We start from the raw sequence: 144,179 nt of genomic DNA on the forward strand, positions 1-144,179 counted from the left end.
ATGTAATTCTAGTAACATCAGCATGCACTTGGCACTCGCATTAGATGACTATGGTGAGATATTTAATGGATTCCTTAAAAATAATAGTCCTTAAAATATCCCTGTTTGGGGTCAAAATATACAAAATTTCAGCTCGCGCTTCACGCTCGCATCATTTGGTTAGTGAAATACGTATGGTCTTCGTGAATTCCAACAAACAAACCTTAGAATGCTCCTCTTAAGGTCTGAATTTACTAAATTTTCAGCTAGCGCTTCGCGCTCGCAATATTTGATTAGTGAGATGCGTATGATAATCATGATTACAATTACTACAAAAAGTGCTTCATGTGTTTAGATGTAATTCTAACAAAATCAGCATACGCTTGGCACTCGCATTAGATGACTATGGTGAGATATGTATACTCTTAAAGGTCAAGTCCACCCCAATAAAATGTTGATTTGAATAAATAGAGTAAAATCAAACTAGCATTTCGCTGAAAATGTCATCAAAATCGGATGTAAAATAAAAAAGTTATGGCATTTTAAAGTTTCGCTTATTTTTCACAAAACAGTGATATGCACATCAGTGACATGCAAATGAGTCAGTGGTTGATGTCCATCACTCACTATTTCTTTTGTTTTTATTGTTTGAATTATACAATATTTCATTTTTACAGATTTGACAATAAGGACCAACTTGACTGAACCATATAATATTACACAGTGCTAATTCTTCATGTTAAGAGAGGAATTAATCATTATTTCACTTGACATTATGAGAAAATTAGAATATTTTATAATCATATAATAAAATACAAAAGAAATAGTGAGTGGATGATGTCATCAGTCTCCTCATTTGCATTCCGACCAGGATGTGCATATAACTGTTTTATGAAATTAAGCGAAAATTTAAAATGTCATAACTTTCTTATTTTACATCCGATTTTGATGAAATTTTCAGTGTTTCATGCTTGTTGGATTTTTCTCTTTTTTTCAAATCAACTTTTTGTTGGGGTGGACTTGTCCTTTAAAGGATTCCTAAAATATAGTCCTTAAAATGTCCCTGTTTGGGATTAATATATACAAAAAGTTCAGCTCGCGCTTCGCGCTCACGTTGTTTGTTTAGCAAGACAGGTACGTATCATGATTACAAAAATGTGCTTATAATGTCCCATTTTAGTTCTAAATATAAAAAATGCAGGTTTTAGCCTAGGCTTCGTGCTCGCATTATGTGATCAGTGAGATACATATCCGTTTAATGACACTGTCCTTGAAATTTCACTATTACTTAGGTCAGTATACCAGGCAACTGAGCGCGCTTCGATTGACAAGACTCAAAATACCCTGGGACTACATGCAGTGGCGTACCGTGGTCACGGCAGTTGGGGGGCACCAGCAAAAATGACCTAAGTAATAGAACAATGAAGACATAGGCCCTGAACAAATTATGTTTCATAAAGTTATGATTTTTTAAAGTAATATAACATAACATAATTATGATATAACATTATAATGAACAATAATTTCTTCTTTCCCTCTACGTTTCTTTCCCTTTCTCCCTCTTTTTCTCCTTTTCCCCGTTTTTTTTTCCGGGGGGCCAGCCGATTGGGGGGTACGTGCCCCCCTTGCCCCCCCCCCCGTAGTTACGCCACTGATTACATGTATGTGTACATGTATAAGGAATAAACTTATAAAATGTGCCCTTTTCAGGCATTCAATTTCCATGATTTAGTAATTTTGAGGAGAATATGAACTTTTCTGTTGGAAATTCGGTTAAAAAAACTGTCTAGTCATCTCTTAACTCCAAAAATGTATTCACAACGTCAAGAGCCTAAATCATACTGTATAGTTAAATTGATTTAAAGAAAATTGCATCATTCGTTGGAGAAAAAAAAAACGGTTTTAAAACAATAAGAAAAAGTTTTGTTTTTAATAAAACGAATTTGTTATTACAACTCTCCACAAGTGTCACTAACAGATTTTTGCAGATTTGCATGGTGTATTACTCGTAGTCAAACTTAAAGGTCAAGTCCACTCCAGAAAAATATTGATTTGAATAAATAGAAAATAATAAAACTAGCATAACAGATGTAAAATAAGAAAGGTATGACATTTTAGAGTTTCACTTATTTTTTACAAAACAGTGTTATGCACAATTCAATGACATGCAAATTAGGCAGTCGATGATGTCCCTCACTCACTATTTATTTTGTTTTTTTATTGTTTGAATTATACAATATTTCATTTTTTACTAATCCGACAATAAGGACCAACTTGTCTGGAGCATATAGTATTAATCAATGCTAATTCTACATGTTTAGGGAGGAATTAATCGTTGTTTCACTTGACAATGGGAAGAAAATTAGAATATTTCATATAATAAAATACAAAAGAAATATAATAGTGAGTGGATGACATCATCAGTCCCCTCATTTGCATACCGACCTGGGGGCCGTTTCATATAGCTGTTCGTAAGTTAAGAGCGACTTTAAGAACGACTGGTGATCCTTTCTTGCGCGCTAAATCATCGCCAATGGTATGTACCATTTACCACAAGAAAGGATCACCAGTCGTTCTTATAGTCGCTTTGAACTTACGAACAGCTTTATGACACACCCGCCAGGATGCGAATATAACTGTTTCGTGAAATTCAGCGAAACTTTAAGTGTCATAACTTTCTTATTTTACATCCGATTTTGATGAAACTTTCAGGCTTATGCTTGTTACTTTTATTCAAATCAACTTTTTGTTGGGGCGGACTTGTCCTTAAATTTTGTAGCCTACACTGTTAAAAAAACCGTGATTTTACAGGGAAAAAAAAGATTTTGCAGAAAGCATTAACAGAATCATTCTGTAAATTCATAAAACAGGAATTTTTCTGCAATTTAACAGAACAGGTCTGTTTAAAAAGGAGAAACGGGTGTTTTATTAAAGGAAATTTTTAAGATTCCATACACCAAATACCAATTTCCTGTAAGATTACGCAATCTGGTAATATTACAGGTGATCTCGATAGTCTGCTGCAGGAACTTCTTTTATTTTAAGGATAAATTTTCTGACAATGTAACAGGGGCATACCTGCTACGCCCGTTTCCTTTTATTTATTTTTATTTTTTTGTGCTTGATTATTTATTTATGTTTAACTTCATGCCTACGTTAATCCATATGACGTCAATGGTACAACTTTCCAGCCTCTTCATAAATTCTTTAGTCCCTTGGTGTGTGTAGAAATTCAATAATATCACCGTAATCCCCCCGGTATGTGGCATTATTCGTTACACCCTTCTCACACTTTAACATCCGAATTAATCTTTTTTTGATGACGACGAATGCCTAATTCCTTTTTGCAAGTCATATATTTGCATTGTGTAATGGAATAATTCATCATATATGATCATTTACCCCTCTCCCCTTGCTATTCAAGATTCATGATTGAAGATTTAAATCATTTATTCTCGATATAAAAGCACAGAGAGTATTAAAGGATCATTTTATTTTTGACAGACAGTTAATGATCTCCAACAAATTTTGCTTTTACCATACTAATTTCGGACTAATTCGTTCCACGATCTGATGTAGAGCTTCTGACGAAATGACGATCACTGAAGATGTAAAAGTATATTCGTCTGTTAAATAAATGGATTATATCTATATCGCAATCAGGGGCGGATCCAGCTTTTTCTAAAGGGGGGGTTGGGTCGGTATGCGAGGGAGCGTAGCGACCGAGTCCAAGCGAGCGGAGCGAGCGAGGGGGGAGGGTGTGGGAGGGGGGTGTCCCCCCTCCCACAGTAGGGAAAATTTTTGAAAAATAAATACATAGAAATAGAATAAAATAAAATTACAAGTTTTAAAAAAAAGATAAGATTTAAAAAAATGGTCCCCGGATTTTTTTTTTGGGGGGGGGGTTGCAACCCCCCCAACCCCCCCTCTAGATCCGCTTCTGGCAATTATCACCGAAATCCCCTCGATATGTGGCATGTGTGGTGATAGATGGGCGATTCCATACGTTTCGTATGGGACATTTTGACAATTTATAGTCTCTTAGCTGAATACTTGAGCAAAAAAAAACTTTCTCTTTTTTTGACAATGATAAAGTTAATGTGGGTAGTGATGTGAAAACTGATAACCAACAAAAAATTTTCAAGTACGGGTGAATTAAAGGTGAAAGTGTTGTGGGTCGTACGAGACTCAGAAATGTACGGTACTACAACACGCAGCATTGTCACCTCTAATTCATCAATGGAAAACATATTTTGCTGGTAGTCATTATCTTACATGACTACCCACCACTGGCGGCGGAAGCCCAAAAATTTAGGGGGGGGGGTCCACCTGAAATTTTGTGATGGACACAGGTAAAAAAAAAAAATTGACAAGCAAAAAAAAAAAAAAAAAAAAAAAAAAAAAAAAAAAAAAAAGGTTATCAAAAAAAAAATTAGGGGGGGGGGACCGCCCCCCGCTTCCGCCGCCTATGCTACCCAATAGTACTTTAATATTACCACAAATTTTCTAGCATGGAATCGCCCAGATAAGTCATATATACAGCACAGCTATATGCAACTTCTGAAAGTTTCCATGGCGAAGAAGAATATAGTTTAGTAGGTTTCAGGGTACACCATGTATCTTTCTTGGGCAAGTGTTGGTCCTGAAAAGGACCACCCAATCTCGACGTAGCGACAAGAGTGCATTTAGGCCTCCTACCTGACGGTGCTTGATATTTGGTATCGTATCATTTGGAGGTTTTTGCTTCCACAATGCAGAACGCTTTCAAGAACATAGAAAATGTATTGTCAAATGCCCTTCGTGACGAAGAGCAACCAAGAAGTCTTTGTCGGAAATTGGTGAATCAAAACAGCAGTTTCGTCCTGGACTCTGGACAAACGACATACACGTATTTTGTCATTTTTCGTCAGGTCCCAAACTTAGGACGAAACTGACGTCCCAGTTCACCGAATTTTCGACAAAGACCTCCCAGCTGTGTATTTTTATTTGACGGATATTTTCAGTACACTGTGTGGTTGAATTCTTTCTGTGCCCCTGTGCGAAAAGGGAAGTTAATGCCTAAAGTAGGACTCGAACCCACGACCCTCTGCTTGAAAAGCAGGGGTCTGTCATATCCACTACACAAATATTTGAAAGGTTATTTTGAATTTCACGTTTTTTTTTCTTCAAAATCTTCGGATGAATTATTCATCACCATGATTGAAATCTTTCTCCGTATCTCAATCTTTTTTAAGATTTAAGGACACCTTATGATATTGCCTTGGGCGAGTCCTAACTTACTTCTTAAATCCCTTTCCGTGTAAATTGGATTATTTATCATACTTTAAACTTTATTATGTATATCTAAATATATACTTTTGAGGGTTTCTTTCAATTTAATTTGGATTAGGGCAAATACTTGATAATTTCTTTCTAAATGTTTAGTGTAAATTGAATTATGGTTTAAATCTTTTAAAAGGGCCCGAGCAAAGGAGTTAATTTGAATAAAGAAGAGAAAATCATACAAGCGAAATTATTCTGAAAATTGTATCAAAATCGGTTTTAACATGTGGCATTTTACATAATTTCATATAGGAAAACCGATGATGTCATCCACTCATCCTTTCTTTCGAATTTTATCATAGGAGAAATATGAAATACTTATATTCTCCTAATTATGTAAAACAAAGTTTGATTCTTCACTATGTCGCACTGTCATTGTTTTGACTTATTGTGATATATATGTGAAAAGTTTCTTTGATGTCAAATTTGAAAAAAAAATAATAAAACGTTGTGTAATTCACACAATGAAATGTAAAATACAAAAGCGAGTGAGTGACATCATCGAATCTCTCATTTGCATATCACTGTATTACGATTATAACTGCACCAGCCCCCACTAGGATGTAGCAAGGAATTCCAGTGGGTGAGGCAAAACTATACTTTTTTGAAAATTATGTATCTGGTTGTATTTGTAGTAATTTAAGATCTCTTTGCTGACTTTGTTCATATTCACTTTTGTTGTTGTTTGTAAATCCAAAGGAACTGTTGCTGGGCTATACAGTGCGTATAAAAAAAACGAGACAGATTTGAAAAGTCTATAAAATTTTTGTTTCAAATTATGATGTCTATATTTTGGTGTTAATAGGTGCTCTGAAGTCTTATCTTTCAAATGCCATTAAAAAATTTAGTTTCGTTCATGCTTGAGTGAACACGGAATGTTTTTGTCTGGGGTTAAAAAGGAGGCTTGCGCCAAAATAGCATAAACTGATAAATATGATGATCGGACTTCTTGCTAATCAGCAGACTTCCTCTTAACCCTTCCATTGTCTTTGCCATAATTTTAGAATTATACGGTCAAAATTCCTTTTCAAATCTGTTTATTTGCTTGAATTGTTCTGTTGTTTCTGTTTAATATTCTCTCGTTTAGCTTTCAATATTCCTTCTTTAATCAAAAACAAAAAAATTTCAACTGAAGTATGGGAGAGCGTGTATTTTTTTCAAATCCTTTCATTGTGTGCTACAAAGGTTATGGTGCCTTTGAGCAGTGGCAAACAGATGGGCAGGGGCTCGGAGTGTGCCCCCCCCAAAAAAAAAAAAAAAAAAAGTGGAAAGGATATAAAAAGGAAAGATAGAAAGTGAAATATAATTTATTTTCTGAATATTATGTCAAAATCTCTCACAAAATTGGATATTTTAATACAAAAATAAAATATTTTGCTTGCTCTCTTCGCTCGCTCACAACTTTTTTTAATACATTTTATCCGATCTGCAATATCGAGCTCCTTCAAAATTGACTCAATACACCATTGCCATTGACAGACATGAATCCTTTCCTGTTTGTCCTGTCAAGCACATAATTAAACTCTTTCAAGGAATCAATAACCCCTTGAAAATAGGATTCATGTTTTTTAAAGGTACCATAACTTAATTTGTTTCACATAATAAGATACGATTTGAATAATTACAAGTTCTCCCATTTGATAATCCAAATCTTCTTGCTTGGGTTGACAAAAAGTCTTATTTTCTTACTTATGAAGGAAAATTCAAAGGTTAAAGATATTTTAATGAAAAAAATAATAATTCAAGTAAATGAATAAATCCGTAAGTGAAATTTGACAGCATAATTCACAAATCATGGCAAAGATAATGAAAAGTTTAAAAGGAAGTCTGCTGATTAGCAAGAAGTCTGATCATCAAATTTCTAATTTCTGCCATTCTGGCGCAAGCCTCTTTTTGAACCCCCGACAAAAACGTCCCATGTTCGCTCAAGCATGAACAAAATTTATTTATTTAAATGGCATTTCAAAGATAAGATTTCAGAGCATCTATTAACATCAAAATATAGATATCATAATTTGAAACGAATTTTTTGTAGACTTTCCAAAACTGTCCCGTTTTTTTTATTCGCACTGTATAGCGCTATATGACGTCTCAGGACGGTGTGTGCGCTCAATAAGTTATCACTATTATTATTATTATCATTATCATCATCATCATTATTATTATAATTATTAGTATCATCATTATTAATATCATAGCTGTTAGGCGAAATTCTAAAATGTCATCACTTTTTTTCTTTTATACAACATAGCTCATTGATTGTTTAGGGTATCATTGTTTGACTTTTGAGTTCAAATGAAAGTATTTGTTTATGTAAATTGTGTAAATACTGTAAACTGAATTTTCACCATGGTTTAAATCTATCATTTGAAGGTTTATTTTCTCTTTATGATGTTGATTTGGATGGAAAAATCACTCCGATTGAGATGTCTCTCTTTCTACACCGATATCCAGCCCTTAAAAGGGATATCGATCTACTTGTCATTCAGCTCAGAGGGATCTATAAACTCCATGATATAAATGGTAGGTAAGCTTCTTCGTAACATCACCATCATCTTCATCATTATTATCATCATCATCATCTTCATCATCATCTTCATCATCATCACCATCATCATTATTATCATCATCATCATCTTCATCATCATCACCATCATCATTATCATCATCATCATCATTATCATCATCATCATCATCATCATCATCATCATCATCTTCATCATCATCTTCATCATCATCACCATCATCATTATTATAATCATCATTATCATTATCATCACCATCATCAGCATCATCATCATTATCATCATCATCATCATCATTATCATCATCATGATTATTATCACCATCACCATCATCATCCTTATCATCATCATCATCATTATCATCATCATCATCATCATTATCATCATCATCATCGTTATCATTATCATCTTCATCGTCATCTTCATCACAAACAACATTATTATCATCATCATCATCTTCTCCTTCTTCATCATCGTCATCATCACTATCCCTGAGTATGATAATGTTGTCATCTTCCTCCATTCTTGTTTCATCTTCAGAGGATGGTCATTTAGACGAGATCGAATTTATATCAGCTGCTCCATCCGAGAGTCCTTCTAAGCAGAGTCCTAATCATGAAGATGCCCTCGTTCTTTTTGAGACGTTCGATAAGAACAGAGATGCGCGATTAAGGTATGTCTAAAAAATTAAACCATGCAGGAAACGGCTCTTTCAACGATAAATAATTTACCCTATGTCACGTGGGAGTGACTTTTTTTAATTATTTACCTACTGCTGCTTGACACCAAATAAAGAATACGTACAACTGAAAAATACAGTTATTAAAAAGATTTAATCAAATCTCTTTTGTCATTCTGTGGTTTCCTTTTGATTTCTTTTACAATTTCAATTTCACTGAATAACAGATGAGTGCATAAAGCAACACATTTTTAATAACAAAAGACACTTCCTGTGCACTTGCACAATCTATTCATTAAAGAGAACTGTACATAATTATTTAAAACACTTGTACAAAATATGGCATCCACCTGATCTTGTACGTACCCGAAAAGGGGGGGGGGGGTATCAAGCGTTTCCAACGCTTGCTATTGAAATATTCAAAATATATTTAGGCCTACCCTAACCTGGACCAAGTAAATATCTTAAACACATGTTTAAACTCTAACTGAAACATATAATTGTATTAAATTTCTTTCCTGACACCCTTTTTTTTCATGGTGATTTTTTTTAATATGCAACTAGACACAATTATTTTTCATGCAGAATTAAATGCAAATGCGGATTTTTTTTTCTTTCTTGTTTTAAAAGTTCGAAAATGAACACAAACGAATGCTTACCATCATTCTGTTATCTCATCAGCAACATCAAATAATTACTAGTTACATATCTTGGTAATGTGGTGGTGTGGTGTTGGTGGTGTAGTGGTGGTGTTGGTCGTAGTAGTGGACTTTTTAATTGGCGGTTGATATTACAATGATTTTGTATAAGCGGATGAAGCTGTATCTGATACTTAATAATTCACCTTTTTTTTCCTTGCTTACTTACAATATGGGCGTTCATTGCAACAGTTTTAAGGAGGTGATGGACACGGTGCGGAGTATTGGCTCGACCACCTTGACTCCAATCGAAGCAATTCATCAGTTTGGTCTGATTGATGTTGATCAAGATGGCATTTTGTCTTTCGATGGTGAGAGAAACCAATGGTGACAAGCCGCCCAAAGACAAATTATAAGTCACAAAAAAATATTGAGCTTGAAAAATCACTTCCAAAGCTTTACACTGTAAAAACGCTGTTTAAAATGTTAAGCACGTTGTTTAAGCCCGTCACTCTAACAACTACTGTTTGAACTTTTTAAACAAATGTTTAGACTTTTTAAACAACTGTTTAGACTTTTTAAACAACTGTTTAAACTTTTTAAACAAGTTGTTTAAAAAGTTTAAACAATTACAAAACAGTTTAAACAACCTGTTGTTAGAGTGACAGGCTTAAACAACGTGCTATTTTTTTTACTGTGTAAATTGATCTATTTTCCTGTCAAAATTGATCAACAATTACCCTCTCAAGTACTCGGTTGAAATCCCGCAAGTGTTTCAAATAACAAAGAGAAAGTAAAATTTGAAGTTTAGAGTGCACAGATTCAAGCATGAGATGTGCACACTGTCAAGACTGTGCAATTTAGATGAAATTTTCAAACAATCCGTAAAAAAAGGGGGTCAAAGAAAATCTTGTATATTTTCTTTTGTTAAATTTCAGAACTTCAATTTTTTTTACAGCATGAAGAAAAAGATTTCCCTTTCAGATAAATTGATATTTTAATTTTTGCTTTTTGAAGACCAAATTTTCTTTTTAGCATTTTACAGATAACCTTCTCTGGCGATTTCGTGTTGGTTTGGGGGTGGCTGATCAGGTCGGTTTTTGCCTAATTTCTGCATGTTTATAATCAGTTTCAAAGGCGATGCCACAAAGTGGGATGGGCAGGGGATAATCCATGCACCCCCCCCCCCTTCCCCTCCGATTTTTTTTAAGTAGTGCAGGAAAAGAGGAAACAATTAAAACAAGCAGGAAATGAGAAAGAAAAGGGAAGAGAGAATAAAGAAAAAGAGTTACTAGTCGTTTAAATTTAATATCATCCCTGTTTTTCGAAACGGAAGAGGTGATCTAGCTTGTCCACCACTCCCTAGAAAAATACCTTGGGGCGCAACCCTCTAGATCAGCTTTAATAATAGATCACAATGATATAATTTTGAAATCCATTCTGCGTGCTTGAGGCGCATAGAGATGTTGTTTTGCAGATGTATGTAAAAGAAAGTACTCTATGTAAGATAATTTGATTCGTTATTTTTGTTCATATTATGAGATAACGGTTCCGTTTGTTCTCTGGAATAAAAAGGAAATAAAGAAAAGAAAGTTTCGAAGGCTAAAGGAAGAATACTCCGTCCAAGGACTTGATACAGGGGTGATTTGTTCCCTGTAAAGTGATGCAACTTGAGCGGGCTAATTTACAATTTAAAAATTCACGACTTAAACCAAAATTCATGGATTTGAACAACTCTTTCATTTTCATTCGATATCCTGAATTCAGTGAATATTCTTCCTTGAAGATAGATTTAAATTCAAAGCTGCAATTATCGACAAGAATCATCAGAAGTCGGGATTTGCACATTTTAATTGGTGTTGTCAAATTTATAATCAACATATTTTCGAAATACAATTATAATCCAACAATCGCTAGATTACAAATTCATTGCGTTATTTATCTAGATAAAGGTTTCAGAAAGGAAACACCCATGGTGTGTGGGAGGCAGATTAGAGGAAGTTTGAATGAATTTTGGTATCTTTTAGATAAACCCTTCTACAGTTGCCCAAGACTTGATGCCGACTCTTCTCTGACGTAGGACTTAAACTTGAAGGCTTGGTCCACCCAAAATTTTAGATAATTTGAAGAAACAGATAAACTCATCCGAGCATAAATTATATTATGCTGAAAATTCCAACAAAATAGGATGTGAAAGATGTATCATCTTAAAGTTTTGCTTATTTAGATCTCAATTCCACTGAAGCTAAATAAGAGTCTATTACATTTCTTGCCTTTAAAGTCTGGGGTCAGAAAGTAATATTCCAAGCCCATTAATGTTTTAATCAACCAAAATTTCGTTAGAATATTAATCTACCAGCTGCTAATTAATCATTCCCAATTCGTCATCAATATCGGTTGGTTTTTAACCAATATTTAGAAAGTCCAAACTTTAATTTTACTTTTATGCTTGTTACAAAATTTCTGAGCATCATATTTTGAAAGATTTTGGTTGATTTTCATATTGGAAATATGATTGTGGTAATGGCTCGATAAATTGCCATTTGGCCTGCACCCGATTCGACTACTTTCCATTTGGTCTCATCCCTGCATGGTCTAATCCTAGTTCATCTACAATCAGTTTGTTTACTAACTATTTGGTCTGATTGCTATTAAGCCCTTTTACCATTTAGCCTACTTTACGGTAAAGCTATATATCTCGTCTACTAACCACTCTATTTGTTTTTATACTATATACTTTGTCTGCAGTACCGTTCGATGAATTGTTTATGCATCAGTTTTGTTCAAGATAGTGACAAATATAGTATAATAACTATATAGAGGAAGTGGAGTTGGACGAATTTGGGCATTAGACTTGGGGTGCGTTTATCCGCCACTTTTTTACCCTATAATCATGATTCCAATCATGATTCAAATCACGATTCTGCAGAATCACGATTGCGTTTAGTCGAAATTGAATATAATCATGATTAGAATCACAAACATGAACTACGAAAAAAAGGGCGTTTGGAAAGACGTTTCTGCAGAATCACGTACGAAAATGTTCGGATAAACGATATCGTGATTTGAATCATGATTATATGACGTCATTGTGTCGAGCTATTTCCGGTTCTTGCCAAGGCGCGCGCCCCACGTTGTCACATCACATGTACGTCGCCGACCTCCAATTAAGTGTCCAACGTTGACCTATACTTCCTGGGTCAAACTGCGCACTGTGATGCGCACTGGATCGGTCCGAATCCGAGGAGAAACAGCGTTGGAACGAAGGTCGTCTAAACCCTGATTCTGTAGTAATTGTGATTCATGTTTGTGATTTGAATCATGATTCCAATCATGATTCAAATCACGATTCTGGCTTGAGGTCGGATAAACGCAGCCTAAATGATTCGAGTGTTACACCACAAGTAGTGCAGACCAGATTGTATACCAAACTCATAGTAGGACCGAGACCAAAGTCCATGTGGCCCATGTGGTATTATAAAGAATATCTATCATGTCTAAGATGTAGACCAACTGCTTGCAAACCAAATGAATATTAATCAATTTTTCTATCATATCTATTTTATTTTTCGCTATTCCCTCTCACTCCGATATTTCAGAATTTTACAGATCACTAGAAGTTCTACCACAAAGCTCAACCTCAGCAAGTGAAGAGCAATAATCGGATAGGAGTGGTTGACAGGTCTACATGATTATAAACCAATCAACCACGAGTGGATTTCAAAAGCTGTGGATTTTAACATTTCTCATCTCTAAAGCGTTCCTTATTAATTTTTGGTTTTATTCTTGAACAAAGTCTCGCAATCTCAGTATTTGGCCTATTTTTTTATCATCAAAATTGATATACATACTTATTTGTTTCAAATGAATGTGTTATTTGTGTCATGTTTATCTGATTTACAGAAATATGACATTTATCATATTTAGTTATTTAACTATTCAAAGGAACCTTTTTTTGGGGCAGTAACCCAAGCTGCCAAAAGAAATTATTAGTTTAATTTAAAGTCTCTCCATTTGTTGAGGTAATACAAATAAAACAAAATAGACAGCATGTTAGTAGATCGAATTTTAAAAATATAAATATGAAAGAATGAATATGGAAATACATGCCAGTGGCGTTTCCTTGAAAACCCTTAAAGCCATCGAATACTTTGGTCATGAATTATTAATAACTATAAGTTTTCAATATCATGCAGGTACGTCAAAGAGAATATTACGTTAAAATATCAGTAATCCGACATGATCTTATTTTTCATTTATTATTTACATCTTAATCAATGTGATCTCTTTTTGTAATCCAATGTGTGGGTGCCATAGTATCTCATCAAAGAAATGTATTCTTGAAATAGGAAATCGTAGCTTATAAAATGCAACTTAACGCTTAAAGGACAAGTTCACCCCAACAGAGAGTTGATTCGAATAAAAGGAGAAAACCCCAACAAGTTTATACCACTGAAAATTTCATCAAAATCGGATGTAGAAGAAGAGTTCTGACATTTTAAAGTTTCGCTTAATTTCACAAAACAGTGTGGCCTATATTATGCACATCATGGTCGATATGCAAATGAGCAGACTGATGACGTCACCCACTCACTATTTCTTTCGTATTTTGTTATATGAAACATGAAAAATTCTAATTTTCTCGTCATTGTCCTGTGAAGCATAATTTTATTCCTCCCTGAACATGTAAAATAACCAAGTCAAGTTGGTCTTATTGTCAAATCTGAAAATTAAAATATTGTATAATTCTAACAAAAGAAATAGTGAGTGAGGGACATCATCGACTCACTCAGTTGGTCCTTCTTGTCAAATCTCTAAAAATTGAAATATTGTTTAATTCTAACAATAAAAATAAAAGAAATAGTGAGTGAGGAACATCATCGACTTTCTCATTTGCATATCGCTGTGTCGGACTTATAACTGCTTTGTGAGAAACAAGCGAAACTTATAAATGTCATAAATTTCTTTTTCTACACCCGATTTTGATGAAATGTTCAGCATTATGCTTGTTCGATTTTTCTCTATGGATTGAAAAAAAAAGAATTCTGGGGTCTACTCGAACTTTAATGCGGATAATCAGGAAGCTTAGTGATAATCTGCCAGAATCTTCAACCCTGAAGGAGGCATGTAACCTGAAGAAGAGGAAGAAGATAATCATGCCACACTCTTTGAAAATAGAATGTACTGATTGGAACATTTTAAGGTTCTTCTAAGACATGTAAGAAGTAAAAAAGGATCCCAAAATGGGTTCTCACACTGGCGGATCAGGGGGGGGGGGGGCACAGCTGGCCCCGCGTACTCCCCCCCCCTTAGAGGCACAATTAATATTTGTAATATAAAAATGCCGTTAAAACAGAAGTGTGCCCCCTCCCCCTTTGAAAGTGAAGTCCTTTTTTGTGCTTGTCAAATCTTTTCATGGAGGAAATCCCCTTAATTTTTGGTTAAAACCTTTTGTTTCGTTTGTCAAACTTTTCCTCTAGAAAATGTGCCCCCCCCCCCCTGTCGAAAAAGCTTGGATCCGCCCCTAGGTTCTAAACAGTAATTTTATGGATTTCTATGGAGTACAGAACCATGTCTATTTGGAATAGGGTTGTTCCAATTAAAGACCAATTGCTCTCGTGTAAGACCCGGTTTTATATATGCTTTGACCTGAAATGAGTAGAAGAAGGCTGTTTGCACTATAAAGAAATTTGGTGTATAGAGAATAAACGCATTTCGTTCTATAAAAACTACTGCTAAAATCTAGTAGGGCCTACATTGAATAAGTTTTAACATTGCGATGAATGTGAATTTTCTGTTTTTTTTTATTATTATTTTTAGGGCTCTTTTTAGCATTTTGGGGGCGAAATAGCCCCGGCCCCCGTGTATTTTTCCCTGGCCTGGGGTAGTCACTTTCAAGCAATCTGCTTCAGCAATCCTTCTCCTGCATTTTGAATGCTATGATAATTTGGTAGTAGATATTTTTTTGTTTTTGGAATGATATTTCTTAGTATTTTTAATCTATGGCTAATGCAAAGAAAAAGAGGTGATCATCTTAATTATATTTGTTATGTTACGAAACATGTATCATGAATGCAGAAGAAAAAAATGAAATTCTCAAAATTTATTCATGAAACTGCTCTGATATTAAACTGACTGCTTTGTAGGAAACTTATCTGCTTTATTTTGCTAACAATTACATTATTTACATTATTTTGTAACTGTACGCGACGTTATGAAAAACAATGAATGAACTGATGTTTTACAATTTTAAAAGGTGCCCATTCTGCTGTATAAATGAATGATAATGAGCTGGAATGTGGGGTTGTCATTATTTCAAGCAATATTATGACAATCCTTCTAATTGTAGGCCAAACGTCATAATAATCATTTTGTTTGGAATTATGTTTTTGGTACAATAATTTATTCATGTTTCTTGCAAACACTGTAATTGGCTAATATGTTTGTCATGTTATGAAAAACATATTATATGCCTACGAATGATATGAATAAATGCAGAATAAGAGAACAATAAATAAATCATGTAAAAATAAGCAAATTCAAATTGAAAAATACATTTATATATCACGCGGTTCGTTTATCATATACTGGCAACCCCAACGCAACCCTCTTTTAGTTGGCAGTATGTGGAAAAAGCATTCCCGCCGAGGATTCTTGTCATGGGATTTTTCGATTTGTAATAATTATTTATGTTTATAAAAAATAATACTAGAACGTACTAATTTGTATTTCATAAGATCGTGGACGCGGGTCGTGTAAACTTGCTTCTGCAAACAAATAGCCATGAAAGCATGGCCCTGGATGAGAAGCGGTGGTTCTGAAGCACCCCTAAGATTTTTCAAGGGGTGCTGCGTGTGTTAATCGCCATTGGAAGCACTACCTGCAATTCTGGTAGGTGTGGCAAAATGAAGAAAATAATGCAACCAAAATGCCCTACATTTTGTAGTGATCTCCCCTTTTTCTTTCTTTTTTTTTGCTTATCAAATTTCTCTGGACGAAAATTGCCTTCACTTTGTAGTAAAACCCTTTTTTTGTCAAATTTCTCTAGGCAAAAATGGCCTATGGCCAAATTCTGCAAACCTTTTTTTTTTGCTTGTTAAATTCACATCTGTAAAAAGAAATCGCTCCCAGGACCCTGTAGCCATGGTATAAATGGTATAAAACTGCTAATTAGTATTACGTGTTAATGATTGTCTTACATTTAGCTATTATGTTCTTGAATATTGTTGAAAAAATACTATATTTTGGAAATGAAATACCGTTTTGTGAACTTGTCATTGAATTCGTTATACTGCGATTCTATAAGGAAAGATAATGACGATTAGAATTAGGTAAGGATGGACGAGAAGGACCCAGTGGGGTAGTTTAAAGGTCAAGTCCACCCAAATGTTGATTTGAATAAAGAGAGAAAAATCAGACAAGCATGATGCTGAAAATTCATCAAAATCGGATGTTAAATAAGAAAATTATTGCATTCTAAAGTTTCGCTTATTTTTCACAAAACTGTGATATGGACAACTCAGTGACATGCAAAGAGACAGTCGATGATGTGTATCACTCAATATTTTTTTTTTTTTTTTTTTAAATTATAACATATTTCATTTTTTTACAGATTTGACGATAAGGACCAACTTGACTAAACCATTATAGTATTAAACAATGTTAATTCCACTTGTTCAGGGAGGAATTAATCGTTGTTTCACTTGACAATGAGGAGAAAATTTGAATATTTCATATAATAAGATACAAAAGAAATAGTGAGTGAATGATGTCATCAGATGCCTCATTTGCATACCTACCAGGATGTGCATATAACTGTTTTGTGAAATTAAGCAAAATTTTAAAATGTCATAACTTTCTTATGATCCGATTTTGAGGAAATTTTTAGTGTTATGCTTGGTGTATTTTTCTCTTTATTCAAATCAACTTTTTGTTGAGGTGGCATATCGAAAACTTGTATGCAGTGTACCGGACATGTAAAAACATAGCAGACGACGTTTGCAGACCTCGCGATCATCGTATGACTAGTGGTGTGGAATGTTCCATTGCGGCTTTATGGGGGAAATAGCATTACAGAGGGATAAAATGTATACACAGATAATGTTTCAGCGTTGATTCGCAATATTTTGAGTCAATTTTCATAAATTATCGTTGTTTGAACATTTAAACATCATTATAAAATGAAAGAAATAAGCAAAACTTAATTTTCAGACTTAGCTATGCAGTGGTATGCTAGCATGCACCCCTCGTATACATAATGGACCCGTCATGGGTGTAGGTTTGCTCTTCGGACATCACTTTCACAAAGAAAATCTCCTCTGATTTGATGATAAAAGTGCCCTATTTCCTTATTAACCAATCCCCATGGTTCTTTCATGAGTATTTGCCTTACAATGTGCCCTTTATTGTAATCTGGGCGGAAATTCATGATACCACCACCCACCGATGTGACGACGGATATAATCCACCGGGTACTATAAAAATGTCCCCCAAACCCATTATCCCAATACATATTCCTGACTATGGATGGTTTCTAGTGATTTTAATGTAATAAAGTGCCATATTTCCCACCAATTGAATGTAAAAAAAATTATGGTCATCTGATAGAAGAAGTTGTTACCATTCATTTCAGGGGGGCGGAAATTCTATCTGAATCAACGCTTGTCCTTGATACACATTTGTTTGTGAAAAAAGGGTATAATGCAAGGGAATTCTGCGTGTTATAAGGGTGCGCGCGTGCAGCGAGGACCTTCTGTCCGCTAGTTTTCCATATGACTTGTCCTTATTCAAGGATGAGGAAGACTGATTGGTAGAGAAAGAGAGACATATAGAGAGAGAGGGGGATTAGGGGGATGAATGGACACGGGGGAATATTATTCGAAAAGCATAGTGCACGGAAGGGATAAAATTGAGTAAGTGGTGGGCAGGTGTCGTGGAACGGATTTATGAGGGTGGGCTTGAAGGTCGATTGGTACGTTGCTAATCACTTAGAAAATTTGTTTTTTCTTATAAAATATTTTATTCTTTATGATCTTTTTATTAATTTCTTAATATTATTTTGGGGGGTTTTCTTATTTATTTATTATTTTATTTTATTTATTTGTTTATGAATCTATATTTATTTGATTTATTCATTTATGTATTCATTCATTTATTTATTTATCTATTCATTTATCTAATTATTTATTAATGTATTCATATATTTATTTATTTACTTATTCATTCATTCATTCATTTATCGATCTATCTATCCATCCATCCATCCATCCATATTTTTCTTAAATCTATTTATTCATTTATTTATTTATTTATTTATCTATTTATTTATTTAATTATTTATTTATTTATTGGGGGGCTCTTCGCAAGGCGACAATGGGCCTGACCACCTTGCACCAACTCCACCATCGGCATCGTCACCACGCACCACCACCTTATTTATCTAATTATTTAATTTATTTCTTTATTTTTTTTTATTTTTTTTTGTTTTGATTTGTTTATTCATTCATTTATTTATCTATTTAATTAATAAATTCATTTATTTATTTTTTTATCTATTTTAATTATTTATTTTTTATGTATTTATTTATTTATTTATTTACTCATTTATTTTTTCATTGGGGGGCTCTTCGCAAGGCGAAAATGGGGCTGACCACCTTGCACCAAACTCCACCATCGGCATCGTCACCACGCATTTACAGCGTTCTGTAAATTGCTCATCCATCGCATTCAACATGGCGGCCCCCACAGTTATTCTGGATAATGGCGCTCACCACGTTAAGATTGGATTAGCATCCGATAAAGAACCAAGGTGAGCAAAAGCCAATAATTTCTACAATTTTAATAAGTTTTTAAAGATAACTGCTTGTAAAAAAATGAAGTAACTGAATAAGCTAAAGCACAATTCACCCTTTAAAATAGCAGAAATGAGGTCCAGTCCCACGCATATGTAATTATGTAAGTAAAGTCTTATTATTGCAACCAGTCAATTCCACTTGCTCACTGCAAGCAACCATCCTGCCTGTGGGGGGAACAGGTAGGACTAGGACTATGGTCACTCACACAAGTGTAAGGTTATAGTCACGTATTGTATTACCGGACACTATTGTGATTCCGGACGCGCATATAAATGCGTTCGAAAACAATTTCGTACCGTAAGACTTCCGCAATTCATTTTCACAGATCAATACATAGAACAAGATTGCAAAAACAAGGCGAAAAAATCAAATTTCCTCCTTATTTATCTCTAAAATGGCAGAAAATGCTTAAAATATCATATAACATAGTTTTGCATTAACAATTGAATGAATTGATATATTTTTTAACGGAAATATGGGCCTGATTTGCCGAATTTCAATCTCGTCGGCTCCTTCGATCGAATGATGAGGTGAGGTGTATTGTGGGTGATCGTCGACGGCTAGTTCTCAAGGTACCGTGCGCGAGGTTTACCGTGAGTAGAGCCGTCGACGATCGGCTGCGCATCGATAGAACTTGATGAGCGTCACGATACGAACGGCACTGGAAAGTGCCCCGAAACATGCAGCTAACCAAAAAATAAAAAATAAATTAAGTTATCAAACACGAATTTATTACCAACATCTGCTCAAATTCGATATAAAAAAAGCAAACAAAAAGTTAGAATTTATTCATGAAATGATATAAGAAGAAATAAATCACAGAAATTTATTCTTACATCATTATAATCAAGGATATCTTTACCCGTCCGGCGCGCGTCCGGAATCATGATGTAATTTGTCGCGCACGAAAATAATTGTTTTTCGTGGAGGGGTATGCGGCAAGTGCGATGCAAAGAAAATGGTTGGTAAATATAAAATAATTTTATCATATTAATAATTTTCATAATATTTGGAATAGCAAGTGCGAATTTTCTTGATTGTATTTCCTCTAGTTGTCACTTTTTACAGCACTGAAATAAAGGTGTCCGGCAATAGGATACACTGCCATACTATGGACTACGGTATGCCAATGGCAATGCAGTACACAACACACAATTTTAATAAATCATTAAAAAATAAAAATTAAAATGTCACTTTTGCGACAAAAATACTAATTTCCATGTTACAGTTGCAATTTATTTTTCATTGAGTAACTTGGAGCTTGGCCTTGGGAATAATTTTTGTATTCACCAAAGCGCTCAAAATTTGAATTTTGGGTATATTTTTGTGTACGCCCTCAATTGAGTTGGTGGATATTGGGTAGAAAATTTTCATTTTTCAATCTCTAGATCTATTTTTAATTTAGAAAAAATAATCAAAAGAATAAAATGAGCCAAGTAAAGTTATGTGATGATTAGCTGTATTGGAAACTGACAGTGCCAAAAAATCAAGCATTTGTCCCAAAGAGAAAGAGAAAATGACCCAAACATTGCCAACCTTATTTTGCCACACATATAGTATTACAAAGAACAAGCTTATATCAATTATCATAATCTTGTTCATTGAATGAGTGCTTTAGCCTAGACTCTAAGTCTAAAATATTGATAAAGTTTAAAATTCAATAACTTTGTTATCCGATTTTGATGATATTTTCAGCATTTAATTTTTTGCTCTGTGAATTTTAATCTATTTATTTAGATATGAATATTTTCAGCCCAGACCATCCCTTTAAATATAGGCTAGTAAACCGAGGAGAGAGATGACAGAGAAACAAATGAGGAAAATCACAGCTCCAATCCTACGCCCGTACCGGATGGTACCACTTATCTATATAACCTTGTCCTCTGTTAAAAGTGTTAGGACTCTCTGTAATGCTTTGCCTAATATTAGGGCTGTCTGCACCAGCCCAAGTTTTCAAATAATCGCACTATTTCTGATCTGGCAAATTATCCCAATCTGAACAATCTCAAGATTATTTGTAATGGAGACGCAATCATCGCGATAATAGTTCGGTGAATTAATCTTGAGATTGCAATCCTAAGTCAACTTAAGATTATTTGCTAAATAGCATGCTATAAACAAATTATCCCGCTAATTGGCAGGTGCAGATGCACTCAGATTCGACTGGGAATTGTTTATTCATGGCGTCGGACCATAATGCATTGATGCCTCGCTCGAGCATGAATTCTTCTTGTTCTAGTGGAGATGGGGTTTCTTGAATCTCGAGATTAATCACAAAGAGGGTTGATCGAGCTAAAATCTCCAGATTGGGCAAACTCGGGCTGGTGCAGCACCACCTATTTTCTCTTGTACTTGGGGACAAATGCTTGATTTTTTAACACTGTCAGTTTCCATTACAACTATTCATCATATGTCTGAAGTAAATCAAATTCTTTTAATCTTTTCAAAATTAAAAGTAGAGATTGTTTTTTGACAATTCTGAAGCAATTTTACTCTCCACCAACAGAGGACCTACACAAAAAGTGCTCAAAATTAAAGTTTTTTAGTGCTCTGGTGAATAGAAAAAAGTGATCGCCAAGTTACTAATGAAAAGATAAATCACAACTAGGAAATTTAAGTATTTTTTTATACAAAAGTGATATTTTAAAGTGTATGTTGTGTACTGCATCTACATGTAGCTATTCACCGTCGGCAGGGTGATTGCAGTGAACAAGTTGACGGTATTAACGATCGCAATTTAGTGTCACTGTCATTATCACATGCGCCTGTTGAGTACATTCATTCATGTTAAATAAGCAAGTAAAAAAGAATGATGAATAGGCTAATATAAAGTATAACAGCTGGTACATGTACCAGCTTGCCATTTACCAGCAAAAAAGCTGTTCTGCCGAGTTCATTTGGGAGTTACCATAAACAGAAACAAGAGAAACAGGAACAGTTGATATCACAATAATGGATGGGTAACTCATAGCTGTCTAGCTCTAAAAAGTGCCAGTCTATTGAAGAAAAGATGGAAGAAGCACTTATCCAATGTACAAGGTTATGATATGTATGGCTTATTTTTTCATGTTCTTTGCTTGGGGATACTATAGTGTAAATACTTGATTTTTGTCACTGTCAGTTTCTATTAAGTATTCATTATATAGGCCTAACTTGACCCTAAAGTAAATTGATATCTTTTAATGATTTTTTTTTTCTAAATCAAAAAGAAAGTTTGTGGTTTTCCAATCCTGACTTTCACCAATAGAGGGCTTCCACAACAATATGCTCAAAAATAAAGTTTTTGAGTGCTTGGGTGAATTGAAAAAAACAATGATCCCAAGTTTGTAATGAAGACAAATCATTGATGAATGTAACTTTAGCTTCTTTGTTACAAGAATAAAATGTTCAAGACTTTATAAATTAGTGTTTCGTGCTGCATAGACTCACCACAGACATGGTGGTTGCAGAGAACACAAGAGAGAAGATGATCGAGAATAGGTTAGTTTTTGTAATTTCATCAAAAAAGTGGAGTAAAATAAGGATGATAAGTATATATCTAGACAGTTGTTACTAATCTGTTCAGAGGATAGCTATTAAACAAAAAGTAGAAGAGTAGTTTTGACAAGAATGGAAAATAGGGGTTGATGAATAACATTGAGATATATAAATGCAAAACACTTTTTTTTTTCAAAAGTTGTGTTGTATCAGATTTTGTAGTGTGCGCAGAAGTGAAGCCTACAAAACTGAATTTAATCCAGCAGAATCTTTGATATTTGTTTTTATAACATCCAGACATATTCCAAACTGCATCACCAAGTCAAAAAGTGAAAGGAGAAAGCAGTTTATAGGCAACCAGATTGAAGAATGCAGGGATCTCTCGGCCCTTTACTACATGCTACCATTCCAAAAGGTAAGTACATGCAACCTGTTAGGTCTACTCTCTAATTACTTGTTTGAGACTTGGATTTGAAGATCTTCAGTCCCTACCAAAATTATTGGTTTAAAGTTGGGTTTAAAGGTCTTTAGTCCCACATACTTGATATAAAGTTGGTTTTGAAAATCCAAAGACTCATTTGGGACTTGGCCCATGAGTCCCAGTGCGAGTCCAAGTCTGAGTCCTGCACATTCGAGTACGAGTACAAGCATGAATCCTACAAATTTGGACTCGAGTCCGGGCCTAAGTCCTACAACACTGCGCAATAAGTTGATAATGATATTTGGTTTAAGTGTCTGGTGGAGGGTTCCAGTGACCCCCCCCCCTTCCCCTTTAGAGCTTTTATTTTTTGCTTTTCAAGAAAAAATATAACACAAAAGGTATTCTTGTTATGGTGCTTTATTTTTTATAAGGGGAGGGTAGTAGGCCTAACTTTTTGTCATTCTTGGATCCACCCATGAATAACATAAATCACAATTATCAAACTTATATGAGGTTTGCTTGGTTCGAAGCTTATGTTTAGTTCCTTTCTTTTCTTGAAGGGTTACCTTGTAAATTGGGACGTTCAGAGACAGGTATGGGACTACATGTTTGGCAAAGAACTCCTCGGTCTAGATTGCCCCGAAACGACGGCCGTCGTCACAGAACCGTACTTCAACTTCTCATCCATTCAGGAGGCTATGAATGAAATATTCTTTGAGGAGTACCAGTTCAAGGCCTTGCTTAGAATAAATGGTAAGCAATTTATTGGTTTAATTTGGTCTACAAACAATTGGTCTACTTTTCAGATATAGGCTAATAGCCAGGGTTGGGCTCAATTATTTAATTAATTACATTTTTTTAGTAATTGTAATTGTATTTGAAATTTTGAAAGGGAAAGTATTTGTAATTGCAATTGAAAAAATATAATGACTTCATTTACTGTCAATTACTTTTAATTACATTCAATTACTTTACAATAAACTTATTAATTTATGATTTAATTTTATGACATTTTTCATGTCAACTGCTTCAGCATCAAAGAGTGTAATAGGCAGAATCCTTGCTCTTACATAAGCCTTCATCTTGTCAGTTTCTCTGTAACTTAGAATTACATGTAAGTTGAAATAGGTGGTGCTAGTACACAGAATACAAATTGATTTCATTTATGACCTTTATAGAAAATGAATTCAAATTGCAATTGTAATTGATAATTGTAATTGAAAAAATGTAATTTAATTGAAAAGTAATCGTAATTTAACATTTCTACAATTACCTTATTGTAATTGAGCCCAACCCTGCTAATAGCCATTTTATTTTGTGAGATTTTTTTTTGGGGGGGGGGGGGCGAGGGGGAGGGATGGATACAAGACAACCCCCTTCCATAGGCTCCTTTACAAAATTTGAAATTTATCCAAAATTATCACCACCTCTGAAAATGTGGAATAGGCTTATGAAAAAATTGAAAAAAATATTGAAAATCCATATTTCATTGTTCGAAATAGACATGAAATGAAATACTCTGAAAATTTGCTTTGCTCAATTGATCATGGGCCCGGCAACCGCTGTGCAGCGCCAGATCGACGAGGCTCTATCCCTTTTATGGTTTAATGCCAAACAGGGTAGCAGCAACTCCCATCTTTAAACGTCTTTTGGTCTGACGCGGCCGGGGTTTGAACTCCCGACCTCCCGGTTGTGAGACGGACGCTCTACCAACTGAGCCAACACACTGGTGTGGTTCACACCACTGGCGGATCCGGGGGGGGGGGGGAAGCTGGCCCGTGCCCCGCTCCCCTTTTGAGAGGCACAATTAAAAAGTTTTATGTAAAAATGCCGTTAAAACAGAAGTGTGCCCCCCCCCCCCCTTTCGAAAGTGAAGACCTTTTTTTTTTTGCTTGTTAAATTTTTCCTTGGGAAAATGTGCCCCCCCCTTTGGAAAATCCTGGATTTGCCCTTGGTTCACACCATGTGGTTAGCCCTTGAAAACAAAGTTTGATGGTCAAGTGGTAAAGATGAAAATTGAAAATCAATAAAGAAAGATGAGAGCAAGAAGTACATTTTGTGGTATAGTCCTTGAGATGACTGTATTAAAAGATAGATTGGAATGAGTGATGAGATGAGTTGAGAAGTTTTTGCAGTGGTGTGTAGATGAGCAGCAAAGAATAAAAGTGGGGATAAGATGCGATACTGACTGGTCAATATTGTGATACCCTTTTCTTGAATGTATTTTTAATCTTATAGCTGGGACTCTGAGTGCGCACAAGAGAAAGTCTGAGAACACTGAACATCGTTGTTGCCTCATCGTAGACAGCGGGTACTCCTTCACCCACATTGCACCGTACTATAACAGCCAGAAAGTTGCTGAAGCAATCTACAGGTAAACGCTTTATTTTCAATTGATCTAATGCCAATTCGTCCAATTACCAACTCGTCTACTATCATTTCGTCTAGATACCATCAAGTTCGTCCACCATCGGCATGCCTTGGTCTAATTGCCTTTTCGTCCTCTCACCATTTCGTCTAACCGGTTGGTCCAATTAATAGCCATTTAGTCCATATACCATTGGTGTAATTGGACTAGGTGTTAATTTGGCTTATGAATGGAAATGAAATAGATAATAGACCAACTGGTTATGAGATAAAATGGTCATAGACAAACTGGTGATTGGACCAAATAGTTAATGTACGAAATGGTTGATAGACAAAATGTTGATGGACTGAATGGCATTAGACTAAATGAAGGTAGACCATGTGGTAAGTGGACAAGTTTGCAGTAGATAAATTGGCAATTTAACATAAACAGGAGATCATAGATAATACACGTCAATGAAGGCATTAGTAGACACAGGTTTAATACCCTTAGAACAGTTATAACACGCATCATAGCTGAGACTGTTCGACTGTACCAAGTTTGTGTATTTTTTCTAATGGCCAAGCAAAATCACGTATATTATTTGTTTTATAAAGTGGTGATGTGGATACTTATTTAAAGGTCTAGTCCACCCCCAGAAAATGTTGATTTGAATCAATAGAGAAAATTAAAACAAGCACAATGCTGAAAATGTCATCAATCTCAGATGTAATATAAGAAAGTTATGACATTTTAATGTTTCGCTTATTTTTCACAAAACAGTGATATGCACTACTCAGTAGTATACAAATGAGAGAGTTGATGATGTAATGTCCCTTGCCATTTCTTGTTTTTTAATTGTTTGAATTATTTCATTTTTTATAGATTTTACAGTAAGGACCTACTTGACTAAACCATAAAATGTTAAAACATTGGTAAATCCACTTGTCCAAGGGAGGAATAAAACCTTTCCACAGGACAATGAGGAGAAAATTAGAATATTTCATGTAATAAAATACAAATGAAACAGTGAGTCAGTAATGTCATCAGTCCACTCATTAGCATACTGACCAGGATGTGAATATATTAAACTGCTTTGTGAATTTAAGCAAAACTAAAAAAAGGGCCATACTATTCCTATTTTACATCTGATTTTGATGAAATTTGCAGTCTTATGCTGGCTTGATTCTTCCCTTTTTATTTAAAAAGACTTATTGTTGGGGTGGACCGTCATTATACATACATGTAGTCATAATCACCAGTCATTCACAAATTTTCCTCTTTGCTATTACATTTATTTTATTACAGTAGGATCCTTATGGTTTGTTACTGCATTTATCAACTAAAAACAATAATTCATCCAATCTCATTCATGTCATATCTCTTGAAGCTCAACTTCTAAACACCGTATACTTTAGAAAAACTGGATTTTCAAATAATCCAAACATATATATGCGTAGGCATCTTTTATCCAACGATGATGATGATTTATCAGTGTTATTTTTTTATGGATTTGCTTTGCTACAATTGAAATTACATGTAATTGGACTTTTGGATGGAGCCCACCTGACCTGTGTAAAGGGATCAGTGACATGACATTTGCTCGTGAGACAATTGCTTCAGGCTTTGTTTTGTCTATTATAGATTTAGCTCTAGGGTTGGGTTGCATTAGAGTCTTGTTAGGTTGAGGGTTAGGTTTATGGTAGGGTATAGTGTTAAGTCCAGGTGGGTGTTTCATAAAGCTGTTCATATTAGTTTGAGCGACTTTAAGAACGACTGGTGATCCCTTCTTGGTAAGTGGTACATGTATATTGAATTGGGGATGGTTTAGCGCGTAAGAAAGGATTACCAGTCGCTCTTAACATTATTACAAATACATGCAGCTTCATGAAATGGCCCCAAGGGTTGAAGTAGTTCATTTCATTTGTGAGTGGAATTTGTCAAGAGCAGAGCAATTTTTGCTGGAACAAATGTCATGGACCAAATTTGAAATATCCATACCTGTAGGTATAGTGACTACCAATTTTTTTAGAAAGTTTGAAAATTGATATCTTTTTTAAACTTTATCCATAATTGTTCAAACTATCAAATTGTCTGATTTTTTTTGGAGGGGGGGGGGGTTGATTTCCTCTTTAAGAGCAAAGACCAAAGCTGTAACCTACATCTAGATTTAGGGTTACTCTAGAGAAGAAGATGACAAATTGACTTGGAAGATAGAGAAGCTAATTGGAAATGCTTCACGTGCATAGTCCTTGTAGTCATTCACAGGGTTCCCACAGTCATGGAAAATCCTGGAAAAATTTGTGGTCATGGAAAATCAGGGAAAAGTCAGGGAATTTGGAAAATTTGTGAAAAGTCATGGAATTGCATTTACCTCTTGGCTATGGCAGCTTTCCAGTTTGTTGTGTCTCGCATCTCTCATACTCTGTGATCGTACTCTGCTATTATAATTGGTGTTCATGATATTTCCATTTTTCCCAGTTTTGTGACATCCCAAATTCTACATAACTCCCGGGACGTCACGGAAAGTCATGAATAGCAGCAATTTAGTCACGGAAAAGTCATGGAATTCTGTTTTCAAATTTCTATGGGATCCCTGATTAACCTTGAGTTATTTAAGTTCATCTGCCAGTACACCATTTATAATTCTTTCTATGGATTTTATTCAACCGTTGCATCTATTTTCTTTTCAGAACCCCCCCCCCCAACTTAATAAGTTACATCTTTCTTCTATCCTACATGTAGGTCATTGACATTTTGTAAAGATTAGATGAAAATATTCTTTTTTTCACTTTCAATATCAATTTGCATCACAGGAAATGAAAAAGGAGATTTGGAGCAAGCTAGAGATTCTCTGATTTGGAAGATAATCAGAGATTACCCTGCTGTGCGTGCCCACTTTACTCATTGAGGGATGAAAATATATATATATATACAAAATAATCCCAATAAATTTCTTGCAAAGCCTGTTATTAATGGTTTATAACTTATAAGGAGCACTGTTCTCCAAGTACTGCAAGGGCCCGTTTCACAAACCTTGTCATAAGATTGCAAGATCAGTTATAAGCTACTGAAATCCATCAATCTGATTGGCTGGTTGTGAATTTTTTTATGGAAAGTGTGCAGTTGTTTTTTTAACAAGTCTTTGTGGAATGGAAATATTTAATTTATTGGCTTGTATTTAAACTGTATGTATACATAATACACAACTTGAAATGGTTAGATTTTATTTCCGTTCAACAATTTTTTCAAAATATAATCAAAGTAACAAAGATACATATTCAATATAATCGATAATACAGACAAATCAATGAAATTTCATAACAAATGTTGAATATAAATTAAACAAAACTACAATTTGTTGCAGTAATATTATCAATGAAAAGAAACAAGAAATGAACGGAGGGACTTGCCAAGAAAAGCAAAAGCTTGTAGAGAAGGCAAGCCCCTAAACTTAGTTTCAATGCTAATTATAAACAAACTATACACAAAAAAAAAGTAAGTCCCCCCTTAAACAAACATCAATAATTTCTGAACCAATGCGAGTTTTTAATATATTTTTACATGAGCGTGTAGGTAATTTTATAAGCTACCCTCTGAGTAAACGTTATGGACGTATTTCACTTCATGCTTCAGTGAGCACCGTCAGAAGGCAAAAATGTCACTTTTCAAAAGTCACAAGCCAAATATCATGACTTTGATTCCATTTTATTGGAACTAATTCCACATTCTCATCATAAAAAGTAGTCAGAAGGCTTGTAAAAAGTACTCCCTAAAAGACGATACAACTTTTTGGGCTAAATTTCACGGTTGAATAAACACAAGTCAAAATTTGCTATAATCGGATTTTTTACACATTTATATCAATAAAAATGATAGAATATGATGACAGTTATTTTTGGAAGAGTTTCTTCAACAATATTCATCGTTTCACGGTCCAATGAACATTTATTGAAAACAAAAAATACGATTTTCAAATATCATAGGCAAGTATTGGTTCATTTTGGGAACTGAAAATGATCTTTTCTCAACTTTTTTGTTATGTTCATGACCAATTAACATGCTTCAATGATTCAAAGGCGTTTGATTAAATATCCACGCTTGAATGAACATGTGGAACGCGATTAGCTCTTTTGTACGTTATTGGAAAAAATGCAATTTGTTACTATGGATATCTGTCACAAACCTCCTTGCATAGTTCATTTGATTCGATTTTTATGAAAATCCCGACGTTTAATGCATCAGTGAGCACATAATATTCGAAAATTATGAAAATGAGAAAAAAGTTCAAGGCCTTGGCCCCACTCTGTGTCGTATCGAATGGTTATTTTGGTGTGCGCGCCTTTTGGATAGTGTTACTCTGAAGCCATGTACGAAGATCCATGAAATAACTATTGGCAGAAGTAACAAAAACCGTCCATGAAACAAACCCTCATTTCATATTTGTTAAAATTTTGACTTCGTCTCTCATAGACTTGTGTACATTATGGGTGCACATGTTTAAGAATAAGTAACCCCATATTCAATATGGTGGAACTTTTTTTCACGGCTGTCTTTAGCAATGTCATTTGGCAGTAATGTTTATCAACATATGGGCAGAATTCTGTACAAATATGAAATCGATTTGTTTATTTATGGATGAGTGAGCACACATCAAAGTGGGAAAATTGGTATTTTCAATGTCACAGACTCATTTTAAAGGGTAATAAAGTGAATATTGGGGGCAAATTCGGTTTTAAATAAGACTTTAATTGCTAATGTTTTTATCATACATCATTTTTATCACCACACACTTTCCGAACTTTAAACATTTTCATTGTTGAGCGAGCACATTCGAAAACCTAGGAATGATTACTCTTTACACTGCATAAATGTATTCTTTTCCTCACAATTTCTCATGATCAGTTTAATTTATGGACAAATCAGTGGTGGGTCCAGAATTTTAAAATGGGGGAGGGGCCTATAATGGGCGGAGCCACCAACATTTTCATTTTAACATGATCTAACAAGTTGTAGAGGATACTACCATAAACCCCTATGATGATACGTCACAATACAGGGGCCGGGGAAGGGTTTTCAAAAGTGGGGGGGGGGGGCTGACCATGCAAAAAATCACAATCGTATGGTCATTTTTACATTTTTTTTACAATGTAAAAAAATGTAAAAAGGACCAAAAGTGGGGGGGGGGACTGAAGGTCCCTGCCCAGCCCCCCCCCCCTCGTTTCCGCGGCCCCTGCAATACATTGTGCTCACTCAACCATGAACATATGATATCAAAATTGTGTGTGGAGTGGCTAAATGATGGATAGTAAAACAGCATGACACCATAAAAATCACCTAAAGACAACATTTGCCCAACTTTGTATTTGCACAATCTGAAAAACGACTCTTGTGACTTTTAAAAATGGTCATTTTTAATTCAATCTTTAATTACTCATGCATGACTCAACCGATCAATCTTATTTTTCCCCAGGAGTTGCTTAATGAGTGTAGAAAATCACCTACGGAATATCATATCTCAAAATAATTCCGTTAAAAAGTTACAGCAATTTGATTTAGGGGGGACTTACTTTTTTTGTTGTGTATATATATACAACTCTATACAAAAATCGAGACGGACACAGAAGACAAACTTAAAACAAGTAATCCACAAATATCAAAATAAAACGAATAAGCGACAACAAAAATAAGAGAAAGTAATTCAAATAATAATAATTACAGTGGTAACACCAAAAAAAAGTACTTACAAAATCATAATAGGGAGGGAAAAGTGGCAAAGGAAAGAAAGAGGGAGATAAGGGAGGTGCAAATAAAAAGTGCAAATGAAAAGAGGAACATGGCAGGTGCACAGGTCGTAATGTATTGTATCATATTGTAGTGTTGTTGTTTTTTTTATAAGTAAAGTTTGACAAACTTATTGGCAGTTAAAGGTTAAATTAATTATGTAGTTTTAGTTTAGGTTATGTGTTAGCTTGACTTGTTGGTGTGGAGTATTGACAAATGAGCATCTTTTTAAGTTTGCGTTTAAAAATATCAAGGTTTGTAGATTCTTTAAAGTTGTTGGGCAGGGAATTCCAATACACAGGTCCAAAAAAGATAAGAGTTTTTTGCTAATATGTACCTACATGTAACTTTCCTGCACAGGATTGACACCATGGTAATTTGAGGTGATATGACATTTGCTCTGGTCTTAAAGGGATGGTCTAGGCTGGAGATATTTATATCTCAATAAATAGAGTAAAATTCACAAAGCAAAATGCTGAAAATGTCATCAAAATCGGATAACAAATAACAAAGTTATTGAATTTTAAACATTTGCATTATTCTAGTTCTAGGCATGTCTAAATGAATATTCATTAGGTGCGCTGATGATGTCATATCCCCACTTGTTCTTTTGTATTTTATTATTTGAAATTAGGTTTATTCAAAATATTTCTACCTTGAACTAAAACAATCGGATTGACAACTGATTAATTACATTGTATTTTAATAGTTATTAATTGCCGCAACTTATTTCATCATAATGGAGACACCTCATTTACACAAGTATGAAAAATGAAACATTTATGATTTCATGTAATTGTTTTTGATGATGATCCTTCAATGTCAGGATTTTATATCAATAAACTTTTGAATTTGAATTTTTAATAACATGTAAGAAAAAGAAAAGTGGGGATGTAAATCATGAGCCCACGTAATGAATATTCGTGACAATGTGCATATACCGGTAAATGTTTTCACAAAATATTGATAACTTTGTAATTTGTTATCAGATTTTGATGATATTTTAACCATTTTGCTCTTTGAATTTTACTCTAGTCATTTAATTATAAATATTTTCCATCCCTTTAATATCTCTGAGGGCATAGAGTTAGAGTTATGATTGTAATAGAGTTTTAAGGTTCAGAATATTGTAAAGATAAGGATTAGGGTTAGTTTTGGAGGTTAGGTTTAATTTTTAGCTTTATAATGTGCAGATTTTCCATCGGAGCAATTGTCGCCGGAGCAAATGTCGTGAAATATATTTTGAATGGGGAGGGGAAAGAAGATCTACATGTACTTATTTTCTGAAAATTGAATTGTACATGGGAATAATATAGGGCCTTTTCACACGTAAATCTTGAATCATCATTGTAATGATGATTGCAATTTGTCTTTAGAATCATCGGACCTTTCACACGGAAAATTTGAACCGTAATTAAAGTGAAACTTAATTGGAATTCACCTCTGGAGAAGAATTTGAATTTGTGATTGTAATTCGTCAGCCTTATTTTTCGCTGGAATCATCGTTCAAATTATGATTTTTCTTTACCGTGTGAAAGGGCGGATAGAATCACATTACCAACAGCATGCCTTTCTTTTTGTGCTCTTTTGTTTTTCTTTTCCCTTCCTCTTTTTCTTCATTTTTTTCTACTTTTTTTTTTAACATGACTTGAAAAAGCATGAGGCCGCCCCTGTTCCTAGATCTTTACCCATGATGCAATGTTGCCATGGACTGCTCACCTGCCACCCCCCCCCCCCCCTGCTGAGTATAGCCGAGAATGTTACTGTCATCCCTTTGATTTAAAGTAAAATGTACCAGCAAACACATAAACCGATAGGAATTCCAATTCCCCCAGATATAATGGAAGCGCTTTTTCATTCGAACACACAATTGTAGCTGTGTACATGTAGGCATTTGAGCCTTTCACTGAGTTGACCATGGTGTTGCATTCCTATTGGACAAAAAAAAACACTGAATTCTTCAGAATTTGTGTAAGGATATTACAAAGCTTTTTATGCATTGCAGAGTACAGTACTTTTAATGGGATTTATTTGCCATTATCACTACTATTCTATCCTAAACTTTTTCTTTCAGAATCAATGTTGGAGGCAAGCTATTAACGAATCACTTGAAAGAGATCATCTCGTACCGTCAGCTTCATGTCATGGACGAGACGTACGTGATGAACCAAGTTAAGGAAGATGTATGCTACGTGTCGTCGCAATTCTACCAGGACATGGAAGTTGCAAAGTGAGTTCTTAGCAGTGCACTGAAGTTTTTCATCTTAACATTAACAATTTTTTTATACAGTGCGTCCCACAAAAATGGAAACCCGTTTTCAGAGATAGAATTCACAATTATTAAATACGTTTTTACCATAAATTCGATACTTATGGTAAAGATTGGAATCTCATCTCTAATTCGAAACCAACAGCTTAGCAAATTGTTCATGCATGGCAGATAACAAACAATAAATATTGAGACGTATCAGAAACGATTTGCACAGAAACTCGCATGTGAATCTGAATCCACTCTCATTTTAGGGATCAGTGAGAAAATCTTAACAAAGAATACAAAAGAAATGCTAATGAGCCAATCGTCAAATAAGCATGATCTTCGTATCACAAACTAATCTTGTCCTAATTTTCAGCACAACCTGGTTTTGACATTAAAATTTTAAACTCGTCTTGCTCGTTAATGTTTGAAGTGTTCATCTCATATTAGGTATCAAAATAAAGAGGAATGATTGAATCATCTGATTATGTATTTGAATGAAGTAATTCATTTGCCTTATAAGAATAAATACATTGGAATCCTGGTTTCCGTTTTACTGATACGCACTGTTATATAAAAATCAAAAGCACACAAGGGCTGTTATCGTTAAGAAAATTCTCTGTCGATACAGTGCCGGCCGCGGGAAACGTCACAGTGCCCCCTAGGGCGAACGCGGTAGCCCGTTGCGGACATTTGAGGGGAGCGGACGAGGGAAGACGCCCGCGTCCGCTCCCCTAGGACATGAGTGCCCTAGGGGAGCGCCCGAGGATAGTGCCTGCGTCTATCCTAGGGTGTTTCCCTAGGATGTTCGGCCGTGCATTCTTGGTCGAAAGAGGAGGTCTGATTTGACACATTCGTTCAAGACTGCATGTGATTTTTATCTCATATCAAGCATAAGTTTTCGATAATTTATCGTGGATAAAATCTGTTATGAAAATTACAAAGTTTTGGGTTGATAACTGGGATTTTAGGCTTTTCACCGAATTACTTATTGTGTTCGATTACACACTGGCACCAGCGTAAAGGGTCCTTTCCTATACATGTATATGAATATTCTCCCGTGGTGTCCGTTATTTCATTCACTGACATGGTTAGTCGTGATCGTAAATGAGTTTTTGACGAAGGAGCAGGTATTTGTCGATGTTGACCCTACATTCCAGAGGTCGTCCTAGAACTATTTACTCTATTCTTTCCCTACATGGTCATCCTTTTTTATATACCCTGACATGCCTTTCAGGCGCGGATCTACGATATGCAGATAAAAGGGAGAAGAAGAAAGCAAAAATGAAAGAAAAGGCGAAAATGAAGGGATGGATTGAAGACGAGAAGGAAAGAGATAAGAAAAATAGAAAAAGTGAGAATAGGGGAAAGGGGAGAAAGAGAAAATAGAGGGGGGGGGGCGAAGAGGAGAAAGAGGGAGAGGGGGTAAAGAAAAGAAATAAGGAAAAGGTAAAATGGAGAAGAAAACAGAGGGGATAAAAAAGGGAAGGTGAGGCAGAAAGAAAAGAGGGAAAAGGAGAAAAGGAAAATAGATTGAAAATCGAAGGTGAGAAGAAGAAACAAAGGAAGGACAGAATGAGAAAGAGAGAATGATAAGGAGGGGGAAATTGAATAAAATGAAGAAGGGAGACATAATAAAATGGAGTAAAAAAGCGAAAAAGGGAAGAGAAGGAAGGGCGCAGGAAAAGGTAAGAAGTACAGGGGACAATAGAAGTGGGACTTAAGAAAAAGTAGAGGAAAAGAGAGAAAGTGGGAAGAAAAAATTGGGAATTTGTCCAGATTTTCATGTCAGAAAATACGTTAGTAACTCGCATCTGCCCATTTTTACGCTGATGACAAGTATTGAACATTCTTGCGCTGGTGGTAGTGGTGATTTTTTACCTGATTGCTAAGAAAGCATGAATGCTTGTAAGCAAGCAACCAGAGGACCGACGGTTTAAGGTCCTCTCCGAAGGACCTGGTACTGAGGATTAATGCCTTACCAAAGGGCACTAGCGCACCAAGTGGGAATCGAACCCGGGTCACCGGAATACAAGTCCCCTGCTTTACCGACTGAGCTATCGCGCCTCCAACTCTTGTAATTATTTTCTCTCACCATGCTCACAATTTCCTGCTCTCGTTGCATCAATTAAAAACTTGTCCCGAATTAACATCCGTCATTCAAGAAAGAAGAAAGAAAAAGGCAAAAAGGAAGGGATGGAGGGAAAATGAGAAGGAAATAGAAAAAGTGAGAGAAGCAGAAGGGAGCGAAGAAACGAAGGGGAAAGGGGAGAAAGAGAAAATAGAGGGGGCTTAATGTTTCATGGTAATATGGATACCATATAGTTCTGCAGTACTTAGTTATGAAACTTGTTTTACTCAGTAATGCTCACGCGTGATGATTAAAAGGATTTTCGACTATATAAAGGTGAACCGGGACGGGGCTTTCATTCTTTAACTTGGCTTGACTGACTCCTTTGTTCCCCCAAAAGAATTGTTAGGTTTGATAGTTAGCGTTTGCGTGAGCACCCACCAAAACTCGTAACAAAAGAAAAGAATGGTTTGTATAGCTGCTCCATTCTTGCTTTGTCGGCAAGTGATAATTAACTCGTTAAGTACCCATTCCACACACTACGTCATAGTAGCTTTCGAAAACATACTTTTACTAGGGTATGTGTTTAAACATTGAAGCTAAATGCGCTAGAAATTTTTTAAATAGTTACATTATGTAAATAGCTTTTGTTGCTTTGCTCTGAAGCGCATTGAGCATCCAATCAAGATGGAAAGTGCGCTTTACAAATGCCATGTATTATTATTTTTAGCTGCCATATAACACTGAATTCTGTATTATACCAAGTTGTGACTTGGTTTTATCATTCCAATTCATATAACAAAGTATATTTCTTCCTTCTTCTCATTTATTATTTCCACCACTTTCATCTCTTCCCAATTCGAATATCTACCAATGTAACTTAAAAACCGCAATAGAGTGCAGGTAATGTAATCAGATGTTTTAGCAAAAAGATAAATCTGTTCCGTCTGTTACATTTAGGTAAATGTATACTTTTTATAGGGTGAGGGTTTTAGAGACCCGATTTGAACCGAAATGAAAAGAACATCCTCATTTATTGTTGTTAACGCATCAACAAATTAATCCCCCCCCCCCCCATTTCTATGAACATCCTGTCATAAATTGGGAAGCGGATGTGATCAAAAGAGATCAAAGGTGTGGGCGGGGAGCAAGACTCTACCAGACTGTTGACAATAACAAAAGACCCAAATAACAAATCGATGAGCACAACCAGTTTTGCTGGTGTTCGCTTTTTGCACGTCTACTTTGTATGATCTTGGTCATACTAGTATTCGTTTTCACGTACCTTTCATTCCCTTTATTAGGGTTTTATCAACCATGTCAACGAATTGACGATCCCAATATTGACCGCACGTTTGTTTTAACATAATGAGAATTCGCAAATGCCCTTGATATTCATAATTCTGTTTTATTTTAAGTTTGTCATTAATGTTTGTTAACATTCACTCTGTTAATAACTTGTCAATTTTGATTTACAAAAAAAAATCAAGTCTGCTTATTAATGTCTTTTGTCTATTTTAATTATTTTTTGTTGTTGATATGCCTTTCTTTCTTCTTTCCTGATTCCACCCTGTGCACCCCGTTAAAACTCAAGGAAGAATGTTTCAAATGTTTTCTAGTTCTTACACTGTTCATAATAAGGAGATGGGATTAGGTGTAAAGTTCACGCTGAAGGGAGAGGAATGGGTACGTATGGAGAGAAAACAAAATTATCACAAAAGATAAAGAATTGATCTCCATGACATTAAATCACAATTGTGTCCTATTTTTTTAAACAAGTTTGTATGATACATGTATGCCTCCCACGTAAGGCGTAAGGAAAATAAGTTTACCAAATGCATCAAATTAGATTAATTGATTAGATTCATTGCGGTAAATGAAAAACAATAAATTCGATGTTCCAGCAAGGGTGACCAGATTTCACAAAATTAAATACGGGACAATCGACAAAGCACTATGTACCATCGGATCGACCGAGCCAGGCCAAAAAATCAACAAAAAGGCTACACAATGTTAGACTTGTTAACAAAATATATTAAGAAAGGGGAAGGGAGGGTGAGCGGAAGAAACAAAAGAGAAAAAAAAATGAGGAAAGAAAAAAATAAGGAAAAATTAAAAGGAAAAAAGTTTGAATAAAAGGATGAAAGAAAGAATAAAAGACAGATAACAGTTTCCGTCATTACTTGAAATGAATAAAGAAAGAAAGAATTAAAATAAAGGAAGGGAAGATGAATAAATGTGTGAAAGAAAAAACATAAGGAGAGAAAAGAGAAAAGTAAGAAAAATGGAGGAAAAGAGAAAGAAAGAAAGAAAAAGAATTCCTTCATTATTTGAAAGAAACAAAGACAGAAGAAAACATGAAGGAAGGAAGAAAGGAAAGAGGGAATAAGGGAAAACAGAAATGAAAAAATGAAAGAAAAGAAAACAAATAACATCTAAAAAAAAAAATCTAGAATAGATTCTGATCACGCTAGTTTAAAAATATAATGGTCTATCACAACATAACCAAAGTACATGCACATGTAAACATAATGCAATGTACGTAACCTAGGGTACCCGAGGATAAGTGCGGGCACGGCCAATATTATATAGCACGCAGGAAACTGCGGGCGCGGCTAAACACCCTAGGGGGCTCCCCTTGAATACCCTCGGTTAGACGCAAAAGCCCCCTAGGGTGTTTGCGTGCTCGGGCGTGACGTTTCCTGCGGCCGGCACTGTATATCGCTAAAAATATCTCATCGACAAAAGTACATAATTAATACGCATTTTTTATGCATTATAGCGATAACACAATACTCGCGTTGGTCAAAATTTGTATCTGCCACTGTACATGTACCAAGAATGCTTTAAAATCCGCGTTCATAGGATGTAAACGATTACATAACATCTTTTAACAAACATATTTAGCATAAATACATCCTCACCTTTCACGTTATTAGCATTATTTTAGGGTTGGATGAAGTTTTATTGATAATTTGGGGGCATTTTTGACATCGTTCTGGGCTGTCTACATCTTTCGCCTATCCGCCATTTTGATATCATGCTGTAGGCCTACATCTTCAAACGTGTGCTGCCTTCTACGTTGGTACTTCACTAAATTTGAGCTTGCGCTTGTGAATATTTTCTATATACGATCAAATGGAGTTGAGTGCAGTCACAATGTTTGGATTGTGATGATTATAGCGAAGTGAGATCACGTTTTGTGGCTAGTAAATATTTGTATTTTGTTGAAATTTTGGAGTAATTTCTGTTGCTGTTCTATGCATTTTGAGGAAAAAAAGTCATCAGGAACCATAAAAAAGTGAAATTCATGCATTTTATATTACATAACATATTGGGCACCTGCTCGTTTATTACATCATAAATCCTAAACTCGAAATTCTAACAACTTTCTTGATCCTTAACGGATTTTCCTCAAATCTTCACCAATTTTTGTCTCACCTGCATAGCAGAGTGAGACTATAGGCGCCGCTTTTCCGACGGCGGCGGCGGCGGCGTCAACACCAAATCTTAACCTGAGGTTAAGTTTTTGAAATGACAGCATAACTTAGAAAGTATATGGACCTAGTTCATGAAACTTGGCCATAAGGTTAATCAAGTATTACTGAACATCCTGCCTGAGTTTCATGTCACATGACCAAGGTCAAAGGTCATTTAGGGTCAATGAACTTAGACCATGTTGGGGGAATCAACATCAAAATCTTAACCTAAGGTTAAGTTTTTGAAATGTCATCATAACTTAGAAAATATATGGACCTAGTTCATGAAACTTATACATAAAGTTAATCAAGTATCACTGAACATCCTGCTTGAGTTTCACATCACATGACCAAGGTCAAAGGTCATTTAGGGTCAATGAACTTTGGCCGAATTGGGGGTATCTGTTGAATTACCATCATAACTTTGAATGTTTATGGATCTGATTCATGAAACTTGGACATAATAGTAATCAAGTATTACTGAACATCCTGTGCAAGTTTCAGGTCACATGATCAAGGTCAAAGGTCATTTAGGGTCAATGAACTTTGGCCAAATTGGGGTATTTGTTGAATTACAGCCATAAATTTGAAAGTGTGTTGGTCTAGTTCATAAAACTTGGACATAATAGTAATCGAGTATCACTGAACATCCTGTGCGAGTTTCAGGTCACATGATCAAGGTCAAAGGTCATGTAAGGTCAAAGAACTTTGGCCACGTTGGGGGTATTTGTTGAATTGCCATCATATCTCTATAAGTGTATTGGTCTAGTTCATAAAACGTGGAAATAAGAGTAACCAAGTATCACTGAACATCTTGTGCGAGTTATAGTAGTTTTCAAAATCAGCACTGCTGCTATATTGAATCGCGTGATGCAGGTGAGACGGCCAGAGGCATTCCACTTGTTGTTATTAATTTTTCTGCTATTTATAAATACAACAAACTTTTCTTCAGGGTGAATTTCCCCTTTAATTGTTACAAATTTGTGTTGTTCTCAGATTGAAAGGAGCAGAAAATACGGTTTGCCGGGATTATGTCCTTCCTGATTTTCACTCCGTCAAAAGGGGCTTTGTCAAAGAAGAAGCGTTTGGAAAGCAGAACCCCAATGAGCAGGTATAGTCTCCATTTTTTCTTCTCCATTTTTTGTTTCTGCTTTAGGGCAAGAGCAAACTCGCCTATACTGTGTGTGGTCTCTCACTGACTATAAAGAGCTAGTCTTGAAGTATCCATTCTATCTAATACATAATAAAAATACAGAGACTAGATTAGCCTACAATTTTAGGGAAAATGAAATGTTTTGAGTGTTAAGTACTTGTTTTGCTACTTGCTTACATAGTTATTACACTATGAATGTATTGATTAGTGTTTTTGGATTTACAGTCAGACCTCTCTTATCCGGACACGTTGGGACCAGCACCAATCCAGATTAGGGATTTATCCGGATCTGGGAGACCCAATAATAAATACACGCAGCTGCCTCCCCAATAGCTACATGTACATGTAGTGGGCGTATGTTACACAGACAGTACTCACTTCCCCATGTACCAAGTTAGATTGAAAAAAAAAATCTCAGCAAGTGTGTGTCCGGATAATAGAGAGAACGGGATAAGGGGAGGCCAGATAAGAGAGGTCAGACTGTATTATCATTCAGGTGATAATATCATTCAAGTTTAATGATTTGTTGTTTTTGTTGTTGTTGTGTTTGTGGTAACTGTCAATGCACTCTACTTTGGAAGTTATTCTTCCAATGCCTGTTATGAGGAATGCCAAATCTTGATACTAATGGTGTTCACTCCAAAAGAATTAATCATGCTTCTCGATCGTGCATATTGTATTGTTTGATTATTTCAACACCAAAGAAGGAAAATTTGCAATCACTGGTGATGTGGTCAGGGTGCTACATAACTTTTTCAAAGCACTTGCCCAGTCGGGCAAGTAAAATTTTAAATAGTTGGAATATACTTGCCCCAAAATCTATTTCACTTGCCCGAAAAAATCCTTGAAATTTTTTTTACCTCTTCAATGGATAGTTATGCGGTTATTTGAACCATTTACCTTTTTCTCTCTTTTTGAAATGAACCCTTCTACCTTGTTATTGCGTTTCTTTTTCCAAAGTGATTTTATCTTACTAAATAGGTTCATTATAATATTGCGGAATGAAATAATCGCTAGAGGGTATTCATTTGTCTCGCAATCTACTATGGTCAACAAGGAAATTCGTGATCACTCTCGCAAAAAGTGTTCACTGGCTTTCTAGGAAATTCGTGATCACTCTCGCAAAAAGTGTTCACTAGCTTACAAGTTCACGAGCTTTCGAGTGCCGCTGCAACTCTTTATCAAGTGACTTTTTCTCTCTTTTTGATAAAGAGTTGCAGCGACACTCGAAAGCTCGTGAACTTGTAAGCTAGTGAACACTTTTTGCGAGAGTGATCACGAATTTCCTAGAAAGCCAGTGAACACTTTTTGCGAGAGTGATCACGAATTTCCTTGTTGACCATAGTAGATTGCGAGACAAATGAATACCCTCTAGCAATGATTTTATCTTGTCTGCCATGACCAAAATTAGGGTCAATATCATATCATATTGACCCTAATTTTGGTCATTCTACTGTGAGAATTTTGCTTGCCCAATTCGGGCAAGTAGTTTTGGTCTTTACTTCAAAACACTTGCCCAACTCTAACTTTTACTTGCCCCAGGCAATCGGGCAAGTGCTTATGTAGCACCCTGGATGTGGTATATATTTTAGCAAACGAAAACTAAACAAATACATAAGATAAAGATAATAAAAATTTGAAATACAGTTATTCACTCCAGCCTACTAGTACATTAATTTTTTTCCTACAGACTGTACGCATGAACAATGAGCGTTTCGCTGTTCCTGAAATACTCTTCCATCCATCAGACATCAGTATACAAGAAAAGGGAATCAGCGAATCAATTGTCCATTCCATCAATGCTACACCAAAAGGTAAAAGGGTGACCTAGTTTTACTGTCTTACTTTTTCATTTATTGCAAACTATGGTTTTTCACAATGTACCCTGGGGTATTTTTTTTTTTAAAGATAAATGGGGCTTCTTTAGTGTTGTGTTGGGATCGTTCTATTCAGATTGGTAGCATCAATGATGACGCAGGAATGTTCCATGTACAATACAATCAAGAAACTTTATTAATAATCAATTTTCAGCAGTAACATATCTAGATAGAGTTGTAAAGAATATCATAATGTAGATCTTAACTCTGTGATGATCTCAGCTTGCCTTACCCTCAACCCTTGGATGCACCCAATATATAATCAAGCTTCAACACAAATTATAATCCAAGGGTTTGGGTATAGGACAAAAGGGGGTTTAGTTATTGGGAAGGGGAAGACAGTTCTTCTCTGATAAGGGTTTTTTGAAACTATTAACAATAAAGGGTTTTTATTAGCTTGGATTAAATAATTAATAAGGGTTCTTAGAAGGGGGTATGACATCAAGGGATGGTTCTGAGAAGGGGGTATGGAAATTATGCTGTCTAGACTATATGTATGTAGTGATTTATACAACCACTACATGACATTAGGTTGAGTTATTGCCTTTTGTTTTTTTTTCTTTATGATAAGCCTGAAATAAAATTGAATCTGCATTCAATAATTTTTATATGATTTGTAAATGCCTTTCACAAGTTATATGATTCTTCTCCAGGGGCCCGTTGTAGAAAGAATTGCAATCAAAAGTAATTCAAAAAATCTTGCTCAACTTGATTTTCAGCCAATGAAGCACCCGTATTCGGGACTTGCCCTTGATATTTTGACTTGCGTTTAAATGCAACTCTTTCTGCAACAGGCGCCTGATCATATATTTCAAAATAAAGGTAATACATGTACTTCAGAAAGTAGGTGATCATTTTTTTTTTGCCTGTGTAGCCCCCCAGAGCTGTTAACGTACATATGGAAATCAGTGAAGCACCATCAGTGAACAATTTCAAAACAAAATTTATAATACATCAATTCACTTAATAACAAGTACATCAGGGGGCTGTTTCAAAAAGCTGTTTGTAAGTTAAGAGTGACTCTTAAAACGACTGGTGATCCTTGTGGTAAATGATATTCACCATTAAATGTTCATTGGTGAATATTTAGCATGTAAGAAAGGTTCACCAGTCGTTCTTAAACTCGCTCTTAACTTACAAACAGCTTTATGAAACACCTCCCCCCCCCATCCGGTATCATAAGGCTTAGCAATCGATCATGGAGCTGATTTCTACGATTGATTGCATTGATTAATGTGTACGTTCAATCAGCTCCACCTTCGATCACCAAGCTTTATGTTTAAAGGGGAATCCAACCCAAATGAAAACTTGTTTTTATAAGGAAAAGAAAAATCGGACAAGTTGATAGGTGAAAGTTTGAACAATATTGGACAAACAACAAGAAAGTTATGAATTTTTAAAAGTTGTAAATATTGGTAATCACTATACCCATGGAGACTTCAAATTGGCCGCATATGGGATGTCATAGTGATGTAAGGCAAGGACTACTCTTTCATGTACTCCTGTACATATTATGGCTAAAATGTCATTTTTCCTAAAAGTTTTATTTCAAATTATATTTTTCTTTCATGAGGACATAAAACAATATACTACCTGGGTTATGTTTAGATTACTGCCCCAGGGGAATGGGTACTTAGGAGAAAACCACAAATCCCTGATAATAAAGTACATGGCCTATGGGAAAGTTGTCCTTGCCCCTTGTCATAATTTACTTCCCCAGTTGCCAATTTGAAATCTACATAGTATTAGTGATCTCAATTTTAAAACAGCTATAACTTTCTTATTGCTTGTCCGATTTCTTTCAAACTTTCACCATTCTGTTTAATTTATTTTTCTCCTTCCCAACACAACATTTTATGGCCAAGGCTGGAATCCCCTTTAAGGACCATGGAGCTCTTATAAGGTGCAGTAGAATATATACATTATTGATGAATAGCCTCTGCACTTTATGAAAGTACTTTATTATTATTTATCATTATCTTTATGTTATTTTTGACCCAGAAATGCATCCTCATCTTTACCGGAACATCGTCTTGACCGGAGGAAACTGCTCCTTTCCAGGATTCAAGGAGAGGGTTGAGAAGGATGTGAGATCTCTCGCACCTGTTGAGTATGGTGTCCAGGTCACGCTCCCACAAAAGTATGTTCCTCGATCAAGATTTATTGGTTCCATGACAATAAGCCAGTTCGTAGTTCCTTTCTGCGCATGAACAAAAGATTCCGCGCATGATCAGAGGAAGGTCATTTGTACTAAAGTGACATGGTGGTTTAAAATTCAATGAGATAAGCACCAACTTTGATGCCTTGATTATTCATATATTCTTTTGAATTGTGTCTTTCATTTACATAAAAAAACAACAACAATGCGTCCACGAACGACCGGTATTTCACAGTTTGCCAAGTACATTGTGCAAAATGCTATGGTATGCATTCAAAGTAGGAATGCAACAAATACCTTCATAAAGTCTTCATTGGTGTGCTATTCTAGTCACCTGGTCTATTCAATTTCTTCATCCTGCTATGTAAGGCATTCTTACGTAATATCTTCTTTGAAATCTGCCTATCATAATGAAAGAAATGAAAGGTCATTTGACCAAAATTGTCCATGAAGTAACTACGAACTGGTCTATTGCTTTAGAGACAATTGCTCCGCTATAAATTCCACACACTAAATCGAATGACCAACTTCAACCTTGGATTGGAGTAACTTTACAATCCAATGTCATAATTGATATAAGTGGAGCATTGTGGCCCAGTGGATTAGTCTCCGAACTTTTAAACAGAGGGTTGTTGGTTCAAATCCCAGCCATGGCGTAGTTTCCTTCAGCAAGAAATTTATCCATATTGTGCTGCACTCGACCCAGGTGAGGTAAATGGGTACCTGGCAGGAATAAATTCCTTGAAATGCCACCGCGCTGTAAAAGGCTGCGGGGCTACAGCCAGGGTAATAATATCCAAGTCCTTTGGAAGCGCATAGAGACGTTATTTATAATGTGTTATGCGCTATACAAGAACTGACTATTATTATATATGAGAGCAATGATTCTCAGTGTAGTGTTAGAACACACGCACACAAGATATTATATCATGTAGACCCTGTAATCGATTCATGACATTGGATTCTAAAGGTAAGCCCTTGGGGAGAACACTAATACCCTACCCTAACCCTACACCTAACATAAAATTCTTTGCAACCCTAACCCTATATTTTAGATTAAATTAAGCCTGGAGCAATTGTCGCAGGAACAAATGTCATGTCACCGATTAACACAGTCATGCTTTTTAATATTGAACTGTAGTTGGTATAGGCTGGTTTTTCACAATTTATTCATTTGTTTTGATAGTGATATTTTGTTGAATAGTTACAAAAAGAAATGAAGATTGATGATATCCTTACTATTGCTCTCTGGATTCTTTATTATAAATACAATTTTAAGAAACTTTTGGAAGTAAGAGGAAAACGATATGGTTTACCATTTTGAAGGAATTAAAATTCAGATTAGAAATTAAGGATGCCCTTATACAAAAAAACAAGAAATTTTTTGGCTTTCATTTTGAAAATTTATCTTTGTTTTTGTTAAACATGATGTGTACATGTATGCAATTTTTTTTTTTCAAATGCCAATGCTATGGATTGATGTAAGAAGGAAAAAAAAGAGTTACACAATCAATACATTTTTTTCTATTGAGCTGAGCAGGAGTGCTTTGGGCATATAAAGGCTCTAAGACACTGTTCTCATTATACTTTCTAAAACTGGTTTACTAGAAACCGGTTCAGGAAACCTGTTTGGAAGATCGCTTTGCTAGCGCTTCCATTTGATCACCCGAAAGTGGTTTTCAAAACCGAAATAAATCAAACTCTATCTTGAGTCATTTACCCCCCCCCCCCTGTTGCACCCACAAATGTAATAACGCCCACAAATGTAATAACGCCCACAAATGTAATAATTTCACCCACAAATGTAATAATGCACTTTACCCACAAATGCAATAATTTTTGATCGCCCACAAATGTAATAATGACTTTACCCACAAATGTAATAAATTTGAAGGGATTTTTGGCGAATCCGTTCTAAACTAAAATCCTATAGTAATGCGTTCATAAAGCACAAAAGTGCAGTCTTTTTTCCAGACCCGGTTAATAAAACATCATAGTACAAGTCCAAAGTCTTTTTTCAGACCCGGTTGTTTCAAAATTATAATATACGTCCAAAGTCTTTTTTCAGACCCGGTTGTTTCAAAAATTATAATATAAGTCCAAAGTCTTTTTCCAGACCCGGTTGTTTCAAAAATTATATTACATGTCCAAAGTCTTTTTTCCAGACCCGGTTGTTTCAAAATTAATAATATAAGTCCAAAGTCTTTTTTCCAGACCCGGTTGTTTCAAAAATTATAATATAAGTCCAAAGTCTTTTTTTCAGACCCGGTTGTTTAAAAAATTATAGTATAAGTCCAAAGTCTTTTTCCAGACCCGGTTGTTTCAAAAACTATAATATATGTCCAAAGTCTTTTTCCAGACCCAGTTGTTTAAAAAATCAAAATCACAATATAAGTCCAAAGTCTTTTTTCCAGACCCGGATGTTAAAAATATTTTAATATAAGTCCAAAGTCTTTTTTCAGACCTGTTTATTTCAAAAATTTTAATATAAGTCCATACTAAGATACGATAATGATATTCCAGTGGAATAAAAATGAGAATCGAGCTAAGTCTTTTTTCCAGACCCAGTTAATCAAAACTAGTGGAATTAAGGTCTTTGTTGTTGTTTTAACTTACAATGTATACGGCGTATATTGTGAATATATACTCTAAGGGTAAATTGAGAATCAAGCGTACTCTTTCCTCCAAACCTGGCTATTCAAAAAATTAATAAAAGAATTTAAATCTAAGACCAATTTTCCAAAGTTTCACCCAGTAAAAAATATGTCTTTATCCCACACCCATTTATTTTTAATAATACTACGACCAGGGGCGGAAATCTCTCCCAAAAGGTAGGGGGACAAGGGTCTGGAAAATTTGACAAGCAAAAAAAAGGTTATCACCCGAAAGTAACGTCATCTCGTCCTAAAATACATTTATAAAATACAAATTATTTCGATTTTGAATGATGAATTTCTTACCATCATAAAAGACAAGAAATAGTAGGGGGGACATTTGATAGTGTGTCCCCCCTACTATTTTGAATAGTAGGGGGACACATACGTCCCCCTGTCCCCCCTGAGATCCTTTCTCCAGACTTGGTTATTATTTAAAAAAAAATAGTTTTTACAAATATTCTAAAACGAATACCCAATAATCTAATTACTGTGGAATAACATGAAGACCGACTGTCGAAGATCGACTTTCCTCCAGACACAATTATTTCAAGAATAAAAAAAATCAATAAAACCCAACCCCCAACAACGAATCTGAGAACCAACAATCCTCCAAATTAAGACCATGCATATAGAAAAGCACATGTTAAGAGCGTTGTCTTTATTCGAGACCCAGTAATTTAAAAATGATTTTAACAATCTTAAAAACAAAAGACTTTGTCATATTCTTATTCTTGTGGAATAACACGAGTATTATGCTTAGTCTTTCGTCTAGACCCGGTAATTTAAAAGATAAACAAATATTGAAAGAAATCACAGCTAAGACCAATCTTCAAAATTAAACCCACTTAAAATGCTTGGGTTTAGAGTGTTGTCTTTAAACCTCACGCAGTTCTCTTAAAAATACAAATTAAGCGAAACATTAATCTTAAAACTTAGACCCCAGCATCTTCCAAACTATAAAACCCTTGTGATAACGCATACTTAATTTGACCAGACCAGTTTATCAAAAAAAAAGAACAAAAATTGTTTTACCCTCTTCCAGCCTAACATCCTGTCATCAAAACTTAGAGCCCGGGGAGCATTTCATGAAAGGAGTTGTCTGACGTTTTATCCGACACTTACCATGGTAGCACTGCTTCTAAGCCAATCAACATCAAGGACAGTTGTCAGATCTGACAACTTGTCGGACATTAATGTTGATGAAATACTCCCCCAATCATCTTATTCATGTTGAACAGGCACAAGAATATGTCTTAGTTATGAGGATTTCATTTATCTTATTTTTGAAAATGACAAGGTCTGGAATAAAGAAAACTCTCTAAGCTTTTATTTATTGAAGGTTCTTAGTTTGAAGGATAGTTGGGTCTTAGATTCTGTTATTCTTTTTAAATGATTTTGGTTATTTTGAAATAATTGGGTCTGGAGGAAAGACTACGCTATATTTCCATGTTTTTAAACATAAAGAGGATCTTGGGTCTTTGTTTGCTTTTTTATTATTACCAATTTATTATTATTATTCATCATTTCTTATTTGAAAGATCTGGGTCTGGAGGAAAGACTACGCTATATTTCCATGTTATTCAACATAAATAGGATCGTGGGTCTTTGTTGGCTTTATTTATTATTACTAATTTATTATTATTATTATCATTCATTTGTTATTTGAAAGATCTGGGTCTTGAGGAAAGACTACGCTATACTTCCATGTCATTCAACATAAATAGGATCGTGGGTCTTTGTTTGCTTTTTTATTATTACTAATTTATTATTATTATTATTCATTTGTTATTTGAAAGGTCTGGGTCTTAAGGAAAGACTACGCTATATTTCCATGTTATTCAACATATATAGGATCGTGGGTCTTTGTTTGCTTTTTTATTATTACTAATTTATTATTATTTTTATTCATTTGTTATTTGAAAGATCTGGATGAAAGACTACGCTATATTTCCATGTTGTTTAACATTAATAAGAGAGTTGGGGTCTTTGTTACTTTTCCACCAGTTTTAATTAACTGGGTCTGGAGAAAAGACTAAGCTCGATTCTCATTTTTATTCCACTCGAATATCATTATTGTATCTTAGTTTGGACTTATATAATAACTTTTGAAACAACCGGGTCTGGAAAAAAGACTTTGGACGTATATTATAATTTTTTTAACAACTGGGTCTGAAAAAAGACTTTGGACTTGCATTATCATTTTTGAATTAACCGGGTCTGGAAAAAAGACTTTGGACGTATATTATAATTTTGAAACAACCGGGTCTGGAAAAAAGACTTTGGACTTATATTACAATTTTTGAAACAAATGGGTCTGAAAAAAAGACTTTGGACTTGCATTATCATTTTTTAATTAACCGGGTCTGGAATAAAGACTTTGGACGTATATCATAATTTTTTAATTAACCGGGTCTGGAAAAAAGACTTTGGACGTATATTATAATTTTTGAAACAACCGGGTCTGGAAAAAAGACTTTAGACGTATATTATAATTTTTTAATTAACCGGGTCTGGAAAAAAGACTTTGGACTTGCATTATAATTTTTGAAACAACCGGGTCTGGAAAAAAGACTTTGGACTTATATTATCATTTTTTAATTAACCGGGTCTGGAATAAAGACTTTGGACGTATATCATAATTTTTTAATTAACCGGGTCTGGAAAAAAGACTTTGGACGTATATTATAATTTTTGAAACAACCGGGTCTGGAAAAAAGACTTTAGACGTATATCATAATTTTTGAATTAACCGGGTCTGGAAAAAAGACTTTGGACTTATACTATAATGTTTTATTACCCGGGTCTGGAAAAAAGACTTTGCACTTTTGTGCTATATGAACGCATTACTATTAGACAAGACCAATATGGAGAGAACTTGAATTCAAGGAGCATTTTGGGGTAAAAGTTGGGAACCGGTCAATTTCACCTAATTTGAATGTGCTGAATCTGATAAGACCGGTTCCCAAGCCAATTTTCCATGTTTTGACCACCTAATTTGCATAAACAAAATGGCTGCCAAATTGACAATTTATAATCTTATTTCTACAATATTCTTTTATAATATTCGCTTTCACCGATATGGATACTGCAAAATCCTGCATACTTAACATGTACCATTTGGGAAAATTTGTTATTTCTGTTTGCGGCTAATTTATTATGCAAATTTATGCATATTTTGCAATATTATGCTATAATTTGATAATTACACCTAAAATGTTTATTATTTTGGGTATAAATAGCATTTGTATCATTATGATAAATTTTTGGCCCTTAAATATAATACTCAAGTCAATTTTTATATGTATTTTATTGTTCTTTGATATTTCTTTTGTGTTCTTGTATTTTCTGCTATTTGCTTTGTGTATGTTTGATATGAGATCTTTAAAAAACTAATATCAATGGCAGACAAATATTAAGCTTCAATGATTGAATCATTTGATAAACTTCTTTTGCCACAACTGTTAATTGTACTCAGGAACAAATACACACACATGCTCCCACACCCACACCTGTATATAGAAAGTAATATACTTGCAAGGTATAGTAGACATGCACAATATAAAAACATTGATGCTGATCCTATAATCATGACAATTACCAAATTCAATGAACCCGTAAGAAAAAAAGAGTTTAGAAGTTGGAAAACCTGTAATCATGCTGAACTTAAATTTCTTGAAATAGATATATTAAAATGTTTTATAACAGATCAAATAATGAATTAAACGTATGATTTACGCAGTGTAGTTTATCAATCGGATTTTCAAGAAGTTTATTTTTTTTCATTTCCATGACAAATATAAATCAAATACAGATACAAATCAAAGTATGAGTACAAAATAAATTTTACCTCAGCATAATTATATAATAAAAGCTGGTATAAAATAGTATTAAGCGTGTATGGAAATGAGGGGATCCACTAAAAAGCATTGCTTGTAGAGCGTGGATCCCCTATAGCGGATATAATCGGATATAAGTATCAGTACATTGTTATTATCCTTGTAGCAAAATTATATCTTTGATTCAGCTCCATCAGAACTGCAATCATGGCAGTTAACCAAAGAACAATTTGTAATAAATGCAAAGGGTCTGTATTACTGGATCACTTACTAGTTTTTTTGGTCATTACCGATGTATTTATTTATTTGGCAACGATACATTTTCCCCCAAGTCAACCATCAAAGTGATAACTGAAAACCACAGCTTTTATCCAATCCTTGCCTTGGAAGATTCTTTTACGAACGATACTGAATACAGAAGAGGAAATGATAAAAACATGGTGCTAAACACAGATTAGCTCCATGGTTAAAACATGGGCAAAACAAGGTATCCAGCCCAGTCACTGCCCAATGCAGAACAATTTTCACAGTGTGTCCTATGGTTAAAAAGTGCTAGAGATGCCTGTTGAAGGTAAACCAGCATGGAGACAGTTGCAGAAGTCCAGTCTAGAGGTTATCCGGTCATGGACGATATTTTCTGCACCACCTCATGTAAGACAATGTCTGATCTCAGCAATTCTGGGGAGCAGGTAATGTGCAGATTGGCAGACATGTGATGTGTGTTTCTTCATGCTCATTGTTCTATCAAAGACTACGCCAAGAGATCTAGCCTTGCATACTGGAGATATATAGCTTCCTCACCTATTAAGACTGGAGTTGTAGTCATAATAATTACGCATATATGGAGATGACAGAACAAGATACTTCGCTTTTTATTGTTAGGCTCCAGGAAGTTGACCTTCATCCAACATCGAATCCTCAATGGCAGCACCAACAACAGCAGCTGCACGAACCTCTGTATATTTACCTTTTGGATCAAAAGTGAGGTATACAGCTGGATGTCATCAGCATAGAAGTGTATACCAAGACCATGTTGCCACATTACAGAGCCAAGAGGAGTGATGTACAGTTTGAAGAACAAGGGACAAGGACAGACTCCCAATGAACTCCATATCAAAGGGTAGTCACAGGAGACTGCATGCCAGTGATGAATACAGCTTCATACAGCCCTGTTGGCAAGGTAACAGGAAACCTGCCATTGGAGTGCAGAATCATCAATTCCAAAACAGACTGTCAGTCTCCCAAGAAGAATGACATGTTCACTGGTATCAAAACCGGTTGACAAGTCAAACATAACTTAGGCAACTGCTTTCCTCAAAGAAAGAGAAATCCTGGCTCTACAATCGAAGAAATTCTCGACCTAGACTTTGATGGTGGTATCTCAGACTCGCATGCAGCCTGTCAGAGCTGGGTATAAGCTATTGGATGCTGTTGGTTTTAATACCGATCAAAATAAGTGGATTAATAATCACCTACAGGAACGTCAAACATGCCAGAAACCCACCATCCTCTAAAAGATATCTTCGTTATCAATTTGAAATAGTCTATCTTATGAAGATATGAAGATGTGTGAACATCAGAAGTTCGATAAATGGCCTAGAAGACATTACACAATTCACTGCGGTAATGAAAAGGTGCACTCCGAGCATTTTAACACCTGAAACAAGATCTGGTTAGACAGCAGATTCTCTCTCAAGACAAAAGTTTAAGTTTTCTCTATGGATCTGTGACATGAGAATCGGACATATCTCAAGAACACAAACACGATGACTTCGATACGAACTGCCTCCGCAGAATACTTGTACTATATTGGTTTGATTTCAACAATTAGAGATGACTTTTATAATATGAGGCTGCCCTATCAATCAAGCCATCCAATGGAGCACCAAATCGATGATAACTGACATTGATCATTCAACACCCCGAAGGTAAAGGTGTATATCAAGCTGGGGGAAGCTGGATGCCTCTAAGTTGGATGAAGCGGCAATCCTTGATAGGACAGGTGCAGTACTGCATGGGAAAAGATATATTATGGAGATGCACATGTAATCCGTTAATGAAGTCCAATGAAAAAAAAAAAAGTTATTTAAAGGATATGAAGTGACTTATTCGTTGTGGAACTTTAGAACATCACAGTCTGGCTTTTAAAACACGGAAAACGGTCTAATTGATAGGCAAAATGAGAAATTAGATGGATTATATGTGGGTTCAGTTCTGAGAATTTTTGTTCAATATTGGGACAATTTGATGAGCGTAATGGAGAAAAACACAGGACATCTCATTTTCAGCAGACGGTTTTCACTTCATTTTGCTGAAGAAAAACACACTAAATATATATATATATGTATGTGTGATCAGATTCTGTTGGTCGGGAACATAACTACTCCAAAGGATATTAAATGCAACTGATTGACTAGTATTAGGAGTTGAGAATTACAGTACTGTTATGATTCAAATTTAATAATTCATCATCTAAATTGTAAATATGAATGGATTGATATCATAATTCAAGATACCATTTTATAATAAAAATATAAGCAATTAATAGTGACATTCGCTTGAATACACATAGGTTCATGAAATTCGTTGGATCTCCACCAGTGTGCTTTTAAATGGGAAGGCCCTCCGTGCAGGAGTTTACCTTTGTATGCAGATGTGGGTGTGGGAGTGGGTGCATCTGTTTATGCCCATGGATATATGCGAATAAAAAAGTGATTACATAATTAAATCATTGAAGCTAATTATATTCTGCCATTGATAATCAATAATTTGACAGATCCCATAACAAAACATCATTGTACAAAACAAAAAGTACAAAATACAAAGAAATACTTAAGAAATTCAAAAAACAATAAAATACATTATTATTCACTGAGATAATATATTCTAAGGGCCGTACAATTATGATGCAAATGCTATTTGTACCAAAAATATAAACATTTGAGCTGAAATTATCAAATTATAGCATAATATTGCAAAATATGCATACATTTGCATAATTTATTAGCCGCAAACAGAAATAACAAATTTTCCCAAATGGTATATGTTAAGTATGCAGGATTTTGCAGTATCCATATCGGTGAAAGCGAATATTATAAAAGAATATTGTAGAAATAAGATTATAAATTGTCAATTTGGCAGCCATTTTGTATATGCAAATTAGGTGGTCAAAACATGAAAAATTGGCTTGGGAACCGATCTTATTAGATTTAGCATATTTGAATTGTGTGAAATAGTCCGGTTTCCAACTTTTACCCCAAAATGCTTCTTAAAGTTTATATAGGCCTTTTTTTCCAGAATGGGTCTAGTCTATATAGGATTTTAGTTTAGAACGGATTCGCCAAAAATCCCTTCAAATTTATTACATTTGTGGGTAAAGTCATTATTACATTTGTGGGCGATCAAAAATTATTACATTTGTGGGTAAAGTGCATTATTACATTTGTGGGTGAAATTATTACATTTGTGGGTAAAGTGTTATTACATTTGTGGGCGTTATTACATTTGTGGGTAAAGTGTTATTACATTTGTGGGCGTTATTACATTTGTGGGCGATTATTACATTTGTGGGTGTAACACCCCCCAACCCCAACTTCATCTCAAGATTCCCTCAACCAATTTTTTTTTCCTTCATTTCCCATTTTCCAGCCCTGTGACGTATGCTTGGGAAGGTGGCAAGACGATGACCGAGTCCAAAGAATTCTCCAAACTGACCGTCACCAGGAAACAGTACGATGAAGAAGGACAAAACATATGCTTTGACAAATTTGATGTATGATGCCAGTTTGCTACAGTAGTTGCAAAAGGACTCAGATGCCAACATACTGTTTCTTTGTGTTGGTGATAAAACGCCATATTAAAAGGAAAACATGTTCGCGCACCCCAACGGTGCAGAAACGCCCTTACACCAAGCCCTTATGCATACTCCTAAGGGCATTTTTGCGCACATGTGATGCGCGAAAGTGTGGTGTTTAGGGCGTTTCTGCATCGACATGACAATTTATTTCCACTGTGTCCATTCACTGATATAGTGTAATAATAATAATAATAGTTGGATTTATAAAGCGCTTTTTGCCAGAGGATACAAAGCGCTGCTATTATTACCCCGGCTTTAGCTCGAGCTACCATCACCGGCGCTCAGTGCATGCAAGGAATTACTCCTGCCGGGTACCCATTCACCTCACCTGGGTCGAGTGCAGCACAGTGTGGATAAATATCTTGCTGAAGGAAAATACGCCATGGCTACGATTCGAACACACGACCCTCTGTTTCAAAGGCGAGAGTCAGAACCACTAGACCACGACGCACCCACGTGTAAGAGCAAAAAGTTTACTACTGATTGATCCGATCAACCACAGCTTTGGACGGTCAGCACGTCAGCAACTAAAATTCAAATTTGTTCAAAATATATTCTAGATATGATGTGCATTCATACATTTATCATTCTCTTGAAGATTCAGTGTGATTCTGTTTGCTAACTAAGGAGATTGAGATAATTTCCTGTTGAAAAAATTACGATATGGATTATGGATTATGATAGTTGAGATTGATTGGATCAATCGTAACTCTTTGTAAGATGCCAGTCATTCACAAAGTGGCTTGTAACTTATTGTACGAACAGCTTTATGAAACACCCCCCCCCCCCCCCCCCCCCCCGGGTTTCTCTATGTACAGGTATCAGGATCATGTAGGATGTGGATGGAGGAATTCTTAAAAAGTTTTCACCAGATCAAAAAGCCAATTGTATAAACTTTGCAATCAAACACAACTCAATGTTTTGTGGGGGGGGGGGGGTTCTTTAAAAAAATACTTAACAGCTGTCTTATGGTTCCTTGAATAATCAAATTATGTATGATTGCAAAGTTAATCATTTAGGCATTTCTGTATTTATATACATTCAGATTTCTCATTCTTTGAACAAGCATATGTGTACTTCCACTTTTAAAGGAGTTCACTCACAAATACCAGGATCTTGCATGAGATAACAACAATTTAAGCAGATCCTTTTGTATGATACCGGTATTAATTGTGATTTGCCCTCTTTCATCACTTTTCTTCTTTCCACATGCCTTTCTATATTGTGATATTTGTCCACAACAATTCTCTAATTTCTATCCTTTTTTCCCCGCAAAAGCGGGGCACCCAGCAAAAAGCCGGGAAAAAACATTGCTCTGTATAACATTGCTCTGTTTGGAGATGTGCATAGAGTACCGAAGTGATGACATCACAATAAACTTTTTTTTTGTATTTCCGTGTTTTTGATATTATATTTTGATAGAGCATGAACAACCCCCCCCCCCCCCACACCCAAATTTGGACGTAATCTGTTAATGTGGGCCTTAGAAATGACCTCATGAATACATAATTAGTCCCATTAAAGTCAATGTATTAATGGCTTGGTTCCTGACAACAATTATGTATTCATGAGGTCATATCATGGGGACCCATGGACCGATTCCCACCAAATTTGGGTTGTGGGGGTTTGCATCATGGTCTATCAAAAACGCTGACATGCATAAATGGAAAATTGATGACGTCACACTTCGGTACTCTGTATAGCTGTATTCTATGTAAATACAATTTGTAATAAATACAAAAACTGACAAATACTCTATGCATTTGTTGCCTTTTATTATTATTTATTGCGGTTACATTTCAAGAAAGTTAAAACACACACTATTTTACAATTGACAATGAAACGATTACAACATGAAGAGATTGGCAAGCTTATTAATAACAGATATACTAGTACATGTAAATGTATGTAAATTTACAGTCAACATTGTGCATTGTTTACAGCTATTATGTTACATGTATTTACACATTCTCATTAAAGATTTTCACAGGTTTCTACTAATGAAATGGATATGTTATGTACATGCGAATTTTCATACTAGAATTGCTCAACATGAGCAATGATCTATTCAATTGACTACAACAAAATAATCTGGACTATCAGATAGGATTATCAACACTTCTCACCGATTCATAAGCTTTCAAAAATGTTACCAGTGTCCCTACACTACATCATTACCAGGAGTTGAAATTGAAACTGCTCAAAAATTGTCTTCCTGTACTGGGCCCTGTTGCATTAAAGTTATACCATTATGGAAACTTTGCCAACCAATGGCAACTTGCATGGAATCCTTGATTTTGATAGGCTGTTGATCAGCGTTACCATGGTAATTACCATCGGATGGCACAAAGTTACCATAATAGTAACTTTTTATGCAAGAGGGCCCTGGTTTCAAGATTAATGAAATGATTTTCAATGATAACAGCAGCTATAAGCTACTGAAATTCTTGCACATGATTGGCCAAGAGCAAATTTGTCAGTGAAAATCAAAGAGAACGTAACATTTAACTTGCCCAGTGAAAGCTACTCTAACATTCAATGCAGATTTGATTGTTTGACTTCACAATCAATATCATACATAATATCTAAACAAAGGAAAATTTATCAAAATAAGAGAAGTCACAAGAAAAAAAATAGCTTGTTGTTGATACTGAAATAGGAACAAAATTTACATTACACATATTTACTATTATTGCATGGCCGTAGGCAGCAGAAGGGGGGTAATGAAAATCCGGAAGTTGCTCTTTCCCACTCCCCCCCCCCCTAAAAAAAAAAAAAAAAAAACTTTCACAACTTCACCAAAAGTGTGCACGAAATCCTCCGATTTCACTTTAGAAAATACAAAAGCACCCCATTGACAAGCTCAGTCACTTTACTCCCCCGCTTTTGAGTTGCTTCAAATCTTTATGTCTTGCCCCCCCCCCCCCTGGAAAAAAATTCTGCATACGGCCATGCAGAATGGAATGTATAATAGGATTGTCTTCATTTATACAGGTGAAACTGTCGAATCTCTTGGAGCCACAGAAATCTATATGACTGAAGTGGAATTTTACTATTATTAGAGATGTAAATATGTGTATGCTTTGACATGAAAGATCGGCTTATTCAGAGCCTAATGTATCAATTTATTTCAAGGCGCACTATGCATATCCTCTTACCCCCGCTTTAGCTCTTGCTGCCGTTTCCAGCGCTTGGTGCGTTCAAGGAAATAATCCTGCCGAGTATACCCATTCACTTCCCCTGGGTCAAGTGCAGCACAATGAAGGTAAATTTCTTGCTGAAGGAAACTAATGACTAGGATTCAAACCCACGATCCTCTAATTGAAAGACGAGATCTGGGGAGCGTTTCATGAAAGGATTTTATCTGACAAGTCCTGTTTTATACGACAATTACCATAGTAACAGTACCTCTCACCCAATCAGAATCAGGGAAAGTTGTCAGATCTGACAACTTGTCGGCCAAAAATGTTGATGAAACGCTCCCCGGATACCCTTGTACATAATTGAGGTTTGGGACTCGGGCGTCAAAGTAGAGAGAGATTTACCCCTCCCGCCCCCCCCCCCCCCCCCATGAAAAAAGGACAATCCTCTGCGGTGATGCCCATGGTTTGGGGTAATGATTACGACAAGGGAAAAGTGTCATGTTTTTAGAAACTGCAGAGAAAAAGACAGAGTTAATTAGTGCACTATGAATGCCTAGCTTAGCCGGGTAATATAGGAGCGCCTTGAGCACCTAACAAGGTGGATATGTGCGCAATATAAATACCCTATATTATTATTATTAGTCTTGGAATCATATTGATCTCTTAGCTGTATATTGTCATCAAGGATTATCTTGGGTTGGGTCATAATTCTGATAATGCCAATAAAAATGTATTGTCCTTGTATTATGGTGGGATGTTAGAGAAAAACAAGTTTTATTTATTTCAAGAGTTGGATAATGCCAATAAAAAGTTATACTGTTATGTATGAGGTTAATTTTTATGTAGAGAAAAACAAGTTCAATTGGTTTTCAGGTTGTGGATCACGCAAATAAAAAGTATTGTGTATTAGTTTCATTTTAATATAGAAAAAAAAACAGTTCAATTTGTTTTCAAGTGATTATGGAATATGCAAGAGAATAGGAAATGTCTGTACATACATGTACATGTATCATAAACAGAACACAGTGCGCTTAGAAACACCAGTAGTAAGCGCCTTAAAAATGCTATGTATTATTCTTATTATTATCAATATTTAAAAGAAAAAAAAACAAGTTAACAGGTTCAGATCCTGAATTAAAAAGTCAACTAAGGGGCACGGGTAAGTATCCGGAGGAACTAAAATAGCTTAGGGCATTGAACTGTGATCAGGGGGCACATGGTCTAGTGGTTATGACTATCGTCTTTCAATCTGAGGGACGTGAGTTCGATTCCAAGCCATGTCATGTTTTCCTTCAGCAAGAAATTTACACGCAATGTGCTGCACTCCACACAGGCGAGGTGTAGTCTGCAGGCACAGACCCTGATTGAAACTTTGATCAGCAAGTGTGTCTCCACGCAAAGACTAGCACATACAAAACAAGGCATGAGTAAGCTGCACATTCAGACCCTTAACTCGAGTGAAGGGTTTGCACAGCAGACTAGGTGAGGTGAATGGGTCCCCGGTAGGAAGAAATTCTTTGAATGCTTGAGCACCTGTTCAAGTTGGGTAACAATAATAGCAGGGTCCGCTGAGATAACAGTTTTCGGAACTAAAGTGGCTCCCCTGGTTAAACATGCTGTTATTATTTAGTAGTAGTAGTATTAGTATTATTTCACTGAGTAGCACTATCAGTTGATAAAATTCTGGAGTTCTAATGTGAAAGTCCAGTCCTTGGGCTTTCAACAGAAAAAATTCTGATGGAGTTCAAATATGAAAGACCAGTCCTGATTGGGTCCTGGTCAATGATTTGAACAAAATAGGGCCAATTGGTTGTCAAATCATGGCAAATTTGGTGAAATATTCTAGCATTAAAAAGTTACAAGCCACTTGCCATCTAGCGTGCATTACAAGATTTGCATTTCATCGCCACCATCAGAAGAGTAGCTACATCCCCATTTTGCCAAGTTGGCGAGATAAAAATGACAGTTGGAGAGTAAAAAGAGAGATAAGGGATTTTATGGACTATTTCCAAGTTAATTACAGACTACAACCTGCATTAAGTAAATCCCCATCCATATCAAATGAGACAGCTATCATTAAAATAGGGTCAGAGGATAAATATACCATTACAACTTTAACCATGGCTTATGACTTAACATCCTGCTCTTATAATTTCGTTCTGTATATTGCTATTATCAGCCATTAACGTAGGTAAGGGATGTTATCTAAACTCACCCGACCCACTTCTGCAAAACGCTTTTGAGAGAACTTTTCTTTTTAAATCAAGAAAATCAAGAAGCCCATATTCATATATATTTTCATTTACAAATGAGGGAGTATGCCAAACTTTACTTTGCTTTGATCAACTGCAGCAAAACTTGATATCCCCCAGAATTCCCCCTTCATGAAAAGAGGAAATGTTATGAATATATATGCGACCAATCAACCCAGAACCACCAACAAGTCACCAAGAAAGGTTCTCTGTTAATAGCCAAAATAGTAAATTGGTCTTCAAAAAGCCAAAATTCAAATCTTAGCTTGTCTGAAGTAAAATTTCTTCATCTTTATACTGTAAAAATTTCAAGTTATAAGGTTGAATAGAAAACGAGATACAAGATACAAATGTTGTTTTCTATTTATTTTCTGAAGGTCTTGATTTTCTCTGCATTCAATCAAGTATTTGAGTGAGTTATTGTTGATCAAGTTTGACAAATCATATATTATTTCAAAGCTTAGGATGTGCTTGTTCAAACTCAATAAAAATATCAAAATTCATTTTGGGCGACTTATTGTTGGTATTGGGTTGGCTGGTCACATATGTGAACGGCACTATGTGTAGTTGGATACTAGGTGTTTTAACACTTGTCTGTGTGTACGCAGATAACTTTACTTTGCATGTACACAGACGAGGGGGAGTTAAGTACACAAATACACAAATAGTTTATGAAATGGAATGAAAAGGGACATCAATGGTTGGTTAATACACCATGAAAGCTGGTACATCGTACATATAATAATAATAACGGTATATTTACCCAGGGTAGCCACTTCAGTTCCGAAAGCTGTTCTCCCAGCGGGCCCTGCTATTATTACCCGGCTAAGCTAGGCTACCTATTCAGGTGCACACAGCTTTATGAGGAAATACTTCCTGCCGGTACCCATTTATCTCACCTGGGTCGAGTGCAGCACACTGTGGATGAATTCCTTGCTGACGGAAATTACGCCATGGCTGGGATTTGAACCCACGACCCTCTGTTTCAAAGTCCGGAGGCTAATCCACTGGGCCACGATGCTCCAAGCATGTATACCAAGTTTGGCAGTATCACTGCTCTCATCCAGAATAAAATACAGTCTGTAGTAAAAACCTGTCTTAAAGGGCCACCAAAACTCTCTCCCACTTGAAAGACAGATGTGCTATATACCTGTCTTTAAAGGGCAAGTCCACCCCCCCCCAAAAAAAAAAAAGTTATTTAAATAAAAAGAGAAAAATCCACCAAGCATAACACTGAAAATTTCATCAAAATCGGGTGTAAAATAAGAGAGTTACAAAAAATTTCAATTTTTCACATAATTTCAATGATATATGTACATCCTGGTCGGAATGCAAATGAGAGGGCTAATGACATCACTTTTTTTGGGGTGTATTTTAAAATATTAAATATTCTCATTTTCTCTTCATCGTCTTGTGAAACAAAGTTATTCCTTCGTGAACATGTGGAATTGCCATTATTTTAACATTTCCTAGTTCAGTCATTAGTTGGTCATTAGTGTCCAATCTGCAAAAATTGAAATATTCTAAAACTCAAACAAAAAACAAAAGAAATAGTGAGTGAAGGACATGAAATCGACTCTCTCATTTGCATGTCACTGAGTTGTGCATATAAATGTTAAAGTGAAACTTTGAAATGTCATAGCTTTCTTATTTTACATCCGATTTCGATGAAATTAACACATTGTAGCATTACGCTTGTATGATATTTGTCTATTGATTCTAATCAACATTTTTCTAGGGTGGACTTGACCTTTAAAGACCACCTGAATCCAGTGGTCACTTAATCTATGTGGCCTTAATTGACAGGTTTGACTGCAATGTTAAATAAAACAATATAAAATTGACTTTGAGCACATCTGCAAAGTGACATTTGGATCTATTTCAGGACAGATTTAAAGAAATCATTCTCATCTTTGCCCCTAATATTTTAAAGAAGAAAACAACTGTATGTCTACTGTTCTACCACTAAAATACTTTCAAATGTAAAGGTAAATATACACCATGGATTCGTGGAGAAGGGGAGTCTGCCGATACCTACTACAAAGGGATTCAAACAAGAGCCCTTTCACATAAGGCTTAGCAATTGACAATGGGTCTAATTTTACAATTGATCATATACAATCACTAATGCAATCAATCGTAACCCCATGATTGACCACTATAAAGGTTTATGTTACAAGGCGAAGATATCTCCCGGAATGTTAAATAATTTGGCAGTGATTGCGGTTCGAGTTCAGGAATGATTACGTCAGTGGCTTTTATAATAATCTGCCTACATGTATTTATAAGGCACTCATACACAATATATATATGTAAAATACCAACAGATTATTTCCATTCTATTATAATACAGTATTGTAACACTTTATCATTGCTTGACATTAAAATGCGCAGTTAGAGCATGCATTTGTGCCCGGAATTGCTATTCTTTCGAAGAAATTGTCAATTGCGCTCCTATCCTGTCAGAACTAACCAAATTAAAACTTTGGCAGTGAAATGTTTGAATAGAAACTAAAATGATGAAAAAAAACCAACCCTCCAATGTAAAAGTTAAAATAAGCTGAATGGCAGTTTTCACACAAAAAAAAAGAAGAAAAGCAAAAACAAGGAAGTGAAAATTAAAATATTAGCTGAGGAATGTGGTACTGTTTGGAATAAATCTTTATATAAAGATTAAACATATTCCAGTCATTGAGAAATGTTTCTGTGCTCTCTATGCATTTGTGCACATGAATAGATTTTCTTTTTCTGAAGGGCATAATTTCATCTTACCCTGTTACCTACAATGTACTGAAAGCGGGTGATCCCTGTACAAAGCCTATGGGATTGCAGAATTCTGTATTCAACAGGTTAACACGTTGCCTTCTGACACCGGATTTTCCCCGTACAAAGCCCATGAGACTCAGAGTATTCAGTAGTCTACAGGTTAACCCATTGCCTACTGGTAGCGGGTGATCCATGTACAAAGCCTATGGACATCACAAAACTAGGTATCCAACTGGTTAACAGAAATAACAAGGAATATGTACTAAAGCATATCGGCAAAATGTCTGTTGTAGACCTCTGTGTGGGTTTTCTGGAGGTGCTTCAGCTTCTGTTTCTTCTCTTTTAGCGACAGCTTGGTGTCATCAATGATGCTATTCATGAGGTTCTTGAGGGCTTCATTGGTGTAGCTTTGAACCTCAAACTGTTCAGTTGTGACCATCTGGCAGAAGACAACTGCAAATGGATGAATAATAATGAGAAGAATAATAGGTATAATTTCTAAGGCCATCTATGTAGAAATAAGCTATTCTGAGGAGCACTATTACTATTACCCCGGTTGTAGCTCGAGCTAGCTGTTGCCAGCGCTCAGTGCACCAAGGAATTAATCCTGCCAGGTAACCGTTCAGCACAATGAGGGTGAATTTCTTGCTGAAAGTAACCATGCCATGGCTGGGATTTGAACCCACATCCTTCCGACTGAAAGACAAGAGTCATAAAACCACTAGACCAAGGCATCCCCAGATATATTTTTAATAACCTCCAAGAAGCATTGCATGAAGCATTTTATCAGTAATTTTAACTGACCGATGTGCACTGAGCCAATCGGATGCAAGTATTTCAGTAGCTTATAACAAGTCAGTGTAAATCAGTGGCTATTTGTTTCTTGAAATGTTCCCTAGAAATACAAGATAACATCATTTTTTTAAAGTACAAAACTGAATAAAACAACAATAAATTTGATTGTTAATGTAGAAAACTATCCTGATAGAGTTTGATAAAAGCAGAAAATTGAGAGAAACCTATCCAAAACCTCATTGATTCATGAAAGCAGGGTGAAGAAAAACATAATAATTTATAATAATAATAACAACAATATCCGCTTTTTATATAGCGCTTAATACATCGGAACGACGTGTCTAAGCGCTTTACAGATATATTATTACCCCGGTCATCGGATTCAATCAGTCATTCCCACACACAATGTGTGCACATCCTCCACTCCCTGGGGAGTATTCCAGTCAGTCGCCTGTGAGGCGCACACAGTACTGGACAACCTACAATGACTTTCACATCCTACCGGGTACCCATTTTTAGCACCTGGGTCGAGAGTGGCAAAGTGTGGATTAACGCCTTGCCAAAGGACGCCAGACCGTGGTGGGATTCGAACACACGACCCTCTGTTTACAAGGCGAGAGTCAGAACCACTACACCACGGCTCCTCCACATATTTATACATATTTTGTTTTACATACACCCACTGTATGTATTTTGCCACAAGGTGGAGCTCTTCATATTTCAGGTTCTGTCACAATAGAAGTTTGAGCCTAGCTGTCTAATTTTACCAGTGACATCAAATTTGTCTTTGATGGTAACTTAGGGTGTGTTCAATGTCGATTTTCAAATTTAAACAGCAACAAGAATCATAATTGAAAACGTGATTGCAAAACATGGAACAAATCAACACAAACATGATCAGCAGTGCACTGTTCAGTGTCAAAAAATATAAAGCTACAGTATTACATGTGGATTGTCTTTAACTTCCGTTAGCGCAGCTAAGAAAAGCCAATTCTGGCACCAGCTTGTGTAGGCTTCCACTGCAAGAGCAAATTTAAAGGCGTTTCAAAACTCAGTCGTGTTCAATATCGCATTAGCATTGCTTAAGATACATGTACTAAAATCTGAGCTGATTGCGTTTACAAAGGCATCTTTTTTTACATTTAAATTTTCCTCTGAATCATGATTTGAAAGACGTTTACTTTCACGACCAGAAATGGATATTGAACACACCCTATGTTTCTCATTATACACCGTTTTGTAATCAAGTTTTCAATCATGATTCACGTTTCCATTTGAATTTGGAAACCGACATTGAGGGAGACCTTGTTTCTGATTGGATGAGAAGTAAATTGCCATAGCAACCAGTGCAATGGGAAAGCATACATACCTCTACAGTGGTCCTTTTCACCCTGTTTAGCTTGCGCTATCCTCGTCGTTACTACTTGAAGAACTGCCTCGGGAATCTTGAAGATTTTATTCTGAGCATCCAGGAAGAAAGAGACGAGGTTCTTGGCTTGGATGGCTGACAGTAGAGGGCTTGATATGATGGCCCTCTGGAGAGTGTTACAGACGTTGGTATGATTGTCGACCTGAGAGATAATGAAACATTGTAATAAAGTTATTAGTTAAACCTGACAGTAGAGGGCTTGATATGATGGCCCTCTGAAGAGTGTTCCAGACGTTGGTATGATTGTCGACCTGAGAGATAATGAAACATTGTAATAAAGTTATTAGTTAAACCTGACAGTAGAGGGCTTGATAGAGTGTTACAGACGTTGGTATGATTGTCGACCTGAGAGAGAATGAAACATTGTAATAAAGTTATTAGTTAAAGCTGACAATAGAGGGCTTGATATGATGGCCCTCTGAAGAGTGTTACAGACGTTGGTATGATTGTCAACCTGAGAGATGATGAAACATTGTAATAAAGTTATTAGTTAAAGCTGACAATAGAGGGCTTGATATGATGGCCCTCTGAAGAGTGTTACAGACGTTGGTATGATTGTCGACCTGAGAGATAATGAAACATTGTAATAAAGTTATTAGTTAAAGCTGACAGTAGAGGGCTTGATATGATGGCCCTCAGAAGAGTGTTACAGACGTTGGTATGATTGTCAATCTGAGAGAGAATGAGTTACAAGTTAACGCTGACAATAGAGGGCCTGATAAGATGGGACTCGGAGGAATGTTACAGACGTTGGTATGAATGCCGCCCTGCCATGTGAGAGAATAAAGTATAGTGCTTTTATAAGGACAATCTTATTCTAATTTAGCTCCTCAATTAACAACAATCAATTTGTTATTCATTAAAATACTTTGAAAAAATAAGACACCGTACTTGAAATGAGGCTGGTATTGGGGTTGATCTCCGGAAATATGACATATTTCCAGCAGCTCATGTTGAGTGCTGGTGTTCAATGTTGTCTGGTGAACACCATCACAGCTGGTGATGACAATCTATGTGTAATTTTCCAATTCACCAACACCAACCCCTACAGATTGGAAAAACTTGAATTTAAGTTCAGTATTGGTGTTGGTGATCAAAAGCTTACTAACAGGTAGCGAACAGGATGAAACATTCTTATAAAATGAGCTTTTACAGTTGAGATGAGTGCAAATCATTAGAGCTTTTATACATTTGAATGAACTTTAAGATTCTTGCCATGATTTTAGTCTTTGCATTCCTTACGATGAGATTTTACTATAATTTCTTCCGTTTCATTGTCGAGGTTTTCTCGCGTAAAAGTTGATATGATCAGCAGTGCAGCACAGACTTGTGACTCTCATGAGCTATCGATAATGCGATCGGTATCGTTCTTCTGAACCCAGCTTGCTGTTGGCGCTCAGTTCAGCAGCTTTATCACACTCTCAGCACCAACACTGAACACCAAATTAAAATCACCCATTCAGCCCAGGCTGAAGGTGTCAATTAGAAATTGAAATACAGTATTAACAAAGCAAACTTTACCTGGTAGGTCAGCTTGACCGACGTCTTCTTCCCAGCTTCCCCCATGAACCTTAGTAGCGCCCTTAATCGGAGTCGGGTTGCCCCCGGCAACAAAAGGAGGCATAGTTGAGTAAGTTCAATGGCCCGGGATCCCTTCCCGCCTCCGAGCGCACCAAGAATCATTGTAACTATATCCATCAGTAGAGGGGTTATGAGCGGTTCTTTACAGCTTTCGGTGTACAGTTTGACAATGGCTTTGTAGAGGAGGAGCTTGCGGGCGTGCAGCATCCCCGGTGCGTGCGGACGGCTGGAGGTGAAGTCGCGCTTCACGTTAGCGCCCTCTGGGTGGACGTCTAGACAGTGCATGGCAGTTCTGAGCCAAGGGTCAATCCTGTGAAGTTACAAAGAATAAAATCATTCAAAATAATTGGAGACAAAGTGGTTGTTTCATATAAGCTGCTAGTTACGGGCGAATTTTTGAACGACTGGTGATCCTTTCTCGTGGTAAAGGATATACACCAGTTTTGCATAGGTGTTGATTTAGTTCCTAAGATAGGATCACCAGTCGTTTGTAAAGTCGCTCGTGACTTACAAAGAGCTTATGAAACACCCACCAGGCCCATAATGTTAACCTTAGTGACTGTTTGTGGACCTGGGCCCCGTCTTACAAAGAGTTACAACTGATTGGATCAATCATAACTATGGAAAGCCAGGAACGTCAACATCTATTATGCATGTTTGTTCAAAATATTTTCTAACTATGATGTTTGTTCATTATATCCATGTATATGCATTCATTGTTTTCTTGAATATTTACTGTGCTTCTCTTTGCTTACAAAGTACATTGTGCAAATTTCCTGTAGAAAAAATTATGACACCGATGGATTTCCATAGAGTTAGGATTGATTGGATCAATCGTAACTCTTTGTAAGACGGGGCCCAGATTTCTACATGTACGTTTGATTGCATTGATTACTGTGAATTGTAAAAAAAAATATATAGCCCCAGAATCAATTACTAAGCTTTACATTATGGGGTTCAGGGAGTGTTTTACAAAGAGTTCAAGTCTCACTAAGTCTCCAAAAGCAGAATACTAGCCAAACTAGCTACAATTTCTAGACCAGGGGCCCGTAACACAAAGCTTAGCTATGATCGTACAACATTTTTCTATGATTGATTGTATTGACTATAATGTACAATCAATTGTAAAAATCAAACGTACGATTGATCGCTAACCTTTGTGTTACTGGACCCAGATTATGGGTATGTGGTCCAAGTAGATCTAACTCAAGCAAAATTGATAAATATTATCAAAATCGATTGTTAATCAAAAGCCCAAGATATTTGAAAAATATGAATAATAAGGAGGCTCAGAAGGCAACTTACAAATATGGTCATATAAAAATAGTCACAAGAAAAAATATACATTACTTATTGATATCCGGCCTCTGGCAAGTCCTCCTACTGGACATCCTCCTGGCTGGTGTATCTAGGTTCGGCATAGACTTCTCTACATGCTCTGCAGACTCGTAATGGTAGCTGGCTGCACAGGCAAGCAGATTATCCAGATGGGGGAGCTCCACCAGATGTAAGATCCTCTGAATGATGACCTCCTTCCAGATGTCGCTGATCACTACAGGAAAAGAATCAGATGATGAAAATGTGATGGTTTAATAGGTGGAGGAGGGGGAGAGAGAAAAGATGAGGTGGGACAGGGGATGGGGACAGGAGAAAGAGGGGGAGGAAGAGGAGGAGGAGGAAGAGAATAGGGGAAGGAAGAACAAGAGGAGAAGGAGGAAGAAGAGATGGAGGGGAAAGAGGGGGAGGAAGAGGAAGAAGAACAAGAGGAGAAGGAGGAGGTGGAGAAGAAGGAAGAGGGCAAGGAAAAGAAGAGAGAAAAGCAGGAGCAAGTGGAAGATAGATAGAGGAGAGAAAGTAAAGATAGATGAAAAGAGGGAAGAGAGAGGGGAGGAATAGAGGGAAAAGAAGGAAAAGAAGAAGGAAAGAAGGAAGGAAACCAAAGACGACAAAGAGGGAGAGGAAGACAAAAATAGAAAGAAATAGAGGTGGGGAGAGGGAAGGGAGGAGAGGGGTTAATAGAAAAAAACTCAGGAGGGATGAGGTTGAGGTGAAGAGGAGGAGGAGAGGACAGAGACAGAAAAGGAGGAGAAATAGATGGATGTGTGAAGGAGAAGGAAGGGGGAGAGGAAAGAAAGAAAGAAGAGAACAGAACAGATAAGATGAGATGGAGGTGTGGAGAGAAGAGCAGACAGATGGTGAAGATAAGGAGAAGGTGAATGAGAAATAGTGGGAGGTAAGGAGAAGGAAGGGGAGGGAGCAGAAAACAAAAGGCCCAAAAGAAGATGTGGAGTTAGAGATGGAGAGGGGAAGAGAAGGAAAACAAAATATATTGGCGTTCTCAACATTCCAATGCTCAAAACTTTCTTATCATTTCTCCAATTGTTCTCAAACTTTCAACAATCTTATTCTTTGATTTTTTTTTTCTATTTTCACACAAGACAACTTCTTCAAAGCAGGCATCTTTTCTTTCTTTTTTTACATAAAATCAACTGCCAACATAGGCATTGCATAAGCTTGAACATTGTAGTGAATGAAGATTTTCTTTCTTTGTATTGTCCAGGGCCCCGTATTACAAAGAGATACGACTGATCCGATCAATCTCAAGTATATGGAAATCCATCAGTGTCATAATTTTTTTCTTTAGGAAATTTGCACAATGTCCTATGAAAACAAAGAGAAGCATACTGAATTGTCAAGAAAACAGTGTATGAATATACCTCAAAACTAGAAAATAATTTGAAGAAGCATGTATTTTAGATGTAGATGTTGCTGGCCGTCCATAGTTGTAATTGACTGGATCAATCGTAACTCTCTGTAAAACGGCCTCAGGGCTCTCGGGGTTGAAATTGCCCTGAACCCCCATGTAATTCTTTCCCTGCTTCAAAGGATTTCATTCTCATTTCCCTTACCTTGTTTGGAAAGTCTCCTCTCCCTCCTACTCTCTCTACCAAATCTCTTCAATCCTGGGGTCACGGCTTGGTCCCGGTGGTTTAGGGTCGCTAGTGGCTGACGGGTTGGCGTGACGATGGTTGTGAGGGCGTCGGAATGGGGGCCTTCGAAGGCAGGGTTCTGGATCCCCTTCATGTTAGAGGAGCGCCCTTCTGCTAAGGATGCCCTGAATGTCAAACAGAAATGGAAATATGGGGGGAAGAAGAATAGTAAGATATTGGAGCTGTATAAAAAGAATCCAAATATCAGATCTTCTAGCCCAATTAATTGGAAATAGATAGGGATGATTTTTCTCAAAATATAGAAAGAACAGCATTTTCTATAGGATTGAGCAGAAAAGTAGGAAAGTCATATATGGATAAAAGAGCTCAGAATGTCAAAAAAATAATATTCTTTCCTCCAAATTCAGAATGATTGAGAGGTCAGTAATCTGGGTACTGAACTCAAAAGTTAGCGATTAATTGTATGTTTTCCTTCAGCAAGAAATTTATCCACACTGTGCTGCACTCAACCCAGGTGAGGTAAATGGGTACCGGCAGGAAGTAATTCCTCAAAAGGCTGTGCGCACCAGAGTCGGTAGACTAGCTTAGCCGGGGTAATATAGGAGCGCCTTGGGCACCTAGCAAGGTGGATACGTGCACTATACAAATCCTATATTATTATTATTGATTGTAACGACTGATCGCACATTGTAGTCAATGCAGTCAATCGTTTAAAATTATTCTAAGATGATTGCTAAGCTTTGCATTACGGGCCCCTGGTCTTTAAGCCCAGCGCACCCAATGCGATCCGTTGTGATCCAAATTTCAATTTGTAATAACATTTGATATGAACGTTCTAACCAATAAAATCTTTAATAGCAATCAGAGTTCAGAATAGTGGTAAGGACAAAATCAAATCAAAATTCATTAAAGTTTGAGCCTCCTAGTAGGATTAAAAGCATATTGAATTCAAATCGTAAAGACGTTATCATCGGAGCCCTGAAGCCAATCGGATTTGGACATTACTCTGACCATAGGGCTTGCTGTAAACTAACAATTATGATTTTGTTATTCCTAACATTTGGCCGAACTTCAAATAAAATACCTTTACTTCTTGGAACTTTCATATTTGTTGCAAAATGCGATTTATTACAAATATCGTGTCCTATCTGATCGCATACATGTAGTGTGCGCTGGGCTTTAACCCTAAAAGGCGCGGGGGCAGAATCCACCCTCGCTAGCTTACTTTTTACTTTCAAATCTCGCACAACTTTTGAGACCAAATTTGCGATGCCCAGGTATGCGGTTACGAAATTACGCAACATTATCTAAGTGCATGTCAGAGTCGAAACGGCTCAAAAACGCGAATTGACGTACAAATCCAGTGCAAATTGTGCATTTAGCTAAAATTCATAAATGTATCATTATTTTTACTTTTACTGATTAAACTAAATTGATTTTGTCTTGTTTATGATCAGAATCAGGTCTGTAAAAATTTCCATCGAAAAAACAATAAAAAACAAGAAGTCGAAAAACAGAGAAATAAGTAAGAAATAAAAAAAACAATAAAATACATAAGAAAAAGTTTGCGATGCCAAATTTTTTTAAAGGACATTTGATAGGGATCTTACAAAGAGTCTGTGAAAACAAATTAGCAGTTTTGGGGCCGTATGATAGTTGATTAGAGCAAATGTTTATTTCATGCATAAATTAGCATAATTAATTCATTAAATAAAAATCTTATTTCCAAAAATTTAATCATACAGCCTTATAGATTTTATCGCACACTACCACCGTGCAAATTTTTGTGGCGCTCGCACGATCGAAGGCAGAGATCTCAGGGGGGGGCGTGAGATGGGTCCAAATAACCTAGCTCTTTTAGGGTTAAAATTGTTCTCTCTTGGGCACATATACGTATAGAAGGTCAATTTGAAAGTTAACCTGTATTTTACTTTTCCTAAAAACATAAATAAAAATAATTGAAATGTTTTATTCAATAATAATAATTGTACATTTATATTGCGTAATTTCTATATGTACTGTATATATACTCAACTGCGCATTACAATAATGTTAATATTATTATTACCCCGGCTATAGCCATGCTGCCTACAGGCGCTCTGGCATTCAAGGAATTTCTTCCTGCCGGGTACCCATTCACCTCACCTGGGTTGAGTGCAGCACAATGTGCGTAAATTTCTTGCTGAAGGAAAACATGCCATGGCTGGGAATTGAACCCACGTCCCTCAGATTGAAAGACAAGAGTCATAACCACTAGACCAAGACCCCCCCCCCCCACTCAGGGGGGCCAGTCAAATATATTGCTGTACACACGCGTGACCAGGTTATTCCCAAACACCCCCGAAACAAGTTTTTTGCATGGTTTATTTACACATTTTGGCCCCTAAACAAGTTGTCGGGGAAAAAGCTTGGAAAAAAAACATACCCTAAACATGTTTGGCTAGTCTTAAAAAAAAGCTTTGGGGGAAAAAACATACCCTAAATACGTTTGACCCCGCGATTGACCATTGACCAGTCTTTCAAAACCACCCTTTTTCTTGAAAATCTGTATTTTTTATACCCTTAACGAGTCCACGCGCGGACCGCGTCCAAAACTGAAAAAACACCCCTTTAAACGCGTTTTTTGGGTCACGCGTGTGTACAACAATATATTTGACTGCCCCCCCTGGGCCCCCCCACAACTTACCTGCGATCAAACTTGACTTGTTTACCCTTGCCTAAGCTATGACGTATCCTCCTCTTCCTGTCAAACGGCTGCTGTAGAACATCTATACTTGATCTCCTAGGAATTTAATAATAATAATATTTCTAGTTTTTAGAGAAGAGCCTTCAACTGTGTTAATAATAAAAATAATAATAATAATATAATCAGGTGATGTCCAAAGACGCTCATGGTGCTAGCCCAGCAACAGTTCCTTTAGAGAGATATATATATATATAAAACTACAAATATAAATGTAAACAAAGAGATCTTAACTTTAATACTACAAATACAAAATGGGTACATAATTTACAGAAAAGTAAAAGTACAATTTTGCATCACCCACTGGAATTCCTAGCTACATCCTGGTGGGGCCTGGTGCCCTCTGTTCACAGACAATTTAACTAGCAAACCTGGGGCCCGTTTCATAAAGGACTTGCAACTGTTGTAACTTTGCCATTATGGCAACTATCATGGTAACAGGGCTCAGCAGCCAATCAGAATCAAGGTTGTCATGGTAGTTGCCATAATAATAATAATAATATTCCGCATTTATATAGCGCTTAACACATCGGAACGACATCTCTAAGCGCTTTACAGATATATTATTACCCCGGTCATCGGATCCTTGCATGCCCGCATACAATGTATGCACCTTCTCCACTCCCTGGGGAGCATTCCAACAAGAGTTCCAAGACTCAATTGCAAATGCAATAATGGCAAAGTTACAACAGTTGTAATTCTTTATGAAACGGGCCCCTGGTAAGCTAAGTACTCACAGGAGCTCTCGCAAGTGTTCTATGTAAAACAATAGCTACACATGATTAGCAGTCATCAAAGTAAATTGTGATGAGATAGCACAGGAACTATTCCGTGGCCCTCCATGCCTAATTCCTTCTCAAATTCTCAAGACACTTCTCTTACCTCTTGCATGCCTTTGATTTATTACTAGGTGAAAGGTCGCTGGATTCTCTACGTGACGATGGCGTCTGCTCTTCACTCGTTGACTCGTCACTGCTCTCTCTACTTGTAAACCTGAGGTACAGAGAGGAAGTATTTGATTTTGCTAAATTACAACTTGGGAAAAAAATTACACAGGCCTCTGGGTGAAAATCTAGTCTGCAGGCACAGACCCTGATTGGAACTTTGATCAACAAGTGTGCCTCCACGCAAAGACTAGCACATACAAAACTTGCTGTTCCAATACTGAGCTAGAGAGCCTTCAGTAGGCCTGCACATTCAGACCCTTAACTCGAGTGAAGGGTTTGCCCAGCAGACTACTGAAAATCGCCCCAAAAATACTCCAAAGAGCCCTATTAACTTCCCATGCACTACAATCTTAAAGCTTCTCCAATGTTGCAGATATAGCCAGCAGGTTGAGAAAAAATGTAGCCCCCAAAAATAAAACGTTATTTTTTGCCTGATTCCAGCAATAGAATATATCAAACTAAGGGCTGAGGGATTAGAGTTGCAATATTTCAACTAGCTTTTTTTTTCTTAAAATGGCTGCCAAATAACAAATAAAATGTATATGGTTTGGGGGGAAGGTTTAAATGAATGGATAGCCCATGGATCCAGCTTTAAAATGACGCCAAAGAATAAAAAAAAATGTTCATGCTTCGGCGAGTAGTACTCCCATTTGTAAAGGATATGAAAATGAGGTTGTACGAAAAATGCGCCCTGCTTTTAGAGTTCAAATACATACATAAATCCTTTACCTGTAATAATGTGAGTTGTTATCCATGAAGACCGCCCTCCTGTGTCCAACATTGCCACAAGCCTGTGCATCCTCAATAATGTTCTGATCCAGGAAATACTGCAAGAAAACAAAGGCAGAGACAATAATGTTTTTTTTACTTTAAATTAATATTTTTCATGAGCTAAATTTCAATTGTAGTTTGCACATGTACATTTTTAATAAACAAACAACCTGAACTTCTATGGGGTAATCTCTGGTGTGGTTTGGCTATCCTCTTGGTCCCTAGGCTTGCACTTATTTTTGTGATCTCTCCTTCTGGCTCAAACTCAATCCTGATCTTGTACAGCTGTTGCCCTTTTTTCAGATTATTATTTTATTTTCTGATCACTTATGATTGATTACCATGATTTGAATACCCAGTCATCAATCTTTGAGCATACGTGTAGATTACAGTTTGTTGTTGTTGTTTTGAGTTGGCAAACTAGTCAGTTTTGACTATTGTTGCCTTGTAAATTTGCTTTCCTTTTTTTTTCAAAAAAAAAGAATAATTTCTTTGTTGAATCTATACTGTATCAGTTAGAAAAAATAAAGAAAAGAGAGGAAAGAAAAGTTCTTAGGAAATCGTGCAAGACCACCTCTCCTGCCCTGTACAGCACGTTATCCTGACAAGCCCGCTCGAGGTGCATTTCGAGGGCGTCTCAGGAGTACAGAAATTGTAATTCCCTATGTCTCTCAAACGTAAGCAGGGGGCGCTCTATCCGATACCTCGTAGAACTTCATTTGGAATTCCGCAAGTGAAATTTATTTACACTGACTCTATTTAAACTGGAGCCATAACAAAGGAAATGGTCCAGTGAATCCACTGTTCTCATATTGTTCTGATTTGTTCACTCTGTTATTCCGTCACTGAGTGTAGATTTGAGTACAGTTACACTCAAAGATTGCTTACTAACACATTAGTTTAGTTGTAATAACAATAATATTTTGTTTATAGCGCTTAATACATCAGAATGACGTGTCTAAGCGCATAATATCCCGGTCACAATATATGCACATCCTCTACTCCCTGGGGAATATTCCAGTCAGTCACCGTTGGGGCGAACACAGTACTGGACAAGGTACAATGACTTTCACATCGTACCGGGTACCCATTTAGCACCTGGGTCGAGAATAATGGCACATTGTGGATTAACGCCTTGCCAAAGACCGCGGTGGGATTCTAACACAAGACCCTGTTTACAAGGCGAGAGTCAGAACCACTACACCACAGCTCTTTCATGCTCTTGAACACATTGTATTGCAATCATTGAAACCAATGCATACATGTGCATTATCAAAACAATAAAAATCCCCCACTTGGCATAATTTGCTGTTGTAATTTTAATTACTAATTGGCCCTTATAAAAAAAAAGATGAAGGAGAAAAAAAACATACCTGACATAACTTTGCTATTTTCTCTCTTGTGACATCTTTGACCTCAGAATTTTCCCTCTCCATGTAGCCACAGATAACATCCACTGCATCTGACCCCAGGAAGCAATCCTCGTATGACCTCATCATGTGCTTCCTGGTACGGATATCCACAGCAGTCTTCAGATGATCAACGATAGCATTCCACATTTTAGTGGCTCGGAATGGACCTGGAGCTATGTATATGGAGGAAATTATAATATAAATAATTTCAAAATGAAAGCTAGGTCAAATTAGCTAATTATAAGCTCGTTCACAGTCGTGAACTGCGCACGAGCAGTAAAACATCATTTGAGATAAACCATGAAAGTGGTTTTCAAAGTCACTGACATAGGCATTTGTGATTTGATGATTATTTATGTATTCCTTTGAAATATTTGTTTCATCACATCAAAACTGAAGAGTAAACCAAGTCTACATAATCACTGTATTTGACAGAAGCCCAAACAATGGTAAAATGTGCAAAAAGCAGACAATAAACAGTCTAAGAAGAGAGTTTGCAGAAGGAAAATATAGCTATAGAACTGTTGTCAATGTTCATGATGTTGTCTACTGTCTGGTTCCAAGTAGGCCTAACTTAGAGGTCTACATGTCGGACTTTGGCCCTTGAAGTTTGTGATTAGCGGAGGAAGATTGAAGAAGTTGGGCATTATTTGGGTGCAAATGCAGTTTCGCAACGGCCGACTCTGAGACTGAATTTCACGACCAGTATTTGTTTGCAAATGTCATACATAGTATAGTGAGTGATTGTATTACCGACCGGCCTTGTATTACCGAACGCGCGCATCATACGCATCAGAAAATAATTTTACGCTCAAAATTTTGCAACATCCTTCCAAAGAGAACTTGAATAGAAAGATCATGAAAAATTGTAAAAAACCCATTTTCAAAGTCTTAATATTCTTAAAATAATAAAATATGGTCAAAATAGCTCATCAGTGATTTTGTTGTTTTCTCAACTTTTCCCATAGATAACACACGTTCGGTAATACGATTAGTAGGCCTATACCTTTTTCAAGTGACCCAAATATTTCACATGCGAAGAGGGGTCCGATTGGAAGCTAATAATATCGTAAAAAGGAAAAACGATTTCGGCAAAATTTTTACATATTGATATTTTGTAGGTAATTGTGTATTTATGGTGAAAGTTTGGTGAATTTCATGAAAATAATGTATTTGATATGATTGAATTCATGAAAAGTGTTCGGTAATACGATCCACTAAGGCACTAGGCAATGACTACCATACTGTCTATTACTGATGTAGGCCTACTATGTTGCAAGTCTCTCTTCAGCTTTCAACTTCAACTTGGTAAATATGCCCAATTGCCCACTGCTCTTTCGAATATCGCGATCAGGAACGACTGTATTTCTGCTTCGATCTGCTTCGTGGCATCGCCACGGCACCGTATGAATGGCACCCGGACCGGCCGGTCGAGATCCCGCCGCGCCGGGTGGCAGTCCGGCGCCAGGCCAGAGCTGGCAGAGCGGTGCGATGCGGCGGTACTGTCTTCCAACGCAAACCCACTTGAAACTAGACAAAATAAAAACTTTTGGCTCAAACTTGTTTTTCTTTCACGTAATAATTATGAACGGAAACAATATCATTGTTTGACTCACTTGAAACGGGCTGTTCTCCCCCACGAACATGCACATTATTACCGGCTGGTTCTGTTAGCATTTGAAACCCTGTCAAAGTTGCCATTTTGAATTTCCCGGATATGGTTTGAATGGGAAATGGTGCGTTGCCTATTATTTATCGGTTCCGGGTTGTGTACACCACGGGCTTACACGTTCATACTGCTCCCGAGATAGGACACCATTCTCCCTTCTCGCTGAAAGCAAAGTGCACAGGGCCTGGTAGAGTTGTTGACCCTGATAGTCTTCAGACATGTATGTCATGTCAGAACAGTGGTGGTTGACGCTGGAGAGGGGGGGGGGGGGGGGGGCTTTGATAAGAAAAAAGAGAATGGACCCTGAGATGGGGATGATTGTAGGATAGGCTGAGGGGTGATGAATGTTCGAGATCGCCCTTGCATTAGGTCTTTTTGTTGATTGAGACTGTATCATATCCAAACATTTGTTATAATGATCAAGCGCCTTTTTAACAATTAAGTGTCACTTTTGGGCATACAGGGTAGGCCTATATGGTTCATGGTCACTTATTTCTTCTTTCACATTTGTATTGAACATTAATTAACAACGTCACATTAAAAAACATTTTCGTGAGTGCATCAAACAACAACAAAATAGACACAGAAAAATTGAGGAAAGAAAATAAAAACCCTTGTAGCTATAAATGCGGGCATTACAAGGAATTAAGATCGAAAAAAAGGAGTGAGAAAGATAAAGAGGAAAAAAATAATGAAAATAATTAATTGCAATAGAAAATAAAGTGGGCGAATGAATAAAGAAGAAATAGAGAAGTAGAGAGAGGGTGTGGGCGGGGGCATCCAAGTTTACGGGGCAAATTTCCCTTTATTTGCCGTAACTGATGACCCTTAATTTCTTCTTTCTGAAGACAAATTGCCCTTATATATTTTGTGAGTGATAACCTTTTCAGAGGGTCCCTATCTTCTGTTAAAGGTCGCTCTATTCAAATTCGGTTCTGAAGGCTACCCCTCCAAGACGCAGATCCCGGGGAGAATGATAACACTCCTTCTCCGCCTATCTTCCTGTATGCATATACCTTTGTTTTTTTTTTGTTTTTGTATTTTGCTTACTTGCCTGTCAAAAATTACTATATGCAAGCCAGTGGTGATTCTTTTTTTTTCAAAAAAAGTTTCCCCCCCCTCTGATAAATCCTTGCCGTACGCCCCAGTGTCGATCCATGACCCGCCACCCCACCCCATCCCCCCCCCCTCCGCCATCCCGCCTGGACTCCAGACACATTACTTCAATCAACAAGTTTCTGAAACAAGTCTAGTATAATACCAGTATCTGAGAAAAGCCTAGAACATAAAAATGAAGGGAAAAGAAGAAAAGGAAATGAAAAAATAACGAAAAGATAGAAAAAAAGGGAAGAGAGATTAAAAAAAAAGCATATACCTTTTGCGAAAATATTTGTGTTTTTTTTTACACAATCTGACAATATATCTGACAAACCACTGTGACAGCTTGTCGGTGGGGGTGCACGACCCTCTTTCCCAATGGAATATCGCCAGTTAAACAAATCTTGGCAAATATGATTTATAAAAAAAAAAATCTTCGATAGCAGAAGACTTTTGCGCATAATTAGTCACACCAATGAAAGCGACTACAGACCGATCAAAGCTATTACGTTATTTCCAATGGCATACTAGTATCTTCGATCGGTTTTGAATCGGTTTCGGTTACAGTCACATAAACGAAACCGACTCCAGACCGATCAAAGCTAACACATTATTTCGATTGACATATCATCGGTCGGATTCGGTTACAGTCACACCAACGAAACCGACTCCACCAAGTGACCGATCAAAGCTATCACAGTAAAAAAAATTATACAACGCTGTTTACTGTATGAACATTACAGCAATTGTTTAAACAGTTTAAACAACTGTTTAAATCTTAAGCAACAAAGTTTAATTTTCAATATCTAATTTAAAAAAAAATTAAACATGATTGTTTAAACGGTTAAACAAATACTGTAAGGTTCATATAGTAAACAGCGTTGTATAAAATCTTAAACAGCGTTTTTACTGTGTATTACGTTATTTCCATCGGGCGGTTTGGAATCCTTTTCCATGAGGTGTGACCGCACTTTTTGACTGTAGCTTCAATACGGGAGAAGCAAAATTTGATCGAGCACATCTGCTTTCTGATTGACGTCAATATTCTATAAATTAATTCCCCGGGGGGGGGGCACTCAGTATATAATGCATAGTGGGTATGTGCCGCGGAGGGGACCCCCATTTTTACACTCAAATTTCCGTTCCGAGGCATAGCATTTGTGTCTTATTGAGAAAAAGAAAAAGAAAGCCGCTCCAAAGCATAGCATTTTCTTCTTCTCGAGAAAAAAGAAGAAAAAAAATCCGCTCCAGGGCTTCGCATATTTTCCGTTACGCCGTTCCGGTCGCAATTTTGGTGAAAAGCGGCCGCAGCTCGCTGTCTAACCATCGCCTCTGCGCTAGCGCGCCCAGCAGTCATGCCGTAGCCCAGCTGCATGCACGTTCCATAGGGATGCATACGCACTCGCACGCAGGCGACCCGTTCCAAGGACCCCCGTTTTCACAAACATTTGTAGTTCCGAAGCCCGTTCCGAGGACCCTCCTTTTTACAATAAGCCCGCTCCAAGGCCCCCGTTTTTTGTCTCGCCCGCGGCACACCCCCACCACTTTTTTGGTCGAGTGCCCCCCCCGGATTAATTCATGAATTATCCAAACTGTCATTCGAAATAAATCAAGCGAGATCAGGAAAAGTGCAACGTATGAAGCGATGGATATGGCGTTTTAAAGAGGAAGTCCAAATACCGGGTTTTGTAATTGAGTTCTTTTGAGATAAAATGAAAGCATCTACGGTACAAACAATGAGGAATAACCTTAGGGGTGACACGACCTTTTCTCCTGCGACAACTGTTCCGGTCTTAATATCTCAGAGGGTATGGTTAGAGTTAGGATTGTATAGAATTTTGGTTCAGAATGCTGTAAAAATTAATTAGGATTAGGGTTTATAAAGTTTTGGAGGTGAGGTTTTATGTTTGGCTTAATAACGTGCAGATTTTCCATCGGAGCAATTGTCACCGGAGCAAATGTCATGGAACCGGTATTAGGGTCATCTGAAAAGAGCTGCTCGGAAGAATGACTGGAAATCCACTTCAATGAATTTGAGTATTGTTAGATGGACATGATTTTTGATATAATAATAATATTACCGAGAGAGGACGCCAATCAATAGTCAATCGATCAACAGAAGAAATGAAAATGATAAGCTTTTGTCAGATTTGAACGTGAGAATTATCTTCTAATGTTAGTCAAAACTGAGCCTTAATTTATTGACACTTCAAACTTGCTTTTAAACTGTGAAAACAATCTGGCTTCCTTTTTATAAATTCATGATTAAGTTTAAGATTTAATCCATGATGTTGGTTCAACAGTTCCTGACGAAGCATCGAAACTCCACCCACTGACATGCGCCATAAACGTAATCAAGCAATGTCTCCTCTACTTGTCACTTAATCAAATTTCTTTAAATGTATTGATGGGGGTAGAAAAGCGTATGACTGTATGATGTGATTGTCTATTCTTTTTTTCGCGAACTTTTCACGTCTTTTTTATATTGTGAAGTGATTTATTAGTGGAAGTATACACAAGTATTTTGTTAACAAAACTGTTCTGATTGGGGAAACAAAATTCAAGTAAAACGATAGTAGATTACACACAGATAAAATCCGGGGCGTAGCCTTTGAGAACGTAAAGTACGAAAGTGTCCACTCCCCCCCCCCCCCCCCCCGAATTATCAAGTAAATACAAAAGTGTAAGAAACATGAAGAAGAAAGAAAAATGGGGAGTTCGACGTCGTGATTACCGACGCCAGTTAAGAGTGCAATGGCGTAACTTTTTAGGCTTTGTTGCCACCCCCCCCCCCCTCCCCCATCAGAATACCGGGGCGGATCGATCCCTGTACTTTTGAATACAGCTTTTAGCTAAAATATCTGTTTCTCCCATGAGTGGAATATTATATTGAAAATAAATATAGAATAAAATAATACTTTCATAATTTCAAAAAAATAATAATCAACAAGCAATCCAAAGTCTTTGACATTAGTTGGCTCTGATGCCGCACACAAACCTTTCTCACATTCAACTTAACTACGCGAGCTAGATACGCCATCCAAGTTAACAACGTTTTATATAGAGAAGGAAAATTCTCGCTTTGCAATAACATTTTGAAAAGGGATCTTTATTCACCACTATACCTCGGTGGTCGGGGAATGTAACACAGATGATTTAGATTCATCTTCTTCCTACATCATTAATCATGTCAACCATGCATTTCAGCAAAAAATATTAATGTCACGATTTAAAAAAAATGAATATTAACATCTTAGCACTTTAAAGCCAAATGGTTAGTGTCAACATGTATTTCTTATCCAATAATATGCTTCAGATTTCTTTCGCGTAAAATATACTTAGTAGAAAATTACTTTTACTTCACTGATTTGTATACGTGTTTTCCTCACTCTCTTTTATTGTTTAAGGTCAAGTCCACCCGAGAAAAATGTTGATTTGAATAAATAGAGGAAAAATCTAAAAAGCACAACACTGAAAACTTCATCAAAATCGGATGTAAAATAAGAAAGTTATGACATTTTAAAGTTTCGCATATTTTTCTCAAAAGAGTTATATGCACAGCTCGGTGATATGCAAATGCGAGAGTCTATGATTTCCATCACTCACTATTTTTTTGTTTTTTTATTGTTTGAATTATACAATATTTCGATTTATACAGAATTAAAAATAATGTAAAACTTGACTGCACTACATAATGTTAAACAATGTTGATACGACAAGTTCAGGGAGGAATACAGCTCGATTTCAAATGACATGGGTGAGAAAATCAGAATATTCATATTTCAGATAATAAAATACAAAATAAATAGTGAGTGCATGTGTGATGTCATCAGTCCCCTCATTTGCATACTGCCCAGGATGTGCATATAACTGTTGTGTGAAATTAAGCGAAACTTTAAAATGTCATAACTTTTTTATTTTACATCCGATTTTGATGAAATTTTCAGTGTTATGATTGTTGGATTTTTCTCTTTTTATTCAAATAAACTCTTTGTCGGGGTGGACTTGTCCTTTAAAGGCTCATCTCTGATACGGTATATCTTTTCAATTTCTTATTCTGGCTGGAAGAGAAATCATTCTGAAAACTTGGTTATAGCATTGCAGACTTGTCATTATCCTCTCAATAATTGAATTTCTTTTCTGCTTGATTTTACCATAGAGCTATTACATAATATGGTGATGAAGGTGACAGATGAGCAAATGGACACGTCTTTTAATCACATGACTCGATGCAATGTTCAGAGGACCATGCTCAATACTAGACAGGAAATTGATCATTATGCATCAAGGCTTTGGCGAAAGATTATATTTATATTCATCTGCCCGTCAGGTGTCTTTACTATTCATTTAACTAGGCCTCTATCTATCGATCTATCTATCTATCTACACTCTTAAAAATGTTGGGGGGAAAAGGCCCGATTTTTAACCATCACTGGGCAACATACTGTCCACACAACTATTGGTTAAAATCTGTCCAAATTGGGTAATAAAAACTAACAATTGGGTAATAAATTGGTCAATTGGATAATAATTGCACATAATTTATTTGCAACATACATTACCCAACATATATAGTGGACAGTATGTTGCCCAACCTTTTAAGTGTGTATATATCTATCTTTCTTTCTATCTATCTATCTATCTATCTATATATCTATCTATCTATCTATCTATCTATCTATCTATCTATATATCTATCTATCTATCTATCTATCTATCTATCTATCTATCTATCTATCTATCTATCTATCTATCTATCTATCTATCTATCAATCTATCTATCTATCTATCAATATATCTATCTAATAAGTAATCTATCTATCTATCGCTATATCTATCTATCTATCTATCTATCTATCTATCTATCTACATGTATCTATATGTCTATCAATATAATTATCTATCTTATACCAATCTATCTCTATATCTGCATGTCTATCTATCTATCTTTCTATCTATTTATATATCTATAAATCTATCTATTAATCAATTTATCTATCTATCAATCTATCTATCTATCTATCTATCTATCTATCAATATATCTACATGTATATATCAATATCTATAAAAACTAATAATTGGGTAATAAATTGGTCAATTGGATAATAATTGCACATAATTTATTTGCAACATACATTACCCAACATAGTGCACAGTATGTTGCCCAACCTTTCAAGTGTGTATATATCTATCTTTCTTTCTATCTATCTATCTATCTATCTATCTATCTATCTATCTATCTATCTATCTATCTATCTATCTATATATCTATCTATCTATCTATCTATCTATCTATCTATCTATCTATCTATCTATCTATCTATCAATCTATCTATCTATCTATCTCTATATATATCTATCTATCAATCAATCTATATATCTATCTACCAATCAATCAATCTATCTATCTATCTATCTATCAATCAATCAATCTATCTATCTCTATATCTGTCTGTCTATCTATCTATATATCAATCTATCTATCTATCTATACACTGTAAAAAACGAAGTGCTAATTTAGCACTTACGGTGCTTGTATAGTGACTGCACTGTAAGTGCTGATTTTCTAGTTTGAATTTGAACTAGAAAATCAGCACTTACAGTGCAGTCACTATACAAGCACCGTAAGTGCTAAATTAGCACTTCATTTTTTACAGTGTATATCTATATATCAATCTATCTATCTATCTCTATCAATCTATCTATATATCTGTACATCAATCAATCTATCTATCTATCTATCTATCTATCTATTTATCTATCTATTTATTTATCTATCTATCTATCTAATATGTCTATACAAAGGCCTCCTCCTCTCCTTAATTCATTTCCTTTATAATATGTTCCTCCTTTCGTTATTTTCTCCCCCTTCTACAGTAACTCTTTCTCGTTCTCTTCCCTTTCCTCTTTTAATTCTCTTTCTTTTATTTCTCCGATTATAATTATTATGTAGCTCGACATATCAGGGGAAGTATTAACTGTCTGTTAATACGTACCCCTGATATATAAAAAAATGGGACTTTCGGGATTTTTTTTAAGGACCAAGTTCATAAAAACGAAGAGCTATACGAAGAGCTAATTTAGCTCTTAAAGAGCGTGTATATAGTAACTGCACTTCGGAGTGCTGATTTTTCTCGTTCAAATTTGAACTAGACAAATCAGCACTCCGAAGTGCAGTCACTATACAAGCTCTTTTAGAGCTAAATTAGCTCTTTCGTTTTTTAAACTCAGTTACACTCCTAGATTAAGAACATTTCTTGTGGGTAGTTCCCGGGGTGGTTCCATCATGCATGGAATAGTCTTGCATGCTATTAGGTTACAGAAACTTCGGATACGAAGCGATTTTTTTTTTTTTTTTACTTATGTAACAGGTGACTGTGGATGAATTTTCAGTATATCGGAAAATGGCATTAGCCAACCAAGCTCACAGTTCTACGAGCATTGCTCAGCATGTCCAACAACTCATTATGAACCAATCACTATTGTTATTGTTGTTTCAAGTTTGCAATTGTCGCAAGCTTTATTTTTATTACACGCCCTCTTTTGATGATATTTGGTTTATAATTTACACTCAGGAAAATAATTATGAGTAGATTGGCCTGATTTTGAGAACATGGTTCTTGATGTTCAGATCACATGATATTCATTTCATAAACAGAGAGAGTTATCTTTGGGGCGTTAATTGCGAGAAACTTACCTTATATTTATTGCAAATCAATTAAGCCTGCGTAAGTCACAAAATCAAACACAACAATAAATACGTTGAGTTGCAATTGAAATCAACTACATATTTGTGTTGAATCAAAGCACTTACATTTTGTTTGTGGCACTTATAATTTTATGCTTGATTTGGGATTGAGCACATAAGTTTCTTGCCATTTCCCATAGTAACAGGTCTATATGATGTGCGGGCGCGTCGTGGTCTAGTGATTCTAGAGGGTCGTGGGTTCAAATCCTAGCCATGGCGTGTTTTTTTCTTCAGCAAGAAATTAATCCACACTGAGCTGCACTCGATCCCGGTGAGGTGAATGGGTACCCGGCAGAATTAATTCCTTGCAGGCCGTGAGCGCCGGTGATTAATTGAGCTAAAGCCGGGGTATAATACTAGCAACGCTTTGTATTCTCAGGCAAAAAGCGCTTTATAAATCCAGCTATTATCATTATTATTATTATGATCCGGAAAACATTCCTGAATGTATATACTGCATCAGTTTATATTAATTTGCCCCACATCATCAGTTCTCGTATAGCAGGTCACCCCATGATTGCCCGCATTAACATTGAATGGGTCTAATCTAAAACATCCATTCCTTTACATACCTACACATGCTGCTTTAATATTTACCCCTAATATTGATCAACGTCGTGTCACATATCCGCTTATATCCATCCAATTAAATATGGCGCTTCTCCCCAAATAGTTTTCGGTGGGTTGCGAACAAGGTGCGTGTCAACACAGCGGCGCTGCGCATGTCACGAAATGCAAACGAAGAAGGGCGGTTAAAACAATCCGCCGTTAATTGCATAATATATATATATATATATATATGAAACTGAAGAATTAGTATGGTGTATATGGCTTGGAATCGCCGGGATAAAATTCGATGAGAAAGAAGAGGGACGACTGGATGGTGCCGAAAAGGAGATCACTATGACAATAAGAGAAATAAAGAGAGTCGAAGATGCCGACGACCAAATTTAATGGCGGTAAAATTTAATTTATGTTCATTGTATAAAAGGTTGTAGAGCTGTAGTCATGGTAATAAAGCTGTTCCTCGAGTTACTCTGTGGGAACCCCAAAATCCCCGACCATACTTACGTTTAAACAAACTATGGACCTTTTCACACGTGAATCTTTAATCATCATTATAATGATGATTGCAATTCGTCTTTAGAATCATCGGACCTTATACACACAGAAAATTCGTAGATGTAGATTTTTAGATTTTATTCATTTTTCGTTCACAAAGCACAACAAAATCAAAGTAACAATACATAGTCAAATTTAAAGTACTATATCAATCGGAATAATGCATAAGAATTAGAAGGTATAAAAAATGAGAACTAATGCGAACTAAAGTAACTTTGACTAATAACTATATAAAACAGAACGGAGGGGCTTGCCAAGAAAAGCAAAGCTTGTATGGGAGGCAAGCCCCTGTAACTTAGTTTCGATACGTAGAGGCAACATTACAAAACTATAGTATAAAGAGAGACGGAAAACAGTTTAAGAGGAGGCTATACAAAATATCGAAGGTAACAACGAAAGAGTGACACAAATTAGAATAAATGATGATAGTAATAATACAAAAAATAATAATAATATGGTTACAATAATTGTGATAATGAGGGAGAAACAAAGAGGCAAATTCGTACCGTAATTTGAATGAATTCGTAATTGTGATTATATAGCGTTCGTGATTCTCGTTTGATTTCACACGTGCTAAAATTCGTCATTAGCCTTATTTTTCACTGGAATCAACATTCAAATTATTATTTTTTTATTGTGTGAAAGGGCGGATAGTCATTTTTTATAAGGCCTTTATGCTCAGAAAGGCAGTTGCATGATGAGCCAGGCAGAAAATGGTGAAAGGGCCTTTTTTCTTTCTTTTTTTTAAATCGCGAGCCAGGGAAAATATAAAACTTTCTCCATTGAAAATTTTATTTTGTGATAGATTTTGACATATCATTCAGAAAATGATATCATAGTTTATTATTTTCTTTCTTTTCTCCCCTTCTCCTTTTTCCCCCTTTCTCTCCTCTCTCTCCCTCTCTCTCTCTTGGTGAAAATTTTGGGATAATCTCCAATCAATATGCCAGAAGTTTAGTTTATGCGATATATCATGACGGATCATAGATTAAACGCAGGAGGTGCCGTGGCCAAGTGGTCTAAGGCGCCTACACATACATGGAAAGTCCCAGGTTCGATCCCCGGCCGCGGCGCCTAATGCCCGTGAACAAGGCAGTTAATTGCCAATGCGCTAAATTTTATCCTGCATTAAAAAAAATGAAAATGCTATACGCATTCTTGATAACTCTGTGTGCACCTGTTTTTTTTTTAAAGTCTTGATTAATTACTGATGAACAAACATCTACACAATTATTTTCCAAATAGAAAGTTTGAGTTGATCTTGAGCTCTTCTACACTTTGGCTTCAAAATCCACTTCGAGCAGATTCGTGCGCATGAGTCAAAGTATTTCCACCTTGAATAGTTGAATAAAATGATAATTGGCCTAATCAATCCTCCCGGTCATTATTATATATACTGCATGTTGCCAAGATACAATTCAAGGTAGGCTTCTGGTCGTAATGTTGTAATAAGCCCCCATAGGCAAATAAGAACAAAACCAATGTTCAACCTCTTACCATATTCCATGTTCTCATCATGAATCATGATTATCAAAATAATAGATAAATGTAATTAATTTATCAGCTGGCTTTTCTTCACAGAATACCAAAATATTTCCGATTCGTTAGGGCCATTAGGCCTATCACGGGCGGTGGTCCGGGGGGTGGGGGGCGTTTCCCCCTCCTTCATTTTTCTTTTTTACCGGGGTTGTCTCGTTCGCACCCCCTCCCTCCCTATGCGGACCAGAAATCGCAGCTTAGGCCTATAATATAAATATTATTGCTATTCTGTATTTGAGACAAGTTTTTATACACTATTAGCGAAGCCTCGGGCCAGGAAATTTATTGCAATCATTTACGCGGAAGGTTATAACTATAATTAAATAAAATATGTGGGACTTCATATCGTTACACGTGTTACGTGGGCACTTCACCGATAACTGATAAACACCTTCATGGGAAGACGCTCTCGGCGTATGATGACCTTATAGAAGCTGGAGATGTTGGCCTTGCTGAAACTAGTCTTGGAAGACATTTTTTCTCACATTTTTGCTTAATTTGAGAAAAAAATTGGTGAAGGTATAATAAAAATCAGACAAAGAATAACGGAGTTATGGATTTTTAAAGTCCTTATTTCATGACGTCGCAGACATGACAGACGAGTAGTTGGCTTTTCCAAAGAAAAATTAAAAGTGATTGTACTTTGCAGTAGATATATCACCAGACATGTCATTTTATACCCCTTCTTTAAGAAACATAAATATTTTATCATGTATGATTGGAATTTACAGAATTTACATCTTGCTGCATCCATATGTCGTCACAAATCAAAAACTTTGCCAATTCATAGCTTTCTTATTCTTTGACGGATTTCAATCAAAACTTCACCAATATTTCTATAATGTTCTGATTTTATAAAAATCAACTAACACTCTGGGTAAACTTTCCCTTTAAGAACAGATACGTCTCGGTGCAGCGAAGAAAGGACACATCCTCCGTGTTGTTGTGGTGAAAACAATTACGATGATGAGTTTATGATTTCCCGTTCTATTTTTGACTAATTACACAGCATGAAGCAGCTGGGGATGGGATCAGTTAATAACCTGTCTCAGGGTTGCCCTTGGGGCTTTGAAGAACGAGTAATAATTGAAAAACCAAGTTATTGTTTGTTCTCTTTCAATAGATAATAAATAATTATAATTAGGGCTACTTCAAGATATGAAGATAATTAGAAATACAGTGTCATACAAAACATGACACGTTTTCTTTAACAATACTGTTTGCAGTATGTACCTATTCTTATTTTAAAAATATTTCTGGCATTCTGCATAACGATCACGAATAGATGTTTTACATAAACTGAGTAAACCCGATTCGTGCTACATTCGATTTTTTCAGACTTTGGCCACTCCATGGGGAGCATTCCAGCAACATCATTATACTTAAAGCATCATTTACAATATGCCTTATAATAATAATATGCAATATTTATATAGCGCTTTACACAATGTTTCGAAGCGCTGCATACTATTATCACGGCTTAAGCACGGCTATCCTGGGCCCCGTCTTGCAAAGAGTTGCGATTGATCCAATCAATCGTAACTATGGAAAGCCAGCAAAGTCAACATATAAAATGCATTGTAATTTTTTTTTTATCTAGATATAAATGTATATCAATAAATTCATAGATTTCTTGACAATTTTGGTGCGATCTCCTTTGTTTACAAAGGACATTTTGCAAATTTCCTGTAGAAAATATTATGACACTGATGGATTTCCATAGAGTTACGATTGATTGGATCAATCGTAACTCTTTGTAAGACAGGGCCCTGATCGGACGCTCGAGCATTCAAGGAATTTCTTCCAACCGAGTACCCATTTACTGCACCTGGGTGGAGAGTGGGAAATGTAGGTATTGCCTTGCCAAAGGACGCGAGTGCTACGGTGGGATTCGAACCCAGACCTTCTGGTTCAAAGCCAGGAGACTTATCCACTGAACCACAACACCAGGGGAGTATTTCATGAAACAATGAATTCCACCGACTCGTTGTTACAAGCTACTGCAAATCCTTGCATCTGATTGGACGAGAGCAAATTAGTCCGTGAGAATCACTGACAAAAGGTCTCGTGAAACCGTCCTAATATTCCTGAACTGATATAGCATCCCATCGTCTTTTCTATTGGCTCTTTGCCCTAAAGACCTTATCCTGATAAACCCTACCTCTGAGATGAAAGACCACGTCAATTTCTATCCAATTTCTCGAAATTGAATTAAACCCGCTCGTTGCCCATACCGTATGATTATAACTGGCGTGAGTGGCATCAATGCAGACAGGCGTATACATCGGAAGGGCTCTCAATCCAGTGGAAATAAGCACTATAAGGAGATTACATTTAAGCTTTAGTCGAGTAAACATAAATTTGAAGGCGATTCATCTATTTTTGTGACTTTTAGGAAACGCAATGTGCTAAATTCCTGGCCAATATCTGAAAATTATCTGTTCTAGATGATGGAAGCCGAAGAACGATACATTATAATGATAGATTTCGCTTCCATCATGTATAACAGAAATATTAAATACTAAGCCAGAATTTTTTTCAATAGGTTGTAAGCCTTGCAGCCTATGGAAAAAATGTACCATTAGGGGTGCATGTATAGCTACATTTTTTTACCATTTGGGAAAGGTACACATTCGCATTCTTATTAGATGCAAACATCTAAGCACTTTTAAAGGCGCAAACTTGCACCATTCAATGCAAATAAGTGCAGTCATAAGAGGATGCACACTTTTAATTTTTCCACGTAGGTGCACAATCGCACCCCCAAAATGGGCTGTTGTATTTTGTTGTTTATTACTTTACAACCTGTTTTAATTCATCAACCAAGTTGTTTTTCAGATGTTATTTGTGTACACAGATAGCATATAGAGCTAAAATTTATTTGTATTCGCCATCATGCCAGTGGGTACAAACAAATAGGTTGTAAGCCTTGCAGCCTATGGAAAAAAAATGTACCATTAGGGAGGCATGTATCGCTACATTTTTTTTACCATTTGGGAAAGGTACACATTAGCATTCGAATTAGATGCAAAAATCTAAGCACTTTTAAAGGCGCAAACTTGCACCATTTAGGATGCAAACAAGTACAATCATAAGAGGGTGCACACTTTTAATTTTCCACTAAGGTGCACAATTGTACCCCAATAATGGGCTGCTGTATTCTGCAGCCTTATCACTTTACAACATGTTTGTTCTAATTAATCAACCAAGTTATTTTTCACATCTTATTTTTGTACACAGATAGCATATAGAGCTAAGATATATTATTTTCTATTCGCCATCATTGGCACACTATTTTTGAACTTTAATTCATTTCTAGAATGTCTCATAAATCATAAATCATATTCATATATTGCTTTCTTTAAAAGTTCTTTCTGAAAACATAAATATAACATATATTCGTCTTATAACATTTTTATTATTTTCGTTTTAAACAATTACTATTATGTGGTCTTTTGTAATGGGTTTAGAATACTAGAATTCTAACTACTTTTCCACAAAAGCAGCAAACAACCCACTGTAATATTAGTATCATATTTGATATATCATTGCGAAATGTGTAAATAAAAAATCTGAACATATCGATTCCGTATTTTCTGACATCTAAAATTGTTTCCATAACGCCTGCATATAACTAGCTTCGCTAATTGTATATATTTTTTTCGATTCTGTTCATCTATATTATAGCATGTAATGAACGGGCAAGGTTTTGCTCTAAATCTGACAAGCCAACGATAAATCAATGCCAAATTATCCGATTGGCTTTGCCCCAAATAATTTACATGCACTTGAAAATTCACAGTAGCGCGAGAACTATCCCTTTAATATAATTTGCCTCAAGAATCTCGGCTTTGTGGTGGCGTGCACGAAAACCCCGCACGCAAACAGGCACCGCACACTCGCGCACACACACAAATCATAACCGTTGCAACCCACACACACATAACACACACACATAGGATGCGCTGACAAGGTTCCGCATTGCATTGCCTTAATAATACGCATGCTTTCACTTGAATATTGAGAAATGTAGCTGGTTTGAACTTGCTATTCTCTTGCCGATTAAAGCATATCTCTACCCATCTTCTCCGCTTGCGGCCGTAGACAGGCCTTTTTGGCAATTGACCTTGCTATTCATCGCATGCTATCTGATGTCATATATTCAACAGTTGTCTTCACTGACCGGCGCTTCTGTCAAAGATTCACATGCTTATCAGCCGTTAGAAGGCTAGCTAGAGGTGTTGCAAATCGATGGGGGTTTCGCTCCTGTCGCTTCTGAACATCGGAAATAGTTTAACTTTCTTCAATCATATTTTGCCTTTCCTGCACAAAAAATAATCCTGGACTTCGTTTACCGAGGGACTTTAAAAGGAAGATCTCTATATTGAAAGGTAAGTTATGTAGGTAGGCCTATTTTCGTGATACAACTAGTCAGATCGTTAGATTACTGTATTGGAATTAAAAGATGTTTCATTCATCCAGGAAAATATAATCTCAGTCTGTGTAGAAGAAACAAAAATCGAAAGAATGATTGCCTGATCGGAGGGAGTGAATGAAATTCACTCGATAATGAGTGACTTTCACTCTTGTGGCATATGTGTGAAATGATCGTGTGTTCAGTCTGAATTGAGTGATCTTTAAAGCCATTTCCAAACCTAAGAGAGTGATAAACGAGTGAAAATCCATTCTTTAGAGAGTGACAAGTTCATAATATTCTTTGCCTGGTAGGATCATAGGCGGCGGAAGGGACGGGGGGACAGGTCCCCCCCCCCCTAAATTTGAGGTGGGGGACGGTCCCCCCTAAATTTGTTGTTGATAACCTTTTTTTTTGCTTTTTTTTTTGCTTGTCAAATTTTTTACCTGTGTCCATCACAAAATTTCAGGTGGACCCCCCCTAAATTTTTTTGGCTTCCGCCGCTAATGGGTAGGATTGTCCATCAATGGAGAAATTTTATAGGCCTACTTCATGAAAAAAAATCTTGGATGAGATTGCAAACATATTTACATAAATTTGTTTTGGAGACTGAAAGTATTTAATGTAATGTGTTTAAAGCGTAATTTATCATGTTGTAAGGTTTCCTGGATTTTACAGGACCTATCGATTCAAACTGGTCATTTCAGAGTACAATGTACGTATATCAATTAGTAGAAATAAGGCTTCAAAACACGTTCCATGGTATATTTTCCAGTTGATAATAGCAAACGTATTTTGGTTATGGTGGAGGGGAGGCTTTTTAATATTACACATTTTTGCGATAGGCCATAGGTCTACTAAATACTTTGTGATAGAGAGCTATTAGACTGCATAACTTTATCGCCTATATATCTACGTTTGGAATATTAAATAGTTTTTCATTATCCTTTGCCAGTGTTATGAAGAGCGATACACTTTCCAGAGCGCCTTTCCGTAGCATCCATTAATTATTTCATCATAACACTACATCAGTGTGATTTTGTTTTAACGATTGGCCTTGATTTATTTCCATATTAGTTCCAGTGCACTCCATCTTTAATGTTGGAAAGGTATTCAATTTATGGAGACCGTTGTTTGAAACAAACGATAGACAAGAAGACTTAAAGTCATTGGAATAACGATCCATGTATTCCAAAGATCTTTCTGGTATATCTTGTCAAACTACACTGTAAAAAATATTGAGCAAAATTTTAACCAACATGAGGGTAATTATGTGTCCAACCAATTTGAGGCAGTATTTTACCCTATGCGGGAACCATATTGTCCAGTAAGGTTAAAATTTATTAAAGCAGCAATTACATGTACTTTAGAATGGGCAAAATTTTCATCACACTGGATAGATAAAAATGCCCCAAAGAAATGCCCAATGTTGGTTGGACACATAATTACCTTCAAGGAGCATTTTTACCCAATATTTTTAGAGTGTATATAATAGGCAATAAAATTTATTTCGGCATGATGTTTCACATTTTAAGATAAAACACTAATAGAGTGTTACAATAAACTTTTTTTCGGGTGCCAGAATCAACCATATACGTTTTGCAATTAATTGCAAACTTATATAAACACCAATCGCTTGTCTACTTTTTGAAACAGGAAGTTTCGTCTGATTTGTTATGTAGTTATATATTGTGAATATGCAATTGATGTCAATTATTATCTTCCAAAACCCCATAAGCCAACAACGTATACGGCACTTCGCGTGGAGGAAATCGAATGATAAGGAGGGATGTGATGTCTTAAAAATGCTGAAGATTTCTTTAACCTGATGTGTTATTAAATTATATCATGAAACCGGTGTAGTTTTCTTGTGAAATACTCTCGGATATACCCTATTATCCAAAATTAATCCCATTCGAACGTATATTGGCATTATAGGAACTTTTTGTTTCAGGGCATGGTGGTGCAAAAAGTGACGTCATCTTTTCAGTTGAAATACACGATCCGTCAAATTTCTCTATTTTTTTAGACTCATCATTTTCGCCAGGTGTATTCTTCATCTTTTTCTTAATTTCTTTTTTTTATAAAGTTTCTCCTAGAATTTTAACATCACATGGGCAGGTCGACCTCTGTTCGTCTGATTTCAGGTTGTTCTGGACAAACTTGAGAGTCCTAAGCAAACTCCCTTTTCAAAAAAAATAATCTGCTGTTATATTTTCCGCAAGATGGAGCAGAAAACCAAGTTTTCGACTCGAATGCGAATCCGTCGATGTAATTATAATAAATCATACAACTCATTTAACTCAATGTAAGATTCTGATTCAGATTTCAAATCCAATTCATGCACAATGAAGAATTATTTATATTTATATGCAATATTTATATTTTATTTATATATATAGTTTCTATAAATATAACTCGATCTAGAATCCAGGGGCTCTCCACCCTGGCCATGCTGGTAGTGGTATAATATCCCAGCTAGGTTCTCAGAATTTCCTCTCGTGTACAGGAAATAGTATTTTGTGATTTCAAGCACCAGCCGGACATGCAGTTTATGATAGAATGTCTGGTAATGAAGTTCCCTGACAAGAGGAATAATTAGTAAGGGTCTCTTCAATTACAAGAGATGAGTGAGTTTCCATGGTAACATAACTATTCATTCTTCGCTCACAATCATCTACTGCAAATCCTCATGCAATATACCAGTGGCGGTATTCCATTTGTTCCTGATGAAAACACTGTTTACCTTTGAAATCTCCGTGTTTATCGTATGTGACTGGAAAGCGAAAAGTGCACAAACGCTCACGGCAGATGGTGACTTCTCGTGAATGGGAAGTAAATGAAATGGGCTAAGGACCCCCGTTTACACTGCCGTCATGTGCTATCGATCTTAGTTTGCACATACATGTACTGTACATACTGGGTTAATGCCTCTTCACATCGCCTTCTGGCGCCAGTGTGATCTTCTGGTTTGAACAGGCACAGTCCACGTTAAAATAAAGATCTAAACCAAACCACATCCGCATGTGTTCGCAATACACCATACCGTTAGAATTTAATTCCGAAATAGTGTCGATATAACCAGTACTAGCGCGACAGGCTGAAGGGGGGAGGGGCAACCCTCTCTTACCATTATTATAGAGAGTGAAAAAATATGAAAAGAGAAGAAATGGAAAACTAAGAGAATTAAGGAAGGGGAGTTTAAAAATTAGAGATCTGAGAGTGAGACGTGATAAAAGGTAATACTTCCCCCAAAATTCAATTGAGAAAGCATATGACGTCACATCTGGTAGTCGTCCCCCCCCCCCCCCGTCATGCCCTATGAAAATGAAGCCGCCCCTGGACATAAACATATATGTGTTCTATAGAGTAACATGGGTTATTATTATTTTTACGACTTTCCCTTCTATATGTCACTTTCTCCTTCCTTATCCCTTTTCCACTACTTAAAAAAAATAGAGCGGCCGTTGCACCTTGCCCCTCCCACCCCCCCCCCCCCCTCCTTGTGGTACCGCTTACGTCTTGCGATTGGCATTGCATGATGCATAACTAACAAAACCAAATTCCAATTGATATTAGGTAGCAATGACATGGATATCAGCAAAATATGTGTTATAGGAATAAGTTATATGTATGCGGAGAGACTAAAGATGCTTGAAAGAAAAAAATGATATTATGCTTATGTATTTGTATATGGGTGTATAAATGTTTGGGTATATTATGTATATGTATGTATAAGTATGCATTGATATGTATCTCGCATCCAACATTTCATCCTAGATTGGTATTTTTTTTTTGGTTTTGTTTTTGTTTTGAATACCTCGTTGTTACTATGTTATGCTTATGTTGTATTAATTTTCTTTCTTATATGTTTCTTTGTTTTTGATGATGATCCTTCAATGTCAGGATTTTATATCAATAAACTTTTGAATTTGAATTTGAATTTGATGGATACTGGAATACAGGTATTAACACTACTCCGTGATGTCTGCAAACCCTCCCTGTGTGACCAAGACTAGGCCTAGTGTTTATAGCTGTTGATTAAAGCAACGAACCCTGGTGATAAATTGAAAAGCAGATTTTATTTCGTGAATTGGTTCGGGTGGAAGTACTTTGAGATGTTTCCAATCATGAATGAAGCAAACAGAGTATCTTAAATGTCACAGATTCTTGCCGGGGGCATGATGAAGGTTATATCTTGAGTGTTGTAAATGAGCTGGGTTCAATCGTGCTAATGCACAGACACTTGTGTCTGTACTGTATATAAATTCAAGTCGGTTTTATTCAACAATACTCATCAAAAAGTCCGAAGACCAACAATGTAAGTTTACAATAAAAAAAAACCACATAACAAAGAAAATAAATATATATATAACATGCAGTGACCATTATTCAACCAATTACACAAAGAAAAAATATATATTATGTTTAAAAATGCAATAACAGTATAACAAATTGAATGAGCAGATGCATGTAATAAGACAGATTTAGAGATAAGATTTGCAACGTTTTGCTTCAGAAAGGGAACCAATTTGGTTGTTTTATCCATAATATTTTGGGAAATAAATCAATATTTGGAACATGAGAAAACGATGAGATTTGAATCCATTTTTTTTTCAGAAAAGGAAACCAATTTGATTGTTTGATATTACCCGCATATTTTAGCATCCGCTTCGCCGACGCTTTCTGCAACGTTCTATTGAAAATGCTCGTCAAATCACAACGGACAGATTAGAGGTCATTGTCGAAAGTTGGTGGACCGTGACAGCACGTCGTCTTAGGATTCGGACCAGACGAATAAATTTCAAATAATATGTCGTTTGTCCTGAGTCCAGGACTTCACTGCTGGTTTGATACACCGATTTTCGACAAAGGCTGCTTTGGTATATATGAAGGGATTTTGACAGATTTTCTGCAATATCGAAAGCGTCTCCGAAGTGATTTCTAATATGCCCTAATATCTTGGAATGAATATTTCGTCAGGTCACTTAAGATTGCGTTATTACACTGGAAGTCCTAAGCTCTTGACAGCACGCGGACTATATCGCTCTTTTGCTGTGAGCCGCGAACCCTTTGCTGCAATAATACCGAAGTAATAAACTTTTGAATAACGCTTTCCATTGCACATCTTCCACTCCCTGGGGAGCTATCAGGCACTCCTTTGATGCAATGCTACCGTTAGTAGACATTTTCAAAAATGCTTTCCATTGCACATCTCCCACCCCATGGGGAGCTATCTGGCACTCCTTTGCTGCAATGCTACCGTTAGTAGACATTTTCAAAAATGCTTTCCATTGCACATCTCCCACTCCATGGGGAGCAATCAAGAAACCAGATAAGATAATCTGTTAAACGTCAACAACAAAATAATGTCAGTGAGAAACTATTGCTGACAAAAGTAACAAATAATTGTTACCTCATGAAATGAGCCCCTATATCATGTATATATATCTACCATGTCTATATTTTGTTTCATTGCCATGATTACACATTCTATTGCAAGAAGAAATTTCCATATCCCAAGCCGTTTCAATGGCAACAACATTACCATGAAAATACGTTGTATAAATATCGCTATCCGAACAGTCAAGTCTTTATAATTGGCTTTCTTTCAAGGTAATTGCTTCTAACTGCACAAAAATCATTGACTCACGGGAATCGATATTGTCAAGTTAGAGTTTATAATTGGCGTTGCAAAGAACAATAATTGTATCCAAAGTGGGTATTTTTGGCTCACTTATACTCTCTGGAAAAGTGTTATATAAATCTAGATTTGGCTATTCTGGCAACATTGAAGATTGAACATCAGCTAAAAGAACAACTATCATCATCATCACAATCATTACCATTATCGTCATCATCATCACCCTCATCGTCCCAATCACAATTATTATCACCATTACCACCATCTTTATCATCATCACTACGACCACTATAATCATCATCACCTTCATCCTCACCCTCATCATCGCCATCAATAATCACCACCATAATCACCATCATATTACCATCATCCTTGCCCTCATCATCATCATCATCTCACCATCATCCTCACCCTCATCATCGTCATCAATAATCACCACCATCATCATCATCATCATCTTACCATCATCATCACCATCATCATCATCATCATCATCTTACCATCATCATCACCATCATCATCATCATCCTCAACCTCATCATCGTCATCAATAATCACCACCATCATCATCATCATCATCTTACCATCATCTCACCATCATCCTCACCCTCATCATCATCGTCATCATCATCATCTCACCATCATCCTAACCCTCATCATCGTCATCAATAATCACCACCATCATCATCATCATCATCACCACCACGATAATCACGATCGAACATTATTACGACACTCCCACAATCAAATCTCCCCGGCTACCTCTACTTTACCATCCCATGCAAAGCAATGCCATGAAGTTTACCCAAAGCCTCTAAAGCCCATGTTAACTCTGATTGTCCAACAATCGTACCATCAATATTCAATCAATAAACTTTAGGAATGCATTTCCCCCTTGCCGACGACACCAACTGTCATCCGTCTCGGATGATACCCGCAGATAAGTCTTTACCAATATCGTCAAAACGGTACGATGTCGTGCAAACGCGCTAGATCGCTTGATAGCAAACCAGGGCCAAGGATAGCTGAATGACGTCGGGAGCTGATTTGTATAATTTTGTGTTATTGCTGGATGGATTCGGTCGCCGGCCGGTCAATTTGCGAATACTGTGTATGAATGTTTGAAACACACAACAAGGCGCTAGCGTATAAAGTACTTTGAATTCAATACAATCTGATTAACATACTTGAAAGGTTCAGATTTGAAAGGTTCAAATCTCGTGAAATCAGGGAGATGTGAATCGGAATCGATGTTGTTAGAAGGGAGGAACCTAGTGGAGAGATAAATCCTTTTCATGCTTTTCCTAAGACGATGTTTTCCACCATTTTTTATAATACTTTTTATAGATAGACAGGTGGATTTTATTAATACATGTCTTGCAGTTCCAAACTGAATTGAACATGAATTTATTTTAAAAAAAAATATGAAACCTTTATCATACATGTGACATTTTTTCATATATATTTTTTGTTTTTATCGGTGAATAAAATCAATCTAAAAAAATCACAATATATACAAATGATCCATAATGATTGGAAACAATCATATAAAAGAATAACAGCAACAATAATGAAAAGGGGGTGACAGAATTTTAAAAAAAGCATGACAAATTAACTATTGTACTGGAACGACCTCACTGAGGCACACATCAGACCAAGACAGACTCTTGTGAGGATGGATCCTGAACTACCAGAATTGAAATTGGCAGTAAATAAGACAGTATTTAAAAGCAAAAGCCAACATAAAAGTACATGTGGCATTGAACCGAGCAAAGTAAGTGATCGAGAAATAGTTCTAAGCAGGGGCGGATCCAGGATTTTCCAAAGGGGGGCACGTTTTTCCGAGGAAAATTTTGACAAGCAAAAAAAAAGGGTATTCACTTTCAAAAGGTGGGTCACACTTCTGTTTTAATGGCATTTTTACTTTACAAATGTTAATTTTGCTTCTCAAGGGGGGGGGGGGGGGCACGGGCCGGCTGTGCCCCCCCCCCCTGGATCCGCCAGTGGTCCTAAGAATACAGAAGGGGGTTCAAGTCTAAAAATGCCATTTCTAAAATGGACGGGCAGTTTGTGATTCTTCTATGATAAAAAGTATTCTATTTCCTTATGTTTCTTTGCAAATGAGTTAAATTGAATAATATTAGGAAGATTATTAATATTAAATTTGCATATATAAATATGACATTTCAATAACAAAAATAAATATGTAACAAAATTCAGGGGGATAGGTTTATTAAAAATAAAATAAAGTAAAAAAAGCCAAACTTATTTTTGTATTTTACATCAACAACTCACTTTCGCAGTGCACTTAAATTTAGAATAGAAAATAAGAAAAAGAAACCCGAGCTCTCTATTTACTTTTCAGTAAAAGCATTTGAAATGCATTTTGTATTTGTTTTGTATTTATTGTCCAAAATTTAAAATAAAAACCTAATTATACATCTATTAGGAATATTTAATAGCTAAATTAGACAACAATAACTTGTAAGAAACAAACATATTATGCAAATAAATAGTAAAGTGATACGAAGATAATAAAATCGGCAGGATACCCAGTTAAGGTTAGGTAAATACATTATCTCTTTCACTTAAATTAATGTATCTGTGTATAAACTGGCCGAGCAAATTCTATTCATTAGGACATGTACAATTCCAAGCACACGTATAGGCCATGATTGATAATTCTCTATAATTTTGTGGTTACCCTGAGAATTTTGATACAGAGAACTGTTTAAAAACCATGAAAAAGTTCATAGAATTCAAATTTGCATTGCGTTTCATTTGATGATCTATGATAATTAACTTTCTCATCGCATATGCAACTGGTATTTTGCAGGACAATTTCTCGTAATAATACGATTATATGATAAATACTTTTTTTTTTCAGGTTCGTTGTAATTTCAGGAGAAAACGTCTGATATTCAACCGGCGGCGGATCCATGGTTTATTATGATGGTGGGGGAGGGGGGGGGGCAAAAATGGGTCCACTTTATCGGCAAGATTTTCTGACAATAGAAAATATCGCCCCTCAACTGGAGGGCCTAAGATATTTTGGTTACACATTCTAATATCATGAATATTGTCTTTTTGGAGAGCACTACCCCCTCCTTCCCACGACTCTGCTATTCCGCTATTAAATGACCCCAAGCACAGGTCTCCCGCTCTAGAAGCAAAACACCTTGTCTTATTCGATATTCTCTGCATGGAAAGATCTCATTCAGCTTGATTAATGGTAATAACTCACAAGAAGCCACGTTGCAAATCAGAAATTATCTCTCGAAGCGAATTATCCACGAATTTCTTCGCAAATATGCTCTTAACCAATCAGGTGCCTGGATTCCAATAACCTATATCATCGGAAATCACTGACAACTATGCTCTCTGAAACCATGTCCAGAAACGCTAGATTTAGTCATAGGCAATATCTTTCTTAAATAGAGTATAATTATTCAAAAAGATATTCGTGTTTGTAGTAGCAATTAGTGCCTGAAAGGATTATTCGATATTAAGGGTTATTAAAACATCGGCTATTATTCTTTGGCATATAGGCCTATGTCATTGTCAAATAAAAATTTGTCATTCAGTATTTCATTTTCTTCGTCAGACGGTATTTTTTACTTTTATATAATTTCTAATATTTCTTCTTCTTCAACATTTTCGTTCGCTTTGTCAGCGATCTTTCATTCATTTTAGATAATATTATTGTTTCCAATTGTTTTGATTGTGCAGCTCTGATATTATAGACCACCATACGACTGTAACCATAGTAACCATGCAGCATTATTTGAATGGGTTGAAACGTCAGTGTCCTGATTGGACCAAGATGTTGCCAATTTACGAAGGTGATCTCGCCAACAAGTAACGATTGCCCTTTCAACTATAAGGGTATATTAAAAATAGCACTCCAAGTGAAGTGGCACGGCAGTGGCGAAAATGGAAAGTCGCATAAGGAGGAGAAAGACTTTCTGAGAACCAGAAAAAAGGAACATGTATAAAATAGATCAAAGTTCATCACCACATTCCCATCCAAAATGTTCTGACAAGCCCCCCCCCCCCCCACCATTTGGGTCTTCATTTTTTCCTGCTAATTTTCTGTCAGGGGCACTCTGAACCCCTACCCTTCAATCCTCGTGTATGTTAATGTGGTATGATATCTTTAAAACAAATTGAAAATTGGAAGAAAATAGGTTTTAAGCAATCATAAAAATAAAACACAAAAAGCATGTGATTTTCGATGATTTGTATAGTTTATTTTTAAGGAGTGTATTATCTATTCTAACTGACTATAATTCTTTATCGACATCCCCTCTTTTTTCCTCTTACTTTCTTTCCCTTTATTCTCCTCATTTCTATCTTTCTCTCATACCCCTTTCATCCTATTTCAGCTGTGTACAACAATCGACTTTTTTTTTTCATTAAACAGACACATCTGAGTGTTGTGCTTTTTTTTATACATGAAAAGAAACAACACTGTGTTCACGGCACCGCTCCACAGTACAATATCACTCTCATTAATAGATATACCCCTTCTCGATCTTTACGGTCCCAAAACTCAGGATTTCTGTTTGTTCCCAAATGTACATCAAAATGGAGGGATAGGGCTTTCATACATGCGGGTCCTTCACTCTGGAACTCTCTTCCTCTTGTTATCCGTGACACCAAGTCTGTAGAATTATTTTAAAAAAAATGAAAACATACTTGTACAATGCTGCATACACATGATTAACAAATATTATTTTTCACCTCTATATATGCTATTTTTTCTCACTCTTTTCACTTTTTCACCTGTGCGCCTTGAGCATTATATTTTTAATGGATTTGGCGCCTTATAAATTGCATCTATTATTATTAAATTTAGCTAATATACATACCCATGCAATAGTACATGGCCCTGGGAAGCAAGGTGCTGCGTGTATTATTCTCCATAGGCAGCACCCCAGGTATTCTGAACGATGTGTAAAAATGTAGAAATGGAACCAAACGAACATTCATTTTGTAGTGAACCCCTCCCCCCCCTTTTTTTTTTTGCTTTTCAAATTTTTCTGGACCAATTTGATCTCCATCATTTTGTAGTGAACACCTTTTTGGGGGGCTTTTGAAATTTCTCGTGACCAATTTTATTTCCATTTTGAACTGAAAACCGTTTTTCCTTTTTTTTTTGCTTTTCAAAGTTACATCAGCACCCCGCCACCCCCTGTCAAAAAATCGTTCCCTGGGCCCTCCAATAGTGCCTTGAATGAAATAGAAGTGTTTCACAAGCAACTTATGTTACAACTATAGGTGTAAAACTGTTACTCTTGACATGCTTGAGGTACTCATAAAAAGTGAAACTTTGCGCTTTGTAAAGGTGAACAAAGGTACTTTATACATGCATATATAAGATTATCGCTTAGAAAACTCTAACTTGATATAGTCCCGAGGGACCAGAATGGCTCCCCTCATAATTTTACCTTTTTCCATTATTACCTCTGCCATTTTCGCCTCTGCCTTTTTTACCATTTTGCACCGAACACGTTCGTCGGCATACACTGGCTTAAAAAAAGAATTGTTCACACATGAAAACCCCCATTTACAAAAATGTATTTAAACTCAAAAGCATAAACCATACTATATAGTTGAAATTATTCACAAAAATTGCACCATTAAACGATTTTAAAAGTTTTAAAACAATTAAAAGTATGTTTTTCTTTATATCCTAATCAAAAACTTTTTTTTTTGTTACAACCATGGGGTCGTGTGACTTAGAGTCAATCTTGTTAATACGACACAGTAAACTCTTCGTGCAGAATCTTTGTAAAACACCCCCCCCCCCCAATGGTTAAGAATTGGTGTTATTGACACCACTTAAAATCGGTAGGTGGATCCGAATTGCCATGAAGCGAACCTGAGAGGTAGGGAGCACGCGGTCAGAGTGCCTCCCGCTCCCCGACCCCCTGACAAAATTTTATGTCTTTGGGATTTTTTTTTTTTTTTTGCTCATCAGAATAGGTTTACCTGGGGAGCATTTCATCAACATATTCTGTTTGAGAAGTTGTGAGAACTTGAGTTGCTTTAACTGAATGAAAATCACAGTAACTGTCGTATGAAATGTCCGACAAGTCATTTCACGAAACTCTCCTAATGTGGATCTACCCCCTCTGAGAGTAGGATAAAATTCTTCTACAATATCTCTTAACGATTTCGAAAATGGATTTAATTCTATATATCTCTTAAAATTGCTCTCACCGGTCGGGAGGGAAATGGAATATTGCTGAGAGAACACGAAAGGATCCCTCGGAACACCTTCTGAAAATCGGTGTGTTTGAAGGCATAAATGAAAGGGTTTATTGCGGAGCTGCCCACAGCCAGAAAAATACTCGATATGTAGCAGATATCATTTGGGCTGTAATAGAGAAAGGGAAGGGGAATATAAGTCATAAGAAAGATGGCGGTTACAGTGGCAAGATTTTTGGTGATCTTGAGTTCACGTTCCATCAATCGGTTCGCCGCCTGCGCGTTGTGCCTATCCTGATTCATCCGTCTTATTGGTCGTTCCTGGTTCTGGAAAGCAGGATTCGGTGATGGGCCGGTTGGAATCACGTGGTCCTGTTTCTGGTTCGGTGGGCCAACTTGTGGGCCAACATTCTCTGGGCGACCTGGTCCTACTGCAGCAGCCTTTCGTCTCATGTGAGCTCGTACATAAAGAGCAATTTTGAGATAGCAGGCCAATAACACCAACATGCATACTGCAATATAAATTATGCCCGCGGTATATCCTACAGCTTTGCTGGATCCGTTCCCGAAGTTAGGTCGGTACATTTTTATACGTGTGTCGTAATAATATCCAAGCGCTCCCGTGTTTTGTGCAGATGCCAAGTAATAGACAAGATACGCCACAATGACGGTCCATAATGTGATAATCATGACTGTGATTCTCAGCTTCGTAAAATATCTGTTATAAATTGTTACAGATTTTGTAATCTTCACGCATCTGATAATTGCAATTAAAGTCAGAGTCATCATACTGGCAGAAACGCAATACGTGGTTGTAATTATCAGCGATATAGATACAATGTCAGGCACCTTAGGTTCGCCTTTTGACAACAGAGCCACGGTCTCCATAGGACCATTCAAGCAGCACGTGACGAAATCACAGCATGCCAGGCTGACAACAAAAACATTCGTTTTTGTCTGAAGTTTAGTCGACAGGAATACGGAGATGATGGTTAAACCGTTGCCCAGTATCCCGATAATTGTTATCAAGATGAGAACGGATCCAATGAGGTATCGAGAAGAATTACCAAGTATCGCATCACCGAATTCCCCTCCTGATGAATTATTATTAGGACGATCCATTGTTTAGTTTGTCAAAAATCAGAACAGGGCGCATATACTGTAAGCTACTTAGTCTTGTCTTCCCTGATCTCGTTTGTAAGGGACGTACGCGTAGCGTTTTAGTGGCAAAACGAGATGTCAGGTCTAAATACAGTATTCGTAGAGTTCTGCGTACGACATACACTGTTAGAAAATTTATCCTTAAAATAAAAGAAGTTCCTGCAGCAGCCGGCTGTAATCTTACCACATTGCGTAATCTTACATTATATCATGTAAAATTACAGGAAATTGGTATTTGGTTTATGGAACCTTACAAATTTCCTCTAATGAAACACCCTTTTCCCCTATTTAAACATAACTTTTCTGTTAAATTGCAGAAAAATTCATGTTTTATGAATTTACAGAATGATTCTGTTATTGCTTTCTGCCAAATCTTCTCTTTTTTTCTGGAAAATCAGGGTTTTTTAACAGTGTACGTTCCAGGTCAGGCTAAATACGAGAACATATGCCAGACATGAAAAATATACAGATGGTGTCGACCAGAAGCTGAAGCACGAAACGTCAAAGGTCTATAAACGAGTGATCCTTGTTTCCTTATGAGTATCCGAAGCCTAATTTTATGAAGAAAATGCATGCAACACCGTAACGCTAAAACAAACACACGAAATATTATGCGAATTAAGTCTGTCTGGACACGTACCCATACGCTAAAAAGTGAAATACAGTCCAGGTTCACGAAAAAGCTATTTTCTGTGTTGTGAAGGCTTAAGTGCGTAGGCCTGAATATAGTTGTACCAGGTCTGAATTTACTGAATATGTGGCGTTCAGCAGGCTAAAACTTGGTAAGGAACAACGGTAGCAATGCCACTTCATCACATTCAGATAGCGATAAAAGTCAAGTGAAGAGAATCGTGTTGTTTAATGATCTGGACTAAGCTCTGACAAGATTCCTGATGTTGGTGTATTACTGTGTCTGATACTCGTTACCATGGAAAACTTGCTTTTAATTGGTTGTTGAGTACTGTGACGACGGGGTAATAACCATTTTCGAAAACTTTGGTCTACCATATCTTTTAGAGGTTTAATGTAGGCCTAATCACGTAAAAAGGGAAAAGATTGCCCTCTTGATGGCCATAGGCCTGGTACTCATGGACAATTGAAATAAAAATAAACGAAGGAAGTCAAATCCCTTTTCATTGTCACAGAGAGGTCGAGTACTGTAACGGTGCGGTAATAACCATTATTAGAAAGTTGGGTGTACGTCACCTGACTCCTGGAGTGCAAGCCCGTCCTGGGGCCCGTAACACAAAGCTTAGCAATGATCGTAGAACATTTTTCTACGATTGATTGCATTGACTACAATGTACAATCAATCGTAAAAATCAACCGTACGATTAATCGCTAACCTTTGTGTTACGGGCCTCTGGTCTTTAAAGAAATTATCGGAAACGTGCGCAAAAATTGCTGCTTGTCGATTTCGATAATTATAGCTTCATAAAATTTTATAAAGGGTACGAAATAAGAAAAAATGGCTGGCTCACCATTCATAATACGACCAACGTAAAAGATCTAATAAGTGGACAGGGGTGCATTCTCATGAAAAGTTTTGTTAGCGATTTTTCAGGGACTAACTTCCTCTCAGCCAATCAGACCAAGGAGATATCTCCTTGATCAGACACAAGGGATTCTAGTAGCTTATATCATCTGTCAGGAAAAAAGTCATTGACAAAATTATTTGACACGAGGTGCAATTATCTTAGCCTACGTGTTAAAACCAGATATTTAGAAATACTGATATAATCGTGTCCGGAGGTTGAATGTAATTATCGTAGGAATGGAGAAGATTGCCCTCTTGATAGACGTAGGTATGGTTCTCATGGACAATGGAAATTAACGAAGGAAATCATCCCTCTTATAGTCACATAGAGGTCTCCCAACTATTCTCTCGAGGTCATATAATTACACTTTTGTTCTATTAATTTTGTTAACCTTCTCGTCCGCAATGATTAAACACAATAGCGAGTTCTCTAAATCGTGACAGGGACGGATTCTGCTACATAGAAAATCTATTGAAAATGCCCGTCAGATCACAATGAACAGCTTAGAGGTCTTTGTCGAAAATTGGTGAACCGAGAGTCCGGGACACCTGATCGCAACCCATAACAGCAACACTACATCCATGCAGTTCCCACTGCGTCTAGGAAAAAACGGCCATGACGCAGTGGAAACATGGGAACTTAGAAAGTTGCCAGAACTGTTACTTACGTGGCTTAGTCTGCATGATCTCCGGAGACCCATTTCCCGCTATTTTAGCGTGGATTTTTAACATTTCCAAAGTCCGGAGGGCCGTCTGAACAGTGCGTAGTAATGACGCAGTTAGGACCTTCTCGAGACTTATAACAGCTCCGTCGAGTTGTGACGTAGCGGACTCGGAAATAACGGAGCAATTACTGCCCATGTCTACTGTGCGGTTCTCAGTCTGGGGTGTTACCTATTTGACCTCGGGAATATGAACGAAAAAGGTAATGACCTGCAGGACCATTTATACTCGCAATCTGCTTACGGGAACCGCGTCTGCACGCATTATAAACTCAGTGTTAACACCACCAACGCAACATGAACTTAGCAAGGATATGGCGCGGACGTAGCATGCAAGGGACGATTTCACATTTTTCGAGAAAAAAAAAACGAAGTTGGTGCTACGTCCTCGGCACTTTTTTCTTCTGAATTTCAACGACGTAGCGGGGAGTTCCTCCAGTATAAAAAGTCGTTTGACTCTTTTTCTTGTCAATGTAGCATGCCATTTTTTTATTACTTTCTCAGAGAAAAGAGGATATAAGCGAGATCTGTAAGATAACGGGTACGCAGTAATAACGACAAAGTGTGACCTATTGACCTTAATAATTGCTAATTTCTTTTTTTTGCATAGATACTTCTCTTATAAACACCAACAAGCTCGTGATTCCTTTCCAGCTTTAGTTTAGCCTATCCGATATGCGTCGGGCTAGTGGGCAAACTACTGACGGGCGAGGGCGAAGCCCGAGACCGTCATGCGAGGGTTCGCGCGACCAGTAACTTGCCCACTATAGCCCGGTGCATATCAGATAGGCTAGCTTTAGTTCAATTGTGACACGCGACTACTCATTATGTAGCTCTCTCGGTCTCGTTTCAGAAGTATAGCTGTAATCAAACGCAAATCTAAATATCTATTGTAACTTGATTGTCAACCAATCAACAGCGTGCATTTGAGACTTACGCGTGATATTTTGATTTGCGCTTAAAAAACAACAGTTCGAGCAACCGGCCCCTGTTCTGACAAAAAAATTCCAACAAGGTGGGATTGACCTTTAAATGAGAATGAAACCCCGGGGGGAATGTTCATTTTAGTGAAAAGAGAGAAAATTAGACGGAATCAATTTAAAAATTAAATCGGTGACCAAATGCTGTGATGAACTTTTTACTTTCTTCTGGACGGACAATTTTGTTGTTATTGTTGTTGTTGTTTTATATCGTAACCAGTTTATTGATTCTATAGCTTCTGTTTATTTCCCAAGAGAGCGTAGCGACCGAGCGAGAACATTTTAGAACTTGAATAGTAAAATTTTATTTTAGAGCACTTGACGACATGAATGGAATACTGCATTAATCAATCCATATATGTACGCATATAGGGCCTATATATTTTTTTTTCTTTGTGGTCGAACATTTTTTTGGGGGGCTTCAGTCCCCAAAGCCCCCCCCCCCTCCCAAAAAAAAAAAAAAAAAAAAAAAAACCCGCGCCTGAATACATCCGGGTTCAATAGTACGAAATCTGGCGAAAGGGTATTGGAGATAAATTCATACACGTCTGTATTAGGAAGAATATGGGGCAACACAAGATCTTGCAGCGTAAAGGGTGCACGGGCGACCCTTCCCACTCCACCATGATTTTTAAGTGGTGAAAACTAGGAGAGAGAATGGGAGAAGGAAGATATAGAAAAGAAGATCACAGAATGGAGAGATTATGTCGTTTAACTCTTTATTACCCCTGTAACTCTATTGAGAGAAAGAATAGACTGTCCTGCGCCCCAGGGGCGGATCAAAGATTTTCCAATGAAAATTTTCACCATAAATGGAAGGTCATTTCTTCTGCGTAAAGTTTGACAAGCAAAAACAAAGGGGGGGGTCCGCAATTATGTTTTAACGACATATTCCCATGAAAAAAATATAGGCTGGAACTTTCAATTGGGGGGGGGGCACACTTGTGTAAGAAGGGTATATTTACATTAAAAATATTGACTTTTTCTCTCAAAAGGGGGGCATAGGCTGGATGTGCCCCCCCCCCTGGACCCGCCGCTGCTGCGCCCCTCCCTTATCATGCTTATATTAGTACCTTGGTGCTACCCTAGTCTGCTATGCAGACTCTGAATGGCTCGTGAGATGGGATCTCAGCGCTGCTGGTTTGCGAACCAGCCTGAAAGGGCGAGCGAAGCGAGCCATTTGCAGCCACAGTAGACCTAGTCTGCTATGCAGACTCCTTTAATCAGCTGTGGTACACACACTGCAGATGTGGGTCTACATTTGTAGACTAGAGCTACCCCTGGACAAAACACTTTCGGAAGATCCTCTTAATTTCCTCAAAATGAGTGAAAGCAATTATGATGATCATTCAATGTAACAACTTTTTCATGAATGTTACGAAACCTTCCATATATTATTTTCAAGTTTTTCGCATGCTCTGATCATACCCCTTTAAACACCGGAGGAGTCTTTCATAAATGCATTTGAAGGATGTACATAGATTAAGTTTCCTATGCATTCATCAAGCTGTAATGACATGCCAGGTTTTACCAAGGGCAGACGACCTATTGTTATAACGTCTATACAACAGGCTGAAGGGGCCTACTGTTTTTATTCCAACTTTTATTATTTCATTTCGAGTTCCATCCAGAACATTTGATTATGGTAATATGAACGCAAATTGCCAATTAATTAACGAAATACACACATAATAATAAAACGTTCATTGTGAATTGCTGTGTAAATTTCAGTCTTTTTTAACAGACCGTCCAGAAAACGAAAGAATATAAATTCTGAATTACTAGTTATTAAAACATAAGTCAAGTGATGTATACATTTTCACTTCCTGGTTTATAAACTACTGTCCATATCGTCTTCATGGTAATGAGTTATTTGGTGTTGTTTCCTTGATTATGTTGATATCGGATATATAGTGTCATATTTCTATATCCGTTTATGATCAAACCTAACTGTTTCATAATGTACTATAGTGTGTAAGGTATTATATTAATTTCCTCATTTAATATAGCACTATTGCAGTGAATTGGATATATTTAAAGTAAGCAATTATGATTCCTTCTTTTAAATGACTATTGCCACCGTTTATCAGAGGGGGTAGTCTGCAGACACAGACCCTGATTGAAACTTTGATCAGCAAGTGTGTCTCCACGCAAACACTAGCACATACAAAGAGGGCCTTCAGTACACAAGGCATGAGTAGGCTGCACATGCAGACCCTCAACTCGAGTGAAGGGTTTGCCCAGCAGACTAGGGGGGAGGCTTATTCCTGCGGGATATATTACATTGTACCACGGTGTGTTCACAGTGTGGAACATAAATGTTAGGTCATGTCCACACTTTAACAGTGTGGCACTGTTAAATCTCAGTAACAGTGTGAATCCTATCTCCACACAATCCACTATGTGAATACATTGTGAATGCCCACACTGTAGATGTGTACGCAGTGTGAAATTACTTTCACACTAGTTCAAACTGTTGAATTTCAGCTTTTTACACTGTGAATCACAATCCTCTTCACACGATCCACTATGCGAAGACACTGTGAACTCTCACACATAGAGAGGTATCCACAGTGTGAAAGTTTTTTCACAGTAGTTCACACTGTTGAATTTTTACACTGTGAATCACAATCATCTTCACACGATACACTATGTGAACACACTGTGAACTCTCACACATAGAGAGGTGTCCACAGTGTGAAAGTATTTTCACACTAGTTCAAACTGTTGAATTTCAGCTTTTTACAGTGTGAACCACAATCATCTTCACACGATCCACTATGTAAACACACTGTGATCTCACACACGTAGAGAGGTGTTTACAGTGTAAAAGTATTTTCACACTTCTAAATATGAGCTCTTCATCATTGTGAATCACATGAACAACATCGTCACACAGTCATGATAGTCTACATGCGCACGGTGGATGTGTTCACACTGTGATATTACCTTCAAAATGTTAAATTGGCATGTTAACATCTTCACATAGGGATGTTAACAGGGATATTATGTCATAGAAAGTTGCTCATACACCCCCAGAAGCTATAATTTGCCATCACTGAATTGTATGCATAAACTGACATCTCTTTTACCGAGTCTTCTATAATATTTTCTTAAATGCATTGAAGTCTATTATTTTGTATGATCATAAAAGGGAGTTAGCTTTGACTCTTTTGAGGTATATTTTACCAAAGACAACCTTAGCAAATTTAGAAAAAAGGGTTGAGTTGATGGAGTACTAGAGAAAAACAAATTTCAATGGAATAATTCGCAGATATGGTAAATGTCAGTGGGGAATAATACCCAATCGTAACCTCCTCGCTCACCATAATCACACACAACTCGTCTCCCTTTGATTTGTCATCAATTTTGTTCTCTCTCCCTCCCTCTCTATTACTTTTCCCGCTATATTTTTCTCGCGATATTTACTCCACTCACACTCAACCTCACCCCTACACACACACACACACACAACCAACCCTCCACACACACCCATACTCTCTCTCTCTGGCGCGCGCTCCCTCACACTCTGCACACACACCTCACATATACCCGCACCCACAAAACCCGGGCCACAAACTCGCTACCCTCATAAATTGTCTCTACCCCATGTACTACCCCTCTCACACACAGACACATACTCTCTCTCCCTCTCTCTCCCTCTCTCTTACTCACTATAACTCGATATGTAGGCCTACCATACTCTCAACCACACACCCACACCCATACCCTCATAATTTATGTCGGCCGCTGGCGCATACCGCTTCCATTACCCTAAAACCAACGAACGTAGAGGGCAGCAACACACAAGCGTGTTGCTCTAAGGAAGGTCAACTCCGCTCGAATTTTGTGACCACTTTAAAAAATAAGGTGGGGTTTTGGGAAATTTGTCGAGTTGATTTTTTTTCATTTGTTAATTTCAAATATTTTTTATGAACAATTATTAGATCGGTTATTCTGAGTATAAATATTAAAAATATTATTTTTATTTTTAAAGAAAATATTTAGCTTAAATAATCATGATTTTGACATTTTTCCTCATTTTGGAATATTAAACTTGTGACGAGGATACCTCATATCTCTTATTTTCTTCTGCTGAATTTCGCTGCACCACTAATAAATGCATAGACAACCACCGTAATAATCGAGGTCATTTTTCTGGCCTGGGTGCGCCGAGTCTGGCCCGGTCGCGCAGCTAGCTAGTGACGTTGATGATGCGCCGGGGCTTCAGGCGACTCGTCATAGATCTAGCAACTTAGACAATGACGTCTAATTTGCCTGGCCTGATTTGAAGTGTAATGGCTTCAGGGCTGATGTTTATCAACGATGATTGTTCAAGGTTAGATTTCAAATTTTAAATGTCATTTGACTTTTAAGTCTATAAATCTTAAATAAAGGCGCTGTATCCCCGAAATCCGGGTCTAAATTTCAACTCTGAGTCCGAGACCATGGCATGGACGGCGAAAAAACAACCCATGCATCGGATGCATTGCATTGGCTGCGCGCTGCGCTGCAGCTGCACTGTGATGATGGGTTCAGCGAAGAGCTCAGAGAAAATAAGGTGGTTATATTCAATCCCGAAATGCTTTGCGAGTGGTCACAAAATCGTCTCGACGCAAATCACCTAATACAGCCGTCTGGTGAAATCGCTGATAACAACAATCACCGATTTGGTAATGATTTTAGTTTCCTGAAACTTATATTTGTAAAGTTTTAAATATCAAAGTATGTTTTTATATGTATGTGTATTCCTCAACATATTTTTTAAGTTATCTTTGATATTGTTGTAGTCATATTCTTTCATATTCGTTTTTTGATCGCTACTAATTTGTTGTTGTATTTGATCGGCATTTGATTTCGTTGGCATGAACAATAAAATACGCGCGCAGCTCAGCTGCATGCGCGTATCGAGTTGACCTTCCTTATAGCAACACGCTTGTGTGTTGCTGCCCTCTACGTTCGTTGCCTAAAACTAATATAAAATTGTTAGCAAATATCACAGCAACACGCATAAAATTTTTGCCAGAGGAAGAAAAATGTATTCTTCATATTTAAACGATAGAGAATGTGAACCAATTATGTCAAACTAAATATAAGAAAGACAAACAGACGACATTTTGAACAAAGCCAGGAGCACAATATCTTGAAATCGACCTTCATGGAAAATACGCATGATGAGTTTAAAGACGACATTACATTGCTTTTATAAATGAAAGAAAGGTTTAGCTAGTGGGGTAAAGAGTCAACAAATTTGAGGGGCAAATAGTACGGTTTGCGTTCGGGGGAAATATGTAAATATTTTACTTTTTTCTGAAATAAAAGCTTAATTTTGTGACAGGTTTAACATATACGTCCGGAAACAATATCATATTTTGTCATTAATATTCCTTTCATTTACTTTTAATTCGTTTCCCCCCTTTTTGTTTTAGTCTTAGAGCCATAATTGGGGGTGAAGACTGGGGCTGATACCCCAACCCCCTATTCTGTGGATATACCCAATATTTTACCAATGTTAGTTAACGATATACTTGGTAATCATTTTACCAAAAATGATAGAATTTACCCAAAAAAAAGAATAAACAAAACTTGGCCTAAAGTGATCAATGTCTTAAACAATATGCATAGTTGACATTGGGTACACTTTGACCAATATCATGAATTTGAATTTATTAATAAACCTAATTCATTTGGCACGAACATTTTGTTTTACAATATAAACAATGATAACATAAACACAAATATTTATAACTGTATGTCGTATATATCACTAATACATCAATACATTTTCCATAGATTTCCAATTATTATACATGTATACATCTATATAGAAAGAGAAATGACGAATTGAAGTTTAACATAGAGAAGGTATAGCATCGTGCAATATAATGAAACCTAATACAAAAGTTATCCATTTATCGAAGACCACAGATCAGGAAGTAACTATTTATAGTGTATAGAGATATATATTTGGTGTGCATTGGATTTTAGGAATATGTATATTGAGGAAATGTCTATTAAATAGGGATGAATGGTATAAGTTAGAAGAAAGTTAGGTACGTACAATTGTTAATATATATATAAAACAATGAGGCTTTTTATCTATAAACACTATTTTCAGAATCTACTATCCTGACTATCTTTATTTTTTTGTTATGATACACATATAAACTGGGTTCCAAAAGAAACTGATCAAACTTTACAAGGGCACTGCACAAATTCCACTCAGTCAAAATGAATAAAATTTTTACACATGCTAGCTTCAATAATCTTTAGTAAGCACATGTCAATAGTTAAGAGAGTGGTCCAATCACAGAAGTTATAGCCAATCACATGAATTCAAAGTTGCAAAAGAAAGATCAATAAAAAATGTGATGGAATTAAAAAAAGATTTCCAGATTATTACACGTCCTTCACGGGCATGTTTAATGATTGGCCCGATCACAAAGAAGCTACAGGGAGTAAACATCAAAATTTAAAATGACTTGACCAATCACACAGCCACAGACAAACCCGCCCTCCCCCCCCCCCCCCCCCCCGGATGTCCCGGCAAGCGGGGGATAATCTGAACACGGTGTGTGTCTGAGCTGTGTGTATCTCACTCAGCCACATTCAGATTATCCCCAGCTTACCGGATTATCACCTAGGGGACTGTGTATGGCCGTGTGATTGCTCAAGTCATTTAAAACTTCCTGTAGCTCCTTCTTTGCGAACAAACCAATCGATATGAAGGACATATGTGAATAAAATGGGAAGTTTGTTCAATCCAATCTCATTTTCATTGGTCTTTCTTTTGCAATTTTGTGACTTTAGATTCTGAAACCAATTGAAAATTGTGAGGAGCTATAGCCTCTCTGTGATTTAACCAATCTCTTATTATTGACGTGTGCTTTGTACACATAATTGAAGCTAGTCTGTGTAAAAATACTGTTCATTTTGACTTAGTGAAATTTGTGCAGGGGTGCAGTGCCTGTGTGAAGTTTGATCAGTTTCTTTTGAAAACCAGTTTATATAATTATTTATTTTTATATTTAGGCATCAATAAATTTTGTAGTAAAAATTTAAAAAGTTTCAACCTTGTTTTTATTAATAATAATCAAGCAGGTGGACTATTATATACCGAATATACATTTAAGAAAACTTGAAAGGTTAATTTGCATACAATAAATCATTCATTATCTCTCTAAACATTCTAAACACTTGTAATCCAAACATAAATCTTGCAAAAATGATTTTGTTTTAATGTATAATTTGAGGCTAGCGTCTAAAATTATTGTTATAGCGTTATTTTTAGAAAACTTTTCATTATTCAATTCTGTACAGGCGCGGCAAATGGCTCACGTAGTGTAGTATCACACTTGTTGTTGAAAAGAGATACGAAAAATAGACTGAGGCAAAGTCCGGCAATGCATTTTGATTTAAGAACCTAATCTCCGGAGAATAAATTAGTGGTGTGATTGTCGATCAGTACTGGACAGTAAAGATGGTAATTATGCGTAAGGTCATCGTCTATTTTGGCTTCAGACTATACTGCAATCATATTCTTTTCTTTACTTTTTCAAAAGAAATCATTTGAAAGCGGGCATGCAGGAGAAAGTACACTCACGCCTCAGACGAGTCTCCGCCACAATAAGGATGAAAGGAAAATGGTTTGAAATATTGTGAAATTAAAAAAAAAATCATTAAGGATTGCGCCCCTGTCCCAGTAGTGTCTCCCTGCATGGTTACAGTTATACTTCATTAAATACCTTAAGCACACACGAGCAAGAAAGAAAGACACGTTTAATAGATTTTAAGTAAATTTCTTTATTGGAGAAAGGCATGGTTCGATTTCACAGCGATGCGTTAGTACAGAATAGCTCCATGGCAGAAGAGCATGATACTATTTATAATATGAATAATGTAATTATCTTTGAAGACGAAATGCATGCGACGTTTTAACGGAGCGCATCCACATTGCCAAATTATGACGAAAGGGATATATGATCGTATTGTCATATCACAATGCATTTGCCTTCATGAGAATAAAATCTATCGCCGTGTGAACACATCAGTCATGTAGGCAGTAATTCTTAGCCTTGCGATTGCTTATATGGTTTTATTTAGGTGTATCTAGGTCTCATTGTGGCGTTATCCTCAGGTAGCATATTAATGAATAAATCACCATGAACCCATAAAAGGTTGAGAATTCGAGTTCAGATATTGTAGCGAATCAAATACAAATGATATCTGACGTATATTTTTTGTCATCATAGTGACAAAAATACAATATAGGCAACAGTGATAGATATTACGTGGTATAAAAATAGATAATAGCGGGTATTCGCTTCGAATTCTAGAACACAGTAATATTATTGTCTTGAAAATGCCCGTCCGATAACAAAGGAGAACGTACTGAAAAGTCTTTGCCGAATATTGGTTACCCGGAACAGCAGTTTCGGAGCTGACGAATAAATGCAAATATGTCGTTTGTCCAGAGCCCAGGACGAAACTATGCTGTTTTTATTCACCCATTTTCAACAAAGAATCTGGTTTCTTTTGTTACAAAAGACATTTGACAATATATTTTTGTTGTTGTTGGAAATGTTCTGCGTCGCAAAATCTCTCTATAACTGGGTCTTTAACGGGGGCGTCGCGGGGTTCGTTTGACATCCAAGCTCATTAATTCTGAACAACACTTGAGACGCGACTTTACCCCGAAGTGATATAGGGCGAGTGCAAGTTGAGAACACTGGAGGAAGCACGTCCAAGAGGTGATAATAATGGAAAAGTCAGGAGTATCCGCAACCGCGACGCAGAACGCTTTCAAGACCATAGAAAATGTATTGTCAAATACGCTTCATGCCAATGAGCGACGTAGAAGTCTTTGTCGAAAATCGGTGAATCAAAACAGTAGTTTCGTCTTAGACTCATGGACAGACGATATACTTTCAATTTTGTCATCCCCGAAACCTAGGACGAACTGCTGTTCATGTTCACCAATTTTCGACAATGACCCCAGCTGTTCTTTGTCGCTTGACGGGCATTTTCAATACATATATTGCGTTCTCGAATTCGTTCTGCAAAATCTCGATATTGCTGATTGGTATACACCCGCTTCGCCTAATTTTTGTTTGGTCTGATCCTTCTTCGTCTACTAACCATTTAGTCTAATTGTTATTTGGCCCATTTATCTTTTCTTATATTTTCAAGTTAGGCCATACCCATTCCAGCGAATATCGACTTAGGATGGTTCAGAGTCCATCAGGGCCGGTTTACCTTTAGTTCGAAAGGGTACACAATATTTTTTCGAAGGCCCATTTCCAATTTCAAGGATGCATGCGTACGTTTGGTATGTGGGGTCGGTTGCGAAAGATTTGTTTAGGTTTAAATTTGTGCAGGCTAAAAATTATGAATGCAAACGGGGAAAAGGTGGGGCACACCCTTTCAAAGAAATGTGCTCTCTGGCCTCATTCCACATACACTGCAAAACGCCGGTGTTAATTTAACACCAGCCTGGTATCTATATCGGTCCACACCAGAGAGGTGTTGAAAAAACATAGGTTTGGTGTTAGACTAACAACAATTTGGCATTTAAGCAACACCAATTAGTGTCAAACCAATATCGGTTTGTTTCAACGCTTCTCTCGTATGGTCCGATATATATAGATACCGGGCTGGTGTTAATCAACACCGGTGTTTTTGCAGTGTATAACCTATATCCAATAGGCTGCTTGAATCATGGGATACACTGCAAAAAATATGATGTTGATTTAACACCAGCCCGGAATCTATATTTTATGTCCACAGCAGAGAAGTGTTAAACAACACCAGATTCGTTTTGGTCTAACACTATATTAGTATTAGAACAGCATCGGTTTGATTCCAAACTGGTGTTGTTTCAATACTTTTCTGTCATGTCTGTTGCGAACAGATATAGATTCCAGGCTGGTGTTAAATCAACACCTGAGTTTTTGCAGTGTAGACAGGAAATAAATCCCCTTTCTCTACTATATATTTTACGATGATCTTGCATTAATGTTCCTGTTTGCAATCCTCTCGATATTAAACATTTATCAAGGAATAATGACCTACAAACAATGAGTATTTCAACTTTCAACTAGCCATACAAGTGCGTCCCACAAAAAGGAAACCCGTTTTTCAATGTTTTTAATTTTAGATAAAATCGTTCACGCATAGCAGATTACCCAAAAATAAGTATTGAGGCATATCAGAAACGATTTGCACAAAAACTCACGTGTGTATCTGAATTCAATTTCCACCCCATTTCTTTTCAGATCAGTGACAGAAACTAAACAAAGAAAAGGCAGTGTTAATGAGTCAATCGTCGAATAAGCACGTTCGTCGTATCGTTGAACCATTTTTTCTGCGCAATCCGATTTTATCTTTAAAATTTCGAACTCGTCTTGCTCATTAATTCGTGAAGTGTATGTCTCATATTAGGTATGAAAATAGAGGAATGATTTAGTTTTCATGATGATTTAAATGAAATATCACAATTCATTTGCCTTTGAAGAAATAAAAAAACATGGTAGTTCCGGTTTCTCTTTTCCTTGGACGCACTGTATAGCAGAAAGTAGATCAAGCTATATTAATTTGTTTATCCGTCACCATGGTCACCAGTGACCGGAGTGTGAAGGTAATTTCCCGCCTTTTTCTCTCTTCATATCTTTCTCTTTGCATCCGGAATCCGGTAAGCAGGTGGTCATCTTTAATATAGCTCATTAGCATTCTCCAGACACTTTCACGAAATGGTTTCTTCGTGCTCTTCTTTCATCCAATCAGATGCAAGCATTTCCCTATTTTATTACAGTTCACTGAGCAATGATCATCAATCACTGAAACAGCGATTCGTGAAAAACGCCAAATTCTATTCTTTTTATCTAAAATCTTATCCTTAAAAGTCTGGCTGTTTTCGACATGTCCAGTTCAAATGGTGTGAATATTTATGCGCACCTGCGTTCCCGATGAAGATTATGTCACCTTTTTCAACCTCCTATGTTTTTCAATGTGTGGTCGTGGTTTATTCAAACTCCATGACGACGCGAGAGAAGCATCAGTCTAGCTTGGTTATGTCAGTGATTACGAAACGCTATCACCCATTTGAGGTATAGGCCGACCATATTCATAAAAATAAGAGAATTATAGTGAAAATTTGTCCGTAACAAATTTTACGAGCGTATAAAAAATATAAGAAGGTCTCAAGAAATGTATTAGAAGTGGGTAGAAGTGTTCTCGACTAATCTCCCCCTTCTCTCTCTCTCTCTCCCTCTCTATCTGTCTTCATTTCTGCATCAATCTTTCTTATCTTTCTCCATTCACCCGCTCCTATCTTTCTTTCTCCCATTCATCTAAATTGTTCTACTCTGTTTCCAACCATGCATTTTTATTCCTTTTCCTCCCCTCTTCTTCTTCTTCTTTTTTTCTTCTTCTTCATCTTCTTCTTCTCCTCTTCTTCTTCTTCTTCTTCTTCTTCTCTTCTTCTTCTTTTCTTTCTTCTTCTTCTTCTTCCTGCTTTTTTTTTTCATCTTCTTCTTTCGCTTCTTCTTTTTCTTTTTTTAAAATATCTTTTTATGCCCTCTTCTTCTTCTTTTTCTCCTTCTTCTTCTTCTTCCACTTCTTTTTCTCCTTCTTCTTCTTCCACTTCTTCTTCTTCTTCTTTTCTCTTCTCCCTCTTCTTCTTCTCCTTCTTCTCTCTCCCACGCACGCACTCTATCTCTGTCTCCCCTATCTCTCTCCCGCTCCATCCTCTCTTTCTCCTTTCCATTCGTAGCCCATCGATCTGATTTGAGAGGACATGATTTCGTATTCACCGACCGTCTCTTCCTCTGACGGATTGATACCCTGAAGTGCTCGATCTGAGAATATTAGACATGCGTCGTTGTTTCGTGAAGGAAAGGAAGTGATATCATGGCTATAGAAGTACAGCAAAACGCTAGAAATCAAGCTCTACTTTGAGGTAAAATATTCCCAAATTTCGATTCTGTCTTTATTTTTTTCCGATTATTGTACATGACTTTTTGTTTGGGTTTTCTTTTTTCATGTTCACGAAGCACCATTAGCATTGAACATACTGAGATGTGGACCTGTGCTCTTTGCAATTGCCCAGTGTTGTTAGTCATGTTATTTATCCTTATCTACTTTTATACTAACCTAATCCTATAATACAAGCTCAACTTTGAGGTAAGATATTCCCCATTTTCGACATCGTTTCTATTCCTTTTTCAATTATCGTACATGACATTTTGTGTGGATTTTCTTGTATGTTCATGAAGCGCCATATGCACTGAACATCATGCTCAAAGGTGGACATGTGCGCGAGCCTTTGTAATTAGCCAGTATTGTTATTGTCATTATCTGTTTTATACTAACAATATCCCAAAATATACCTGCCATTAACTTATCTTGATATTACTCTGGCCGCAGACCCGAAGGAATGGGAGAGGGGCTTCAGCCACCCCCCCCCCCCCCTCCCCCCCCCCCCCCCCCGTTCAGCACCGTTCAACCATGGACCTAGGTCCATGGTTCAACTGACCCTTTTTTATGCTCATTTAATGATTTTGAAAGTAAACGTATTCCAAGTTTGTATGATCGACTTTTTAAGAGGTGAATCAACTATGATTCCGAACTTTTCGCATTTACTACGGAAAACTCTCTATAACGTAAGCACCAATTCTTTTGAAAATGCAAGTCAAATCACAATGGAGAGCTGAAAGGCTTTTGTCGAAAGCTGGTGGACCGGGACAGCATCGAAATCTCTTGACTCTGGACAACGACGTATTTGCAATTCTTCGTCCGGTGCAAATCCTCGGATGATCTGCTGTCCCAGTCCACCAACTTTCGACAAAAAGCCTCTCAGCTCTCCATTGTAATTCAAATAGCATTTTCAAAGAAATAGATGCGTCGTATAGAGTTTCCCCACAATAAGAGCGATAACTCCCTATCAGTTACGTCTATAACCGACCGTAAACCGTTAAACGTTACCATCCGAAAGAAGTGACCAGTTTTCGAAACCCTTGCTTCTGCATCGACAATACTACCCCATGCAGTACAGTCACAACCAGGTAACTAACTCCAACTTTCCTGGTCACAGTATTTGGCGTTCGCTCTTAATTCCAAATGGGATAAACATTTTAGAGTGTTTTGATAACAAACAGACGCGGATTCAGTTGGGCTATTGATTTTCATTTTCCTTTTTCTTCTCAGTTGTTTTCTTGTCACTTTTCTTTTAAAGAAAAGTGGTAGGAATAATTCTTTGAAGGCACTGGGCGCTGGAAGGCAGCTCGAGCTAAAACCGGAGTGATAAATAACAACATATTATTTCTAGATAGATGTCTATTATTATACATAGTTTAAACGCTTAATACAACCTAGTTTATTATGAACCGATCAGGTATTGTTTAATATTTACACAACAATATTCAGTATCTAATATCTTGTTTAAAAGTTTATTTTTTTATTTACACTTTGAAAACATTAATTTAAACTGTTATAAACTCTTCAAGAACGACCGTAAACCCATAGTAATTTAAATACTATTCCAACAGGTTTCTTTATTTTTATTTTTTTAAACTGTGTAGTACGTGTCATAGCAATGACTCGCCTGGTTATCATTTTAAATCATTAACTATCTATGCTAGCTTTTGAGTGTCACTGGAAGATGAATTAATCTAAACGGTCAAAGCAGCGCTCAACAGTTGTTCAGATACCATACTCTCTGATCATATTTTAGGAACATTTTTCACAATAATTTTGATTGATTCGAAGTCCGGATATCTGAAGGGGGGGGGCAAACATATATGAAATTAAGTTGATTATTATGTAGGGGCGCGCGGAAGGATTTTGAAAGTGGGGGGTTGGTGGGGGAGGTGCTGAACATACATTATAATCAGTTTGATAGGCACTTCAAGTTGTTGTGCAATGTTACTTTTTAAAAAAGCAGAGGTTCAAGCCCGCCTTGGTTCCACAGCCCCCTGATAATGAATGGAATATAATTGGACGAACAAAAGAGGGAATTTTTCCTTGAAAAAAAAATATAGAGCCAGCGACGAGAGCGAGCAAAAATGAAGACCTTTTTTTAATCATACATTTTTTTAATAGACTGACTTTATATTCAGAAAAGTTTTTTTTCCCCTTTCTCCCCGTTTTCCTTTCTTTTATTTTTTTTCTTTCTTGGTTGTGAAACTTTGGGGGAGGAGGAAAGTACACGGGTGACAAGATGAAAAGTCGGTTTCGTTGGTTTGACTAACTCCACCTTAAGAGCCTTTTTCTCAATGTTGATCTCGTCGCGTGCGTATATAATGGAGAACTGGAGTGAAAAGGAGTAAAAATCAATCCCTATTATAAACAAATCAACACCATAGTCATGTAACCAGGGTGTCGAAGTTAGAAAACGGCGCCAATATTGTTATAGAATCCCACTTTGCTCCTGAAACTATTTTCAGGGTTTTGTAAAATGAAAATGGGTGTGTACTTAGAAAACAAGAGTGCATTTGCTTGAATCAATACACATAATAAAGATAAACAAAAAAAATGTTGATTTATTCCTAGAGAATTTCCTGCTGAACATCAGTGATTATGTGTATTAAGAGTTTCATGGTACCTAAATAATTTTTTGATCCATGTTAACTTATTTACTTATTTATTTGGTATTCACAGCAAAAAAAATAGCAAGCTGTTTAAGCCTGTCACTCTAACAACAAGTTGTTTAAGCAATAGTTATTAGCGTGACGGGCTTAAACAACGTGCTTAAAATTGTAAACAGCGTTTTTACAGTGTACACGAGATCAGGGCCCCGCCTTCAATAGAAATGGAAATCCATCAGCGCATAATTTTTTTCTGCAAGAAATTTGAAAAATGTCCTTTGTAAACAAAGAAAAGCACGGTGAATTTTCAAGAAAACAATGAATGCATAAATATACATCATAGTTCGAAAATGCATAATAGATGATGACGTTGCTGGCCGTCCATAGTTGTGATTGTTCGGATCAATCGCAACTCTTTGTAAGACGGGGCCCGGCATTACATTTCCAAAATAGTTGGTTCTGTCATTGGGAGGTCTTTTTCTGGCGATGGTTATACTGTTACGGTCGCAACTAGATTACTATACCTCAAGAGTGTGGCACCACAATTAAGGATAAGTCTATAATTGCCTTGCATATATAATTCAATCTAAACATATTCAGATACGCGTTTAGCAAGAAATCTGTAATAAACATTACGTAAACATGAAGTTATCTTCTACATCTCGCTTAGCTTTTAACCACATCAGAAAAAATATAAGCATCCATCATCTGAATTCTTTTATGCTGTTTCATTTGAGGTGGAACTTTTGACGCCACTTATATGAAGTGAAAATATGTGGGGTCAAAAATAAGTCATTGCGGAACGCCATTTTATCGTATTTTCAATCAAATGAATTTTTTTTTTCATAAATTACCTAAGATTGTTTAGTTGTGAGTGATAGATTAGTTTGATTTCATCATGGCGGTCAACAATTTATTTGAAATTGGTTTGAGTTTATGGAACTTTTAACTGTTCATATGTTTTGGAGTAGTGTAAGGATAAGTCTTGGTGGTCGATTCAGGGAATTATTTGTGTTATCTTGTTTACTAGTACTATACACAGTCAAAATGCTGTTTTTATACAACGTTGCTTATCATATGAACCATATAGTATAGTTGTTTAAACAAGACTGTGTTTAAATCTAAAAGATTTATTTTTAAAATTGATACACAAAAAATTAAACATAGTTATTCAAACTATTAAACATCTTCTGTACGTTTCATATAGTAAACAGCGCTGTATAAAAAGCTCACCAGTTGTTTGCCATATAAACACGGAATACTGGGGTAGAATGCCAATTCTTCATTAATATCAAGTATCAAAATTCTAGATAATTATGAAGTATACCACACTGGCATGATAATAAAATAGTAAATCACGTTGAAATGAGCTGCTTTTCATCAATTTGAGAAAGGAATATATCGGCTAATTGGTACCCGTCTGAATATTTTTAGAATATCTTCAAAATAAGAAGTAAGTAGAATCGACCTCTTATACAGACTGAGGAAGACCTATATATTTGCCAATATTTCAATACAAAATTGGCATGAACACTGATGAATGGACTCTATCCAGGATAGATTCGAATGGATTTTCTAATAAATGATATCTTGCACAGGCGGTACTCATGTTTTTACACTCAAAATGTATTTTCTAATTTCATATAGAAATATGATTTACTTGTGGGATTCATGAAGAAAAGGTTTCCTTTGATGAACTAGAATTTTTATTTCTACAAGTTGGATTTTATCATAAGTACTCAACGATATCGTTTTCATGAATATAATAAACAGAAGAATGATAAAACTACAATATCATGAATACCGTCCCCCCCCCCCCCCAAAGTGATATGTGCCTCCTTAGGAAATTATTAATACTTTCAGAAAGATGAAATTAAAGTTACAATCATAATTTGGGAATTAGAATAGGAAATACGGACGGCATATTTCTCAATTATTCATTTTAATGGATCATAAATTAAACATCATACATCTGGAGTTTGGAAAGGAATTCCCACACTCTTTGACCAGACATTTCTCCTTCCCTCTATATTCTTCTTGTTCGCGCCAAAATCGATCTGATCGATGTCGCGTGTCTGCCTCGATGGATCAAACTCAAAGAGAAGCATGGTTACAAAGTGGAATAGCCCCAACCTATATCTTTTCTTGTCGCCATACAGAGTTGGGTAGGGAGACCCCCCCCCCCCCTTTCCCGGCTTTTTTTTTAATTGTAAAGAAAAAAAACTAAGGGGAATGAAAAGAAAGGGGGAAGAAAAGGGAAGAGAGAAGAAAGGCATCAACAAGAGATGTTTAGGTCGCGTGAATCTTTAATTAATTATGTAATTTAATTGAGGAAAAATTAGTCGGCTTGCCCCTATCCAAATACACTGATACCACCCCGGTATGTCTTTTTATAATTATACATCTACGGGGTGATAAAGGAATGGCATATGTTTACATGTTAACAAGGTGAATATCGTTTGGGCTTCCTCAACCATTATCATTTAATTAATCTTTTAAAAGAAAAAAAGGTTTTCCCTACCATATCGAGGTTATTTTCTTCCAGGAAAAAAATTGACAAGCAAAAAAGAAAAAGGAGCTCAGTAGCATATGCATGACATATTCCTCTAAAAATATTTTTGGTGCCTCTCAAGGGGGGGGGGGGGGGGGGTACGGGCCGGATGTGACCCCTCCCCTGGATCCGCCAATGATTCTATTGAACATGTTAAATATATAATCAACAAAATTCTAAATGCAGCCTGCAAAGAAAATATTTTACAACATCTGGCCTACTCTAGAGACATGCCTATGTCGAGCTTTGACAAAACACATACATGTATGAATTAATGAAGACATAAATGCGATGAGGGAGCCAGGTGGGGGCAAGATGGCCTTTAGGTATCCATGGTAACGTCTTTTACTCAATTGAATAAAAAGAGTTAATGAAGTCGTTACGCGACCAAAAAAAAATAATGCTATTTTTTCTCCTATTTTCTTCCTCCTTCTCATCAGCTCCCCCCCCCCCTTACTGCTTGAAAAATCAAAGGGGGTAAGCACCCACCCGCCCTTTCCCTATAGCACCGCCACTTGTGTGTGTGGGGGGTGGGTGTGTGTGTGTAAGGGGGTGATTAGCACCTGTTCTATACATACCCAATGCACCCTTTAACGTCTGTGCTTAATTGCCGTGGGGCTCTGGAATACACCCTACACTTCCTGCGCTGAATCGGTACCAAGAAACTGGAACACTCGATATCCAGGGAAGAGCGACGAATATTGAATTCCTTCCTTTTAGCGAAAATCAAGTCACAATCACAGCAACTAAAACGACTCCTTGGTTCCGTAACACAAAGCTTATACCTCGGTCCCATTTACTCTACGGCGGCCGTAAGGCGAGTCGAAAACAGCCGTTTTAACATTTTTTTGTACCACCTATACATAAGTGGTTTGAATAAAAATGAATAAAACGGCTGTTTTCGACTCGCCCTACGGCCGCCGTAGTGCAAATGTGACCGAGATGCATTAAAATTCTGACTGTCATACATGTAATTACACTGAATAACTTCATGTTATGATTCCATAATATTTGTTGATTCACTCTGTATGTATATAATGTATTCTGTTTTTACTTTATTATATTACATACATTGAATTTCTATGATGTTGAGTTGTTTTGTTAAACTACAGGGCGCCTTTGGAAAGCAGTTTTGCATAACTGCAGTATAAAATAAAGAAAACAAATAAATTGATGAATAAATAAATAAATAAATAGTAAATATGAAAGAAAACTTCTGATTTGTTCCTGATCAGTATTTCAAACCAAATGCGCGTGTAACATTGATATTGATTGGTCAGTCCATTTAGCGATTGATCGCTAATCTTTGTGTTACGGAGACCTGATCAATCGAAACTATTGTGTTATTTTTGACAGGAGAACTGATAAATCATGTTGACCTGGAAGAAATTCTAGAGAATGTTTTTTTTTATCAAACCACAATACAAATTCAAAACCGACCAACGATATAAGTATAACATTTGAAATAACGGACACTATAAAAGAATTGGTAAAAAAAAAATTACCATTCTCATGGTAAATATGACTGTGTCCTACTGAGAAAGGGTCTAAAATCTAAATCAACCAAATTATTGGTTAAAATCTACCAGGAATTTGGTTGACTTTGACAAATTTTATCGGTCGGACACACTCATATTAACCCCCTCCCCCCTTAAAAAGAAAAATAGTCCATCTGATCAAATCCTTTTAGAGTGTATTTGCATTGATTTTACTCTCTAAATCCCTGACATTGAAATATACTGCGACCAATTGGATTGAAGGTTTCAATCTAATAGATTTAGAATACAATCTTATTCGATTGAAACTTTCGATCCATCTAGGATTGGTCCGTGACCACAATATATTACATTGATTTTCAATCTACGGAATTCAGAGAGTATGCAGTGACTCGTTTGGTGTATATGCAGACTAAATTATGGGTGACCTTTACTTCTACATACTGCTGTATGAAAACTCATACGGCATAGATTAATTGAATTATCAACCGAACATCATAATAGCGTGACAAGGCCAAAGAATGCCCAGTAGCACTCATCATTGGCTGTAGATTTCACGCGTGCCATTAATAAAAGGTTGTCCTTGTTTTGTTCTGTTTTTTGTTGTTTTTGATTTCGATTATATTTTGATATTTATGTAATCTTTTTATTGATCAATAAAAACTTAATGAAAAAAAAATATTTTGCATTCAAGAATATCAAAAAAATAAAAAATAAAAATAAATAAATAAATAAAAAATAAAAGGTTGTCCATTATTGAAATCTAAACATACATCGTATAGATATGGGCCCCGTCTTACAAACAGTTGAAATTGATCCAGTCAACCACAATTATCATGATTATGGAAAGCCAGCAACGTCAAAATTTAAAATACAAGTATATATGTTCAACATATTTTCAGATCTGCTGTATACATGGTATATTCATATGTTTAACTTTTTTTTTAATTCAGTAGGCTTCTCTTTGTTTACAATGTACATTGCGCAAATTTCCTGCAGATAGGAAAAAAATATGACGTTGATGGACTTTCACACAGTTAAGGTTGATATATTTGGCTTTGAAATATTTTGAAATTCATTTGCATTTATGGTAACTCCCAGAACTCGGCAGGACAGCATTTTGCTGGTAAACGCCAAGCTGGTATATTACCAATTACCTAGGAAACATTAATCAGTCATAGTGGCTGACGTTATAGACGACATATATCACTCTCGGGCCTTTTTATCAAAGTGGAGACAATGGCAGAGTTGGGATTCGAACTCACAACCTTGCGATTATGAGTCCAATGCTCTAACCACTGGACCACACGACCCGTTTTACTTTTACTGGACCACACGACCCATTTTACTCTTTGTAAGACGGAACAGTTACGATTGGTCATATCAACCTCAACTATATGGAAATCCATCATTAGCATACTTTTTTATAACGGAATTTTGCACAATGGTCTTAGTAAACAAAGAGGGAGCAAACTGAGTTGTCATGACAACGATGCATGTATGAGAAAGCATCTTGTCTATAAAGAAAACTTGAGCACCTAGCAAGGTGGATACGTGCGCTATACAAATCCTATATTATTATTATTATTATCAAACATGAACTTTAGATGTTGACGTTGCTGGTTTTCTGTAGTTGCGGTTGATCAGCAGGGCTCCGTAACAGAAAGGTTTGCAATCAATCGTTAAATACCAATGACCAATCAAGATCATCGTTGCATTCGCACTCTGTTTAAAATACTGACCGGGAACCAATCGGTGCGGTTCTTTCATACTTGCAATTCATCGCAAACCTTTGTGTTACGGAGCCCAGATCAATTGCAACTCTTTGTAAGACGGAGCCCAGAATATACCCCCGGAATTACAAATAATTAACTGAATGGAATCTTCAAGTGAAAATTAATGAAACAAGCCATATCTTCTGGAATAAATATTTAGGTCAGATATTATGGGTTAATTGCCTATTCGTCTACTGCCAACTCGTCAACTCACCACATGGTCTACATTCAGTTAGTCTAATGCCATTTCGTCCATCAACATTTCGTCTAACAACCATAGGCGGCGGAAGCGGGGGGCGGGGGTCCTGTCCTCCCCCCCCCTAAATTTGAAGTGGGGGGGGGGGACGGACCCCCCCCCCCCCCCTAAATTTCTGTTGATAACTTTTTTTTCTTTCTTTTCTTTTGCTTGTCAGTTTTGTTTCCTGCGTCCCCCCCCTAAATTCAGGTGGACCCCCCCCCCCTAAATTGTGGTGCCCCCCTAAAATTTTGGTTGATATCCTTTTGTGTGTGTGTGTGTGTTTTTTTTTTTGCTCGTCCAATTTTTTACCTGTGTCCATCCAAACATTTCAGGTGGACCCCCAAATTTTTTTTGGCTTCCGCCGCCAATGCTAACAACCATTTGGTCCAATCATCATTTCGTCTTATCACCATTCCGTCTATGACCATATTGTCTCATAACCAGTTGGTCTAATATCCATTCCGTTTTCATTCATATTGCACAATTAACACTTAGTCCAATTAGACCTGGGGAGTGTTTCATCAACATTTTCATCCGACAAGTTGTCAGATCTGACATCTTTCTCTGATGTTGATTGGCTGAGAGGTACTGTTACTATGGTAACTGTCGGATGAAATGGGACTTGTCGGATAAAACGTCCGACAAGTCCTTTCATGAAACGCCCCCCAGATCGGTATATGAACTAAATGGCTATTGGACCAACTGGTTATTAGACGAAATGGTGAGTGTAAGTATTGGCAATTAGACAATGTGGATAGTGGACAAACTGATGGTAGACCAAATGAAAGTAGACGAGTTGGTAATTGGACCAATTGGCATTAGACGAGTTGGGAATAAACCATATTATGTCGGAAATAACATGTTCATATCTTCATAAGATGACTAGATGGTGCTTAGTATCAGGGAGACCCATAGGCGAATCCTTTCCATTGTAGATGAAATATAAAAAATTATATTAATGCTGAATCTTTTTTATCCCCGCTTTGGATTTTCTTCCATTCTTTTCTTCATTGTAAAAACGTTGTTTGAAATATAAAGCATGTTTCTTTTTTTCAAGCCCGTCAACTGTTTAAACTTTTTAAACAATTAAGTTGTTGAAAAAGTCTAAACAATAACAATTTTTGTAAACGACTTTTTGTTAGAGCATGGCTAGTAGGTCCATGGTTAGAGTGGCAGGCTTAAACAACGTGCTATATTTTTAACTATGTATATAATTTACTCACTTATTTCTTAATTTTTTACATTTTCTATTTTATGTTTTCTTATGAAGTTATTTATTTATGTTTTTATTCATCCATAAATTTATCTTTTCAATTCATTTTTATTGTTATTCATCCAATGTAATTGGGGTGGGAACTATTATTATCCTCCACCCCCCCCCCCCCCCCCGTAGTATCGCCCTTACGAAACGCACGTTTCACATCATTGCTTCACATATGTAACTTTATGGTATTATCAAATAAATATTAACCTTGTTAGGTGTGATATCGAGAGAGACCTTCCCATTTATTATTGAGTTAACCATTCGAATATATCACCTTGTCCGCCGTTGTCATGGTTACGATAGTTCGGCAAACATGTTTCCTTTCATGTTGAATAAGGAGGTAATGTACGAAGAAGCACAAGTGTCGACTTTAAGTGGCTTTTAACTTCGTCGTGAATAGTTACATTGCTGACAATTGGACGACGGGGTGTTAGATTACGCATTGCATGCATTAAAATGTGGAGGAGAGGGTGTTATTTGGATCGGAATATTGACTGTGAGCGCTGTGCGCAATAATGCAGGATGCGTTCCTGGATTTTATATGAATAATGCGTTTACAGTAAAATGCCAACATTGATTAATGTACAGTATTGCGATTTAAATAAGGCACATAATTCTGGAAAGCGCTATAGAACAACGGATTATTTATGGCTATTGTTATTGCTGTAATTTCTTTATAACATTCAATTTTATTGATAACTATCGTCATCAACATCATCACCATACTCGTCGCCATCATCATCACATTATTTCCTCCATCATCATCATCACCCTTTTAAGTTGTAGTCTTTTTTTTCGTGGTTGTCAAACACGTAGTGAGTTTCCAAGCAAAGTTAGTGTTTACTTGTATTTAATCTATAGGAGCCATGGAACTGAATAAGGGGGGGGGGGCAGACAGCTCCCCACCACTTGTTTTATTTAACAAAAAACGTGTACGAAGGCCCAATTTTTTTGCATCGTCCCTCCCCCCCCCCCCCCCCCCCACTTTCAAAACCGTCCCGTGGCCTTTGTCGATTATGCACATCCTGAGCGAATATTTTCTCAAAAAAATATTAATGGGATACGAAAAGGGAATCTATTTTCCTCTTCCTCTGCCTAAAATCATTAAACTTGGTAACATAATTTATTTATTTTTTGAAAACCTAGAAATATATCTGTATAGGGTGTGGTTCCAGTGATCAAACTCTTTCACTTGTCATACCATGTATTGTTTTATACCTCTCAAGGACTTGAATGAATACAGTACTCCTTTGTCTTATTCCGCGAAACTTCTCTTGCTTGTCAAAATTAAAATCCAAAAACTAAGGTGTGTTGCCAGTAATTTCACTTATTCACTTATCATCAACATTTTCATATTTTGCGACCTTTCATGAACCTGAATGAGTGCACTACTCCTTCCCTTTCAAATTTTTAGGAGGCTGCACCCTACAAGCTCCGCTTTCTTAGCAGCCCCCTCCATACCCAACCTATGTGATAATTTTGATTATAATTATTGTATTTGCTGCTATGTTTTCCTGCTTTAAATTGTATATCAAAAAGTACAAACAAAATTTTAATTTTGGAATGGAAAATAAACGAAATTAATGAAATTAGATAATAATGCTAACATTTTTAATGGCGCTTTATACGGGTGTTTCAAAGCGTACAGGTGGGCTGACTAATGTAAAACAATGAATCACTTAATTAAAAAAAACCGCTAGTGTTGAAAAAAGGTTAGTTTTGAGGGAGAGGGAGCATTTTGAATATGAGTTGGGAGCTTGTTTCACAGAGCAGGGGCATTAACAGAAAGGGACGATCACCGTATCTGGTGAAATTCATTCACACTTTTGTTCCGTACTTTACCTTTTAACTTATCATCAAAATGTTCATCTTTTGCAAACACCTTACAAGAAAATGCTCCTCATCTTCTTTTTATTTCGTTTGATGGAAAAGCGGCTTTGCCATCGGCATTTTATCCTTGACAGTTTTTTTTATATCATGTTTGTTTCCTGTCTGTGGTATCTTTATAAGAAAATAATCAGTTTAAACCTTGTTTTGTTCTACACCACGAGAATTGTTAAGATGAATATCTCGTCCTTCAATTATATGACAACTGCAAATACATGATCAAATCCCGAGGCAGATTTAATTCCTGATTATGTTATTGTCATGACTGTCATATTCGTTTTGAGGCACGTTTATAGAAACTAAAATAAAATAAAGAGGCGAGGCAGGTGCATACCTAGCGTATTTTGTTATAATAGGGAGGGGGCACTATGACTTATATGGAGTCTGACATTTAGTCCCACATCAATGGCATCCACTTCTTACGTTGAATTGAGTTAGATGATAATTTAACGACAGTGCCATCCTTGTTTATTCTCTCTTCTTTTTTTTCTCTTTTCCCTTCATTTTCCCTTTTTTCTCGACTTTTCGTGACTTGAAATATTAAAGGTGCGGTATCTCCCTGCCGCCCCCCCCCCCAACAGCGCTGCCCGCCTGCCCCTATGCAGGGGTGTTGCCTAGCAACGCGTAGAACGTAAGCACTTGTTGGAATGAAGATGGCAAAAGAATATAACATAGATTTAACTGTTTTCCTGCATTACAAAGAGTTATGATTGATCTGATCAACCTCAAGTATATAGAAATCGATCAACGTCATAATTTTCTCCTTAGTAAATAAAGATAATCACACTGAATCCTAAAGAGAACAATGAATGTATGAATATACATATCTAGAAATTATTTTGAACAAACCATGCATTTTAGATGTTGACGTTGCTGGCCCTCCATAGTTGCGGTTGATTGGATCAATCGTAAGTCTTTGTATAGGACGGGTCCTGCTTAATAACATTATACACTGTAAAAAAATATTGGGTAAAATCTTAACAAGCACGAGGGTAATTATGTGTCCAACCAATTTGGGACAGTATTTTACCCAATGCGGGAAGCATATTGTCCAGTAAGGTTGAAAAATAAGTAGCAATTACTTTAGAATGAGCAAAATTTTCATCATACTGAATGAATAAAAATGCCCAAAAGAAATGCCTTATGTTGGATGAACACATAATTACTCTCATGAGGCATTTGTACACATTATTATTTAGAGTGTATGAAATGCAAAAGATCTAATAATTTGGAGTAAACGCCTTTTTTCAAATTTTTATAAAATGACAATGAAACTAGACCCTCTTTATTTATGTCAGTAGTCATTCAATGTCCGGGGAAAATGATGGTATTGTTTAATGACCTTTATAAGCCAACGTTTTAAAAGTGTATATATTTTAAAAATAATTTAACCATTTTAGCCCCCTGTTTCTTATAAGTCGGAAAAATATTAAGAAATAATGTAAACCCCTCAAAAAAGTTCTGCTACTCAAGTTTGAGTGGTGATGAATTTCTTAGTGTGCCATCATAATATATGTAAAAATGGTATCATTGGAAAGCATGAATATTCCTCTTTACAATTATGTGACATTTGTAATGCTAATGTTATCATGGAATGCGCAGACGTGATAAATATGCAGCAATGTCAAACATGAAATATTGCAAAATTCGTTCTTTCCAATAGCGAATTGTATTCTCATTATTTTATAAGGCGCAATGGATTGAATGTGTTTAGAATAATGTTGAACCTTGTAATTTCAAAAAGTTTTGCACTGCAAAAACTCCGGTGTTGATTTATCACCAGCCCGGAATCTATATATGTCCACACCAAAGAAGTGTTAAACAACACCGGTTTTGGTATTAGTCTAGCACCAGATAGGTGTTTATACAAGTATCAAAACAGCATCGGTTTGATTCCAAACTGGTGTTGTTTCAATACTTCTCTGGTGTGGACATATATAGATTCCGAGCTGGTGTTAAATCAACACCGGAGTTTTTGCAGTGTGGGATGTTGAATTAAACAAAAAAGAAAGATGAGATGTTAGTTTCATTGTTACTTAATTTTTATGAAAGCTTTCACTCCAAGCAACATATTTACCGTTACCCGCCTGCATGGTCAAAAATTCTATGGAGACTCTGGTTATAGAAAACAATGCATTTTGCAACCTTCCACTTCTTCAAAATTAAATTGCAGAAATTTATTGAGGGTTTATGTTCTGTCCAGGTTTTTTCAACGTGAAAAAATATGTTTTAACAATTAGAGGTGATAGTTACGGGGTAGATTAGCATTTTGAATAACCATCCAGTGCCCAAAAGCGATATTCTTACATACCTTTTAGTTCATTATGTAATTTATTTCTATTTTCAATAAAATATTAAATATATTAGATAATAACGCATTGATTTCAATATAGAAACATTACATCAGTCGTATTCGTTCATTCATCTATCTATCCATCCATTTATTCATTTTGTATTCATTCCATCATCCATTCACCAATCTATCGATTCATTTATTCATCCATTTATTCATTTTTTTTTCGTTTATTTCATCATTAAGTCCTCCATTCATCCATCCATCCATCCATTAATTCATCCACTCAGTCAGTTTTGTCATTCATTTATTCATTTCTTACAATAATTAATACTATAATGACCATTAACGCCTGAAACTACGAAATGAAGTGATCACAATACTGAACCAGATCTAATTTTTCTTCGCCTGTTGATTACTGAACTGATTCCCATTATATATTTTAGAGGGACCCCCGCCCCCCCCCACTCCCTGGTTCCAGTCTACCAGTAGGAAATGGGTTAATCTATATATAGAATCTTACATTACATTCCTCTCTTTTTTAAATCTTAAGTATTATATGCTGTAATCTGATTTCAACTAAAATCTATTCCCGACGCATGTTATAAACGTACGATGTTTCTTCGTAGTCGTTGCCATTTTGTAGAAAGCCGGAGCAAGGTCATTGATTGGCAAGAATTAAATCTGATAATGGATATTGCTCTCGACCGCCCTACATCTATTTCAATAACATAATCAGCATGTAAGACAAATTGCGTAATCTCTTTTCTGATGATATCAGTATTGTAGTTCTGATTACAGAGAATTGTATGTATAAGTAATAAGAAAAATAATATAAACGAACAAACAAATGAATTAATCAAGCTATCTATCAGTGATTAGTGAGAAAAAAAGAGCTGGATTTTGCACTGAGAACAAAAACAATTTATGTGAATTATAGTAACGATAGGGACACGTAAAATCATTTTCCGATTAAATCTATCATCAGTTTAAAAACGATGTGCTCTACTACAACCGACATTTTATTTCTATCCTCGTGACTCGAGGATAAAATTTCTGACGGTTTCGGAGGTGTTTTGTGTGTATGGGGGGGGGGGGGGTGGGGAGTTGTATGCAAATTTCTATTGAAGGCGTAACATCCACACCCGAGTAAGAAACAGGACACCCACCTCCCTTTCAGTCCTTTAACGATACATAAAACCATATACCTCAAGAGGGAGAGAGAGGGGAGAGGGGGGCATGCAAATTTATATTGAAGGGGTGACATCTATAAGAGTACGAAACAGGACACCCACTTTCCTTTCAGTCCTTTTGCGATACATAATACTATATACTTCAGAGGGAGAGAAGAAAGAGAGAGAGAGAAAGATAGACAGTGGTGGCGCCAGGGTATTTTGATTTGGGAAGGGCAACGCGAACTAAAACTTACGTCATATTTTTTTATTATTTGAATAATACGGCTATACTAGTAATATAATGACACAACCCAGACCTATCTTTATGAAACTTTTTCCCCTGTTCTTTTCATTTCTCTCTCCTTTTTTTCCAATCCTCTTCTTTTTTCTCTATTTCTTTCTTGTCACTACTTGAAAAAAATAGGGGAGGTCACCCCTCCTGCCCCCTCTCCTCTCCATACGGCGCCCATGAAAAGAGATATCGGTAATTCACTCGGGTAGTTACACCCAAGTGAGATCGCGAGGTCTCGCAAGGTTAACATTCTATAGCTCGGTGCAACATTATGTATTTTTTTTAAGAAGACGCCATTTCGTTGGAAATTTGCGGGAAAGGGGAACCGGATGTAGGGACTAAACCAAACCAACGCTGATCAAGCGTAATACATTCAACTAAGAATACTACCCGAATTCATTTTACATTTATTTTGTTCATGCTAATTTATTTTAACATTTCTTTAATATTATGCATACTAAATTTTGTATATACAAATTTACAATAAGTACTAAAAATATATTTATTTAAAAATATAATCAGGGAATAATTGAATGCTAGTTTGCCACTAAGAGGGATTTGATCGAACCTAGGTAGGAGCAACACTGTCGTTCTAGATAATTATTGTCAAAATTACTTATAATAAAAAGCAGGAAACGTAGAATAACACCCCCACACACCCACACACAAACAAGAAAAAATACTACTACTCTGTCTCTATAACCTATAATCATGAAAATGTGTCCCCTTTCAGAATGCGTACATGTGTTTATATGGAAGTATTTTCACGAATTTAGTCATATCATGACCAAAAATGACCAGGAAACCCCTGAGAAAAAAAATATATAGGAAATGGCATTATACTAATAAATAGGTTCTTGATAAAATGTTCATAAATTATGAAAAAAAATTATTCAATTGAGACAGAGGAACAAATAGATTATTGGAATAAAAAAAAGATCAGAATCAGATAGAAATGCAGAAATGACATTACAATTCACTGCTTTTAAAAGGCATATTTTCTGATTTGCCCAGCATAGATGGAAATGTCATTTGAAAAGGTCTGGAGTTTTTGCGAGATGAAAAGAATCTTGATGTCTCGGAATTATGCGGTTTTTCGGGATTTGACGATTTTGAAATTCATGACTTTTTAATCCCTCGTTGATTTATCGTCAAACTTTCACAAAAGTTCACATAATAATATGCCAAGTATATTTCAGCGCCTTGAGCACATAATCAATGTGGATTAGGCGCTTTATAAATACTCTATATTATTATTATTATTATTAAAAGTTGGATGTCTTTGCTTTTGGTAAATTCTCATTAATTTTAAAGGCAATCTCAAACATAAGACGAATCAGTGGCGGATCCAGATAGGGGGCACATCCGCCCCCCCCCCCTTCCCCTTGAGAGGCACCAAAATATCTTTAGGGAATATGTCATTCATACGCAAGCGAGGGCCTTTTTGGTGTTTTTATTTTTATTTTTTATTTTTTTTTGCTTGTCAATTTTTTCCTTCAACAAAATAACCCGTTTGGTAATTAAAACCTTTTTTTGGCTTGCCAAAGTTCAAAGTCTGCCTGTACAAAATGCCCCCCCCCCCCTTAGAAAATCCTGGATCTGCCCCTGAGACGAGCACTACATATGGATTTTCGTCAAATTTAGCCTCATTCATAATAAATAGTTAAATGCAAGGAGCTTTTGATATAAGCTGAATGTATCAAAATCCCCCATCTTTCCGTCAAGATGAAATATGCAAAGAAGCTTGCTATGTTTTGAGCCACAGCAATTTGTGTGATCTCTCACTTACTGTGTGTTATAAATAAATAATTAATCTTAAACTTATTCTGAGATAACTATCATTGATACAGAGAATAAATTAACATGTAATATTATTCACACAGAGAAGCTAAAATGATTCTGATAGAAAAATATTTGTTTTGCTAGTCGGTATCATAATTGGTGTGGTGTGAATGTATTGAGCATGTTGAGTATTAGTGAATTAGTGTGTTATCATTCAAATGGGCCTATTATTACACTAAAAATTCCGAGGATTTAAAATACATCCACATCGGATGTGAATAGTGACCAGCCGAATATTGAATCTGTTTTAAATCTTCTAATAATTCAAATCATTTAGATATATATTTAAACCAACAAGTTTGGTCACTATTCACAGCAGATCTGGATTTATTTTAAATCTTTTGAATTTAGAGTATACAAAACGACATTATGCTAGCCAGATATGAGTAGTTCAAGATTTTAGGTGGCGCTGATGACCCGAATTTTCGAAGGTGGGCTAATTTGGCCCATTATAGGCTAAAGTTGGCCCATGCAGGCTAACTTTAGCCCATGGGCTAACTATAGCCTACGCTTTGTGAAATGCCCGGTGAGCTAAATTAACCCACAGGGGATAGTTAGTCCATGGCCAATTTAGCCCGGACTGATTTAGCCAGCCTTTGATAATTCAGGTTAATAAGGTTGCATGTTCGTTTCTGCTGGAATTAGTTGGTCATTTTTTTCGTAAGATATTCTTTTCCGAAGTGTCACACACCGTCGCTGTGCTATCTTTGTTTTGCGAATTTATTCTGAAGAAAAATGTACAATAGTTTTTTGTTTTTTTTTGTAAGTCTCTCTGTGTGTCGGAATTATCAGCGTGAAATATCTGAGGAGCGTGAGGGTGGGGATGATGCCCCCAGACCTTTTAGATTTAAGGGAGTGGGTTATTGGTGGTGGGAGCAATAAGGGGATGTTTTGGTTACAAAGACCTGAATCGAATCCTTTGTGCGTTTGATAGTTCCATTATGTACTAGTAATTAATGGTGGCAGTCTTCTAGACTCTGTATGTGGACAACTGTAATTCGAATGATAATCGCTTAAGTCTAAACATTTTTAGACAAGAGTATTATTCACTTCTTCGAGATGAATCTTTCCTCATTCGAACAAATATCTGCGGCCCCTAGAAATTCGACCTAAGCGGGCTCACCTATTAAACAAAGAACAAAAATTGGAACAAAAATTTGTCATTTGATTCTATATTTTAAAATATTTTAAAACATTTTTAACCCTCCGCTAGCTTTCTTTGCCTTGAACTGTAAGAAAAATTTCTTCCGATATTGTAATCCATTTTTGTCATTCTTGAATATACACGATCACTTCTTGGTCTTATTCGAATTATGGCAAGGGCTTTCAGACAATCATGATAATGGTTTATCTAAGCTGTCAGGTCTTTGCGATTCCTCGGAGAAACTCCTTGGGATAATTTGATGGTTCTAGCGAGGAAACTTACAAGTCTACCTTCCTGATATTAAATACATGTATATTTCAATCTAGGCAACATCGCTTCCGCTTATTCCCAATTTCCTTGAAAGTTTGATAAAGGTTTGACGGTTGTGATAAAGAAAAAAAAAATTCAAGCACATGTCCACCCAGACAATAAGCAGAAAAACTTAAGATAATTTCTTTTGTGAAGATTAAAGTAAATGAAAATCAAACAAATAAGGGAGTTTGAAAATTTTTAAACATTTTCATTTGGTGAGTATAGCGGCCCAAATATCATGGTATTTTATATTTCATGAATATCAGTTAGTGAAATCTTTCATTTGCGTCATTTTTCTTTGGAGGGGGGGGGGGTGGCATTTTAATGACATGGCAGGCGGAGGCTGCTTGTACATATGACTTCTTTATTTCATATCTGACGGATTATCACCAAAACCTTCAATTCATCCTTTTTTCTGATATTATCAACATGATTAAACAAATTTTACAGCAGGGTGAACATTCCTTTTAATATGAGAAGCATAGACCTATCGGCCTACCATGCCTACTATATAGATATTATCTCGATGTTATGATCTCCTCGATATAGCGTATAGGCCTATATCTTTTAATCTGAAGCTGCTACAATTCCACCCTGATTTAGATCATCAATAAGCAATTATCATATTATCCATCTTGTATGATTGCGATCATTTTCCACCATCAGACCACAGCAAAATATCATTTCAAGATCATCACATTTTCAAATTATGTTTTTCAATGTCCTTGTTATATTTGTTATTTGTTGATAATGTTGAACTGTATACTTGGACGTTTGTTTTCTTTTGTATCACGAGCTAATGAGGAGAGTCTTTTTAAAGAAGCTTGATTTATTTTGATAATACACAGGTATTAGCTACACACTAAAAACAATGAGTAAAATGTTACCTAATATTGGGTAGAAAGGGAACATGTATGTTTGCTCGGTATTTTTTACCCAACCAACATGCATGTTCCCATTTTACCCATTACTGGGTAAACCTTTTTTTAGAATGAGATGTTCTTTCCTTTTTCGCGTGTAATTTTTTTTTTAATTCTGATATTGCATTTTGGACATTGTATGATGATTATCTTTAGTGTACCGATATTTACTATTGTTATGAGTGTAATCGTGTTCCTGGAAATGAAATTTTAAAAAAATTTGAATAATAAAATCACATGCTAATGCCTTACGGACAGGGAGGATGAGCCATTTGCAGAGTGTTTGACTATCATTGAATTTTAGGGAAAATATCATTCACAAAATGATAGGCTATTAATATTTTTTCAACAATATACATAAGTTTTCTGGTTATTTAGCTTTCGTTTTTTAGTATCCATTAGATCTGTTTAAATTTGGCTTTTAGTGTTGAAACATGGAAATTTAAAGCAAAATATATTCCGTTACCCGTTATAATTTCTATGTTTAGTTTTTTTTTAAGTTGTGAAGAGCATCATCCCCAAACGACTTTTACATGGGTTGGATGGCGCCATTAGCGTCTTTGGCGCTGTGTTCGTGCCATAATTATCAGCTTATAACGATCAATGCATTATCGAACCTTCTCAATGTTTTGAACACTAATTCATCCACGTCGAAATTGAAAAATGTCTTCGTATTCTTAGTTCGTTCTCTCTCCTCTTTCCTTCTCGTTACGGTTTGGTAGGCCTATTCTCTCCATTATCCCCTCCGCATTCATCCATTTCCCCCTTTACATTCTTTTATTTCCAATATTCCCTATTATTTAGTACGGATGCAATATGCATAATCGGACCCCCTCCCTCTCTCTCTCTCTTTCTCTCTCTATACATTTATCTCTGAGAGTGTCGAGTTTGAAAATAGCGCATATAAATTTACCCTAACGACAGTAAATTATTCATATCGCTATCTCTATAGAATCTGTCTTTTAAACAGTGCAATGCAACTCTACAAGAGCGTGCAATAGCCCGCTTAACACGTGTAAGGCGTACATTAAATAGCAGAATATTGGATATCCTTTGCATTTATAATGAAGTTTCCAGAGACAAACGTACGGCTCATTAAATATAGCTTCCTGCCGTTTGCTTCAAATAAAAAAATGTGTTCAGAAGAAAGCACTCAACTTCATTGTAGACAGCAATGGACCACTCCTTAGAAAATTGAATTGAGCGAAGATAGACATTGCATCACAAATAAATGAATACAAATGTGATTAGAAATCCAGGAACTAACTCTTTTATTCTGGCTGCAGAATCGCTCAGAACGCACGTAGCAATACTGTCTCCTTCATATTATCCTGTTTGATATTACTTGATTGTAATTGAGAATGGATGCTTCGCTTTTGAAAGACTGACAGAATTGAATTGAAAATAGATTTAGAATCTGTATTAAATCCTAAGAATTATTCAACATAACCGACAACGCCTCGTGTAAGCTGCAGCAATTTATCCAACTTACGCGTTATCAGATGCGGAGGATATACAGTAATTTAATGAATTTTAGCTTTTACCGCCAACGCCATATTAACAAGAGTTTAAAGAGCCCCCCCCCCCCCCCCCCCCGTCTCATTTTTCAGGCTGTCTAGCACGTACCCTATAAAGTTCGAAAAATAATGTGTAATTTTATTAGTGAAGTTTAATCTCCGCACCAAAATTTTGGAAGTTTGGTGTATGACTATGTGGATAGACACGGTGACGAAAAAATAATTTAGTGACGAAAGCAAATTGTTTTGTTTTGGGGGTGACAATTTTTAAGCTCGTTTTTCTCTCTTGGTTGTTCTGTGTTGTAATATTTCATTTAAGGTCATATTTCCGTTTGGCTCGCTCGTTTTATTCGGTCGCAATTTTCTAAGATTGTAACGAGTAGGGCATATGGATTCTATTCTGTCACCTAATAATTTCAGCTCACTTGCCCCGGGAGCAAAACAAAGTGACTATAAAGGAGGCTTTTAAATGATTTTTTTAAAGAATATTCAATATTCAATTATGTATCCGCCTTAAGTTGCCATGTTTGGGTACATTGTCTAGCTTGTGCCCGACAACTCTTTCTTCATCATGGTTTACATGGTTATTGGTCAATTTAAATTTTGTACATAATTTTGAAAGATGATTATTGTTCGCCGTTTATACTGTCTGCATGGTCTGGTGTAAATTAGATGGAGACACATAGGTATCGATTAGCTCATCGATGTAAAAAAAAATATATGAAATAAAGGATCGCGCTTGTTCTATTCTGCCCCATACCATGCCCCACTGGCGGATCCAGGGGGGGGGGGGCACAGCCGGCCCGTGACCCCTCCCCTTGAGAAGCAAAATTAAAATTTGTAATGTAAAAGTGCCGTCAAAACAGGAGTGTGCCCCCCCCCCCTTTTTTTTTTTTTAAGTGAAGACCTTTTTTTTGCTTGTCAAACTTTTTCGGGGACGAAATATCCTTAATTTTTGGTTGAAAACCTTTTTTTTTTTTGCTTTTCAAAGTTTTACTCGGAAAAATGTGCCCCCCCCCCCCTTTGGAAAATCCTGGATCCGCCCCTGCCACAGGGGCCGCGGAAGCGGGGGGCTGGGGGCTTTAGCCCCCCATTTTTTCCAAAACCATGTACAAAAACGTAAAAATGACCATACGATCATGATTTTTTGCATGGTCAACCCCCCACTTTGAAAATCGTTCCGCGGCCCTTGTGCCATGCCCATACACAACCTTAAAGCTACAGAAAGAGTACTCCATGACACAATTAATGCGGTCATACCATCAAGAAAGAAACAACACGCATGCGCATGCAAGAGCACAAGTGCGTTACTTTGTGCGCGCTTGACCTTTCGGAGTACTTTTCAAGTGTTTCCGGTAGCCTCAAACTGAGAGCGCATTGTTGTTCTATTCCTTTTGTTTTCTTCTTTATACATCGATGGTTATATGGGAATCCAGTCTTGGTCATAAAATGGTGTGTTGTAAAGGAGACAAATGAATAAAACAGAATGGTGAAAATTTGAAAGAGATCGGACAAGTAATGAGAAAGTTATGGCTGCTTTAAAATTGAAATCCCTAAGACTATGTAGATTTCAAATCGGCAACTGGGAAAGTAGATTATGACGAGGGGCAAGGACAACTTTCCAAATTGTACTTAACTATCAGGGATGTGTGGTTTTCTCCTAAGTACCATTTCCCTGGTGCAGTAATCTAAATATAACCCAGGCCTGGTGGGTGTTTCATTGTGGTATGTGGTATATTCATTGGCGATGGTTCAGCCCGTAAGAAGGGTTCACCAGTCGTTCTTAAAGTTGCTCTTAACTAACGAGCAGCTTTATGAAACGACCCCCAGGTAGTATATTGTGTCATGTCCTCATGAAATAGAAAAAACATAACTTGAAGTAAATTTTTTTGTTAATGATATTTTAGCCATTTTAGGAGTACATGGAAGAGTTATGTAGTCCTTGCCTTACATGATCACTATGACATTACATATACGGCCAATTTGAAGTCTCCATGAGTATAGTGATTACCAATATTTACAACTGTTTATAAAAATCATAACTTTCGTATTGCTTGTCCGATATTGTTCAAACTTTCACCGATTAACTTGTCTATGTTTTCTTTCTCCTCTAAAACCAATATTTTATTTGGGTTGGATTCCCCTTTAACAGTTCTCAAACTGCATCCAGGGTAACACAATAATCCACAAGGGACGTTTCTTAGCGCCACCAAGGAGCCATAGACTGAAAGTGAAGAGGCTGCCTCTTCAGAATGTTGATTTTTTTTTTACCACAAGTGAAATGTCTAGACCGATCTATCATTTTTCCAACTGAGCGAGGTATGAAAACTAAGCTTGACGGTTAAAGGGGAGAGTGACGTCGGTTTTTCCATGTGTGCATAATATGCTAAGTGAAGGGTATACTTTTAAGTGTCGTGTAGTTGAGGCTTCGCTCGTTGGGCCAATTCTCATCGTATTGTAGGGAAGTCTGTTGTGCAAACCCTTCACTCGAGTTATTGGTCTGAATGCGCAGCCTACAATTACTTGATTGTGTACAATTATAAGGTCTCTTGATCTGCAAATTGCAACAGCAGGTTTTATATGAGCTAGTCTTGTTTGGAGACCCTATTGTCAATCAAATTTGTAATCAGGGTGTGTGCATATAGACTAATAATATTAAAGGGCGTTCTTTAGAACTAGGGTCTATGGTTTGAATTAATGCTCACCAGGGCATGTTCAAATTGAAGGGTACGTTTTTATTGGTAATTTTCGGTAGAGTAGGCTCACTGAATTTGATTGACGGATGCATTTTTGTTTTTAAAATGTATGCATTTGGTTGTGCTAGGTGGAGCAAGACATATCAAAGATTAGAATGGATAATCGTGTTTGGGGTGAGGTGATGATAAT

At 36.5% G+C, this 144,179-nt stretch overlaps 2 protein-coding genes across 4 annotated transcripts; one reads left to right on the forward strand and one right to left on the reverse strand.

The window, feature by feature from the left end:
• Nucleotides 1-18,837: 18,837 nt before the first annotated feature.
• LOC135157786 (actin-related protein 6-like) lies at nucleotides 18,838-56,120 on the forward strand. 2 transcript variants are annotated; one of them, XR_010296755.1, is made up of 10 exons: nucleotides 18,838-18,951; nucleotides 22,772-22,889; nucleotides 23,456-23,648; nucleotides 25,134-25,269; nucleotides 33,101-33,256; nucleotides 39,827-39,941; nucleotides 41,674-41,797; nucleotides 43,862-44,000; nucleotides 54,160-54,543; nucleotides 54,739-56,120. XR_010296755.1 is itself a non-coding variant. In XM_064114674.1 (9 exons), the coding sequence occupies exons 1-9, from the start codon at nucleotides 18,875-18,877 to the stop codon at nucleotides 54,287-54,289; spliced, it is 1,188 nt and encodes a 395-aa protein (XP_063970744.1). In that variant the 5' UTR covers nucleotides 18,838-18,874; the 3' UTR covers nucleotides 54,290-56,120. The 2 variants fall into 2 exon arrangements, 1 of the variants encoding a protein (XP_063970744.1); XM_064114674.1 differs by having other exon boundaries at nucleotides 54,160-56,120.
• A 5-nt stretch (nucleotides 56,121-56,125) lies between these two features.
• LOC129282931 (DEP domain-containing protein 7-like) lies at nucleotides 56,126-77,005 on the reverse strand. Of its 2 annotated transcripts, XM_064114672.1 has the most exons (10): nucleotides 76,774-77,005; nucleotides 75,119-75,330; nucleotides 73,704-73,801; nucleotides 72,910-73,020; nucleotides 71,971-72,066; nucleotides 69,243-69,448; nucleotides 67,684-67,885; nucleotides 66,274-66,643; nucleotides 64,693-64,894; nucleotides 56,126-62,981 (listed from the first exon to the last, which is right to left on the reverse strand). In XM_064114672.1, exons 1-10 carry the CDS (start codon nucleotides 76,856-76,858, stop codon nucleotides 62,791-62,793), a joined length of 1,773 nt encoding a protein of 590 aa, XP_063970742.1. In that variant the 5' UTR covers nucleotides 76,859-77,005; the 3' UTR covers nucleotides 56,126-62,790. The 2 variants fall into 2 exon arrangements, with proteins under 2 accessions (XP_063970742.1, XP_063970743.1); XM_064114673.1 differs by lacking the exons at nucleotides 56,126-62,981; nucleotides 64,693-64,894 and adding an exon at nucleotides 65,187-65,315 and having other exon boundaries at nucleotides 76,774-76,885.
• Between the last annotated feature and the right edge of the window lie 67,174 nt (nucleotides 77,006-144,179).

This window comes from Lytechinus pictus, unplaced genomic scaffold (genome assembly GCF_037042905.1).
Source record: "Lytechinus pictus isolate F3 Inbred unplaced genomic scaffold, Lp3.0 scaffold_20, whole genome shotgun sequence".
NCBI classification, from domain to species: domain Eukaryota; kingdom Metazoa; phylum Echinodermata; class Echinoidea; order Temnopleuroida; family Toxopneustidae; genus Lytechinus; species Lytechinus pictus.

Excerpts from the sequence above, each read along its gene's own strand:
- LOC135157786 (XM_064114674.1), top strand. The coding sequence starts at position 18,875 with ATGGCGGCCCCCACAGTTATTCTGGATAATGGCGCTCACCACGTTAAG. Across the intron at positions 22,890-23,455 it reads ACATGCTACCATTCCAAAAG|GGTTACCTTGTAAATTGGGA; the intron begins GTAAGTACATGC and ends CTTTTCTTGAAG. Across the intron at positions 39,942-41,673 it reads AGCAGAACCCCAATGAGCAG|ACTGTACGCATGAACAATGA; the intron begins GTATAGTCTCCA and ends TTTTTCCTACAG.
- LOC129282931 (XM_064114672.1), bottom strand. The coding sequence starts at position 76,858 with ATGGCAACTTTGACAGGGTTTCAAATGCTAACAGAACCAGCCGGTAAT. Across the intron at positions 72,067-72,909 it reads AAATCAAAGGCATGCAAGAG|GAGATCAAGTATAGATGTTC; the intron begins GTAAGAGAAGTG and ends TTAAATTCCTAG. Across the intron at positions 67,886-69,242 it reads GAGGAGACTTTCCAAACAAG|TGATCAGCGACATCTGGAAG; the intron begins GTAAGGGAAATG and ends CTTTTCCTGTAG.